Below are 144179 nucleotides of genomic sequence, written 5' to 3' on the forward strand. Positions count from 1 at the left end.
AATTCATTTCTAATTTTGCTGCGAAGACAGTCCACATGAGATGTCTCCTCAAGAAAAAAACTGTGTTTGTTTGGGATGATTCCTGTCAGGAGGAGTTTTCGCAGTTTAAAAAAGAATTAGGGTCCTGCAACATTCTTACCCCCTTTGACCTCCTTTTTCAATGTACAGTGTCTGTGGATGCAAGTCTAGATGGTCTTGGGGGCATGGTTTCTCAGGTCAAGCAGGGTAAAGGATACACTTCAGGTTTCGCCTCCCATGCGTTACGCCCGAGTAAAAAAACTACTCCGGTATTCAGGGAGAATTGCTACCATGTTGCTGGGCTGTTGAGCGTTTTAAATGCTTTTTGTGGGGGAAGATGTTTACTCTTCTTACTGATCATGAGCCCCGCATTCCCATCCTTGAGGGTAGAATTGTCAAAGACCATACCCCCAGAATCACTAGGTTGAGTTAGAAATTGCTGCAGTACAATTTTGGGTTTGCACACATGCCGGGTGGGAGAAACACAAGAGCCGATTATCTTTCAAGGTCTCCTTTACCTTTAGGAAAAGATGCACGTAACAACAATACAGATGAAGAGTGCCTTATTGCCAGAGTTGATGCGTGTGGTGTGGGTTCTTTCACTGAGCGTGACTGGTTTGGTGGAATGGAGTCCAATACTGTACCTAAGAAGGTGAAGGATTTTATTGTATAGGGTTGCCTTAAGGTAAAAAATCTGGACAGTGATCTTCATCCATCGTCAAGGTCGCAGATGAGCTTACTTTGGAGGGTAGAGAGATGATCATGCGTGGGGATACGTTTGTCCCTCCTGAACCTCTCAGAGGTCGCATCATTGACTATTTTCACGAGGGACATCTTGGGCAGACGAACACTAAAAAAAGGATTCATTGTGTATATTGGTGGCCCTCCATAGACCGTCAAATCAATGATGCTGTGCAAGGACGTGTGACATGTTGTACCAGTGATAAGGTTATTAAGATTGTTTCACCTCCTGTTCAACAGGTGGAGGTACCCGAGGGTCATTGGTTGAAGTTGGCTACCAACTTCGTGGGACACTTCAGTGCTCTGCCCAATAAATACAAGTTCTCATTGGTAGTTGCTGATTACTTCAGCAGGTGGTGGGAGGTCCATTTTATGACAGATCCACACTCTCATGAGGTCATCAGGTTTCATCAGAGTCTTTTTGCCAGAGAGGGTTTCCCAAAGGAGATTGTATATGACAATGGTGTGCAGTTTACGTCTAAAGAAATGTCTGATTTTTTGTTCCAGTGTGGCATCTCCCACCGGCATGTAGCTCTATATCACCCACAGGCCAATGGTTTCATTGAGCACATCAACCAAATTCTCGTTGAATGTGTTCAGTGGGCTGTTTCATCCAGAGTTGATATCAAGGAGGCTGTCCAGAGTGTGTTGTGGGCACATTGTACTACTTCAAGTGCCATCAAAGCGTCTAGTCCTTTGCTCTACTTAGAGGTAGACAAGTTTCCTATCTCATGTGTCCTATTTGGATGAAGAAGTGGGGTTTGCTGTCAAGATGCCGGGAGACACAGGGAGATAGTGGTTTACAATCACTTTCTGCTGTCCCAACACAGAGTGATTGTGGCATGCATCCACAGCCTGCTGTCTCGAATGTGACTGAATCCAAGTCTGTGGTTTCTGTGGTGGATTGGGTGAGAATTAAGTCCCCTCTTAATATTCCCAAGGGTTTGTCAAAGTTTGGTACTCCTGTCAAAGTTGATGCTACCTCGCTCTTTGCTGCAAGAGTCAATGGCAAAAATTGGTAGAATCTGTCCAGAATTTACAAGATTCCTATGAGGATTGTGATGCACCTGGCTCTTGAATTGGGGAACGTTGTTCTGCCATAATCAGTTCAAAGAAAACTTACTGTTAAAGAGAGTGTACTGAGACCTTTCTAGGTTGCGAAATCTTTTTTGAAATATGTCCTTCCACGAAGGAGTAGTAGGACGAGTGTCCCGCCAAATCATTTAAGTCTGTAGTCTGTTTTACTGCTTTTTCGATTTATGAACATCTATGTGTGGACGTTGTGTCCATCTTTATCCTCAGTGCCCTTTTGTTATCGCTGTTTGGTACAGTTTTTGCCTTTTTCATCTCATTGCTTCTTGGTAAATCTTCCTCATCTCTCCTCTTCTCTGCCTATCTTCTTTTGCCTTTGCTTTATCTCTTTTCCTTTTGTATTAATGGAAAGAGAGGAGATGTTTTAGTATTTTCTCTGTAAGCATGCTGTCCAGCTGCCTTGCACTCCTTATGATGTCACTGTCATGGTAATGGAATGCTATGGTTTGAATCCCAGGATCTTGTGAGTTCCTGGAAGCTGCGCAGATGAACAGTCAATAAAGTATGTGCTCTTACACTTACCAGCTTGGTGTGATCACTTCAAATTTGCTTTAATTTAATGTACTACATGGTTCCAAACTTTCCAACAGCCTCATTAATCACATTTAAAAAAAAAAAAAAATTTTTTTAGCATCAACTCTATTTCTAAGAGCTATAAACATCCCATCCTTTAAAGCATTGTGACCTTATACGCATAGGTAGCAAACTGAGCCTAGCTCTAAACCACAATTTAAGTACCACAACATTGCACACGCACTGCATCAAATCTGCATGGAACACATTTGCTCATGCAGATTAACTCTAAAACGCAGCTCGCTAATAGGTAGCAGTCCATGTTTCAGTAGACTATCAATCAAACCCACTCATTCAGAAGCAATGCAGTCACCCAAAGTTTGGAAGGCATAAAAACACATGGCAAAATATTTTTGGGTATCACCTGCACATTTATAATAATGTTCAAAATAGTGGCACATATTATTCCACAATAAACGTGACAATAAAGATTCACGTAAAGAAACGGCAAATGTACCTTCCATAATGCATCCATCTACAAGCACCTGGGCATTTCCAGAAAAAACACACAGACGTCACAACCAAGAGTAAACAGCCCCTCACCCATGTACGCTTAAATTGTGACCCCAGGAACACTTGAAAGGCTTTCCCAGTGATGGCGGCATGATCCATACAACATGATAGTCTGTATTTGTTAACGACAAAAAGAGCTCCCTTTTTAACAAGTTAACATATTTCCCAACCTCCTGACAACAAGTTATGCGTTTACCCACCAGCCACTTACCGTCATGATTTAAATGCGTGGACTCTCCCGTTCTACACAAAGTACAGCACCAGTCATATTCAAAAGGATGGGATCCAGGAGGTGGCCGAGATTGAGGGTGGGATGTTTCATGAGTTCAATCATCTAGATCGTGGCCTAGTCTTTGTTAAATTTGGGCCTAGAGGACAATACATCAGTCACCTTAACATATGAATGTGGCAGAGAGCTCAGGCAAAAAGCGAAAAGACCAGACATTCACTACCAGCAACCTTTATGGGTGTGAATTGTACTTTTATTTTTTCTTTAAAGATTATGGCTATCCCCTCACCCCTTTTCTCTTCACAGTCACGCCTTGCAAAAGCATAATCTTGTGGGAGAACCATGGCTTCATCTGGCATGAAGTCTTCTCTTAGCTACGTCTCAGTAATGAATGCTACTTCTGGTTGCTTATCTTCCAATAGTACAAATTGTTCTGAGCAGAGTTGTGACAAGGATCGGCAATTCAGTAGCAACATCTGCCACTCGCACTTGCCCTTGATCATGGGTGGGGAGGGAGGGGAGTTGTGTTACATTATTCGTTATAGTCTCAAAGTTTCCTATATCTCGCTTACTATTTTTACAAGTAAAGTGAGAGCCATCAGGCCTAACCGAGTGTTCACATACCTTACTTGTGGGTCAGTTGAGCAGACACAATCAGTTTGATTTCTCTAGACAGTCGGCACTTGTTAAGCCACTTCAAATATCTCAATAGGGTCAGGGATATCTTAAGGATTTTGGGGGCCCTGGGTCAAACGTATTTTTGTGGCCCCTGTTCGAAACAGATTTGAATTTATGATCCAGTTTCAGCTCTTTCATGTCCTCTTTGGCCAGGTCACTCGCAGTGCACAGGCACACCGGTCCAAATTCGAAATCTATTTGTATCTAACGTTCAGGGATAGTGACCTGTTTTCAATATTGTAAAACAGCAGCAGCCCATTCATATTTTGAATGAATGAAGGTTTTTTTTTTAGGGCTCGCCCCTTTTCTATTTCGCAGAAATAGAAAACAGGGGTGAGCCCTTATGTCGCTGATCTGCTTCTTTCCCCAAAGGCTCTATTCAGGCAGCTGATTGGCTCTCTTCAAGCCGGATTCCCAACAGTTCACGAGAAATAGAATCACGTGACAAGCTCCTCGTGGACGAGCTTGCACGATCCTTCCCCCTGCCAGCAGCATTTGGCACATCAAAGGCTTCGCTGCCACATCCACAATTGAAGCTACGATCAAAGGCTTCCGCTGCCCCGCCCCCCCCGCCGTCACTTATTCAGGGCCGCAGGCCCTGCCTCGCTTCCCGGCTCTGCTGTAACCACATGCTACTGGACGCCCGTCACTTATTCAGGGCCGCAGGCCCTGCCTCGCTTAATCTGTGCACCCTTTTATTGCCTCGCTTCCCGGCTCTGCTGTAACCACATGCTACTGGACTCCCGTCACTTATTCAGGGCTGCAGGCCCTGCCTCGCCTCTGCTGTAACCACAGTGCGCACTAATGAAATGCACCTTGAGAGTCACAGTTAGTTCTTTGTCCTCCATTTGCTTCAAGTACCTAAATAAAGTATTTCTTGTTCAAAAACGGCTAATATGAACAAACGCCACTCAGCCATTCAACGCCAATTTCACCCACGCAGCTCTACTCACCCACGCAGCGCCACACTCACCCATGAAGCGCTACTCACCCATGCAGCTTCACTCTCACCCACGCAACCCCACTCAGCCACGCAACGCCACTCATTCACAAAACGCCACTCACTCACACAACCCAACTCATACAGCGCAACTCTCACCCACGCAGCACAATTCTCACCTACGCAGCGCAAATCACACCCACGCAAGTCCACTCAGCCATGCAACGCCACTCAGCCATGCAACGCCAATCTCACCCACGCAGCTCTACTCACCAACGCAGCGCCACTCAGCCACGCAGTGCCACTCTTAACCACAAGCATGTCTGTGTACTCCCTCCAGCTGGACCCCAGCATATCCGTGTACTCTTTAAAAATCACACACATGCAAATTTGCAACCCCATTCACCCACGCAACGCCACTCAGCCACGCAACGCCACTCATTCACAAAACGCCACTCACTCACGCAATGCAACTCATACAGCGCAACTCTCACCCACAACAGGCACACACACACACATCAACAGCCATCAGTGCACACTTTCACCAGGCATACACACCACCGGACGACAATGCACACAAGTGTACATCAAAGTCATACAATGTACATGCTGTATTACAATGACCTGTTATCTATCAAAGGTTAACGACATGCACAGTGGTCAGCCTAAAGATAAAAAGTACAGAACAATATCACAATACGTTCAAGTACTGTACTTCAACATAATTTAAGGTATTCGAAAAACTAGGGAAAGGAAGCTGCCCTGTATCCTCGCAAACAGGATATGGTTTCAGTGATCAGAAACCACTTCAAAAATATGAAAAGGCAGGAAACGCGCGAACGTAGCGCTCAACCATAAGTGCAAGTTTTTGCAGCCTTCGGTGTACTGTTCAAAGATAGCTAAATAAAAAACAGTGCATTTACTGCCATCTTTAATAGGAAGCAATGTGTGATTAAGTCCAAACAGAAGGTGTCACATTTCCACTAATTAACACTATTAGCATTGTATATGCCAAAGTTAGAATTTTCCACAAGTTAAAATAAAAAAAAAAAACTTTGTCATTTACAATAATAATCCCTCAAACTTTACTAATGCGAGCCCTATTACATTGCAAATGCTTGTTTTAGAGCAGCAGTTACTGCAAGAGTGTTCTGGCGCTGAGGCAAATGACCAGTAGGAGGTGTCATCTGCCCTACAGCTTATATTATTACTGCAAATAATTTCTGTGACACCCTCACATTTGTTATATGAGAGGTCCTACTGTGATTTAAAAGAAACTTTTTATGGAGTAAGAATGAAACATAAACATTTCTCTGCAAAATGTCTGTAATAGACTCTCACGCATGACCCACATTAAAAATAAATTGAAGGAAACAGTATTAGAAAAATCTGTTTAGGAATTTTTCAATGTCACCAGGGTGAGACTGCAGAACAGAGCAGGCTCTGTTAGGAGGCCCCCAGAAGGACTGGGGCCTTGGGCCAGAGCCCACTTTGCCCATGCCTTAAAACGTCTCTGAATTAGGTGTATTACACAACGGCCAAATGTTTCTCTATGGCTTATGGACAGTCCTTGCTGCATTATGTACCGGGTGGATGGAGCGGGATTTACCTGTGTGGCATGGTCCTGTCCTGGAGTGCAGCACTTTTGGGCCACAGTTTTGGGAGATTTACAGGAGAAACTGGCTAGCGCATTGAGCCACCCCCTTGTTGACGCTGCTAGGTAACGACAGGGATGTCTCAAAGACTTTTAAGCACCTGGTAGCCCATGGATTACTACTGGCGAGGCACAGAATAGTGATGTGCTGGGCAATGGGTCCGCTCTCGACACTGAGAAAATGGCATGTGGACATGACGTTATGCAACACTCAATCTAACGCTTGTCATGACTTGATACCTCTTAGACCTGGCCCTTTTAACATGATTACCCCAGACTTTTTGCCTCTACCTCCGCTATTTTTGACTAGCTTAGATGCTTTGAACACTTTGCCACTGCTAAACAGTGTCAAAGTGTAAGTGTTCCCTGTATAGAGTAATGGTAATTGGTTCTCCATGATTGGTATGTTTGCCTTACTAAGTGATGTCCCTGGTAAAGTGCACTATGTGTCCCAGGGCTGGTAATGCAACTGCTACTAGTGGGCCTGCAGCACTATTTGTGCCACCCACACAAGTAGCCTTAAAAAGGGAACTCAGGCCTTCCAATGCAGGTCCTGCGTGCAGGTTGTTAAACTGCCATGTTGTTCTGTCAAGTGCATTCACTTGCCAGACCTTACCCTTCTCTTTCTGTGTACATCAGACATCCCTATGGCAGGTCTAGGTTCCCCCCTGGACAGGGTGCAGTGCAAGGTAGGACATGTACTAAGGTGTGTGGCGTGTCCTGACAGTGAAATAATCTCCATTTTCGTTTTTCACTGTTGAAAGGCCATCTTGCCCACAGGATAGAATTGGAAGGCTGTGTAATATGTTTTCCAGCCTATCTTTCCAGGGGCTTAAGATGGAAAGGTGAAGTTTAGTATACTTGAACTCACAATGTAATAACACATCTTTTTACGAAGGTTGTTTTTGCATTGTGTGTTCAGAAGCCACTCTTTTAGAAGTGGCTGAGTTTTGTGCTTTAACATTTCTGTGTGTCTCTGCCTGGATGTGGATTAACTGTCTGGATTTGAAAACTATAGAATCTGGGGAATGTCTTGACCCAGGGAAGGATGTGAGACAGCAACAGGCTGACCTGCATCTGGAGTGTAGGGGGAGGAGAAGCCCTTGAAGGTGAAGAGGCCTGGGTTGCTGCTATAAAACAATTGGCTCATCTCCTGCTGAGTGATTGAGAATCCAGACCCCCACTAATCAAAGAAAGAGAGGTGTCCCTGGCAGGGAGGCACCCAGAACTGATTTGAACAGAGGTCAGTGCCCCCATGAAGCACAAAGATTTCAAAGCCATTGAGAGGTATAACTATGAGAGCTGATGCCCCAGAACCTTGGAGACTGGCTTGATCAAGTGTGAACAAGCCTGGAGCTACTTCATGGTCAAGAGGACATTTGCTAAGGAAGAAACAACTGTAGAGACTGAAGGATAGGACTGACCATTGCTGTGTGATCTGGGGCTGGCCTGCAGTTTGCTGTTTCAACCAAGGAAAGGCTAAAGGGACTTTACTGTGTGCTGTGTCCTGAAGAAACTATCTCCAAGGTTCCGAGGTGAGCCAGCTCCCTGTTTGGAAACACAGGAACATAAAAGTTTCCAGGAGAGTCTCAGCGGTGCTGGGGGAGCGTGCTTGTTGCACTCTGAGACCATCGTCAGAACTGCATGTGATCGTGGGCGCCTGGTGTCCAAGTGAGTCTCAGTGATGCTGTGTGCGTGTGCTTTGTGCAGCACTGAGACCTTCATGAGGATCGGCCTGTGATCGTGGGGCACCAGGAATCCAAGCAAGAATCAGTGACGCTGTGTGCGTGTGCTTTGTGCAACCTGAACCCCGTTGTGAGATTGTCCAGGGATCGTGTGCACCAGAATACAAGTGAGTCTCATTGATGTTTGAGCATGTGCGTTGTGCACTGTGAGACCTCCGTGAGGATTTGCCTTGTTATCGTGTGCACCTGAATCCACAGGAGTCCCATCGTCGTCGTGTTCGGGTGCGTTGTGCACTGGGACACTTTCGTGAGGATTCGCCGTATTATCATGTGCACAGGAGTAAAAGGAGTCTCGGTGATGCTGTGCGTGTGATCTTCGTGCAGCCTGAGACCTGTGTGTGGAGTGCCCAGTGATCGTGCACCCGCAGTGAAGGAAGACTCAGTGACGCTGTGTGCGTGTGCTTTGTGGCAGCCTGAGATCTTCGTAAGTGAAGCGGCCTGGACCGGCAGTCTCGGAGGAGCTGCATTGCGGCTCGAGCCGCCGTTGCCATTTCAAAAAGCTGCATGACGGCCCAGCCACTGGACGAGGAGAGGAGAGTGGGTTCCTGCACCCCAGGTAACGTGTGAGCTCGGAGGGAGACGCTCTTGGCCTCTTTCTCGTGTTGGCAGCACAAGCCTCTGCTTCATATCGTATCGCGGCCCGTATTGCCAAAGGGAGAGGCGGTACAGGGGCCGGAGTGCGACAATGAACTTTGGAATTACATCATACTGTGTTGGGGCCAACTGTGAGAGGCTGACAATATAGGTCAGAAGAGGAGGCGGAGAGACCGCCTAAGGCCCGGTGATCGGGCCTGAGTGTACTATGTAGTATTCCATTTTTGAGAGTGGAGTACCTGACTGACGTTTTACACATTGCAACATTTCTTTATAACAAACTACTTGATTGTCTATGACGTATTGCCTTGTTCCTGCATAATGAACTACCTGAATAGCATATTGCGCATTGCATTATTCCTGCATAAAGAATTACCTGATTAGTGTATACACATTGCCTTATTATTGCAGAATGACATATATGGTGGTGGGATTACGCATTGCATTGTTTTACCTTGTAAAGTGCCTGATTGTTGCGTTACGCCTTGCACTCTTTCCATTGCAAAGTGTCTGATTGCTATGTTACGCATTACAGTATTTTTACATTGCAAAAGTGCCTAATTCTAGCATTACGAACTGTATGACATGTGATTAGCAGTACAGGAGAATGTTTAGAAGTGCTCATTGACATCGCCAGAACTTACAAGGGCTGGCTGGCCTAACAACCGGCCAGGAGAAATATTACACAACCGCATATGTTGGTTTTATATCATGTTGTCTTATTGTATATCTTTTTACATACAGTTTATACTTGTTTTATAAAACTCATGTGGTGTCTATCTGTGGTGCCATCATTGGATTATTGTGAGCATTCTTGTGAATACTTTATCCATTTCCCTTGAAGATAAGCCTGGCTGCTCGTGCCAAGCTACCGAGGGGGGTGAGCGTGGCAATCGAAGAAGGTGACCTTCCTTTCCCTGACGTTGGAATGCGGGTCCCTACTTGGCCTAAGATACCTACCTCACCCAACTAGGGATCCCGGGTCTAATAATGCCTGTCCACAGCCAACCAAAGTGTATTTGGAGGTCCTACCAGGTTTTTCTAGCACGAACGGAAGACACTGGTGCTACTGATGTGGGGCAGGGCATTGTAGAGACATCGGATGAGGGCTAGTAGCTGCTGACGAAAGACCCATTGGGCGGATGGGTGTGTGTGTTCCTTGCTGTGTGGTGTGGCCCCAGGGTATAGAGGTAGCGCTCAGATGTTCGCTAGTCCAGTGGCGACTGTGGAGGTGCCAGGGCATTGCCAGTCATTGCGGAACTGTGCCGGGAGTGCTGACGCTTTTCACTGTGTATTGCTCTATGCTTTTGCAATTGCTGCCATTACTGTATGCTCATCAACAGGTTGCCTGTGCTGATAGCACTTGTACAGTATGTAACTTGCCTGTGCTTAATGTGCCATTATATGCTGTATGGTTGTTGAAAATAAAAATAAAGTTCTTAAAAAAAAAGACTAGTTTCAGCTTATTTGGGTCTCATAAGTAAGGTGCAGCTTGAGTCCTAGGACACAGTGAGCACCCATCTCTTTTTTATTTTCCTCAGTGGGTGGACAGCAGGCACTGCTGGGCATCACTGTCCAGTGAAATTACCTGGTACTACCCGAGCAACTGAGCTAAGCTGATGTGCAGATAAGGTCCACCTGATTGCAGTAGGAGAACAATTAGTTTCAGCACCGGTCCATATGGCTTGCAGATTACTTACGGAAACAAATGAATACAGACGTGCTTCTGATTCCTAAAGGATCCACCACCTTGAACCTACATGCCCCCTAACTCCTTTGATTCTAACATTCCTCCAACCTTTCTTCGCCTATTAATCTTACTAGTTCTCCTCAGTTATACTGCAATTCTAGTAGTGGCAGTTGCTGAACTTTGATTATGGTGGGCAATACTTATATGCTTCCAATTACACCAGAAAAAGCATGTGATATGCTACAGTAGTGATATTTTCTGGCAGTACTGTGCACAATGGGAATGGGGCAGAATGGATTACAAATGGATTACACAGCTGTTCTCAGAATCTGGGGCAAGAATGCAAGCTGGCACATATATCTCTAAACATTATGATATCTTTAGAAGCACCAGAGAGGGGTGCTGCTTTCCTCCCTGTTGTTTGCTGTGGCAGTGGACCCATTTACTGCCAGGCGTATACCCTTGCATGATAGTGTGCATATACATTGGCTTAACACAGTTGATTTGTTATTATTTGTGAGAGACAGAACAAGGGGTCTAAAACCATCTATCCAGCGACTTGCGTAATTTTATGCTATTTTTCAGACCTTCAACTTTGTCAATTTTCTACAAAAAACAACATAACACTAAATATAAACTGAAATTTCTACAAAAGTAACATAATATTGGATGTAAATTATAATTTTCACCATACATTGTATAAAATATTTCATTTACGAAAGCCACACTCCCCCTTCAATGCAACCTTACCTGGAAATCGAGGGCAGGATAATGCCAGCCTATGTGTCTTTAATAAAATCCTGATTCTCTGATCATAAAACTAGGAAAATCTACATTTCATGTCAAGACCGTAGGCTAGCATTAGGAAATGAAAGGACATTAATTTATTTAAATTGGGATTTATAACACGCACTAATACCTGGAGGCGTCTAAGCATGGCGGCTCAAGTCTGAGGTGTGAGCCTGTGCAGGATAACGAAAAAAGCAGGCCACTACATGTTAAACAGCAATGTTTTTAAGGATTTGCGGAAACCCAGGAGGTTATTTTCTGTCTTCAGTCCTATTGGGAGTGAGTTCCACAGCTTCACTGTACCTGCCACAAAGCTTTCCCCCTCACCCCCAACCCCCCCTCCCCCCAAGTAGCCATTTTGATTTTTGGGACTGCAAGATTGGCGGAATTTGCAGAGTGAAGCTCCCTACCAGGGAGATACCACTGAAATTTGTTTGTCAGAAAACTCGGCCAGGGAGTGCCTTGAAGGCAGTACATAGGGCCATGAATTTGATCTTTCTTTTTACCGGTAGCCAGTGCTAGGAGGGTAGAGCATGGGCTACCAATTGCTGTTTGAGGATATCGAGCAGCAGATGGGCTGCTGCATTCTGTAGGACCTGCATTTTATTGAGGAGATGGATACGTATGTTCAGGAACAATCCGTTGCAATAGTCCAGTCTGGACAGTATGAGCGCTGTCACCACTGCTTCCTGGAGCTCTAACGGAATGAATGGAAGGATCGTTCTGATGGTTTTAATCAAAAAGAAGCAAGAGGAGGTAATTGTGTTATTTTGCCCCTCAAAAAAGACTCTGAGGTTTTTCACTTTATTGGTCGGAGTGGGGGTTTCGCTCATTTCCTGTGGCCACCATTTGGGTCCCCACAAAGAGGTATCGTTTCCAAAGAGAAGCACCTCAGTTTTACCTATGTTCAATATGAGAACGTTTTGGGCCATCCACTGCCCAACCTTTTGCAGGCATTCTTGAAATCTTAGAGCGGTGTCTGTGTGGTCTCCAGCGAAAGACGCCACTATTTGTGTATCATTGGCATATGAAAATGTTTTGAATCCAAAAGATTTTATGAGCGAGCAGAGGGGGGCAACGTATAAGTTAAAAAGTGTTGGGCTCAGTGAGGAGCCCTGTGGCACTCCACAGGGCATAGAGAACAAATATGAGTTATGTCCCATCGAGCTCCACCCGCTGTTCTCTGTCAGTGAGAAAGGACTTTATAAGGGCCAAAGCCTTGCCCCTAACTCCCATGGAAAAAAGGCAAATGACAAGCTGGTTGTTGTCAACCATGTCGAAGGCAGCCAAGAGGTCCAATAGGATCATTGCTGCCTTCCCACCCTTATACAGAACCTTTCTAATTTCCTCTGGCACATTTATTAGGGCCAGCTCTGTGCCATGTTGACTTCTAAAGCCATACTGTGCACAACCCAATACCTTCTTATCCTCCAAAAACTTGAAGAGTTGTGTTTTCGACAATCTTAGTGGGCAGGGGAAGCCGCGAGATAGGCCTGTAGCTGTTTGCGTCTTGACAGTCCAAGCTAGGTTTCTTCAATAGCAGAAGAATAGATGTGTTCGTCCAAGCAAATAAACAATTACACTCAAGAGGAACGCCCAACAATCTCTGTAAACACATTTTGCCAATATTTGGAATCTTTTCAATAACCAGTCCATAGGCAGAAAATTGTTATTCCAAAATAAATGTTCTTCTTCTTTAATTCAACAAAATCACAGTTCTTTTCAAGAAGTTCTTGTTCAACAAGTCCTTTTCTTCTTTTACTTTAAAGGTCACAGTTCATTTCCATATATATTTTAGCCCAGCACATTCGCAAATTCACTCAGACTCTCCCAATATATTCCCACTTATGAACTTACTGTCATGTGTTAATTTTAGTCCACGAGCCAATAGACTCCCACTTACTCCCGCAGGTCATTTATTCATCCTATGAAGACCGGCCTGTATTTTCATTTGCAAATCGACAATACCACTGCCTATTAAAAAACATCTGTCTACTTTGTATACCCTTATGTAGACCTGTAATTCTGTTTTAAGTCTTAGTAAAATGCGCTCGGATATTCCGGTGCATATTGGAATAAATCACAATGCATCATATATTAAAATGTCCCAGTCTGCACCCTCACATCCATCTGGTGAAGTGAACAAGCATTTCATTATATTTGCTGTTCCCAAACAAAAATCTTTTGATTACATTCTCCCACTACCTCATTCTCTTATACTATTTGTGTTTGCCACGAATATTATACTCCTGCGTGAGGATAATCTGCCCAGCACCATTATCACTCCGGGCCTCAAAAAAGAGGACCTTAATGTCCAGTGGGTGGCTGTTGTTGTTGTGGAAGGTGGCGCTTGGGCCAGGGGGTCTGTAAAGTAGTACTCCGTTGAATGAGTAATGACTGGTCAGAGTAATTTTAAAAACTAGTGCTTCACAGTTAGAGACGGTTTGAAGGGGCTCAGTGGTATTATTTAAGCGTTCCTGTGAGCCACCTTTTTTAAAGGGGTGGTCTAGTCTAGAGATATTAAAGCTGTGATATTACAACCAATGATCCACGTTCCATAGGTTTTACATACACCTTAAAAATACACCAGCATTTGACCAGTCTGCTGCCTTCAGAATATCCTCAAGACGTCCCTCAGATGCAAAAACCTTACTGACCATTGCACCTCTTACTTAATGTGCACCTAACATTTAGATATCCACTCCTGTCTCAAGCATACATAATCTTACCCAACGCACAATTGTCACTGAGCTCACAGGATTAAATGGTCTCATATAAGAGATCAGCAATTGTCTTACTCCATCCCTCCTGAGTTCAGCCAACTTGCTCTCATATTCTTTCCAACAACAAACAACACACAGCTTTAGATGGTCATCAAATATTGGCTAAAACATTGAAGATGACATTGTATAAGTCCTTTTTATAATATTAAATACCACTCCACTTGGGTTGTAAAAGCAGTTGCTCATCTCCAAGGCATGTGCTTCTGAAACTCTTCTAAATTATATCAAACATAGTAGAGTTGCTATCTTGCAAGATCATTGCTATAATGTCCAAAACGTATTAGATGGTCAACTCTCTAATTTTATAAAAATCTAATTCACATTCCATAAATTACTATATATTGGTCTCGCAGGTCTCCGCAACTTTATTCCTTTCATTACCCAGCAAATCAAAGCATCTCTTCCAATGGAAAAAAACACGTACTGAAGCATGTCCTGCAGCCACCACTGACCTATAATAATTTATAGTCCTGTAACTTAGACCCTTCTCAAAAAAAGATGATAAATTTGAAAACTCTATGGAAGATGCCTCCATATCTACCATACTTTCCATGCTCCAACATATCATTTTCTTGTCCCAGGTGCCCAGGATTCTCTGGAGCAACTCTCAAGCCAATTATGAAAGTCCTTCAATATAATTTCCTCACATGAAATCTTCCAAGCAAGAAGGCTCAAAGCTCCTTCCAAAACTAATGGATGAACCTCTCCTTCTGGATCTGTCAACATATCTTCCAAAATTGGTATAAAAAAGGCTTGCCTACAACCAACTCCAACAGCCCTGGAAACCAAGGCAGAGCTGTCCAGAAAGGAGTGATCAGAATTACCTAACATTTTTGTCTCCTCACCATCAACAACACCCTCTGAATCATTGTGAAAGGAGGGAATGTAAATTCCTGAAGTCCCCTCCAAACATGCTGAAAAGCTTCCAATGCTTCTGCTTGCGGATCTGGTCCCCAACTGAAATAGTGAGGCAACTGGAAAATCAACCTTGACGCAAACAGACCCACCTCCAAAGGACTCCAAACATTCTGTATACTCCTGAACAGATGTGCACTCAACTTCCAATTGCTGTAATCTCTGAGATATCTTGAGTTCCAATCTGCTGCTGTATTGAACATACCTGGCAAGTATTCTGCTTGCAAACTCATCTTTTGTTCCAGACAAAAACTCAAAATTTCCTTTGCTAGCTGGGTTAATTTTTTTGACTTGCTGTCACCCAATTGATGTATATAACAGACCTCTGACACTTTGTCCATCTTTAATAAAAACTGCCATTTTTTAAATGTTTTCCCAAAGCTTTTTTATTACAAAAACACCTGCTTTCTTCTCTAATCCATTTATATGGCTCTGACTCTCGTCCCGTGACCATCTGCCACCTGTCTCCTGCTGATCCAAACAAGCACGCCAGCCAGCATCTGTTTCCAATATAAAATCTGGACATGTTCCAAAAACACTCTGCCATTCCCTGCTTCTGAATAGTCTAGCCACCAATTCAGCTCTACATGTGCTTCCACAGTTACCTGTACTTGGTCCCCAGTCTATAAACATTTCCTTAGGCCATCCACTTTCAGTCTCTATAAATCTCAGTAATGAAGAGGACCCAGAGAGACCGCCTGACTTGAAGAAGAAAATAAACCTATAGCCCTTGCTAAAGACCTCAAAGTAATGAATGGTTTCTTCAGAATCAGTTTCACCTCTGATTTTATTTTCACAACCTTTCTTTCTGGTAAACTCAGTTGCATGAGTAGTGTTCACCTCAAACCCAAGGAACTCTGTCTCCAGACAAGGAATGAGTTCTGATTCCTCCAAATTGAACAAAACCCCCAGAGACTCCAATAGATGCCATGCTACAGAAGCTGTGTACTCAACTCCTGAGACATAAAAAGGAATTCGTATTGATACATAATCATTCCAATTCCTCTCTCTCTGATAATATAAGCCACTAGCCTCAATACTTGTGTAAAACACCAAGGTGCTAATGCTAGTCCAAAAGGCAGGCAAATGAACTGACAAAGATCTCCTAACCATCTGAATTGCAAAATTCTGCAACTCTCCTCCGCTACCGAATGGTAAAATAAGTGTCTTTCAATGCCAGTTTTACCAACCAATTGTTCCCTTCAAGAATATCTTAAAAGATGGATACCCTCCATCTTGAAACCTCTGTAAATTAAAAACGAATTCAGATTTCTCAAATGTATTACAGGGTGTTAGCCCTTGTCCTTCTTTTTGACTAAAAATATTGTTCTCACAAAACCTGCATCATTCCCAGATAAGGTCTTTATCGCTCCTTTTATTCAACATCTCTCAAACCTCCAAATCCAGTACTTTTGTTGGTCTACCTGAAATTCCATCTCCTGCGGTTCCACATCCTGAACAGGCATATCCCCGAACTGTACTGTGTATCCTTTTACTGCTTGTAGAACCCGTTGATTCCCAGTTGAATAATTCCAACTGTTTACGAAGTTTTTTAAACAACCCTTTACCTTTCCTAGGAAAGAACCAGAAATCATCCTCGTACCTACCTTGATTTTCTGGTGTAAAAAGAGCTCTTCCTCTGTACTGACGTTATCTGATACTTCTTCCTCTCTGAGGATAGGAACCAGTGGCAGACTTGTATCCTCTGAAGGATGCATGTCCTTGTAATTGGTAATGGGACCTTGAGTATGACTCACAAGAGAAACGCCCCCTGGATCCAACCCTGTCAAAACACGTTACCCGAAAACTCTTCTCAGAGAACTCTGTGCCTAATAAAGGTTTTGTAAGTAGAAACATATTTCACCACACATTTCACTAAGCCTCCTCCAAATATAAACCCTTTGGGGTCCTCACTTGGCTCCTTTTTAGCAAAATCCCCTAACTTAGAGCTATTACGTATGAGGATTGCTTTTTGCCTTTCTGCCATCTGTTCTTTGTGACCAACCGCTTAACAATTCTGTATCCACAGAAACTGACTTTGACTTGGCCTCCTCAGCCATATCTAATATTCTTGCAAGAGGACCAATAACATCTATTAGTCTATCCTGCCACTATCTGACAGCCCTTTCAAGACCATTTCCTGGGGCCGCGCCCCATCTTAAAAAGAAAACTGATCAGATCTGGGTCTTAATCCGAGATCATGGATGCCTTATTCTCAATCATGGTACGAGAGCATTCTGCTCTCATCACAGCTCATGCCTCTTTTACCAATGGTCTCTTTATCCATAACTTTAGAAAATGTGCAATATGTGACAAAGGCCACCAGTCTGCACTCCTAGGGAGCCTTAACATATCAGTGCTAAACATACCTACGCCCTTTGGATCTTTCACAATTTCTCTCTCTTTTCTTAATTTCTCTTCTTTACCAAAATCTTGATCCAACCGTTATCCTCACAGTTGTCCAGGACAAACTCATCCCCATCATGATTGCAGGAATTTTCATCATTAGGTCTACCCTGAATCTAATGTGTGCCGCCAAGGACACCTTCTTTTGTGTTGCGCAGGACACCCTCCTTTATCATGGTGCCCAGACCACCTCACTGCCATGCTAATAAATTAGCCTTAGATCATCCTCAATATTCTTCCTTTGCATCCTTTTCTTTACAGTACATGTCATTGTATTCTGCTCCTCCTCCTCCAAGGACTATTATTCCTCATCTGAATGATCTGAAGAAAATATCCTTCACTGAGGCCCTTATCTCATCCTGGACCATCTTTTTTATCATCTCATCATTATTTCCATTTCCAGAAGGACCTCCTTCCTCAGTTATCCTTTCAGTGGTTCTACAGTGCTTCTGCACCTAAAAAACAACTCTTCCAAACTCTTATCTCTTATTTTTTTATATTAAAACTCAGCTAAAACCAACTCTTTACCCCTTGTCAGCAAAAGTGCCATTATATTTCATCTGTAACTAGCCAAAAATGAAAGTGCGCTTCTTCCTCACTCACTTACCTCACAAAAATGTCAGCCTGACACTACAATCTCCAAGGCAAACGCTTTTGCAACGAAAAGGTCGCCTGTGCCAATGACGTCATGATGTGCGCTCTATGCAAGACGTTATCACAAACAGGTACCACAGAGATAAAGCAAGCTGCAAGAAACACTTATCCCCCTCGCACCTGGAAGAGCTGAATGCATGTCACTGCGTGAGCGCGAGGCCCAACTGGAAAAATACCTTATGCTGAGACCATTTCTCCCACCCTCGATGCACCACCAGATGAGCTGTGCATGAGAGTAAACAGGCGAGAGATACATTCTTATTATTCTACATACTTCTTAAAACCTATTAAAAATAGGATTCATTAACAACCGTTTTCATCAGTTTGATACAAAATATATACACATCCCATGAATTGGGAAACTGCGCAACAACCAATAATAAGCTACAAACTTCTAAAGTACAATTTACATACATAATTTCACAATTTTACCATAAATAACCACAATCGTAAAATAGTGCTAACAGACACTTAACTGGCAAGGAGCAGAAAATAAAAGAAGGCGGCGGCTCGGCTTTGGTTTATATAGACTGTAAGGAGGGGTCCTAATTCTAGAATTTAAGTGTGATTGAAGTTTGCTTTAAAGTGATACAGATTGGAGTAGCAATAAAAAGTTATGCATAATGCTAGCCTCCGTTCTTGACACAAAATGATGTTAGGTGTTCACTAGCTGAGCCACGTTTATCAGCCACAGGTTATTTAAAATGTATTTGTTATGTATTATATCTGTTGAGGACAATGTTCACTATATGGAGATGCAGCAAAATAAAGCATACAAGTGTGCTACTGTGAACAAACCTGTAAATGGGCATGAATATTGTGAACATGTTAATGATTACAATGTAAAAATTCCTTATCTGCTTCTGTATAAGTTGCTTGTAAACATTATCCTGGTGTTCTAATTTTTAAAGGGACCATCCTGAGTCTTGCTGCATGGAGTAAAACAGCGCTGTCTCTGTAATTCAGGAGCTCAGGAGACAAAATAGAACTCCTCAAGTTAGATCACCTGGTAGGGTTTGAGACATGGGGGCCATCTGGGCAGTCTCTACTGGAAAAAACCTTGAGCCCTTTTAATTTCAAGTTAGACTGGAGGCATTCTGTTGCCGGACGAAAGAAAAGACGGCACAACTTCTTTTGGCAATATATTATAACGTTTAATGATACGTGCGGAAGGTCAGACAGCTCCGTGGAACTGGAATCTGAGCGTCAACTTACAATGGAGCAACCAGTTTCTTTTATACAGTTTTGAGCGTAAATAAGTCATATGTTTGCATACACAATCTGGCATTTACTTAGGCACAACATTATATCAAAAGTAATACTTTCTGCAAAAAAGCTAATCACATGTTTATAAAATGCTATACATGTGCACAACGTATTTTGATTAGGCTTCTTCATTACCTCTTGATTTACCAGTTGTCCTTGCTGTGATGTTTACCGCATATAAATAAATACTCCAGAACAGGATCTTGATATAAGCACATTGGGTTTAAGGCACCTCATCCACAAACAGCCATACAGTAACTGCCAAACCTGGAATACTTCAACATTCCTAACATAGTACATTCTGTTTGTCACATTCCACATTAGCACAGAGGAAGAGAAACAAAGGAAATACTAGATGTCACACATCTTCCTCTGCACAACACAAAATAACAATAAAATATAAACAACAGCATTTTAAAATAAAATGAAGAACAGAATGAAAGGAACAAAAAGTTTAAATATAATCTTTCATATAAACAGGAGGTCTACGAACTCTTTGACTTCTTCCTCGGATCACTTTAGGAGTATGAGGAACCCCATTAGGAAATGAAACAGATGTAATTTCCCTTTCGATGACACTTTATCAAAACCAGAAGATTCATCACCATTGACAACAACCACACGGCTCTTGTTCCAAATTCTCCCATCACTGGTTTTGATAGCATTTTTAAATATCTTAACCACAGGTCTAACATTAGTATATTTAGACCAAGGTTTTGTTCCCACGGGAGCTCTAATTATTACCATGTCACCAACATTTAAACTAAGCTGTTTTGCATTCTTCCTTCCATCAAAATGTAACTTTCTTTCAACTTGTTTTGCAATTTCTTTATTCCTCGAATCTCCTACTCTATTGTCCACAAAACCCTTATTTAACTTCATCCAACCAGGACACATCAATGTGTTGGGAATTCTACTTTTAAACAGTTCAAAGGGAGACTTGCCAGTAGTCATATGAGGAGCAAAACGATAAGCACTGGTTCTGTCTTGAAGTGTTTTTTTCCAACACAAACCATTGGCAGGAGCAAGCTGTATACTTTCCTTTAACGTTTTGTTTACCCTCTCAACAGCACCATTTGTTCCAGGATGATAAATAGAAGACCTTTTGTGAACTATACCTCGATCACTCAAAAAACACTTGAAATCATTAGAGCAAAATCCACTGTGCTGTTTGGAAAGCTCTCTCTTTTGAAAATGTCATCCAACAATTTAATGACACTATCAGTGGAAATCTCTGTGACAGCACCAACCTCAATCCACCTTGTATACAAATCAAGAACAACAATAAGGTAAGGAGTGTCACTAACCCCATACAACGGACCTACAATATCAATTGCAATTTCATTCCAAACATGAATAGGAGGCTTCCTACACACCATAGGAGATTGTCTGGTTTTTAGAATCTTGTCACTGGCATTGCATTCTACACACTCTCGAACCATTCTCTCACTATCTAAGTCCATTGCAGGCCACCAAAACTGTTGTCTCAACAATTCTTTGGTTTTAACAATACCAAGATGACCACTATGTGTAAAATCCAGCAATCTTCTCCTTACTCCCTCTGGAGGAACCAATTTAGTGCCTCTAGCCAAAAAGTCATCCAAAACAGAAAGCTCATCACTCACCACGAGAGACCAGGGTTTATCTAGTCTAGTCTTATCTTTCAACATCTGTATTACTTTTTTTACCTCACCATCTTTCTCTAATTCATCCTTCCAGACCATCTCACTAACCACACCTTGTGTGATTTCACAAACATTAACTACATCCTCCTCTAAAAACTCATCATCACAAAAACACTCATCTACCTTAACTAATCTAGACAAACAATCAGCTGATTTGTTAACCACGCCTGGAATGTAATCTACTTCAAAATTGAATTCTCGTAAAGCAATTATCCATTTCCTTATTCTTGAAGAGATGGCATCAAGACCCTTCTTCAAAAAAACCTCCTTCAACGGTTTATGATCAGAGAAAACCTTGACACTAATGCCCCAAATCAAATTCTTAAACTTCCTTAAAGCCCAAAAAATCGCCAATGATTCCTTTTCAATAACGGAATAATTGCGTTCAGAACCCCTGAGACACCTAGATGCACATGAGATCCAACAGTCTTTCCCTTGCTTCTTTTGGAATAAAATGGCACCCAAACCCTTCTCACTTGCGTCTGTCATTATGACCGTGGGATCACAGGGATCAAATGCCTGAAGAGAAGAAACATTGTTAAGTTCATCTTTCATCAATCTAAATTCCTCCTCACATTCATCCGTCCATTAAAATACACAGTTCTTTACAGTAAGTTTCCTCAAATGAAAACTCTTCTTTGCATAATCTGGAATAAACTTACTATAAAATTCTACCATGCCAAGGAATGAAAGCAATTTATCCTTGTTAAGCGGTACAGCCATGTTGACTATCGTATCTACAAGTTTCTTCTTGGGAAAAACACCTTCCCCAGTTATCCTATGCCCAAGATAATTGACCCCCTCAACACCAAATTTACATTTCTCCTTTTTTAGCATCAAGCCAGCTTCACGTAATCTTTCCAATATAGCTTTAACACGCACCAAATGCTCTTCATCAGTGTTACCAAAGATAAGTAAATCATCTTGATAGCATTTCACCCCGTGCAAACCTTTAAGAACCCTTGACATGATGCGTTGGAACACAGATGCGGCCGATATGAGGCCAAACGGCATCCTACAAAACTTGTAAGTTCCCATAGGAGTAATAAAAGCTATCAGCTCCTGAGAGTCATTATCTAGCACAACTTGATGGTAAGCTGACGCCAAGTCCAGGGTCGTAAAGAACTTGGCGCCACCCAAAGTACTAATCATCTCATCTATATTTGGCAGCGGAAACCTGTCAACAATAACTTCTTTATTTAACGAACGAAGATCTATGCATAAACGAATATCGCCATTGGCTTTTTTTAGCAACGACCGTAGCTTCAACTGGAACAATAACACCCAATTTGATCAACTTGTCAATTTAATTTTGCACACTTTGTTGTTCATTAATGGGAATTCTCCTGACTTTGGCCGTAACAGGAACAGCATTATATCTCAATTTAATTTGATGTTTATAACCCTTAAGACAACCCAAATTGTCTGAGAAAACATCCCTGTATTCCTCACTAAGCATCACCCCCAAATCATTCACTTCAAGAACTTCCACCTGGGGATCCGCATTAGGGTTCAAACGTACACCAAGTAAACGTTGATGCGCCCATCCCATAAGTGCATCACCATTCTTGGCCACATAAACCTTCCCTGTAATGCTTTTCCCTCCAAGTTTTATTCTTGCAGTAAAACAACCTGACATGTTAATCGGTACACCCCCATAACCTAAAGGAGAAACATCACATCTCATCAGACTCACTCTACCAGACAAATGCTGCTCAAACATGTCTTCTCCCATCATGGTTAGATGTGAACAAGAATCAAATTTAAACTTTAAAGGAACACCTTCTATATCCACCAGATGTGAAGGATGTTCAACCTTTCCTTCACTTATCTGGAAAGTAACTATCTTCACTTCAGGTTGTTTCTTGCTCCCAACCACTTCTGTTTTAGATGCTTTGCTTTTGCATAACTTGGCAAAATGCCCCTTACGTCCACAGGTGTTACACTGAAAACGTAATGCGGGATAAGAAGGTGAATTTGCCAAATTACCAAAATGACCACATCTAAAACAAGAAAACTTACCACCACCTGAAAAACTTTTCACACTAGTAGGTGCAATATTCAAACTTTCTTCAACAACTGAATTTTTCTTCTTTACTTGACAAATTACTTCTTCAGTTTTAGTTTCAACTATCACATCTTTCTTTTTCACAGAACTGAGTTCATCTACACATTTAGTCATATGTTCTACCTGTTTAGCTATTACAATTACCTCATCCAAGGGAGGTTCGTCCTTCAACCAAAGTTCCTTTCTTATGTCATCATGTGCGCACTTCAGAACAAATTGGTCCCTTATTCTTTCCTCTAATGCAGGACCAAACTTACATGAAGATGCCAGTTTCCTCAAGGCAGACAGAAAATCTTCCACAGCCTCATCCTTCTTTTACTCTCTTAACCCAAAATGATACCTTTCCATTATTGTACTCAAGCGTGGAAGATAATGCCGATCCAATTGAAGAATGCAAATCTCATATTCATTCAAATTTCTCGAGTCTGCTGCACTCAGTTCGGGAAGATGCTCCAACACTTCTTGACCCTCACCTCCAAGACAATGTAAAAGTAAAGAGTGTTTCCGTTCTGCACTCAACTTAGTGCCACAAACTCTGGCATAATTCACAAATATTTTCTTCCATTTTTGCCACTTTACATTAGGTTCTCCTGGACTCGTTTAAAAAAATGGAGGCTGAGTTACATTTTGCATCTTCCACGACTTATACTACTATGCACCACAACCTAATATATATATATATATATATATATTTATATACATATCAGCCTAAAACAATAAGACTCTGTAATATTCTATTATTGGGCGCTATCTTAAAATTAGAATCAAACTAAGACACTTAAATAATGAAGACACTGTCCATTACTAATGTTACATTAAATATTATCATACCTTTAAAAAAAATATATAGTAAACTTCAGATTTCTAAAATTCCAGTAAAAATTCCTTTTAATTTTCCGCACATCAATGTCCGTGTGAAAAAAAAAAAATCTATAGAAGTAGTGCCTCAAAAAAAAAAATGAAAATAAATAAAAACACAACTGGTTAAACTACTGTGTGACTTAATTCCACAAGTGTCACTGCACTGCAAGTCAAATAAAATACCGGCTATAAATGTGCTCCACTGGATGTAGCTAGACTTCTGAACACCACTGCGTCAACTGTCTGCAACGCACAGCTGTACCACAGGGATATCCCCGAATGAACAGGAAGAGTCACCGTGTAGCGTGCCTGGAACGCACAGCTGAAACACAGGGCACCCGCTGAATGAGCAGAAAAACGTCACCGCGTTGCGTGCTTGGAACGCACAGCTGAAACGCAGGACGACCGCTGAATGGCGAACGCGCTTCTCCGCTGTCAGCGTTCGAACACTCCTCTGCCCAACTCGCTCCACCGGACTAACGTCTCACAACTCCTCCCTCCATACACCTCACGTGAGTTCTTTGACTTATTTCAGTAGTGACATTTCCATCCGCTTTCAGCCACTGGAGAAATACCAATTTCTCTTTTATTAAACCGCCGCTGGGGAGGATCGCCTTTTCCACGAAGTCTACACAGAGAATCCAAATCCACTTCTTGTGTTGAGGTGTTGTTTTCCGATCATCGCCATGATAATGTGGTGTTTACCACATATAAATAAATACTCCAGAACAGGATCTTGATATAAGCACGTTGGGTTTAATGCACCTCATCCACAAACAGCCATACAGTAACTGCCAAACCTGGAATACTTCAACATTCCTGATATAGTACATTCTGTTTGTCACATTCCACATTAGCACAGAGGAAGAGAAACAAAGGAAATACTAGATGTCACACTTGCCTTGTCTCTTTGAAGCCTAGCAATGCTCTACTCCCTACATGTCTACTGCTCTACAAGGCCTAATCTCCCACCCATCCTATGACACTGTCCTATCTTATCTACATATTTTCTCAGAGACGTGTTCATGCAGTAGTAGAGGAAGCAAGGAAGATTGTTGATGGAGGCAGCTGTGCGGCCGTACTGTTATTAGACCTCAGTGCGGCCTTTGATAATGTTAACCATTCTATTCTGATTCAAAGGATGAGTGATATAGGTATCACTGGGATCGCACTGAGGTGGCTACAATCCTTACTCTCCGAGCTGACTTTTTCGGTATTTGAGGATGACATCTCTTCCCCCCCTATGCATCTACACTGTGGCGTTCCCCAGGGTTCATCCCTCAGCCCAACCTTATTTAATATATATATGAGACCATTGGCTGAGGTGGTGTTACCTTGGGGGGTGCAATTGGTGACCTATGCTGATGATACTCAGCTTATCATCACTCTCTCTGGACAGGAGTCGACTTATGACAAGCTTTCCTCCTGCCTCAGCAGAGTCCGCGAGTGGATGGATGATTCCTTCCTGAAACTCAACGGAGCAAAAACGGAGGTCATGATGCTAGGACATAATGCACCCTCCTCGGTGGAGGGATGGTGGCCGAACACTCTGGGCCAGCCCCCCTCCCGCCCCCCCCCCCCCCCCCCAAAGGAGAGACTTAAGATTCTGGGAGTATGGCTGGACCCAGCACTTAATTCTTTGGTGCAAGCTCAGAAGGTAGCAGCTACTTGCTACGCCCTGATGAGATCACTAAGGAAAATTATTGGGCTACTTCCATTCGAAGCGAGGCGAATACTAGTACAGGCCTTGATTTTAACTCGCCTTGACTACTCCAACGCAGTCTACCTAGGGGCCCCACAGGGGACACTTAGAGTCTTACTGACTGTACAGAATTGTGCATCCCGGATGCTATTACACATCACACGAAGAACTTCAGCCAAACCAGCGCTCCGGCAATTACACTGGCTGCCTATACAACAAAGGATTGAATTTAAGGCTATGACCATCGTTCACAAAGCCCTGACCAAGACAGGACCTGATCTCATTCAACCTTTATTCCGCCCCATCAAACTAACAGGACCCTTAGATCCAGTAACAAGAACTTACTGACAGTCCCTAGGATAAGGAGAAGCCGCATGGGCGGCAGGCGTTTTGCTGTACACTCGGCAAAACTTTGGAACAGCCTGCCCGATGTTATCCTGCTGGAGGAGAACCACCTCAGGTTTAGGAATATGCTGAAAACATTTTTATTCCCCTAAATCATCGGGGATGAATGGACCACTGAAGGGCTGGGATGCCTCCGGGTAACCATGCGCTATACAAATGTGTAGTCATTCATTCATTCATTCAATGCGATCCTGTAACTCCGTTTCTGCTGTGTCTAATTGTATTTCTCTATTCTACTGAAGCTCGTCTCTACTTTTCTCCCTCTGGGACCTGAATCCATTTAGTGCTGCTTTTCTATTCTACTAGTGCAGATAGCTTAGGCCTGTATTTCTCTTTCAATACATACAACTGCACATGACTTTCTGCTGATGCTTGTATTGACATGAGTGGGCCTTCTTCATTTGCTGCATTTATTATAACATTTCCTCAAGACAATGTTCCATACATTGACGTCCTGCTAATTCTGGCATACCCACAACTTCAATATTATTGGACCTGTTTCTTCCCTCTTTTTCTGGACTTTCTTATAGTACTTGCAGGCCATGCACAGTGCAGAGTTGCAACACTTACTGCTAGTTCTCCCTCACAGAAGCCTCCATCAGTGTCACAATAGAGTACTTTTTACAAATACTATAACCAAGACACTTCTTGCTTCATTGATTAGCTTCCTCTGCCTGTGCTGGGGGCGGTTTGTTAATCAGCAGTGCTTTGCACTCGCACTAAACTGGAAACAAGAATCATACAGGCAAGTTATGTTCTTGGAATAGAACCTCCTCCTAAAACCTTTCATCTATGCACTTTCTAGTAGCCAGCTTGTACTGCGCTGTAGAACCATCTCAATATTCAGAGAGATATGTTGATCCTTAGTTGTTTGCTAAACAAAACTGTACATACTAGAAACATTCAATTGCAATAGAAAGAATATGGTAGCATACAACAAGCCCAGCCTCACTCCAAAGTCCAGTTAAAAATCAGAATTACGCAAAAGTCTCAGCACTTGCTATGAGAAGCCACAGGGAACTGAACGCCTTCCCCCAAGTACTTGCTGTTTTCACTCAGCATATTTAATTAGCATCACTTCACATGAAGACATCAACCAGGGCTTCACTGTTAACATAGTCCGCTCTCTTCTGGCCTTTCTTACATTACTCTTTCAAAACTCATCTGAAGCCAAAGCATGCGTCATTTCTACATACAAGTTCAATGAGCGCTTTTACATGCGCATGTTTTCAGGGTGGTCCGCCTCTCTCAATCTAAATTGCAAAATACCCAGAGTTCCGCACCGGCGGTCTTGCCCTGTGATCAGGCCTATCTCTTCATTAGCAAAAATTCTTCTTGAATTTGAAGAGCGGCACAGATGACTGCCTCTCACTGGTATTTTTACACAGTAGTGAGCCACGAGGTTTTGGTGGGGCTGATTTTATAGCGGGGACCCTCCCAAGATGTCTGCCACGATCTGCCTTCTAGAACTAATAGTATCATGTGTTAAATAAAAAAAGGCTGGTTTAACATGCCCCTTCCTATGGAGACAACTTTTTTTTTCAGTGGTAAGCACAGACCCAGTGGCGGCCAGCCGGCTCACGGGTGGCGGGTGGCGGACCGGCCAGCAGGTCGCAATGGAACAAAAATAAAAAACAATTTAACTTACCTTGCCGCAGGGTCCCGTGGCTCTGCTCCTGCTCTCCTGACTCCGCATCCAGGAACAGGAAGGAGGCAGCCAGGCTCCCTCTCCTAGGCCAATTACAAGCTGCAATGCAGCGATGTGATTGGTCTGAGCACCATGACACAGCTATCAGCCAGGGGCTGGAGGGATGGGCATATTCTCCACTCAGACTGTAATGCAGCCTGCATGGAGAACAAGGAAGTGCACATGACTGTTTTGGGCACCCCAAGAAGACCAAACAGTCATGGCACACTTAGGAGTGGGCAAACTACTGTTCCTCTGCTCCGCAGCCCTGCCATGCCCCCTCACACAAATCTGCTGCAGCAGGAGAACAAAATAAAATGATAATAACATGACATTATTATCATTTTATTGTTTCCTTCCCTTTTACTGCTGCAGAGTAGGGGGTGACGCTCATCCTACCCTAGCGGAGAAGCCGCCACTGCATGGACCAAACAATAGGACCCTATAGACATCCTAAATTACACAAACCACATAGAGGATTCCTAGTCTGCTACTAGTTCTGGCATTTACCTGGTGGTACATGGCTCTAACTACTGAAGAGGCCCTAGAGGCATGACATGGCTGAGCCCTGACAGTTGAGCCATGCCACTCCCATTCCATTCTACCTGCTGGCTTCTCTGCTAGGCTTGTGGGATTATATCTTCCAATAATGTCGCCCATAGTGAGATCCTGGTGGTTTACCAGTGATCCTGTCCACCAAGGATTACCAAGTACATCACTCATCTCAACAGCACTGACTTTGGGTCACAATTTCTAATGTATCAGGGGTTCCAGGTGGGCGTGAAACATGCAAACTTTGCTATTGGAGCACCTTAATGAAAACTTTTTGGGAGGTTTTGTCCAGATGCATTTACCCAAATTTGCAAATCAGGAACATACCCGGCATCAAAGCAAAATGAAGACACAATCCATCACTAATGCAATTTTATTCCTTCTAGCCAGCTCCGTGTCAAAGACAACTAGCCTGCATGCCTATTAGTGATACACAATGTCATGCTTTATGGGGTCCACCCACCGCTTGTGAATGTGTCTGCACATTGTGACCATCAATAGCTAATTAACAAAGAGATTGCTTCAGTTACCTGCATTATACCTTGTGAACTGTGAAAGCATGCACAACTCTTTCCAAGTCTCCTTTGTAGAAACGCAAGGATGAATCGGGAGCAGCTGTCTGCCTGTGAATCCAGCAAGGCTATGACATGCAATTTTACTGAAAAGGGAGCATGCGCAGACTGTACCAGCTTTCCTAAAGGAGTCAAGGACATCTTGAACTGTACATTCTTGTGACTGTGCCCATGTACCAGTTAGTTAAAAGTATCCATCTGACTGCACTGTGGAAGGAAGGAAGGATGAATTAGAATGAAACATTTTTCCTAGTAAATGTTGCAAACATTTATAAATGTATTAAATAATTTGCGCTTCTTTTGTTAAAACTGGTAAAGTCAGGTTTTTAGAATGAGTCAGGGTAGTGAGAACTCATGCCATCATGACTGACCAATCACGTACAGGTTTTCCTGAAAGATGCTACATCTTTGTGTAGTCTGCCAATAATTAGAGTATAAATAATGCCCTTTCCGGAGGAGGGGCCGGCTTTCTCAGCTCAGCTGGCTTCCAGGCTCATTAGGGGGGTGTGTGAGCTCTTGAGAGAAGGAACAGATTAGAACAGACATCCTATGGGTTAGGTACGAGAAACGTCCCGGGAGATTGCTGAAGGGTGGTTGCGTCCGAGGAGAGTCAGGGGGAGGTTTCTTGCTTCCACATCATATTTTGGCACTGCAGGCCACATTCCTTTGAGGCCTGTGAAGGGCGGGCTGTTTTGCTCTTTAGACACAGAGATGCACAGAGCAGCAACAGATAGAAAGGCTCTTTAGATTTAGATGCTAAACTTTAAGTTTATGCTTTGACTAATTAATTAGGTCTAAAAAGATTTATTTGTCTTATGCATTTATTTCTCTTTATGGGAGATTTTTGCCAACTATTTAATTATTGATTAGCTTTGCAAGACTATTTTTCTTACAAACTCTTTAAGAATTTTGCGCCACATTTTCTTTCCTACATGTTATGCTTATATGCAGACTAAAATGTGTTCTTTATTAATGCTATTTTTTCATGTTTTCCAAATTCTGTAACCTGATTGATATTTTACTAATGAATAAAGGGTCAGAGAAAAATTAACTTTTGACTAGAAAATAAAACCCTTTAAATACTCAACAACTCTCTTTATTGGCTTGAATAATAAATTGCATTTTTTGACTGTTCAGGTTTATTTAAAGTCCCCTGAATGTAATACATGGTGTGAAGGGCCCAACACCTTTTGAGTGGTAAATCAGAGGTAGCATGAAGGTTTTACATTGAGAAACTAAAAATGCTCAAAAAAAAAAAATCACTTGAAATTAAATATGTGTGATGAATTATAAATCATTTTGTTATGATTTGATATAATCAGAATGGTGGATTGATGGAGCAGATTTCATCTGCAGTCAGGCATTGTTTTATTTTTGTGCTACAGACAGACTGCATTTAATTTGCCACGCACATTTTGGTGCAAGTTAAAAACATGGCACATGAAAAACATGAAAGTGAGGCCTATTCAGTCTGAAAATGCTTTTGCTGAATTAACATGTGTTTTTACAGTGTAGAGAAAAGTGGCCTTTTTACCTTTGAAGATTTATAGAATGTGTTTCTCTCTTCCCAGCTCATCCCTTGCAATCTAAATTCACTATTTCTGTCTTAAGAGACTTTGACTTGTTGCATATTTTGATAAACATTTCAGTTAATAACACCTCTTTTTATAATGTGTGTGAATTAATAATGCACCAAACACTACACAGGGACTAAAGGCTTTTTTGCATGAAAAGCTATCTAAAACATTAAAGCATGTTGTTGTGTGCGCTGTAGTATCTGTGTGTGCTTTTAAAATTTACACTAAAGCACGAAAATGCTATTTTTCACATTGCACATTTTTGCATGTTGTACACAAATTAGAAAAAACAGCTTTATACTAATAGCTTGGCTAGGTAAACATTTATAAGGGGTATTAGTATGGAGTTGGGAAATATAATGGGCTGATTTACATGAAAATAATATTTTCTTTGTGTCTGTTTTATTTTTGGGGCCTACAATTAAATGGCTGCCTGTGAATCCAGCAAGGCTATGACATGCAATTTTACTGAAAAGGGAGCATGCGCAGACTGTACCAGCTTTCCTAAAGGAGTCAAGGACATCTTGAACTGTACATTCTTGTGACTGTGCCAATGTACCAGTTAGTTAAAAGTATCCATCTGACTGCACTGTGGAAGGAAGGAAGGATGAATTAGAATGAAACATTTTTCCTAGTAAATGTTGCAAACATTTATAAATGTATTAAATAATTTGCGCTTCTTTTGTTAAAACTGGTAAAGTCAGGTTTTTAGAATGAGTCAGGGTAGTGAGAACTCATGCCAATCATGACTGACCAATCACGTACAGGTTTTCCTGAAAGATGCTACATCTTTGTGTAGTCTGCCAATAATTAGAGTATAAATAATGCCCTTTCCGGAGGAGGGGCTGGCTTTCTCAGCCCAGCTGGCTTCTAGGCTCATTAGGGGGGTGTGTGAGCTCTTGAGAGAAGGAACAGATTAGAACAGACATCCTATGGGTTAGGTACGAGAAACTTCCCGGGAGATTGCTGAAGGGTGGTTGCGTCCGAGGAGAGTCAGGGGGAGGTTTCTTGCTTCCATGTCATATTTTGGCACTGCAGGCCACATTCCTTTGAGGCCTGTGAAGGGCGGGCTGTTTTGCTCTTTAGACACAGAGATGCACAGAGCAGCAACAGATAGAAAGGCTCTTTAGATTTAGATGCTAAACTTTAAGTTTATGCTTTGACTAATTAATTAGGTCTAAAAAGATGTATTTGTCTTTTGCATTTATTTCTCTTTATGGGAGATTTTTGCCAACTATTTAATTATTGATTAGCTTTGCAAGACTATTTTTCTTACAAACTCTTTAAGAATTTTGCGCCACATTTTCTTTCCTACATGTTATGCTTATATGCAGACTGTAATGTGTTCTTTATTAATGCTATTGTTTCATGTTTTCCAAATTCTGTAACCTGATTGATATTTTACTAATGAATAAAGGGTCAGAGAAAAATTAACTTTTCACTAGAAAATAAAACCCTTTAAATACTCAACAACTGTCTTTATTGGCTTGAATAATAAATTGCATTTTTTGACTGTTCAGGTTTATTTAAAGTCCCCTGAAGGTAATACATGGTGTGAAGGGCCCAACACCTTTTGAGCGGTAAATTAGAGGTAGCATGAAGGTTGTACATTGAGAAACTACCAGACGAAATTACCACTCCATCAGTGAGTGGGACCACTAATGATCTAAACAAGTTCCAGTGAGGTTCGGTCTGCCAGAAAGTTAGCAGTGTCTTGGTTTGTTGTATTTTCGCTATGGATATTAAAATCGCCTAGAAGCACAAAGTTTCTTGTTGAAATCACATGTGGTAGAATGAATCCCATTAATTGGAGCGAGAAATTAGAGCGGGACCCTGAGGGTCGATAGACCAGAGAACCTTTCCAGCAATTTTGGGGGCGCAGATCTATTCTAAAAACCAAAATTTCTAAAGTGTCATTACTTAGTTGGTCAAGTAGAGAGACTTTAATGGACTCTTTATGAATATTAACTATGCCCCCCGTCCTGTAATCTCTATCCAACTTTTGCATCCAATATTCTTCCGGGAGAGCCACAACAATAGATGGGTTTGAGCTGGGTTTTATCATTTATCGTTAGGAACCCAATGTCAGGGATGTCAGGGAGTTTAGAAGAGAGCATGTCACATGTTTCTGTTGAATGTTTTGGTAGAGATGTCACATTGAATTGATCCTGACCAGGAACTACTTTTTACATGATGGGGTCTGGTACCATCAGAAACGTGGAACGGTGATGGGATCCAGATTTGCTCCCTCTTTTGCCTTCCTCTTTATGGGGTGTTTTCAGAGGGAGCATGCCTGGGGCAGGTGTGCCTCCCCTGGAGTGAACACATTGTGTTCTGGGGGAGATACATTGATGACATCATTTGCCTGTGGTCGGGTATAGAAACCTCTCTACAGAATTATCTCGAATATCTCAACACTAACCCTTTCAATGTGAGTTTCACTATGGAGTATAACCATGATACTATCAATTTTCTTAATTTAAATTTCTATCTGAAAGAAGGGGTTATACAAAGTACTTTGTATCGGAAAAGCACTGCATGCAACAGTGTCTTGCATGCGAGTAGTGCGTATGCTAGCTCGGTCATTCAGAATATACCTTTTGGTGAGCTAGTAAGAATCAGGCGCAATTGTAGTGAACAAGAGACCCTGACCAGAATATCAAGGAAGCGAGGAAGCGATTTGAAACCAGGGGATATACACACAAAGATATGGAGAAAGCAGAAGAGAGAGCACTCACTGTGAATCGAGAGATGACACTATCTGATAATACTCAGAAGATTAGGAACAACAAACAGAAGGGAAGGGTGCGTTTTGTAACCAGTATACCACCCACAGTAGTGAGATCTTCAGTCTGTTTAAACAGAATTGGCACCTGATACAGGCAATACCTAGCCTACAGGGATCTATAGGTAACAATCCCTCAATTACTTACAGAAGAGGTGTTACCCTTAAAAACAAACTTAGTACCAGTTACATTACCACTCAAAGATCGGGGACGTGGTTACCGGACAAGCCGAATGGATTTTTTTACTTGTTGTTCCTGTAATATCTGTACATTTGGGGCTAATGAGACCAAAAGCTTCTGTCATGTTTTGACACCTTTGGGCTAGGTATGCCCAGAGAAATGTGCTGGTATATTTCCAAGATCTCTATAATCTGTGCGTCCTTTCTAGACTTCTTTGTACATTTGATATAAATAATTCTGTGGGAGTTGTGTGCACCATATCGGTTGGAGGAACAGAATGGACTGCAATTACTGATTATGACTATTTAACTATATATATTTTTATTGTATATATCCGTGGAGTATGTCTGTTCTCATATCCGTTTTTGTCAAAAAAAAATTTTTTTTAACTTTGGATGTTTCAATTATGGATTTAATTTTCAATAATTTTGGTATTTTATACTATCTATCATTCCATATAATATATATATATTTCTCTAGTCCCGCGTTTATTCTTGTCAGATTTTCATACAATCTTTTTTCTGGCATTTTCACTTGTTTTGCACCCGCATAGCCCAATTTTAACACTTATTCAGTTATGGTTATGTGTTTTGTATCTTTCTTCTATTTCGGTATCATTATTATGCTTCTGACTCTTCTTCTCAGCCCGAAGCGGGCATTTAAAGTGGAGGACTCATTTTAGCTTTTATCGACGAGAACGTGGTTACGCAATTGTGGTTTCCCTTGATGCCGGAAGCCAGCATTCGAGGTGATGGGCGCTTTATGGTTTTTGTCGTAATCACTTTGGCCCCGCCTGCTAAGCCACGCCTTTACCGGAAGTAAACACCTTTGGCCTTTTGGCTCACTTGTACTGGTACCTGACGTGACTATAGTTACGTCCTTGTTGCCACGCCCATACCAGAAATCGGCCCGCTATTTGAAGGCCGACGCGGGAGAAACCTTTTTTTGGGCCATTTTCAGGTAAGAAACAGGAACCCAGGGTGATGGGTTCAGAGACCTAGTTTGTGTGTTCTGGTTACTGCATAAATTATGTCAGTTTTTTCCAAAAAGAAAGAAAAAGGAACTATAGAGGGAATCCAGCACCCATGTGGCCTACATATCAGGACCCTTACACTTATGGTCCTCCACCACCACCTTTCTTCTATGGTCCACCTATGTACCATCAACAAAATTACCAGAACTGGAGGAATAACCAAGGAAATCAGGGAAAACCTTTTTTAGGGAGAGGCCAACCATCACAAAGAGTAAAAAACAAAACCAATCAGAACGTGCAATGGGCAGAACCAGTGGTGACAACAGGACGCCACACACGGAGCAAGGGACCGCCGGAACCAACACCGAGCAGCAACCCGGTCTAGTAGTCAATTTGTCCTCCCTAATTCTAACCGATATACAAACACAAGTGCTCAATAAGGGCTTAGGTTTCGTACCAACTCCACTTACTGACAAATTTAAACTCTGTTGTGAGTTGAAAGAATTCCTCAGGAAAATCAAACTCCAGGTATTCTTCAAAGACAAGAAATCGGATGAACAAACAAAAAGTGACACAGGGCTAAAGAAAAGGTCCACATTTGTACCACCAACCAACAGTTTACCAGTGGAAATATTAGCCTTTGAGAAAGCAGTCATGAAGGAGGTACAAGATGTGGATCCACGCACAGTCATGGTTTTCCACAACACCAGTAAAGCAGAATTAACAGCGATACAGGAATTATCCAAAAATGACAAAATTACGATTAAACCGGCCGATAAAGGCGGAGCAATAGTTCTACAGAACACTGCGGACTATAGGAAGGAATGCCTTCGCCTTTTGGGAGATACAAGAAACTACACCATCCTCAAAGAGGACCCCACCGAACGGTTGAGGGTTTCAATTGCACACCTGACCGAGGAGTGCCTGGCCAATGACTGGCTGGGTAAAAAAGAAACAGAATTTCTGGAGAATAAAAAACCAATAACACCTTATTTTTATACAATCCCTAAAATCCATAAGAGACTAGCAGACCCACCGGGCAGACCGATAGTCTCGGGGATAGGGTCAATCCTTGAACCGCTATCAAAATTTGCGGACGCTTTTTTGAGACCCCTTGTACAAAACACTGAAACCTACTTGAAAGATACTAAAGACGTGCTCTGCTTACTAAAAGACCTGAACTTTGACCCCACATCCAGCATCCTTATCAGCCTGGATGTGGAGAGTCTTTACACGAGTCTCCCACACAGAGAAACTCTACAAATACTGGAAGAAGTACTGTTTGAGAACGAATGGAAATACCATACCCCACGACATGTGGTGCTGGAGTGCTGCCAATTAGCACTCACCGAAAATTTCTTTCGTTTTGAGACCACGCTATACAAACAACTACACGGGACCAGCATGGGCAGCACCTTTGCGCCGAGCGTAGCAGGCCTGTATGTCCATCAATTGAAGAAAACAAGGATTCTGAATGATACGAACCCATACAGACACCAAATATTAGTATGGAAGCGCTACATAGACAACGTTTTCTTAATTTGGCAAGGAACGGAAGATGAAGCAAAATCTTTCCTGGCATGGCTAAATGTACAAGATCGTTTCTTAAAATTCACTAGCTCCATGAGCAGAACAAACCTAGTGTTCCTAGATCTGAACATATATGCCAAATCAGGAGGTCTCATTACAACAACCCATTTCAAAGAAACAGCCCGCAACTGCCTACTAGCATATGACAGCTTTCATCCTCGACATCTCAGACAAAACCTCCTCTTTGGTCAATTCCTTCGACTACGGAGGAATTGTAGCCACAAGGAAGACTACATAATCCAAGCGGAAGACCTGACCAAGAAGCTGAAATGCAGGAAATACCCTAATAAACTAATAAAGGATGCCAAAAAACGGGCAGGTAATAACAACAGAGATGCCTTACTGGAACCAAAAGAAAAATCTGAAACAGAAAACAAGAGACCTATCTGCATCACAACATTTAATCAAGTGTCTGATACAGTAACAAAGATAATCAAGAAACATTGGCCTGTAGTCAACAGTGGTGGACTAAACATCCCCACTCCCATGTTCAGTCACCGCAGAGGAAAAAACCTCAAAGACTTTTTGGTTCACACTCGCCCAGCGCCCACGATTCTGACAGTAAGAACACAACCACTACCAAATGGGCATTTTCCCTGCAACAATTGCAGTGTCTGCCATTTAACATCAGCGACAAAAAACGCCTCTTTCAGTAACAACACCAAATGGGAATTAAGAGGATTTTCAAATTGTAATACCAGTGGGGTAGTATACTTAATAACATGTACCTGCAACTTACATTATGTAGGCATGACCACCAGGAAGGTCAGTACCCGCATAGTAGAACATAGGCGCACCATTCGCTGTAAACGAGCCACAACCAGGATGACAAGCCACTTCATCGAGCACAACCACACACCCAATGACATGACCTGGGTAGTATTGGAGAGTGTTAAAAACAAAGACAACCAGGAAAAGATTCTACATGAACGTGAACAGAGATGGGTGTTCAAATTACACACAGACACCCTTGGGCTGAATGATGACATTCCATGGGGGGCATTTAGAGACTGACGTGGCCAACCCCACCAACTGAATTCATTCTTTGTATAAAAGACCCTCTGCCAATAAACTGTGAAGTAATATAGTGCACAAGCCACCACAGCACTATAGACTTTTACTATGAGCCTAACAAAGAAAAAACGATCATCGTTTTCTTTTTTACCAAAAAGTCGTAAATAGGATATAATGAAAGCAAAAACTGAGAGCACCACTGTAAAAATAATTTATTTGCAAAGAGAACTTGAACAACGGAGATACGGGTTCTTTTCCGTCTCATATCTATGACCCTTGAACTGTCCCACGTAGCATACGTCCTCCCAACATGGCCGCCAAACACTGAACTGTCTAGTTCTCAACCCGGAAGTGCGGTAACCACAAATACACCGTCCGCCCGTCCACCTTCAATATTCGGTCGGGAGGGGAACGAGTAGGTAATGCCGAGCGGTTTCGCCGATACGGAAGTAAGTACTGGCACGCAAAGGGAAAGCGGGGATGATCAGTTTCAGCAAGAGTCCCACACTCTCCAAGATAACGCGATTTCCCGTAGAAACGCTATTTCAACATTTGCATTTAAAATCCAACAGCAAAGCTTCCATGAGGTGATCCCGCCCCCGCCTGAGACCATGAAGTGCGATTAAGCACCAATACATGTAAATATGCTTGCACATGAGAAAATTGATATGTGTTGTGTGTCTTGTCTATAGTCACATCAAGTCCTGTGTTGTTTTTTTGTGTGAATTCACAAAACCACTATTTTCACATCACTCGTTTTTTTGTTTTTTTTCACCGGACTTGAGCGCCTGCACGCACCAATAAGGTGCAAAAGGGACACCATCGCCCTACAAAAATGTGAATCATATGTGTGATCCCCTAGCTCTTAAGGAGGGGATGTTTGCCACTAACCAAGTGTCATTCTCTTTTACAGAAACATCATTAAGATACAAATCGTATGTATTACACGCATGTTTTTAAAAATTAAACAGCGCATAAATATATCGAATTAATCCTATTTATTAGAATATAGGAGTGGTATATACAGGGCTGGACCCTGTATGGTCCTGATGAAAAGCTTGGGGAGCTTGAAACATGTTGACCTAGGAACACTGATTTGACCCTACTTAAGGTTAAATAACAGTGTCACCCCCTTTTTAATATACCAGACTAGGAGCAGAATAAAATTGTTGAGGCCCACTAGCACGGTATTTTTAATTCACACACCCACTCCACCACCACATCACTCTACACCACACATAGTCTTTCACAAATAAAGTGCTCCTGCTTAGTTCGCTAGTCGCAGCACGCCCCTTTTCGTAGAGAACTGGGATGGCCCCAATGATGAAGCATGTCACCGTGGGGAAACCCCGGTGAGTGAGGGGACTCTATAAAGAAATTTTTCTTTCTTTTTGGAAAAAACTGACATAATTTATGCAGTAACCAGAACACACAAACTAGGTCTCTGAACCCATCACCCTGGGTTCCTGTTTCTTTGATACATGTAACTGGAGGCCGACCTAGTTCTGTTAATCCTCCTTCTCCCTCTGTTTCTTAACCATTTTCAGGTACATGTACATGTATTTATATATAGCGCAAATCACCGACACGGTATCTAAGCGCTTGCTTAGGAAACCCGTCCTGGTATTCCCCTGTGAGATACCCCGGCAGGGTATCCACAAGGTGAAAGCCAGGCATCCCGCTGCGAGGGGCCGTAGTGGAGATTAAGCAAGCTATTGCCCAGAGTCGCAGAGTGTGACCCCGTGAGTCGAGTAGGCACCGGAGCGAGAATTATCAAGTCCGTGAAATTTTAGAGCCCGAGACCCGCCGAGGCGGGGAATCGAACCCTGGTCCACGGCCGATATCAGCTTCCGGGTCTGCCGCCTCTAACCACTGAGCCACACTTCTCCAGATAAGCCCTGAGACGGTCGCTTACTTCGCGGTTCTCTCTTTCCTCTTCCCATTACTTGTAAACCAACTTGGATATCTGGGCTTTGCCCATTGATTCCATCATAGATGTTAAATTCCATTTATACAATATTTCAAGGGTTCTCATTTACGGCAGTTACGTGACTCCCAGCACTTGAGATGGGACTTATATGGTGGTACTTTTTAATGTGTTACTGATTCCACTACTAGAAGTGATTCGAATTGGGCATCCCAACTGTGGGGTGTCTTTCTGTGTCCTTATTCTTCTGCCTCGGATATGCAACATACTTAGCTTAATTTTTAAGATGCTATTCTTACATCAACAGTAACGCCTTGGGCGGCGGGGAGGATTTCTATTTAATTTGGTTTTCTTCCCCCTCTTTTAGGCCGGATCGTGGCCTTGGGTTAGTTCCCGCTCCTTACTTCAGAAGCACTACCTGGAGTTTCTAGGATAATTATTGGTTCTGTGGTTTTTAATATCAAGTTAATTTATTTACTTTAGGGCCTCGTTTGTTTGAAGGAGATTTTTGTTTAGGTATATACCTCTTGATACAGTAGCTTCTGTGTCTTTATTTTTTCCGACTTGCTGTTCACCTTTAAGGATCCCTGTCTGGATGCCTCTTACTGAGAAGGCGTGTTTATCATAACTTGACACATGTTTATGTTGTGACTTTTAATTCTCAATGTTTTTATGCTTTATAAAGTAACTAAACATGATGTTATAAGATGATATTAAAGGAAATTTAAATAAAGTTTTTTTCCTTTTTGGCAACTTAGAGCACTATTGGAATTCTTTTTATCGAGCTTGGACCGTGAACGTTATACATCTGATTCATTGGATTTAGGTTAGACATATACCTTTTTAATCCATCTTTTCTCGTGTTCCCTCAATATTTTCACGATACTTTCTTATATTAATTTATTTAGATATATTACATCTTTGCTGTTGGAAGGAACTTCTGTGGATTTACTTGTGAACCCCGGGAACGTGAGTAAACTTAGAAGTCCATTCAATTTTTTAAGGTTAGATGCGCTCATTGCAAACCCCGCTATATTTCTATTTGACAAGGTATTTGGTAAGTCATATCATTTCCTTACCTTGCCTCCTTTTTAGATATTACCATTGTCCATTCGGTTCCTTCTTGGTATACATGATACAGCTGTACTCACAGGATATGAGAACTTATTTGTTCTCACTTTCAAGAGGAGTATTACCCTGAGAAGGTGAGTTTATATTTATATCTCTCTTCATTTTTGGATTTAGCTTTTAACTGGATGCCTTGATGCATAATTTTTGGTTATGGTCTGATCCATATAAGGGTTCTTTTTAATATATTATCTGGTGGCCAGTTTTCCTGATTTAAGTTACCTGGGAAAATTGCGTCCAACGTAAAGGTTCTGTAGCTTATTCCCAATAGTTGTAGCCCTCCATCTCTAGCCAGCAGCTCTGGCAACTAGAAGAGTGCTGTTCTGGTCTGACAATAAGGCAGTGGTTCAGGCCATAAACGCGCAAACAGCTAATTGTCTATTGGTACTCTGCTTCCTGAGGGAATTGGTGTGGGCTTGCTTGTACAACAATGTGGAGTGTAGGGCTAGACACATTCAAGGGGTAAAGAACGTAGCAGCTGATTCTCTCTCTCAGTTTCAGTGGCTCCATTGCCAGAAGGCGTGACCGAAGAGCGAGAGCGGTGATGACCCTTTCCCAATGCACCTCTGGCTCCTTCTACAGTGTAACAGCGATTAAGGGAGCTAGGCGAGCTTTCCCTAGCACCAGGGGCCAGGGTGTGTTACAAGGCCTGTGTAGCTAATTTCTGCAAAGTGGCAGGGGTCTGGGGTGAGGGTACAACAACTTTAGAACACAAGGGCCGAACTTTGTCGTGTGGGCTAAGGACCCGGGCAAGAATCATTCCTGGGTCTTGGGCCACTTGGCTGCAGTGAGTCATTACGACAAGATTATGGGCCAACAGGATCCTACCAGGTCGTACCCCATCAGGGCAGCGCTGAAGGGATGGGCCAGAGGGGAAACACGAATTCCAGACTCCAGGTCGCCTATCGAATTCCGAACATTACAGGGTATAATCAATGTAGTACATAAGACAACGCTCACACCTTTTGGAGCCACCCTCTTTTCGGCAGCTTTCAGCTTGACATTCTTTGGGGCCTTGAGAATGAGTGAATTAGTGCCTGGGTCAAAGAAGGATGGGTATGGGAATACCATAGGGAGACAGGATACCCTGCTCACAGGAGAATCCCTTAGAATTTAAGTGAAGAGATCCAAAACGGACCAGGTTGGGCTGGGGAAGGTGATCTGGCTACATCCACTTGGAGATAAAAGATACTGCCCTGTTGGCTTGGTCTCTGATTACTTAGCCCTTCGCCCTGCCACGGGAGGCTACTTGCTTATTTAAGCTAACCGCACGCCCCTTACCAGGTTTCAGGTTCGGCAAGTCATGAAGGCATGATTGGTATTGTCAGGAAATTCGGGGCCCAGAAAAAGGTTTTGCAGACATTCCTTTAGGATTGGAGCGGCTATCTGAGCATTCATGGTTGGCCTGTTGCAAGACCGCATCAAGCAGGTGGGGCAGTGGAAGTCTCAGTGCTACAAGCACTACATCCACCCGCAAAGATTCAGAAAAGGGTGGGATGCGCACTAGTGCACCAGGACGCCTGCAGATGTGTTATATGTGTTTGCAGTGTGCTTAGTAATTGTTTTGCCAATAGTGTGTTGTTTTTTCAATAAAAGGTGTTTGCAACTCTGCATTTCTTTATTTTGCCAGGATCAAAGGTGTGGGCGATCGCCCATTCAGGCATCGCTAGGGTGGGGCAATGGGCCGAAGGCAGGAGTTGGAATCATGGGTTTTTCCACACTGAGATAGTCTGGTTTGGGTTCCCAGGCATGAGATGGCACAGCTTGCTGAAGAAGCTGTGGCACAGACTAGCAGGAGGCGGACCCCCTTCCAGCACCTGGGAGGCAATGATCTGACTTTCATGGTTAGAAAACTACTGCTCCAGGCTATGAAAGCTACGATGAGTGAGATAAGTAATCAGATGGGCCCATGTGAGTTATGGTGGTCCGAGATCACTCCACGGATGGTCTGGCATGGGGCCAGGTCAGGAGAGGCCATTGAAGTTTCTTGTAGGAGAGTAAACAGCGCTTTGCACAAATTCACAGATCAGAGGGGTTTTTGGCTTTATCAGACATGGATAGTTATATGCCAAGGCCATGGGGTAATTCGATGAGGATGGGGTCCACCTGTCTAAAGTGGGCATGGACATGTTCCTGGTGGACCTGGGTGACGCCCTAGAGTCAGCAGGTTGTAAGTAAGAAAGCTGCCTGCCTTGGTGGGGGGCCCTGGATGTGACGGTTGCCACATACAGAGCTATGGCGGAGTTACAGGGCGATCCAGAGGCTGATTGGTACATAGGGGTACCCTCTTCAGGACCACAAGAAGGAAGCACATGCCAAACAGGAGTCTTTACGGCAGGACCCTGGAGGAACGAGGGTGCCCGCTAGTCCTTTCGACAGTGGTAAGCCTGAGCAACCGGAGGCTTGCCTGGACACGCTCTGCCCCTAAAAGGGCATGAGTAGAGGGGTGGACTGGTGGTCCACGGTATGTAAATGGGAGATTCCCCAAAATGGGTAGCACCGATTGGGTTGGCCACGGTGCAGTTGGCTCATCAGGTGGGCAGGGCAGCTTAGGGGAGTCAATGCTGCCTGCCCTTGGATTGCCCGTAAGTTGACCCGCCATGTTAGCATATTTCTTGTTTGAAATAAACCTGCAGCAATATTTTCTCCGACAAATATGAGTTTTGTGTGTTTATTTATTATGAGATTGATATGAATTGCGGGTTGGGTGAGTTCCCAATATTGGCACTATGCTCAGCCTGTTACCCATGATGGAGCTGAACACCTCAAATCCACACAAGATTGAAAACATCTCAGAGAAATAAACGTTGTAAGTTCAGTGCTTGATTTGTGCAGAGCTGCAAGTGATGGGCAGTGACACCGGCACACAGTTTTGGAGACGGAGGCTTTTGTTTAATGATTACACGTTAAGCCAGAGTCAGTGCGAGAAATGCAGAAAAGGGAGAAAGAAGAAGGAAGAAAAGGTAGAAAAACATATGGACACTGGCACAAGGAAAGGGTAGGTGTGACCACAAACCTTCAAGAGTCAGATAAAGAGACAGGAAGTGTAGGCAAGAATAAGTGGCATCAAAACCAGCAGCCTCGGGATTCGGCAACCCTAACATTCTGCAGCACGAAGACGAGTTCCTGAGAAAGTCTACGGGACTCTGCACCTAAACTTTTTTATATCAAATTAAGCATAGCGTGAGTCGACAGCATGTTAGGTTCCTATTGGTTGTCCATTTCCATTAAACATTTTATTATATTGCGCTTAATTGTTTCATATTTGTAGTCAGAGCTTTGCAACCCTATCATACATTCTCTAGAGGGGCGTGTGCGTGTCCAGCTAATTAAGCAATAACGATGAACGTTTGTCTGATGCACTATTTACAGTACCTGTGGGATTGTTGGGCGGTGTCACATTTTTGTGGATTAGGGGGTTTTGAAGCACGGTAACTGGTCACAGCACTATTAACTGGTGGACACTATTGGTGCTACTGCCTGGTTGATTTCACCAGGTAAGACAATATCTAGAGTCCGCAAATACAACAAGCAGTTTCAGTGAACTACACTGTTTACATTGCTTGAAACCAGCAGTGAACAGTGCTTAGAACAGGACTCTTTTAACAGGCAGGAGTGATTTGGTTGCGTACAGATGTCAAGAAGAACATTCCAGAAGGAATGGCAGCTGAATGGCCACCGCTCTAGTCACCGTTTTTGAGGGGGTTGTTACGATAAACTGATAGCTCCTATGTGTGTCTTTTGGCACGTTAAGGTTTCTTAATTTTGCTCCTTCTATACTTGGGAGTGGTTTCAAGGAGGCTTGTATGTACTAGGTATAAGCATTTGAAGGTCGTGTGGTCTTCAGAATGGAGCCACCGAAGAGTGGTTTGGATGTCCAACCGAAGGTTCTATGGAGTTGGCCGGTGAAGTTCTTTCCTTTCCGATAACAGAGATAGATATTTTGAAAATTGTATTTATTGTAGAAATTGAACACTAATGTGTTGGAGGGAGAGGATTGTAGTGTAAAAGGTATGTAACAAAGAAAACATGGCATGAGGCTCTAAAAGACAGGACCTTATCTAGAACAAAACCAAACGATTTAACTGGATGGTTTAGAGTTATATGCGTTTTTAGAGATGGTGAGATTAAAACTAGCTTCCCTAATTTGGTGATTTGATCCTTTGTTCCAAAAAAGACGTGTCTCTGTTTGGCATAACACTTCTCGGCATAACGAAGCTGTCGGTAAGAGGGCCCCCTTTTAGGCGTGGCAGTGTTGTAGATTTGAAAGTGTTATTGGTAAGGCAACGTTGTTGGCCTTCTTCAAGCAAATGTTCCACACAGGGTAATCTCCTATTAAAGGGTGCATTCAAAAGATGGCAAACTCCTCTCCTGAGACCTCATCCCACCTCTCTTGCTCCTGTACTTCATCCACACACCCTACACCAAACCCTCTGTTGTAGCATGCACACCGTTGAGTGCCCCATCCTTCAGCTCCTCTCGCTTTCATCCGCACTCCTGCATCACTCATCCCATCCCCCTTTCTTGATGCGTCTATCCCTCCTCCATTGTTGTATAGCACTCTGTTACACTGTAGCTCAGTTTCTGCTTTATAAGGCACCTACATAAGGTTTTTGATGCCTCACAGAGGGCCACTGGTAATGCTGGGACATGGTTGAATATGGGACATATTTGAAAACAGGGTACATTTGAGAGGTCAGCACTATTGTTGTAAGGTTGTTGGCGTGGGACTGTTAATGGCGTGGCGCTGTTTTTAATGATGCACCCATCTGACTGGCAAGTGTTATTGGAGGAGTACACTTGAAAGTGTAGCGCTGCTAATGGTGTGCTGCTATGGATGATGTGGTACTGGTAATATTATTCCACAATAAGTATGGCACTGTTGAGCGTGCCCAAATATTTAAAAAAAGCCCAGCTGAAACTCTTCCTGAACTTGTGATTTTCTAGAACATTGACGGGACAACTTGCAAGATAAGTGCTGCAGGACCAAAAAATGGATATCTTTTGAGGTTCGGACTTGCAAGAAGTTCAGTAGCTGTATGTGTGCTGTGAGGGCCACTGCTAAAGGTCATGAGGATAGGGGCACAGGCTTCAGTGAGCCAGAGAGTCATGTTCCTGCCCCCAGTCATGGCCCACCTCTAAGTTGTCATCACTGCCTTTTACATAAAGGCTATGTTCATAGTTTGTAGGCATTCCCTTTCGCACCTTGCCATTTGTTATGGCATTGGAAAGAACACAGAAATCATTCCATGAATGAAAAGACATAAACGCAAAGCACGTGCAAGGCTCTACTTTATTCTTGGCCTAGTGGATCGTGCAGCATCTTTAGTCCTGGGTTGTCTCGGAGATGTTTTATTCACGGCCAGTTGCAGCACTTGCAGCTCTCATCAAACACTAGTGCATCCCCACAGGTCATGGAATAGGTCAGCTTTCCAGAACACAAATAGAAGTTGTGAGGGTTGATGGGATTTGTGTAGAATCCATCTGCTTTGTCTTTACAGAAAGTTGAATCCACAGATGGGTCTTCAGTAGGAGGTTCAGTGGGTTGCGTAGGAGTTGGAGGTATTGTTGGGGGAGTTGTGCCTCCTCCAGGAGTTGAAGGTTGAGGTGATGTTGGATTTGGGTCTTCTGGGCAAGTATGGTCTGAACCTAAAGACACAAATTCACAAACTGAATGTAAAACATGACATATAATCACAACAGGTCTACTTCATAAACGTTTGGGTCCGATTCACAAAATAGAGTTGAGAATGTACATCCCTATGGTTACACTTACATTTGAACTAAGGTTCTGAGTACCATGAAATTCATGATGGATTCCAGCACATCTCCTGGAAATCTGCAACAGTTGCAGATTCAAAGGATTAATTCTGGAATTCTTCACAAATTCCATGTTACTCCCATGTATAGTAGCTTTCACATGCATATATCCAGTACCTCAACATTTATGTAGTCCTAAAGGTATATGGACTTCTAAACGTTTGTATATCTGAAGGAAATAGTTTTTTATCTTTAACAAAACCCATTTAGATACACCCTGCTATATTTGGGAGCAGCTGCGGCTGGTGCAGGTAAGTGCGGTGGGGCCGGAGATAGGGTGAACAGGGAATCTAAAGATACAACGAGGTAAAATAAAATGTAAAAAAAGAAAATCACTTACATTCCTCTCGCGGCATCACCGACTCGGTAATGTGACGAGTGCCATGTAATTGTTTTTCTTTTTTTACGTCTTATTTTACCTCGTCGTCATCTGTCCCTCCCCCCACCCTTACCTGCACTGGCCACAGCTGATTGGGACAGTTCCACGAAAATGTCCACCTTAGATAGGGAATTACATCTGCCTTTGGTAGGAGTAAGTCTTGAATCGTATTCATTGTTAGCAATACCCACACACTTTCAAGGTTGTCAGTGTTTCGCCTAAATGTAACAGCTAATGGCCCACCCTGTAAGCAGAGTTGCTCACACAGAAAATTACACCACCCGATTATGTAATTTTAGGTGTGATTAAATCTACTTATGAGTCTAAATTATATTTTTATGAATAGCAAACTTAAGTTTATTCTTGTAAATTGATCTATTTGTGTACCTAGGTTCGACTTATGGGTCCAAATACCTTTGGAAATTACACCCTACCTGTAATACTGCAATGACAAGTTACACCATGACTTACTCTCATAGGAACTATACTTAAAGGTTTTTACAAAGACACCCTAGGATATGAGATGGTAATAAACAAATGAATGTACAATAGAATCTGTGTACCCCATTTAACGTAATTCCCTTGAACAGACTCCTTCATATGCAAAATATCACTACTGTTGCTGTTTGTCAAATCCTTGACCTAAAGACCTTGACTAACCCTTGTTTCCCTCATTCACTAAGACAGTCATTGGCCCTGAGCCCCTTACATATATCGATTTAATCCCATTTTCTGTATTATCACTGGGAGTCTCATGATTGTACCAATCAGGATGAGGCACCCCAAATTAATCTGTGCCCAACACTCTGGTAGCTTTACACATAGCAGTCAGGTGTAACCTGGAGGCAACGTGTAGAGTATATATTCAGCTCTTCAGACAGTAATAAAGTGAAATACATCATAAGAAAAATTCCATAGCAATTTAGACACATAGAGTAAATTTTAATAAATAAAACAAGACCAAGACGACAAAAATCGGAGAACAACCTTTACAACGCAACTTTTACCACGCAGTGCCTTTACGACGCAACTTTTACAACGCAAACCATTACAACGCATTGCGCTGGGGGGCGCTCTAGGATAGGGAATAGGTTTAATGTATTATCTAACACCTTCCCTACTATCCACGGGAACTGGAGTTGGAATAGTAAATTAAACAATTCACTATCCAGCGCACAAAAGCACTATGCGTTGTAAAGGCATACGATGTAAAAGCATGCGATGTAATGTCATACATCCACAAAAATCACATCAGTAGAACCAAAGATATGCAATTTTGAAGATTGCATTAAAAACATCACGAACAAGCAAAAATCTCCAACTGTGGATATCTGGTTGCACCAGATGGGACAAAGTCACAAGTTCAGGCTGACCGTGATGAAACTCGGGCTAGCTATAGGGATCCAATTAGGCCAACTGAACTAGAGTACCTTAAATCTTAGTTGGGGAGCATTGCAAGGCTCCGAGTTGGGGATGCATCGCAGAGCGTAGGTGATGCGGCGGTTCCGAGGAGCTGCGTAGCTGCAATGCGAGGTCCTGCATCCTTGTCGAGGATTCCATTGACAAGGGCCTGGAAAGAGAAGTCCGGCATGGGGGATGTGTTGCGCAGTTAAAGCATTGCGTCGGTTCCGAAGAGCTACTAGCCTGCATCATTGTCGAAACTGCAGTCTGCAAGAGATTTGCGATACATGTGCCTTCGCCAGTAAAGCATTGCACAGCGGTGATTCCGATGAGGGCTGTGAGGTTGATGTGGAGTCCTTGTGCTGAAAGAATCCTCTCAGCAGCGGCGATGCGGCGGTTCTTCTTGGGTTTGCGCCGCGCAGCAGAGGAGATGCATTAGTTCTGCTGGATCCATAGATGGGCTGGCAAAGCACCTTCTGGCATACTTCCAAGGGTTGTTTGAGCCTTGTGTTCCGGAGGATATAGTCAGGAGGCTAGCCAACTAGTCCTTGGAGTCATTCTGGGCTCCTGGGTTCAACAGATGCAGGTTCAGTCCTTCTCACCCAGGCAGTAGAACAGCAGGTCAGCACAGCAGAGCAGCAGTCCTTCACATTGCCAGTCCTGTAGAGTGGCAGTCCTTCCTTAGAAGTGGGAGAAGCTTCTAGAGATTTCCCTCTGAAGTCCACAGGCTTCCTGTCTTTCCTGTCCTGTCACCAGACTAACTACAGGGGGTTTGCAGCCCCTTGTGTGGAGGCAGGACACAATCTATTCAAGTGCAGGTAGGGCTGTACCCTGCTCTGACCTCCCATCCTGCCAGTGATGGCCCATCCAGGTACAGCCAAGCTCTCTATTGTGTGTGCCTGTCTAGGAGGAATAAAAAAAGCCCAACTGTCACCTACACCCAGTCCTGTGAACCAGGGACAGGCTGCAGTCATTAAATGGCTAAGGCAGGAAAATGCCAACATTCTAAAAGTGGCATTTTTGAAATTGTAAATGAGAGAGGATTTTTCATTACAATTCCAAAGCCACCATACATGAAATGATTACCCGTTCCCATTTGGAAATTATTACGTAAGAAATATAATACTGTAACTCCAATGTTATTCTGTGCAAGAGGCAGGATTTGCAGCAGTGAAACATTAATTCTAGGGTTTTTCACCACCAGGACATGTACAACTAAAAAAAAATGCTAACTTTTGTAATACACTGCACCATGTTCTCTGGTCAGTCCAGGGCCTACCCTAGAGGCGATTATATGTATTGAAAAGGAAGGTTTGGGCTTGACAAAAGATTTGTTTTGCCAGGTCGAGACGGCAGTTTAAAAACTGCACGCACAGGCTCTTATGACAGACTGGAGATATGTTTAAAGTGCTACTTAAGTGGGTGGCACAATCGATGCTGCAGAGGCACTAGTAGCATTTCATCTACAAATAAAATAGGAAATAGGTAGTGCCACTTTACTACGAACGTACAACAACATGAAATGTGCCAATTGTGTATAAGCCAATTCTACCATGTTTTAAGGAGAGAGCACAAGCACTTTAGCACTGGTTAGCAGTGGTAAAGTGTTCAGAGTCCCAAAGCCAGCAAAAGCAAAGTCAGCAAAATAGGAGTGCTGAAGGCAAAAATGTAGAGGAAAACCAACCAAGGATGCCAGGTCTAACCCTTTCGTCCTGGGTTTTTGTTTAATGTGGAATTTAAGCCCTGATCGGATCGGATCAAGATAAAACTATAAGTACCAGAATTCATTTCGTTTTTAAATGAAAACAGGCACTGGTTCAAATCAAAACATTGATGGTGACACAGAGTCAGTCATCTTTAATTCCAAGCTACGTAGCACTTTAGACAGCATCACAAGTTGCAAATTTACAAGGATGTACGTATGGCGAAAGGTATCGTAAACGTGTTCATTACGCATTGAAATATGGGGCAAGCTTAATTTTGAAATAACTGGAAAGCCTCTTTTGTTCAATAAAGGGTGTATGGCCTCAGGTAGTCAGACAGATTACACCGTGCTGAATAACAGTTGCAGAAGATAGCTTATGAAAAGTTTTTAACAATTCGGTGCGAATAATAGTGCAGGGAGATCCATGCCTCTGCTGCTTATCTTCTAAATCTACACAACATGTAGGAAGGTGGTACCAAGTGACAATGGACAACAGTGAGTATTCACTTCTCACATCTTCTTTAGTGCCAGAGTCTAGATAGTGTTGTTCAAGTAGCAAATTATGGTCCACATGTACACAAGTTTATTTTTGATTTTGGTAAAAAATACTTTTTCTGATATTGAGGTATTTAAATATACTAGGGATCAGTTATTTTTTTCTGTCCAATTAGGAAATACGTTTTCATTACATCCATGTTCATTTGTATGCATTTAATGAGGACTTTATATAGTATGCTGAACATGTTGCCTTTCTACTTCTGATTGCGTCTGAGTCAAACAGAGATGTTCTACATAAAACCAAGTATTGTATCCATGGTATGCAGTGCCTTAATGGTAAACTAATGTGGATATTAGTTTTAAAGCAGAAGCCTCATTTCTAAGTTGAAATTAATGAAGATATTGAGTTGGCCTTCACAATCATCTTTGATCTATCTAATTTACGCTCTCTAGTCGTTTGAGACAAATGGTGACAGGGATTCTACAATAGAGAATCTTGATTATAAGCTCTCCTGGAAAGTATGATCTTCATTTCCTTAATCTCAGATAGTCTGAAATCAAACTAGGTAGTCCAGGCTGCTCAAGAGCTGGATTCCAACAATTGCTTTTACTGGATTTAGGCCATGCTCTTTTTGCCTGATTTTTGGTGTAGGATTAATCTTGTATTATGCTATTCTGAATATAGGGCGCAATGGAACACTACATTTTAGAATGTTCTATAGCCTGAGGTGATTTGTATATAATGTACTGTCGGACCTGTGATTGTCAGTTGACTCGATCTGGCATCCGCTCTTTTCTCTTAGTGTTTTTAAACCTCTACCAACTTTCGTGTGCCCCCGGCCACACCTTTAGATTGGCGCGACAAGGAAGGGATTAAGCACCTCTTAACTGTCTCTGTACCTGCTTGTATTGGCTGCAATATCTGTCTAGTTCGTCTGTCTATGATTGGTGATTGAAAGATTTGTAATAGTTTTCATTTTTCCACCATAACCCTTGAAGAAGCTTTTTAGTTAGAGAGGTATGACGTAGAATATACTTTGAAGAGAAGGGGATATAATGAACAAAAAGTGGAATGTAGAAGTGAAGTGATAAAAGTGATATGCAATGCAGCTAATTTGTGTGGAAACTGTACTGAGAAATATACTTTTTGACACAGTTTTTCAATGCTTTTCTTGGAAACACTCTCTGGGACAGAGAAGCTTGGCTGGTACCAAAGAAATGTATTGGAATATTTCATTAGTGTCCCTTCAGAGCCTCCATATTCAAAGTCAATGGATGTATAAAGTGTTCTGCTAAGCGCAGAATTTGGACCAGTTTCATTTTGCTTCTTCACTTCTTGCAGTTATGGGCAGGTATTTAAAGTCCACTGTTTACCAGCTGCCAGTGTTAGGGGTCATGAAAAACCTTTAGGGAAACCACACAGGCAACCTCATGTGCCTTCAGCATAGATTTCTGGGTGCCTCAATCAGAGACAATACACGGTTTTGATATTTACAATATATTTACACAAACCTTAACTTTTACCTACATTGTCTTCTCTGCACGCTGTTTCTTTGGTTGGCTTTTTCTACCCACAAATGAGAACACAAGAGACCTATACTTAGGAGTTATTATGAGAAAAGGAATATGAGCGGGCTTGATCACAGAACCAAAGGAAAACCTCAAAGAAAGATCTCCTATGGAGGAGTCTAAGGAAATGATTACCTACATACAAGTATACAAGTAAATATTTTTGAGAAGGCTTTTATGATACAATTTGTTTATAATTTGCATTACGGAGTGCTGTTCACCTTTACATTATCTGGTTGCCATGATGGACTAATGCATAAGTCTGATGTTTTGCTGTGAGGCACAATTAGGAGGTTTGATTATGATTGATTTGGTGTCTGAAGTGTACGGTGGTTGTAATGAAGAGCTTTTAACAATCTGCCCCAGTGAGGATTTAGGCGTATCATATGGTGTGGTTGTGCAACATTACTGTGTAATACACTTGTGAAATCTGTCTTGGACCCAGTCACACTTGTTTGCAAAACCTTTAGCTCAACCCTGGGTAGCTACGGCTTCGAGCAGCAAGGCTTAAACAAAGGAACTGTAGGCAAGCATTTAAAATTGCCAAACAAATAAGAAAGTCACAACAGGAAACACCAATTTATAAAGATATATTATATGTTAATTTATTTTAGAGAACAAGATGAGCAAGATCCACCTCAGGGTACTGGAGGTATAGATTTTTAAAGTAAATGTATATCTCAGTTCATTTAGTCAAAACTGCGAATAATCATTGATAACTGTAAAGTATGAAAACGTTTGAGCAGTTTGAAGGAGTTGTGATCAGCTACTCAAGTCTAAGTAGAGAGACCAAATACAGCAGAAAGAAGGCCGGGGGGAGGGGGAGTCCATAAGGAGTTTTTGGACAGGTATCCGGTAACCAAAGTGTTCTCCAGCCTTGTTCTGAACTTTACATCACAACTGCAAGAGACTTTATTTGAGTGGTCCTAATGCTGGGGTTGTAGAAATGGAGTATGCTCAAGGATTCTCTGGGTGCTGTGTGGTAGATGGGGGCATCCATGCAGTTACTCCAGCTGCTGCTGCTGGGCTACTGGTCTACGGTCACAGTGGTATCCTTTGGTGAGGGCTAGTGTCCCTCTTGGGCAACCAATCTGTACTCGGAGGACCCTCCTGGATCTGGTGAACTCGCATGCAACTTTCGGCAGTTGAGGATTGGTTTATTGGGGCGCTCAGTGGCGAATTTTCAGAAGTGGGTGCAGAGTTGCTGAACTGGCGACTTTAGCTTTGATGGTCCTTAGAGTTACTTCTTTATTCTGGAGCTCAGGAGTGTCTTTTTCTTGAGCCAAGAGCCAGGCATAGTCCTCTCTTTGATAACCCAAGGTGCAACAGGTGTAGTCCAGCAAACAGTGCAGCATCTCTTTGACAGGTCCAAGGGTCAACAGGGCAGTCCTTCTTCAGTCCTTTTTCGAGTTCCCAAGTGATCTGAGGTTCAGGGTGCCAGTGGTGCTCTATTACAGTGAAGAAAGTGCCCTTGGGGGATGATGTGCTCACTAGCCAATGTGCTACCAGGATCACTCTGCCTTATGACCTTGTGACTACTCACGGCTATGTGTGGCATCTAGCAATCATAGGGTGCACTATTCTGCCCACTCCCAAGATGTTGGACCCCTTCCTTGGATGTTAGGAGTTTTGTAGCCCGCCCTTAATGTGTGTTTGCCTTCGGGCTACACTCGCACAGGAAAACTGGTTTGGGGACTGGTCAACCCTTTCTGTTCCCTCCATCAGCCTGTCTATCTGAAAGGGGCAACCCTTCAGGAGTGTGATTGCCATTTGCCAACCAAAGGCAATTTTTCCTTTCAAGCTCGCCTTTTGGGCCAACACCCTGAGTTGCTTCCCTCTGTAGCAGGCTACTATTGTTCTAAGCCTGGGAGTCATTCTGACTACTAACCAGGAGGGCAGAAAGCTGTTTGGTGATCAGCAGCCATGTGAGGCCACTGGACAAACTGGGCTACAGATTGGCAGCTTTCAAAAAGTTTATTTTCCTTCAAAATTAAATATAAATCAACCTGGGCATCAAGACGGATTTAATGCCATGATTGATTTGAGGCCATGAAGTACCCACTTTAGTAGTCCCATTCAGAAATGAGCTGGGCTGAGAGAGTCAGCTAGTAACTCTGTGTAAGCCAATGTGGCTACCAATTTTGCTGCATTCTCTTGTTATATCTAAGTGCTAGAGTCTGACCAGAGAGAATAACAATGGGGATTGTTGTTTGACCTTGTCTAGTGTGTCCAGACTAAATCCCAGGAAAAGAATTAAACACGGGACCATGTGCAGGTTCTGTGTGAGAATACAATGTGGCACAAAGGTAAGCGCATTATGTAGTAACGTGTGCAAAATAAAAGCAGCCTACGAAGTGCACCGTTAGGCTAACAATTTGGAAAACGACAATGGGCCATACAACGCATGACAAATATTAACCCTAAGCTTTAACTTATTAAATATCTTTGAGCTACCTCTTAGTCTAACCATAATCATCATTTTTAATTAATTTAATTTAAAGTAATGAACATCTAAAAGAGATCTGAAACCTAAATAACATAGCTTAACCACCTTCCTTTTTAATACAATTTCAATTAAACTTGCCCCTAGTCTTTTCAATGTTGCCTTAATTTAATTTTATTACTTATTATTTACTTATTATAATTACCTATTTTATCCCTTATTATTAGTTATTGCTTACATTAGTTGATGCAATTGCTATACATGCAGTTAGTACAATGATGCTGTGATGTTGAAGGAGCATCCACAAGGTGCAGTGTCTTAGATGTAGCTAGCAGAGCAATACTCATTTGAAGACAACTGTGAATTGTTCCCAATGCTTAATTTGAGATGGTGGTTGCGGGTGGGGCTTAGCAGCACTCATCTTTGGGGACAGAGATCTATTTTTAATTCAACAGACTTTGATCCAAAACATGAGTAATATAATGGGGCAGGTTGTGTAGCATGGTGGATGAAAGAGGCATGAGATGGAATCAAGACTAGATAACCCTGGTATTTGTCAATCCGAGCATTCGGCAGCGCTGGCGGGGGCTTCTGAGAAAAACATGGGGCACTGACACTTATTATTTTACAAATTAAGCACTGACTTTGTTCCCAGTGTTGCTGCTATGTATGGTGCTCCACTGCATCCTAGCTAGGGTGTGCATCATAAACCACAGCAGATGCACAGCAAACCAAAAGAAAAATGGAGCACAGTGAGTAAACTACTAAATCCTAGATGGAGTCAACAGTGCTGAAAAATCACCCCTGTGTCAAAGGATGTATGACGTTACAACGCAGGCTATTACAACGCCTGCCTTTACAATACGGTTTTTACATCGCAAACCTTTACAACGCATAGCGCTTAGAGGTGCTGGATAGTGGTAAGTATAATTTTCTATTCCAACTCCAGTCCCCGTGACACTAGGGAAGGTGTTGGATAGCAAATCAAACTTATTCCCTATCCTAGAGCGCCCCCCAGCGCAATGCGTTGTAATGGTTTGCGTTGTAATGACCGCGTTGTAATGGTAGTGCGTTGTAATAGTTTTGTTGTAAAGGTTGTTCACCGTGTCAAAGAATAAATGAAGGCCTTCAAAAATGAAGGCCTTCAAAAAACTTCCCCAAACCGGTATATGTTTGCAGTCAAATCTTTAAGACATTTTGAAGTATTTGAATCCAATTTGTGATAATTTAATAAAGGCCAGAACAGTATATTACCTGCCAAGAGGGATTTCAACTTTTCTATGAGTTGATATTTCCCTTCATTGCAGAACGTCCCAGCGAAGTCGTCCAAGTCTATGGCCCAGACCATGGCGCCTCCAAAGCCGTTCTCTTTCAAGAACTTCACCTAATGAAAGAAAGCACAAACAAGAAGAAATGAAATAGCACCTTCAGTCCTCATAGGGCAGTACTGCATACATCTAACAGAAATGGAATGCTTCACATTTTGAATATTGAGTATCCCTTCATTAGAAGTAAGTAATGAATAAGGAACATTTACAAATAATAGATGGTTATATTATATGGCCTTCTATATGATATGGAGCAGATGTTCGCTGTGATGAAGACAGCTGATGTCCTACACAAAATCAACCCTGGTTTGCAAGCCAGTTGACATGACAGGCATCTGTATTCAAGCTACTAACTACAACAATGGCCCTTTACATTAGTAACTTAATCAACCGCTCCCTATGCACTGGTGCCATTTCAAAGCCATGGAAGAAGGGGATAGTGAACACGTTATTAAACGAACACTGCCAAAGTCAATAGGTCTGGCATCATAGTATTTTTTGCTTTCTTATTGCAAACCGATGCAATATAAACAACAACAACAAAACAAGTCTCGCCTTAAACATGGCCACTGTCTTCATGCAATAAAAATGTTACTTTAAAAAGTACTTTCACTGATGCAGCTGTTTACCTAGTGATGGTTTTATAACAAGCCTTTCAGTTGTGCCATGCATTTTATTGTTTTTACTTTTGAAGGAGACAAGAACAAATCACTAACACCAAACCTAGCACCCGAATTGCAGAGAGCTATGCTACAATGTTATAATGTCACTTAAACACTTTAGAAAATAAAGGTTAAAAAAGTTGTGTAGGCAAATTAAATAACCGGAAGTTAAAGTTAATATTAAAAGACAACAAAGAAGAGAAAATGTACACTTTGTCACTGAAAATAAATTAACTACTTTAGAGTGAATGCAAAAAACGCGCTCAGGCTTTGTGCAGTCACTCAAAGTGAAGGGAGCCAATGGTTAAAGGAGGCTGACCCATTGCCCCACGGTGATTGCAGTGGTGGGCGGAAGCAAAATGAGAATGACAATTTAAAAGACCAGTCAGTGGATAAAGTCTGCTTACCAAACGTCAGTCTATGTATGCATTTTATGTCCGAATACTTTGGAAAAACAATGGGGCATATTATCAAGGGGGTTTATCTCCGCTTTTTTGGCTTTAAAAGCCAAGAAAGCGGAGATAAAATTATCTCCTATTACCTAGCTGTCGCGAACACCAGTTAGCGACAGCTAGTAGGAGATAGCGACCATCTTGGGCCCCACTTTGCATGTCAGTGATATTTATCACTAATAACATGCAAAGTGGGCATGCCAAGATGTTAGCGACTGGAAACAGTCGCTAACATCGCTATCTCCTATTACCAACTTTTGGAGATATTCGCGCTAAGCGCGAATATCTCCAAAAGCTAACACCTGCCCTGAGCAGTTCTTAGCCATGTTATCCAATGGGAGGTGGATAACATGGCTAAGAGCATTAGCTCGGTAATGCATGAATATCGCTGACTTTTCAGCGATATTCATGCATTGCGGCCGTTTTTTATCGCATTTGCGATAAACCTTGGTAATACCAAGGTTTATCTGCGATAAAAATCGCCGCAGCTCAGCAGTAAAATTTTGTTTCTAACCAAGCAATAGCGATAATTATCGCTATTGCTTGGTAATATGCCCCAATATTCTGTCTTAACAGCTAGCTGCTTCAAAGGTCGACACAAAACTGCGAATTTGCCACTGGTTTGAACATGTTTGCAAGCGCTGCTTAGGTTCCCAGCCTGGCCCTGTGAATATTTCTTGCAGCACAGAAATAGTGAGGACGACTGATTCAGTTGTAGCCAATTTTGGGAACGGAAAATCAAATGAGATGAATGGAGAATGGGAGACTCAGGTAGAAAGCTGAGCCTGTGGTTTGACCAGGAAAATTGAATGTGTGAGGGGACTGTGGAAGCTAATTTCCTTAAGGGTATTTGATGGCTGCTAATCTTAATATACAATTCCCAGAAGAAAGAGGATCTTTTACAACATCCTGGGACCAAATTATAGAGAGGATTGCACTGTCCCTATTTGCGCCGCAGTGCACCTTTAACCCCTTGGGCGCGGCCGCGATTCTGTGCCTGTGCGGCCGTTTTGAAGAGTGGGTGGGTTCGTAACGGCCCCCAGCCATCATCAGCACACGAGCACTGTGATGCATGACAGACGGGGGCCGTCATCAGCACGCAAGGGGTTAATTAACTGATAATCTGCTGCACCCAGGGCCGGACTGGAGACCGGGCGTTTTGGAATGCTGCTGAGCGCCTGCCCCAGAACAGCAGCGAACTTGAACTGACCCAGGGTTGTGCATTTGTGAAATGCACGCCAACGGATTAAAGCAGCAGTCTGGTTTTCACAGTGCAGCTGGCACCCAACATGCACTTTCCAGAGGGAGAGAGAGAGAGGGTCACCCTCGGGACGAGGGGGTGGGGGTAGCAGTACACTGGCTGAGCACCATTTCCTTGAAAGTTAGTGTGACTCTTGACGTCCTCTTTGCCTCTACACGTACATCCATAATACAGCATGGGCCCAGAGTCAAGACATTACGATGCATCGATGCACTGATTAAGCAGTTCACGTTGAAGTTAAACTGCATATGTTTGTCATTATAAATTAAAGAGCAGTTTACATGGCTGAATTCCCATTGAGATAATGAGGACTCAAGCAGTGCCTCTAAGCTGCACATAAAATAGCTCAGTGTGCAAGGCTTCCAAAGCAACTGTAACATGATTACTCGTTTGCAAAGCCTTGTTGCCCTAACATTTACTGTCATCTCGAGCAATGATCTGAAGAAAAAACAGAACATGTACAAGTAGTCGGGGCAATTTCCCGCCAGTCGTCAAATTATTTGGGACTAACAGCCTGATTCATCAAGCTAAATTGCACTTGCAAACGGCAAGATTCTCAGAATCTTGCCTTTTGCGAGTGCAATTTTTGCATTTGGGATTCATCATCCCAAATGCAAAATTCGCTATTAAAGAATTCGCACATTTGCAAAGAATTGCATTTAAGGAATCTCTATTTGAGATTCCTTAAATGCAATTCATGAATCATTTTAAAATTGCGAAATTGCAATTTTGGGCCGCTATTTACCGAGAGGTCAGACCGCGTGGTAAATAGCAAAAACTTAGAAAAATGCATTTAAATGCATTTTTCTAAGTTGCATGTTACACACACACATGTCCTTTGGACATGTGTGTGCGCAACACCAATGTAGATTACATTTCAGGGGTGCAACAGGGTGTCCTTTGGACACCCCTGCACCCTTGAAATCGCATCCTTATTTGCGATTAGCTAATTGCTAATCGCTAATAAGGAATAACTCCCCATTCATTCCTATGGGCCTACAGGCCCATAGCAATGCATGGGGAGTTATTCCTTATTTGCGATTAGCAATTTGCTAATCGCAAATAAGGAACATGTAGGAATCGCAATATTTTTTGCAATTCCTACATGAATCCCGTTTTGCAAGTCCTTAATAGCGATTCCTTATGAATCACTATTAGGGGCTCGCAAAACGGGAGAATGATGAATCTGGCTGTTAATTCTTGCCCTAGTAGTGTATTTGATAGTTATCCTGGAACCAGTGCATCCACTTTGTATGTTTCCAGTACATAAAGAATGGGTTTTTTTTGTTTGTTTGTTTTTTAAAAAGGTTACTCTAACAACAAAGGACATTTTATTAGGTGTACCCTGAGACATTTGCATTGTTTTTTTTCTCTGGATCCCTGCTGCAAATCCATTAGCGATGTATATGAGAATGCCCGCCCAAAGAGAGGTTACAAAAGTAGGACTAGAGAGCTCATCTCGGAGGATTTAAAAAAAGTCTATTTTTCTAGGTCTGAAGTTGCTATACATTTCAGTGCAAGCACTAGTATTATTAAGGCTTTGTATGTTGAAGTTGAATTTTTGTTGCTTTCCGTGTTTCAGAGTATTGGCAATGCCAATTTCCTTGATATTGAAACTAAAGAAGTTGACCTTTGGGCAAGTCACTAGTTATTGTGGTCAAGGCTTTTCACAATGGATCAAAGAGGACAAAGTAAGATAGTGATACTAATTAAAGGTGAGTTAGGCTTATGGTTCCTGTTGGAAGGCAATACGGGTTGATTTTTTGTCACAAGGATGGAAATCTTTTGACTGCTTTCCAATTGTTGACTGTTTTGTGAAATTCTTATGAAGTTGGGCAAAGATATCGGGGGTTATGGAACCCATTCTTTTAGTTTTGGTGCAACATCAGAAGCTAATAGTATTGGGTTTTGTTTACATGAGATAAGAGGGTTGGGTAGGTTGAAGTCAAACTGCCACAGGCCTTATATACTCTGGGATAAAGAACAGTGTTAAGTATTTTAATTGTTTTGGGGTACATTTTTTACGGCCTTATATTTCACTGCCTAAGGCTATACTGGCTGGTGAAGGCCCTGAACCAGCCCAAGCTACAGGCAAGTGACTACAACAATGGAGAGGGCCTTTAACAACCAGTGTAGCCCAAGACAGAAGGTCTATCAGACTATTATGTTATGTTATTTCAATAGGTTTCTAAAGCGCATAAATACCAATCAGTGTCTTGGTGCTAGAGTCAGATAAATGTCACGTGTGAGGCAGAGTGATAGACAGAATGAGTCCAACGAACCAAAAAGACAGGTTTTTAAATGCTTCCTAAACGTTAGAAGATTAGAGGACATTAGACATTAGGGTCCATCAATTAGCTGCAACAAGGGAGAACCTACTTCCTACCCAGTGAGCATTTTTGATTCTAGGAGTCACAATTAGTCTAGCTACACTGGAATGCAAGCTATGTGACAGTAGATACCATGTAAAGATCTCTCGAAAGGAGAGTGGTCCAGTCTGATGTAGAGTTTATGAGCCTAGCATAAGGCTTTGAATTTAATTCGAGCCCTGATTGGTAGCCAGTGATGAACTCTGATGGTTTGGGAAATAGAGCAGAGCTTAGGAAGGTTCACCAGCACCTAGGCAGCTGCGCTTTGAAGCGTTTGCACTTTGTTCAGCAGGCGATCTTGGGAGCTAAATTGTAAAGCATTACTGTAATCTAATTTAGAGATTACTACTAAGATTTTCATGACAGTTTGTGGAAGGGGAGAACTTTTTTAATATCCTCAAAGTGACGAAACAGGAGGATGTTACCTGATTGGTGTGGTCTATGAATGTTAGCTTATTGTCAAAGACGACCCCGAGATTTCCGGCTTTCTGAACTGGTAGTGGAAAGGTCCCAAATTAGGAGGTCATCAGGTGGAATTCCAGGAAGAGATGTTGTTGCCAAACAACACCTCAGTTTTTTAGGAGTCTATCTTTAAGCAGTTCGATTGCATCCAATATGCAAAGCTGCCCAAACAAATATTAAACTGGGTGGCAACTTTATCAGGTTCAGAAGAGATCGTCACAACTGTTTGGGTGTCCTCAGTGTATGAAAATTCTGAAAAGCAGAATAATCTAATACATGTAATCAAAGGACGGATGTAAATATTAAAAAGGGTAGGGCTCAGAGAAGATCCCCTGAGGGACCCCGCAAAGAAGAGTGAGGGGGGAGGAGATGAAATCATCTAAGGTGACCACTTGCTGAATGTCAGACAAAAATGAACTGATCAGTTTTAAAGCCACACCCTTGATGCCAATGCTATCTCAAAGTTTGACCAGAGTGGAATGGTCAACCGTGTCGGATGAAGCTGAGAGGCCAAGAAAGATCAAGGTTGCTTTGCCTTCCCATACACAATGGTGCTGATTTCCTTCATGGCTGCTACTAGATCAGATTCTGTGCAGTGGTTTGATCTAAATCCATGCTGTGAGGGATCGCGGATGTTACTAAATTAGAGAAAGGTAACGATCTCCTGGTTCATGGCTTTTTCAAGAAGCTGAGCTGGTAGCAGTAAGCATGAAATTGGCCTGTTGCTCCTGACTTAAAGAGGGTCAAGGGAAAGTTTTTTCAAAAGGGGCGAGATGGACACTTTTTTCCTTGTGAGAGGAAACTGACCAGAGACTAAGGGGCAGATTTAGAAGCCCATTGTGTCATTTTTGTGACGCAGCAGCGTATAAATGCAGTCCATTTACAACGTGACACATCTAGGGAGATGCGTCACGTTGTAAAGCCCTGCGTCACATTATACCTGCTTCAGGTAAACTGTATGCAGCGTGGGTATTCCCACGCAGGAGAGCCTCGTAAAAGTGACGCAGTGAAATCTACAAGATTTCACTGCACCACTTCTAGGACACCACTGCGTCAAAACCTTACGCCTGCATAAGCAGGCGTAAGAAGGGACTCAGCACAATGAGGATAGGCCTCAACAAGCATTGTTGGAGTTGTGTCATGCTTGACACACAATTCCAGCAATATGTGACTTTTGCGGCAACAGATGCGTCAGAATTTCTGACAAATCTGTCAGTCCTCGTGCCATGGTGCACCACATTGTAAATACGGCGCATCCATGGTGGCCCAAGTGTTTCTCAGGGTGGGACAGGGAAAGTGATGCATCTCTACAGATGCGTCACTTTCTTGTAAATCTGCCCCAAAGTTGCTATTTAAAAGTGGTATAAGATGGACTGAGACGGTTTTAGCCTTTGTGTGAAGGACCTGCGGGGGACAGAGATCTGAGGGTGCACCTTGTCGGTGCTGCTCCATGCACTCAAATGTAATCAGGCAAAATGCCATCACTCACACTGAAGGCAGCCAGTGGATGAGGTGGGCTGACCTTTTGCCCCATGCAAATGCTGGGGTGGGTGGAAGAAAAGGTGAGTAACGCTAACAGACCAATTGATAAAGACCACTGGTTGCAAGCACTCTTGTGGATGAACGTAAATATGTATTTTTCAAGAGGTTTAAAACAAAAGGTCTTGTTTAACACCAAAAAGGAATCAGTGCACAACACTGAGGTGGATAACTACTGAACCATCACCTTTTTACCTTTCTCTGTTAATCTAATAGAAAGAATAGTAATTAATTATCTAACTACTGTAAGTACATCTGTTAGAAACCTAGCAAAGTGACTTTTATCCCAGGTATTGCACCAAGAAAGTTCTATCTGTTGTAGTGAATGATCTGAGACATTTGCGGGGCGAGGAAAATGCAGCCTCACCTGATCTCCAATACGGCAGTTAGACAAAATATTGAAATAAAAATACCGTCATACCAAAATATTGTGATATAGAAATATAATCTGCAAGAATATCGTTGGCAAGAATATCAATTTTAAGGTAAGTAATGCCGATTTCGAAAATATCAAAATCCTTACTATAGTTTACAAAAATATAGTTGTTTATATCATTTTTTAATTATTGTTATGTATTTTGGTATATATTTTAAATGTATATGTTCTAAATGTTTTGTATAATTATTATATATGTTCTTAATATAGTTGTTACATTTTTTGTAGTTATTTGAATAAGTTAAATACATTTTTGCGATTTAGAATATGTAGCGGGATATGAGTTTTAAAGGGGTACAAGGTGGGAAGTAAATTAATAGTAATTCATTTATGATTAATTTTAAATGAATATTTATGATGTATTTAATAATTAATTATGTTAATTGTGTAATTTTCCTATGTTACGTTGCGAGTTTTGGATTTTGTAGGGGTATATGGTGGGAAGTAAATTAATTATAATACATTTTATATTACTATTAATGACTTAATTGATAAATATTTATGTTCATTGTTTAATTTTTTTTAAATTACGTTTCAGGTGTGGGTTGTGCATTTTGTAGGGGTATAGGGTGGTTTTTACCGACTACGTTGTTGTTTTTGTATGGATGAAGGGTGAGGGGAAAATAATTACATTATTTAAAAAATAATTTTACTTTTTAATAATTATTTACAAGATAAATATTTACGTTAAATATGTAATTAAGAAATTGTTTAAGATATATATTAGGTGTGAGTTGTTTAGTAAATGAGTTTAATTTATTATTAGTTAATTAATAGTTAATTTTTTTAATTGATAAAAAAGATTGTAAAATATGCTATTATATTTTTTTAATTTGTATATTAGGTGTGGCTGTTTGTTTTGTATGGACAAAAGGTAGTAAGGTAATCAAATATCATTTTTTTAATAGTTACATATTCATAATATTGTAATAGATGTTTAAATATGTGAAATGTGTAAATAATATACATTTTTTATATCGTTTTTTTAATCTGTATTGTGTTGTTTGTATAAGTATAGGTTGGAAAGGTATTTTAGATATAACAAATTTAAAAATAGAAAAAATTATGTTTTTAAAATATAAATTATTCTATGTGATAATTGTTTACATTTAAAATAAGATTGGATTTATTTCTTGTTATTACAGTGGTATTTTTTGTAAAATATTAAATGGATTACTTTATGATATGTATTAAACATTGTAATAATTATAAGATATGCTTGTTTAAAAACAGAGTTCTAATATTTACTATATATATAGTTATATTTTTAGTTAATAATTATAGTTTTTAATATATTTTATTATGTTATAGGGTATATCTTTGTTTCTAATGTTGCACAAGGTGCATTGGGCATACTAAATGTTACCCCTTTCCCATCCAACATTTTCCTTACTCTTTTACTGACTGAAGTAACTCCTCCGTAATCCAACACTGTCCCTACTGTTTCAGTGACTGGAGTGGGAATAGTAAACGTAACCCCTTCAAAGTCCAACACTTTACCTACTATTGCATATACTGGAGTGGGAATAATAAATTTTACTCCTCCGTAATCCAAAACTTTCTTTACTGTTGCACTGACTGGAGTTGTAATTGTAAATTTAACCCCTCCACAATCAAACTCTTTCCCTATTGTTGCAGTGAGTGGTTTGGGAATAGCAAATGTATTCATCCGCAATCAAACACTTTCCCTACTGCTGCACTAACTGGATTGAGAATTGTACATTTTACCCCTCCGCAATCCAACACTTTCCCTACTGTTGTAAGGTCTGGAGTGGGAATAGTAAATGTAACCTTCTGCAATCCAACATTTTCCCTACCTTTTCATTGTCTGGAGTGGGAATAGTAAATCTTGCTAAGAGCAACAGAAACAAGATTAGCCAAAAAGGAGGAGTAAGGCAAAAGGTTTGGGGGAAGGCCACCGTAAGGTTGATAGATCTAACACAATATTTTCCAGTTTAATAACTACCTTTCTGCCTCCGCAATTTAGGTGAGAAACCTAAATCCACCCAGCGCTCTAGTTGCAGGGGAGAATCCTGCTTAAATTCCGCTTAGATTGGTGGCGGCGCTGCGAGCAAAGGGGTTGGTGGCAGCTTCCTCCTAAACTCGTTTGGCCTCAGGTGTTCCCGCTTTGCACTGCTTTTACCTCTATGTAATTTTAGTGATTGTGCATTTTAAATGTGAAGTGGACATTTGACTGCGTAACGGGGAATATTTAGACTGTGGCACACGCGCTCACTGGGCGCTTTAGTCTTACCTCGCAGGAACGAAGGCCTGAGTTCAGTGACCTGTCCTACTCGCCCTGGTCTGACGCAGTAACAGTACCGTTGCACGGAGGGCGTGGTAGGTAGAGTCAGGCACTTTCAGTTTGGAGGGTTAGCGCTCTAGTTGCAGGGGAGAATCCTGCTTAAATTCCACATGCCCCAGCGACCGCGCAGCTCGGGGCTAGGACCCCTGGAGGAGCTTGGACAGGTCTTGCCTATTCTAGACAGTAGTTGTGGGCTCTCCACACTGGAACATTGGTTGAGTGTAGACACAGTATTGACCCTAATGCTGAAGGCCGTTTCAAGGACTGTAGGCACTGTGGATTTTGCACTAAGCCCTTTGTACAGATGGAAGGGACGGATAGGGAGCTCAGATGTGCTTTAATCAATAGCAGATCTCTTAAAAAGCATAGTATGGAAATACACGATCTGCTGATTGACAGGCAGATGGATGTTTTTGTTATAACAGAAACCTGGCTGGACGAGGAGTCGACCCCTGAAATACTGGAGGCTCTGCCCCCGGGCTATGGGATATGCAGACTGGATAGACCCTACGGGAGAGGGGGGGGACCGCTGTGATCAATAAGGGCAATATTAAATGCACCTTGGAGCCAGTGACCATATCGGATAGCGAAGCTGGTGCCTTCTCTATAACAGTGTCTAATAATTACATAATTAAAGGCCTGTTAGTTTATAGACCGCCGGGTGGCAGTACTCAATTTGCAGTGAGTCTTTTACAGAACTTACTGGCACCCGCAATGCGATACGAGAAGTTCATTTTGTTGGGGGATTTGAACTTGCATTTTGAGGACGCCTTGAATGCTCCAGCTCAGGAGCTGTGACAGGATCTCTTCGGCAATTGGGAAGCTCTTAGAACTGATCCTCCTCTACCTATGGTGTGGGCGGACCATTTTTTGGTACCTTTCCATATTGATTACAGCATTGGTGCCTCCTCTGAAAAACTGGGAGGCACTAATAAAAGACAGAGAAAATGGGCTAATTTCTCTCCTGAAGACTCTTGTACTACCCTGGCGCAGTGTGGGCCCCCAGAAGGATTAGGATCTATGGTCGATGGCGCTTGTGAGGCTCTGGACCATCGCATACAGCCTGGTCCAGCATGGGCCCCTTGCGGCGAACTAATCAGCCGCATGGTTCAATACTGACTTATGGGAGGCGAAGACTGGATGCAAACGGCTTGAAAGAAGCTGAAAGAAGCTGGAGGAATGGCTACCTGCCAGCTACGGAAAAGGAATATAAATCGGGCCTCAGGAGGTACCATGCCTTGATAAGGAAAACTCGCTCTGCTTATTATACTGAGCGGATTGACAAGGCAAACTGTTCTGCTAAGGAACTGTTTGTAGTATATAAAGAATTATCCTCACTGCCTCTTTTGAGCAACAGGGGGCGGGTACGGTAGAATCATGTAATCGGATAGCTAGTTTTTTTTCCAACAAAGTGAAGGATATTTTTTTACTCTACTTTCCCGAAGGAGGCTAGGGCTTGCGCCGGGAGTGAGGAGATATCTTTAAATGTCCTAATGGAAAAAGGTTGCCTTAAGGTGTTCATGGTTCCAGATGAGGGGCTGTTGATTAAAGTGGCTAGGGGCGTGAAATCTGGCTCTCCTAGAGACCTAGCTCCTGCTAAAATTCTGCAATGGAATATTGAGTCCTTAGCACCTTATATTAACTACTTGCTGGAACTGTCTTATGAATCTGGTAAGGTGCCGACAACATGGAAAGAAGCTGTGGTCCTTCCATTAAAGAAAAACCACAGATTAGTATGGACCAGATGAGCAACCTGCGGCCTATATCACTCCTCCCCTATTTTGCTAAAATAGCTGAAAAGCTGGTTAATCAGCAACTTACAGCCCACATTGAAGCCCATAAGCTCCTGCATCCTTCTCAGGCGGGCTTTCGTGCTTGTCACTCTACGGAGTCCACCCTGCTCTTCCTAACAGAGGCTCTACGGAAACATGTAGACGAGGGCCAGACCGCGGCACTGATTCTTCTCGATCTCAGTGCCGCGTTCGACACTGTGGCTCATCACACCTTGCTGCAGTGTCTCAGAAGGAGTGGAATGGTAGGAAAGGCCTGGGACTGGCTGGACTCTTTTCTCCACGAACGTAGTTTTCACGTTGAGCAAGTCCCCATAGGTCTGAGGCTTTTAAACTGGAGCAAGGGGTTCCTCAGGGTTCCAGCCTGAGCCCCACCCTTTTCAACCTTTATGTGGCACCTGTTGCACTGATAGCTGAGCAATATGGAGTGGAAGTGGTAACGTATGCAGATGATACACAGATGGTTGTGGCTCTGACACAGCCGGCTGAGCAGGCAGACAGTAAGTTTGCGTCCTGCCTCCAAGGATTGGCCGTCTGGATGGCCAATAATTGTCTCAGACTGAATGGTGGCAAAACCGAGGTGTTGATTGTGGGCAAGTCACCATCGGTCTGGACATCGGCTTGGTGGCCACAGTCCTTGGGTCCTTTACCGGGGCCTAAGGATCAAGTTAAAAATCTGGGAATCTGGATTGATTCGAAAATATCTTATGAATACCATACCAAACGTGTGGCCCGAACCTGTTTTGGCATTTTGCGTAGCCTTAGAAAGACACTCGATTTTCTCCCTGTGACATCAAGGAAAGCCCTGGTCCATGCCCTGGTCACTTCCAGGCTGGACTATGGGAACGTCCTTTATTTAGGAGCTAACGTAAAGTGTCTTCAGAGACTACAGCATATTCAGAATGCTGCCGCCCGCTTGGTGCTGATGTTGCCTAAGAGCCCTGCCTCAAAAAAAGCCTTGGACACACTCTACTGGCTACCCATTAGGGAACGTATTCTGTTTAAAGCCCTGTGTGTCAGCCACAGGATTGCGCAAGGGAAGGGTCCTTGCTTTCTGCGCAATCTGCTTAAAGTGTATACTCCTTCCCGCCTACTGCGATCACAGGGGGCTGGCATGTTGCAGATTCCCAAAATCAGAAGGGCAAGAATGGGAGGTAGATCCTTCCGTTTTCTGGCTGCCCGTCACTGGAACACCTTGCCCCTGAGGTTGCGCGTCGAAAGCTCTGAGGTGGTCTTCCGGAAATATCTAAAAACGTACTTATTTCCTAGGGATTAGTTCTTGACCGGGCTGGAGGTGGTGGTAACTGTGGGACTTCGGGGCCAATGTCTAGCGCGGGGACACACTGGTTAGTGTAACCAGGAGCTGTATAAGCTCAGGATTATTATTATTATTATTATTATTATTATTATTATTATTATTATTGGAGATACAGGGAGAGGGATTATCCTTGCATGAAGCGATGGGAACAAGTGATGATTTTTGGTGAGAATTAACCAAGTTTCACCTGAGCGGCATGATTGTCCGTATGAGCTCTGAGTCATCGGAATACAGCACCTCTGAGCCTAAAAGTGGACGGTAAACAAAAAAGAAGAATCATGTGGCCCACAGTGTCACAGGTGGTAAGCACATCTGACAGGATCAATTAACAGCTGTAATCATGCCTCTAGCAGGTAGGAGTTACTTTCAGATTTTCGAGATTCACACGATTTTCAAGATGACATTGAAGATCACCTTATGGGGCCTGAAGCCAAATTGAAAGTCACTAAGAAGGTTGTTTGCTTCCAAGCATTCAGAATGTGAATGATGTCGGCCACTTCATAGATCTAGGTAGAGAACCAGAGAACTGGAAAGCAACGGGCTTCATGGTGTAGCAGTATCTGATGTTGTCTGGTGCCTTCTTGGTCATAGACAGGACTTCTCTGCAACCTTGAATGAACTGTAGCACAAACATTGCAGGATCTCGATAGATGAAGGCTGGGGAGTCCTGAAACACTGGCTTTGCATGATTCAGCTGCTGAAGCATGCATACTACATCTTAGGCACTACTTGAATAAGTGGAATACACTGAATCGCCTTTCAAAAGAAAATGAGAAAGAGGAAGAGCCAAGCAACCCCCCCCCCCCCCACCCAAAAAGGGGGCAGCGCAGAAGCCAGTCACAGCATCTTGCATCATAGGTGTTCAAAAATGCAAAGGAAGCTTTTGGATAATTCCCAATTATTTGCCTTCAAACTGTATGTGGGATTTACCAATTGCCCGTCTTCTATGGCTGGATGTTAGTCGGCATTATACCTTTTTCTTCTGACTGCGTTAAACCGAGTTCTGCTGGTGACCTGCAAGAATTCTGTAGGCTAGTGGATACCGTCCTTGGATTTTCCTCACAAGTCATTCGACATAGGCAAATCGCAGTCATGTTCAGCATGATCGAAAGGATTCAGATTTTCATGCAAAATGCCAAATCGCACTGAATTTCAAAACTATCCAGTATTTTCATAGCTTTTTGAAGAAATACACTCAGGCCACAAAAAAAAAACTTTGCAACTTCACACAATCCTTGAGGGGTTGGCTGCAGAGGAATGCTGGGGGCTGCACACGCAAATTCCTATAGAGAAGCGTTTTCTAGTTATATAAATTCGGCCTGCAGAGAAGGCTAATCCCAAAAAGCTGGGCAAACAGGAGAGTAGAAAGTAAGAGTAAGTGTCATGAAGTCGAATACAGGTGATACTTTTATAAACAAATTGGTACCGGCCAATGATTGCTATTTTTTTATTGAGAGGAGCAGGGCCGGCTCTAGGCTCATGGTGGCCCTGGGCAAGGAGCGTAGGTAGGGGGCCCTGAAGAGGGGGTCCGGGCGGGGCGGAGCGCACAGGCCAGTAAAGAGGGGAGGGGGTCAGGGTGTTTAGAAGTGGAACAGAGCCGGAGGCCGCCAAATCCCTGCCAGGGGCCACCACGCAAATATTTATCCATCCTCAGAGGATTAATATATTAAGGATATATATTGGCGTGGTGGCCCCAGGTGTTTGGTGGCCCTGTGCAGGTGCACAGCTTGCACATGCCTAGAGCCGGCCCTGGAGAGGAGAGACTTATCGTAACAGGTTCGTGTTACAAATATAAACACAGTTGAGCCGTCAATCATGAAAGCAAATGCACTTGTCATAAACGAACCTATTATAGTATAAAACCTATGTACCAAACATAAATCCCAACCCAGTCGACTGATTTCTAATTAATCATCTCTTCCAGTGCTAAAGGCCTGAGCTGTGGTTGCACGCCATCAAAGAAGGAAAAGGGAAACTGTGACATATTTACGAAGAAATTGTCAGAGTGCGGCATTAAGCTAAGATTACTAACGCTGCACTCTGACATTTTCCAAACACAGGGATGCACCGTAGTTACAAGAATGTGGCGCACCCCTGCGCATCCCCTAGTGCTAGCACTAACTTTAGCTGCCTAGCAGTAATGTATGCACCTTTGCACCAAAGTGCAAGGGTGCCTGCATTGCGGGGAATGATTGTTCATGTGCAGGAAGGTGTCCCTTCCTGCACATAAATAATCAGTAATGGCGATTTATAACTTCTATGTGTGCTGCTTGATGCAGCACACATAGTAGTTACAATTCGTCATTTTATAATCATTAGTAATGAACAATCACTAGTGGCAATTTGCTTTTTATATTTATGCTGCAGAATGCAGCACACATAGAAACAGCAAAAACGAGTACAAATTAATAATTTCTCCTTGTTTCACCAGGTGAAGGCCAGTTTTCCCAAGGGTCAAAAGGCAATGGATGTTGCAGCGGAACGCCAACCGCAACACCCATTTCCCACCCCTTTCACAACACTAAGTTCTGTGTGAAAAGGTACCTCATGTCACAAGGAGGAGTTATGCCACATCAAGTGGCTTAACACCACCTTGTAAATAAGGTGAAGGGCTTATCGCCACCAGAACATCACAAAAAGGTGACATTCCAGTGGCAATAAGCTCTTGTAAATATGACTTGCTGTGTGTTTCCATTTAACCATTTAAAACCCAGCTTAACACCGGAGTGTGATTTAGATCCTCGCTCTAGTAGTGAGGTGTTCTGTATGACAAGTATAAGAAACATTTAATAAGATGAGTATTCCTTTTCCTTATCTTGAGTTAATGCAGTGATGTACATGATCCAATGGCCTACCTTGCACTCGTAGCTCACAGCGTTGTCGTAGCCCACCCACTCATAGTCTTTGCAGGCATAAGGCACCTTCTGCTCATCGCTCCATTTTATTGTGGCTCCTCTCAGGAAGGTGCAGATCTGTAAGCACAGAAGTGTAATTTGTTGTATGTGGCTGAGTGCAAAAAATAGCAAATTAAATGACTAGAACATTCTGAACACAGGTTGATCTTAGAAAATGTATCAATTGAAACCCCTTAAAAAAATTACCTCATAATGGGCCCAGAATCCAGCTTCGCGGGTGTAGGTTCCAGAAGATCCAGCACCACTGACTGGGGCACCAATTCTGCAATCATTTGGGGTTTTGAGTCGGAAGGTGCGGCCATAGGTTGGGAATCCCATCATCAGCTTCTCGGCAGGGACGCCATTATCTCTCCAGTACTTCATTGCAAACGCCTGTGGACACCAGAAGCATATCCTGTCACTATTGATGAAGCTCCTTCAGACACAGCATGAATTTGTAAGGATAGAAGCACTAGATTTGAGTGTTGCTCTTACAGTATTGAAGTAAATGAGGTCACCCTTGTCTTCCGGTCCTACATAGAGAGGGCTGTTGTGCCCCGAAAAAGTGTCCCAGCCTCCATGGAAATCATAGGTCATTACGCTGATGAAGTCTAGGATTCTGCAACAAAACAGGGCGAGTTAATGTTAGAAAAGCTTAGTTGAATGGTATAATACCGTGTTCAGCTCTCCAAAACCAGTTGTCATATTGACTCCTTTCCCCTATTTAAACTTTTTTAAAACCACTCTGTGACTGCTATATTATTTAACGAGCTGATTTGTAAAAGATAAAGGCACATTCGGACAATTTTTAAATTTCATTACATTTTATTGCTAGACAATTGCACTGCTGTTGTATTAATCAAAGTTCCTCTTCCATTCCTTTTTAAATTCATATATGTATAAGTGAGTCATAAGGTTTTAACATTTTGTAATGATTTTAAGTAATCAAACAATAAACTTGAAATGAAATGAATACCGGCTCTGGGCTGTCACATTTCAGAGTTACACAACCCATCCCTTAAATGCGCACTGTCAGAAAGTATGTGCATGTCCAGTTAAATAATTCAATCCCTCTAACATCAGGTGAGAATCTTACAACATTGGTTTTATAATACAATAATTAGCGTTATCCATGCATTTAGGTAACAAGTTATCCTTCAAGACTTGACTGAGGCCATGAAACGCTGAAGCACCTAGATTACGGTTTATGGTATGAATGGGACAGAAGATGAAGATGCTGTATCACCATCTGGGGCTGAAGTTTGGGATACATGTGAAGTAATAAAAGATATAAGCTTTGGGAAACAATCGTTGCTTCTTAGTTTCTCATTTTCTTCTCCAGGATTCATTTTGGCTCTTTCTTAATTAGGGTTTCACCAGAGCTGCACATATTTACAAAAATGTGACTTAATTACAACATGACAGCAATCTGAAGGATATTGTGTATTGTGAGATAGAGGTGGGTTATATATCTAATGACTTTTGAATGAACAGTTAGTTTTTTTCACTTTATGACGCATGAGATCGTTTGTAGTCACCTGTTTGTTTAAGAAGAATATCCTCTGGAGATGGTTAATGAAGATTAGAACCTCATCTAAAGATGTTCTGAGTAAATTTGCTGAAGTGTTAAGTGATTTAGTGTGGAAAACTCTGCCATAGGAATATTGTTAAAACTAAAGCCGCAACCGGCTTCCTGGCAGAACGTGCTATGGAACAGGTTTTCTGTCCCCAGACCTGATGCAAGCCACAATCCATCAAATCAACAGTATTGTTATAAAGTTAATTTTCTTTGGCAGTATGGCCCTAAGATACAAGAGGCTGCCCTGTGAGCTGAAGCCTTTTGTTGTGCCAGTGTAATAACGTGCACGAGTTCTCTAAGCAACCAGGTCATGAAAGGACTGCTGTGCAAGATCTCTGGCAGGTATGACTTCAGAATGTAATAAAAAGTAATGAAGATTCACCTCTTCCACCAAGTATACAGACTATTCTCGATTAAATTCCCCTGAGACCATTCACCCCTCCACCGTTGTCCCCACTGTCTAACACTGCTCTCGAGACCCCGTGAGACAATAACTGTAAGAAAGTTAAATACAACTAAATTCCACAGATTTATTTAATGGACGATGGACGATGGACATCACACTAGTTTCTGCCTTTTTATAAACTTCTATACAATCTTGTGGATAATGTGGAGAAGTGTGGCTCAGTGGTTAGAGGCGGCAGACCCGGAAGCTGAGATCAGCCGTGGACCAGGGTTCGATTCCCCGGGTCTCGGGCTCAAAAATTCCACGGACTTGACAATTCTCGCTCCGGTGCCTACTCCACTCACGGGGTCACACTCTGCGACTCTGGGCAATAGCTTGCTTAGTCTCCACTACGGCCCCTCGCGGCGGGATGCCTGGCTTTCACCTTGTGAATACCCTGCCGGGGTATCTCTCACAGGGGAATACCAGGACGGGTTCCCTAAGCAAGCGCCTTGAGACCCCTGGTTGAATCGTGCACTATATAAATCGAAATACATTTACATCTTGTCTAAGATTTAAATTACAACAACTTGCGTCTCTCATGCCATTTTGTTATGTTTGTGGAATCTCCATTGGGAGACATCAGGTTGCCTTGGCTATGAAAGGGTTGGTCCAACTTGTTCGATAGTTGTATTTGAGGTGATATGACCAAAGTTGTGGCTGTGAGGGTCTTGGTCATTTGGTCTCTCGATTTCCGAATAAGGAGTTTTTTTTGCCAATTTATTAATCATTTTGACACTGCAAAACGGTGCATAATAACATTTAGATTATAGATATACTAAAGGTGTTTTTGACCTCTCAACTTTGCATACCAGCCATGACTCCTTACTCTTCAGAACAAGCAGTGAGTAATGCTACTAAAAACAATTGTTGTTATTCATTCTACATCGGATACATTAGACGAAGTTCCTGATATTAGATTCAGCCTCCCTTTGCATACTAGCTCCAGCCCATTAGTAAAGTTACAATTCGCCACATAGTCCCTTTTCATATTGGTTTTAATTGGTAACCATAGTGATTCAAATGTATGTGATTTGCCATGAACAGTTGATGGTATATTTTCCATGGCGGACACATTTCACACTTTATTCCACCACAATAATCTGCTGTAGCCAAACCTGTCAATGGCAGTGTGATTTCTACTTTTTGCCCAATGTGGGAAAATCGTTCCCTCCAGTAAGTTTAAACATATTTACAAGAACACCACATGTGGAAGAAAGTGCCCTTTTTCCCACAACTCTTACAACATAAATCGTAACAACCAAAAATGACATGGCAGGCAGTCGGATAGAAGATAAGTTCCAACGTGTCAGCAGTTTATATGAGTTTTCTTTATGAAGTGCACAAATTGATGCCTGAGGTGCCCTGTGCCATATTCTCCCTCAGGTCTTGGAAGGTATCTCTTCCCCCAGATCTCTCTTCCATTGAAGGACATGTGGCCAGGTCAGTCACAAACTCGCTGAAGCCACGTTATTCCTTTGCAAGTCTGTTTATTTGCAAACAAATTTTCCAGGGACGTGCTTTCCCTGCCTGCCAATTAGGAAACTCTTTGAGATCCCACCCAGTGTTAAAGTTGTGTGAATCGGAGAATCAATAGGTTTTCAAGGAGATGAGATGGAAGAGTATAGAGAAATCATCTTGTTAACTTCAATCGATTTCACTATGTATTAAAAAATCCCAGACCCCAATGGGGGTTGCGTCTTTGGGTCTGATTTAGTGTTGGGTGCTAAAGTAAAGTCCTCCAATTTCTAGAAGAAGAGCTAAATCCAGAATACAAATCTACCAGTAAAATGTCCTTATCTAATTGTATACCAATGAATTTGGCATTTTGCCCAGATATTCCATTGACACACAACTCTAAAATGATGTACTTTAGTCTGCCGGAGTTAAAACATCTCTAAGGTCCAAGTCCCAACCAACACCGCTAACACGTTCTCAGTAATCCAAGTTGGAACCACTGTACTTACTTCCCAATCTCTGCAATTTCATATCCGGCATCAATAGTTCCTTTGCCAGCAGACACAGCTGCGGTGACCAGCAGCCTGGGTTTTCCAGTGCCCTCACTTTCTTTTTCAAAAGCCTCCAGTATTTCCTAGCCAGAGAGAAGAAGGTATCAGTCATTTCTACTCCCTTACGTTCATTACTGTAGTTACCATCTGCCATAATGCAAACTATCTTTTTCTAGGCTGTGATGTATTTATTGTGTTAAATGCCACCAAGCAATAGCTGTTAGATCCCAACAGTTTTCCAACTTTTTGAAACAACACTAGGTCATTAGGGAAGACACATTGAAGCTTTATCTGGCGTTTCATGTACACATTTGGGACTAAGCTCTCACAGAAATTTGCAAGTGCCTTTCATGGAAGAATGATATAGGAGTTTCGAAACAACTTGACAAGGCAAACTGATGATCCATGCAGTTACCAACGACAATGGATTACTGTTGTCATGAAAAGGCTTATCAGAGATGAATGCAGGGCTCAGCTTAAAGACGTCATACCATGCTCCACATGTCACAAACATTTTTTCTAAGAAAATTTCCAGAGAGAAAGAGAAATCCCTGCAGCACTCCTTTCTCAGTCCATAGCATGGCTTTAGCTGAGTTGCCATGATACAAAATGGCTGGCTTGCTTCAAAAGCTATCAACAGATTTTTCATCACCAGCGCAGCCGCGTAACTCCCTCTACGCCAGAACCACCGCCAAACTCCAGAAAAGACTCCAGCGGATCCAGAACACCTCAGCACGACTCATCCTGGACATCCCCCGCCGCAGCCACATCTCCGGACACCTGAGAGACCTGCACTGGCTCCTGGTCAACAAGAGAATCACCTTCCGGCTCCTCACCCACGCACACAAAGCCCTACACAACCAAGGACCAGGATACCTCAACAGCCGCCTCAACTTCTACGCTCCCAAACGCCAGCTTCGATCGACCAGCCACGCCCTCGCCACCGTCCCCCGCATCCGAAGAGCCACCACTGGAGGAAGGTCCTTCTCCTACCTGGCCGCCAAGACTTGGAACTCCCTTCCGATCCACCTCCGCCTGACCCAGGACCACCTCGCCTTCAGGAAACAGAGCAGTAGCGGACCCCCTCCCCCCAGCGCCTTGAGACCCTCCGGGTGAGTAGTGCGCTATACAAATGCGGTGATTGATTGATTGATTGATTGAGGAGCAATCCTTCCCTATGACCCAACCTTCTTAAGACCCTGTTCATAAATTATAAAACTTTCTTTTGTATGTTCAAGTACATATATGAGAAAAGATCAGGTTGATCAATTTGTTTTGTCTACAAATTAAGATTGCACGTCTCACATTCCAACTTTATCAGGGTTCCAGATACTGATGTCTGCAAGAAAGAAGTATAGTCACCTTTACAGGTCACATGCATAGGTGCGTCAGCATTATAAAACCGCGTCACCTGGGTTGACCCAAATCCCTCACAGCATTCAAACCAGAAATCACGATGTTTACGCTATGCCTTATTGTTCATAGCTCCCCTATCCCCAATCAACCACCAAGAGATTAGGATACAACTGGTTTAGATCACAGCTAATTGTGTCTGGTTTTAGTTGATATAGCAATGTTTCCCTCCATGTAAGTAGGTTACCATGGTGGAAAAATCCATATGTCAGTATCTCTTGTGATCTAGTGACTGCACACTGTAAACAGTAGAACATATTTGTAAATTTGTTATATTAAACTGCGTCACGCAGCTAATTGTGTACAGTTGGCTAGGGCCCATGCCACCAGGCCCTGGCAAATCTGCACTCTGCCAAAAGTAGAAACATGGCTGTTAATTTCGTCAAACAGTGAGGGATCTTGGGTAAATACCCCAGTAAAGCCATCAGGGGAGAATTCTTAATGTTCGTGAGTGACATCCACAAAGATAGATTTCCAGAATATGAGAATATTGGGGCATCTCTAGGTCAGGTGAAAAAGTTAGCATTGGGGTGATCCCATCAGTAACATGTATAGCCTACATTTGGATCAATTTTGTGTCGTTTTATCTGGGTATAATGATAGTGATCTGGAAATCTAAAATGTAATAATTCATGCCTATAGTTCATGGATATTTCCTTAGTTTGTTTACAGCAGCAAGGTGACACTTCATTGTCTAAGATCACATCTAGATCAGCCTCACAGCATTCATGTACAGGATGTACAGACATCTAGGTAGAGTACGTAAAGAGGACCTATTCACAAACTGCATTTTGTAGTACATTTGGTAGTACTTCGGTAGTATTGCTCACGTATGACAAAATACTATTCACAAATTCACTTGTGGAGACCACCGCCTATCCTATATTTTTTATGGGGAGCTCTCATCACACATGCCAAGTTCTCCGCTAAGTTAGGCTTAACATTTTGTAGTAAATGTGGGAACAGAGGTAAAGAGAGGGATAGGGAGATGCATGCAAATGCAAAACACCCACCTATAAAAGATTATGCCCATTGCGGTTGACAAATTACATTTCTAAAGTTACTACTGTCAGAATGGTTACAAAACAGTAATGTACTCCAGCCCAGCTTGGAGTAAGCCACGCACCACAAATGCCCAGTCACAGTGGAAACACGCCATGGTGGTCCCTCTTTTTAAAAAACTCTACTTGACCTCTCTGAGCATGAAAACTATCGACTTATATCACAGCTACCACTCTTCTTGAAGATGGCAGAGAAGCACGTGAATAGGCAACTCTCTAACTTTCTGGAGTATAATGCATAGGACCCAATCAGACTTCTGCCCCTCCTACAGCACCTAATCTGCTTGGCTGCTAACCTCCGAGTCCACTGGATTATGGACGAGGACAACACTGCAGCAGTCCTTACGTTGGATCTCAATGCCGCATCCAATATCGTATCCCACAACATTCAGTAATGTGCTGGTTTGGCAGATTTAATTTATGCAAGGATGTACCTTTCAGGTCTCCCAAAAACCATTTTACTGGCAGGTGCATTCCTTGCAGCAGGAAGTGCCGCAGGGCTCTTCACTAAGTCCAACCCTTTTTAAAATGTATATCTGCCCTCTGGTGGAGGTCATTGAGTGCTATGGTTTTCACATTATTTCAGTACACTGATAGCACACAACTTGTCATCACTCAATCCCAGAAAAGCGAGCTTTTGTCCTCTTCCCTCTGTTCATGTGTGTCAAAGGTTGCTGGTTGGATGGACTTAAACTGCTTAAAGCTGAATGCCGGGAAGACTGAGGTATTGGTTCTGGGCGAGCACCTTACTATCTGGTCCAATGCCTGGTGGCCTGATAGCCTCGATCCTTTACCCACTCCCAAGCCTACGGTCAAACATTTGGGCATCTAGTTTGACAAAAACCTCTCCTTTGATACACAGATTACTGCCCTCGCCAGAAAATGTTTTGGGATGCTGAGATCCTTGAAGAAAATTCTCAATCTCTTACCGGAATCAGCACAAACAAACGATGTCCAGGCCCTGGTTATATCCAGGTTGGACCACAGCAATGTCCTTTACTAGGGTGTGCCCCAGTCTCAGGCTACCCAAGCATGCCTCTATTAGACCAGCGCTGAGAAAGCTGCACTGGCTTCCAGTGAGGCATAGAGTTACCTTCGAATCTCTCTGCTATTGCTACAAGGCTCTTTCCTCTTAAGGCCCATCTTATCTTCAGCCTGAAGCAAAACAAGCTGTTATCCCAAATTTGAAAGCGCTCGTATAGAAACCAGTTTATTTAATCATCTTTGAACTCTCTTCTTGCTGTAATTCAGCAAGCTCCATCTGAAACTCTCTTCAGGAAAAAACTGAAATTCTGGATCTGCAGGTCTGGTCAAGGCCTATCCAGGATGAATGGCAACATTATTCTCTGGAGTCAGTAACCTAGAGCCGTGACACTTCGTAAGAAGTAGCTATGCACTTTATAAGTCTCATTATTATTTCTTATTTTATTGTTATAAGTCTCACAGGTAGTGTAATACACGCCTCTAGAAAATAATCGAGACAGGGACATAAAAATAACACCCTAGGGCAAATAATGGTAAATAAATAAAATCATTTTATTGATGGATTGGAGGGTGGATTTGGTGCATGTGGATAAAGATGCACCTTAAAATCGTGTGAAATGGTCATGCTCAGGATAAAGCTGAATTCATCAGCATGCCAGTTCATTCGTGAATGACATGAGTCTGTTTGCAATAACTCTACCTAACATCTTATTTTCTAGATTTAGCAGCAACGGTGGGTGATACAATTGATGTACTTGCTCATCCCTGACTGACATTAACAATGCAGTAATGACCTTCTCTCTTGTTCTTGCCAAAAGACAGAGTAGGTCCAGGGCTTCAATAAATATTTCTAATAGCTGTAGAGCGTGTAGCTCCTTACAATCATTTTCCATAAAATTGGTACAAGGTGGCAGTAAGCTACTTAATGTGGCTTACCGCTGCCTTGTAAATAAGGTCCCCTTTTACGCTACACTTATTGTGAAAGGGGCATGCAAAGGGTGTTGAGATGGATATTCCACCGCAACACCCATTGATTTTGAGGCTGCCTCCTATTTACGAGGGTGGCCTAAATAGGAGGTAGCGCCAAAATTAAGACCAGGGAAAACCTGATCTTAACCTGGTCTTAACATGGCGAAATGAGGAGAAATGCTTAATTTCTCCTAGTTGTTGCTGTTACTATGTGTGCAACATAGAGTCAATTTTATTAAATTATTTGACACCAAAACAACAAAAATCCAATTAGTAGAACAGGACATATGGAATTTTGAAGCTTTTGCAGAAAGCAAGAGCTAAGATGCATAAAGAGCCAACCGCAGTTGGACTGAGTCTAAGTCACAAGTTGAGGCCAATCGCAATGGAGCTCGAGCCGGATAGAGGACTGAGTTCAGTCTGCTGAAAAAATACCTTGTGTCAAACTGTGCAGTCCAGCGTTGAAGAGTCGTCGCTAAGGATGTGATGTGAGGTCCTGCATTGTCATTGAGGCAACCGCTGGGGTGGCGAAGACTTGCACTGCGATGCGTCGGTACAGAGAAAGAGATGCGTCACACTGGACTGGCATCAGTAGCAAGCTGCATCAGCGGCGAAGGAGCCAAAGCTGTTTTCTTGGTCTTGTGATCCTTCGATGCCGCGGGCGAAATGCGTCGTGCTGGGCAAGCATCAATGTCAAGCTGGAACGTTCTGCGTCAAGATGCAGAGAGTTGCATCAGTGTCAAAAGAGCCTATTATGTCCCTGCGGCTTGAACAGGGGTCCAGCCGACCGACTCTTGGAGATTTCTTGAAATTCTGGGTCCACACAGGCAGGTTGGATTCATCAGTGCAGCTCACAGCAGCAGAAGAGTCCTCAGTCAGCACAGCAGGGCTTTAGCAACGTAGCAGACTTCACAGCTGGGCATTCCTTCTTCGTGGCAGATTCCACAGGTCCAGAAGTGATCTGAAGTGTTGGGTCTCAGGGTCCATTATTTATACCTGGTGCCCACTTTATAGTGGGAGAGGCTGTAGGGGGAGGAGATGTCTGGAATTTCCAGCCTCACTGACTTGGACCCAGCTTGTCTGGGAGCACAAAGTACTAGTATGAAACCCTTTGTTGGAATGCAGTCAGAGTCTTTGTGGTGTGCAACTGTGGTAGGTGACAGGCCTCTTCCTCATACTGACCGAGATGGCCCATTTTCACAATACCTATTCCCCTTTGTCTCAGTATCTCGAAGTAATAGCCAAAGACCAGCTACATCTAGTAATGTGGCCCAGGATATAGACTGGAGGATTAAGACAGGAAAATGCCAAGTGGCATTTTCAAAATTGTGACTCAAAATCTGACTTTACCATTAAAGAGGATTTTAAATTACAATTCCTGAGATACCAAGCATGAATTTCCTACCTATTAATCACTCTACATGGAACACACTTTCCAAATTTCTCCTTAGGTCTGTGTGAAATTATAATTTGGTCAGAAAAGTTTGGCAAAGGCAAAAAACCTGGCATCTTTGCAAAGCTGCCAGGTTTGAAATATTTAACAAAATTATTCTGGCAGAAACTTCCAGCAAAACAGATTTTTGAGAGATTTTTCCCACAAAAAGTATTTATTTTCTCTCACAAAACATACTCACAGGTTTTTTTCCCTATTGTTTTTTTTAAAAAAAAACATCTTTTTGAATTTTAAAAGTTTCACAGAGTTGATAGAAAGCATCTTTAAAACATATTCACACCCTAATTTTTGACCAAAGAACCCAAACTTCATTTGGGGTAACATATTGCTTCCTTCCTTCTCAGGCAGCAATGGGTACATACCAGTGGAGGAAACCTTTACTTACATCTTTATTCTTACCTTACATAAGACAGTAAAACGCTGCTTGTCTTCTGGTGGGCTGCCTCTCGACCCGGGATACTCAAAGTCCAGATCTATGCCATCAAAATTGTACTTACGAAGATGGGCAATGACTGAGTCGATGAAGATCTTACGGTTAGCAGCCGAAATAACCATATCAGTAAACCTGGAGGGACAGAATTTGATACCATAAATTATTAGCACCGTAAAGAAAACCATTCTCATGATCACCACATTCACTGTCATATACATATACTTTGCATCAATCATACCCATCAACGCCTTCAAGCACATAACACTATTACCCAATGTGTGAGTGAAGATTTATTTTATTTAAATTGTTTATACAAACTTATTATTGGAGATCATTTTACTCATTATGGCCTTCCATAGCTAGTACATTTGTTAAATTTAATTAAACCCTGGTCATCAAATTCGTGATCCATTTTTCTTCTAAAGAGTAATGGAAATCAGCATCCTACATGACAATTGCAAACACAAATGACAAATGATCCTAAAATGATGATGAAGAAATCCCAAAAATTCCTACAAGATACTTAGTCAGTCTTCCCATCCTCTGGAGTCTTTTCTTAATATTGTCTATGTACTTCCTCTTTCGGTAGCATACTTAATTTAAATATGGAGACATATTTTGGATGATTTTTTCAACAAAAAAGCACAGCCTAAAGCCAGCCTCTTCTCCACACAGCCTCGTATTTTAGAACGTCCGAGGGAGGAGAGCACCTCCCTGACCTTTTCAATGCACGTAAAAGTAAGAAGATGTAGCCGAGACTGTGATTCCATGCACACATGTAGAAAACAAGTATTTTTTTTACAAGCTAGGGCTTCTTGATGTAAACATGGAATGCCAGTGTCAGTTCCAGCTTCATCCTTTTAGTAACCCTGGGCGTAGGACTACGCTTACTTAGTAACCCTGGGCGTAGGACTACGCTACGCTCACGGAGGGTGTGTGGTTTGCGCTACTATGCGCTACGCAAATTGCACGTAGCACTATGCAAAAATGCATAGCGTTGCGTAGCAGGCATTTTTTGCTTGCTCGTGGTCCTCAACGGCAAGAGAAAAATCAACATCCCGGCGAGACTTTTTCCTCGTTCGTGATCAGCAACATCAAGTTGTTGATCGCGAGCATAGAAAATATACCTCCCGGCAAGATTCTCAACGCGGGGAGGCCAGGTTTCTCATTGCGAGTGGTCGCGTATGCTCGCGACCGCTCGCAATGAGAAACAACCAGTCTGCGTTGAGAAAGCTGCCTCTCGAGTACAAATCTACTCGAGCGGCAGAAAACGACCGGTTGCACTGTGCAAGATGACGGATGCAATGATTGCACAGTGCGGACAAGCATCCGGCAATGTGCAATCAGTGCGAACAGCATTTTCCCTACCGCACTAGGCAGTTCGCGTAGCTAAGTGTAGCTTACGTAGTGCGAAGTGCACTTCGCGTAGCTACGCATAGCGATACTACGTGAACTACGCCCAGGGTTACCTTTTAGATGCCTCATGAAGGTCAAGGAGGGTTTCTGCTATCACTGCTCACTGCATAGTTACAGGGGATGAGAGTAGGTGGGCCACAGGCTGAATTTCCATCAGAGTCTGTTTTTTGGTTGGAAAAAAAATCCCCTAAAAATAAGACAAATGTTTTTTGTGAAGTACCATCTGAGGTCAGGAACTTGATTAAAGTTATATTATTGCAATGATTCAATGATTTCTCATTTTCGATCATTCCATCCGCACAATCAACGCAGTGTTTGCGATTGTCAACCATAATTCCATAATATGCAGTATTTCTATGCCACATGTTCTCAGGTCTAATCGTGCATTCAATTTACAGATATCAGCAGACACCTGTGTTTGCATCACCCTCATTAGTCTAAATGTCACACTCTGTGCTGTTCACCATGATTATTTTTTCACTCTTCACACAACCTTGAAACAACTTCTTCATGGATTATAGCCACCATCACTGGTGAACCATCGAAAACACTTACTTTTGCGTGCCAAAGTTCCATCCGCCCACAGCCAGCAGGGTGACCAGATTTGTGTTCCTACAAGGGAAACATATGTCAACAAGTGAAGAAAGTAAGATGAATGGTAGATGCCACATTGAGACACAGCAGAGGATTTACAAGACTGTGTGTGTTCTACCTGAGGACTTCCATTGAAGTCCTCAGGCAGAATCCACAGTTGCTCTTTATTACCCTTTCCGTATGTACAGTTTCATTTCTTGATGTAGGTGTCTAAGTGCTTCAGGTAGGCACCGTAGTTATGACCCAATGAAACTGGACATTAGTTTGCGAACCTCATAAAGATGAAAAACTGAGCAAACTTTTCAGGTGACAGGACTATGCTTTTCTGGATCTTGCTGCAAACAGCTGAGCCAACCTTTGGTATAAATATAGTGCTCAATTTGAGCTGGTGGTTTCGGTGCTCAGCAACAGCACTAATTTGTCAACACCGTGCTTGTGAAAGTCTACTACTAGGTGGCACTGTCTGGTTAATTTAGAGGTGACCTAAACAACAGTTAATTATTACTTCAATATACATCAAAAATTACCATTACCTGCCTCCCAAGCAATTCTTATAATTTTGGGGGCCTGAAATAGTCTGAAGTGTTACACTTGTTGGAGTGTGAGGGTTAGTAGTTGTGTTGTTACTATCATTGGCAGCATATGAGGATGAGCAATGTGTTGTGCAAGCTGCAGTGGTTTCTTGACGAGAGCCCTAACACTTATTTTTTCACAAATTAAGCACTGGTAAATTCATCAAAAAATGGCAATCCCGTCTAGAGCAGACATTCATCCATACCTTTGTTCACCATCAGTGGTGGAAGGGGGACACACATTTTATTTCAGTTCAATTTAGAGCAATTCACAACTACTTGATTTTCACATCATTGACCATAAAGGGCCCTTTTGATGAGGGCTCGTCCTGCCTGTCAAAAACACAAAATTAATGTTGGTGCTGCCAGGCAAGCACTGCAGCTCGTTCAGAGCTATGAATGTGAATATCAGATTTTCATTCACAAGACATCCTATCTTCTCTGCACTTTAATATCTGGTATTTCATTGGGGGAATTCAAGATTGAGTCCACTGCCTTGGGCGCTCCACTACCTTGGACCTCCCTAAGTACCTAAGTAGTGCTCAATACCACAGGGTGATCTTGTGTTCGTTCGTTCTTTTAATATATTTTTATTTGGCATAAATAGCCATAAAAAGAAAGTATTGCAATACTTACAATTAAAATCTGATTTGTACCAACCCTGTAGCCATAAAACAGTATAAAACACAATAAAATCTTGATATAATCGAAAAAAGGAACTCGACCAGACCATAGGGAGTACCTAGTTTATCATCAGCAAGGGCAAGGAATCATCTATACATTAGGTATACATTTGTACATCCACCATAAATAACAAGGACCCGGGGTATCCCCAAACATGGGTAAAATCACATTTCAGCCCCACCCCTTTTAAATTATATAACCAATTCCTTCAATGACTCCTGTATAGCAATTAAAATTCTTCCCATTGCACATGTCACATTTGAAAACCTCATATTTATCAGCAAGCTAAGCACTTGATCCCTACTAAAGATTTCAAAGACAGTAAAAAGGGGTTTCAAATTCTTCTAAGAATCACAAACAGTCCAACAGAATATGTGGGCCAATGCATTTCACTTGTAATCCACATGTGCACAAGCCTTGTTCATTCATCATAGTGGATTTTATCTTCCAATCAGTGTTGCATGGGTTCAGGCCCACTCTAAATTTCAAGATTATATTTCTCAGTTTTGGGTTAGGCACGGCCTCAATATAGGGGAAAATTTGATCGTTGGTCCACCCATTTATCAAGAACCGGAATGACCCAATTCTTCCCCTCGGGCCTTCGAATTAATAATGGCACGCAACACCGACTTTGGAATCTGCTGCCCCAACGTCCATTGGTCTGGTTTTAGGGATAGATAGTATCTAGCCTAATTCTAGCTTGGGACGCCCAATTTAGTTTGCTACCCTCTATTTCTTTTTTACAGAGTTTTGCTTTTTGGCGGGCCCCTCTCCATTCATTCTCTGGGTGATCTCGTGTAAGGTTTTGTAACGCAAAGAGAGCTGACTCTTCTAAGGGGGCTGTTAAACTTACCGAGGCCTGATTGAACTCTTCTGCATATCTGGCATCACACACTAGCCAGAGCACACGTAAAGGTCGGGTGTCCTCCTTTTACCTTGTAAGGTTACCCAAAAACTTCAAATTTAGAATCATTCAAACTGGCTGCCTGTGGCTATGAATAAACTATTTAAGGCCACTCTGAATTATCCATGCTCCCTTCCCAAATTATATAAAAAGACAAAACTAACTCAAATCCCTTGCTAGCGGTGGATGATTCTGTATCACAATGTAATGATTCTGCTGTGAAAAGAAAATAATTAATAATACTTGGATCCAGCCCTGAGAAGTTTCTCTCTACCACTTTGTTATCCTTACCAGTTCAGGATCTGTCAAAACTCTTTAATTCAACAAAACTGGAGGAACATAGTAGGAACTATTCATAATTGGTTATCTTGAATTTCCTCCTCTCATTGTCATATCGGCAAACTGTCATAATTCCATCCCTGATATGTAGAATTTTAGCTTCAAGGAGCGCTACAATTTCATTTATTGAATTATTTCAGATTGGGCTATGTTCTATTCTGGCTATGTACATATAACTTGGTTGTTAGCCCCTTGAGTTAGTCCACCTTCTTACACAGTGACAATACACAGGGAGGGTGCTCACTTTATCACAATGATCAGACAGCTGTGTTCTTTTGTGGTAACTACGTGGCTCTGAGGAGTGTATTGACTGAATACCAGAGAACACACCGTATGGTTAGGGTATGCATATTTCATGCCTGGATCAGCATGGAACTCTATCCTCAACTGACCAGCCACTTGTTTATTTATGTGTTTACATCCAAATAAGTATACTTTCCTTCCAAACAATTCCCACTTGAATAATCGAGTGCACACTATTCTGTTACACATGGAATCAAACATGAATAACTTGTGTTAGGCAGCAACAATATCTCTTTAGCTTTCGCAAACTGTCTTTTTCCCCTTAAGGTGGGACCCTTCAATAGGTGAGTATCTTTGGTACCTCCTTCTATGTTGTAATATGTATATATTTTGCTATGAACCGATTAACATCTTTCTAATCTGTATGATCAATTGTATGTTTTGTTTTAGTTTAATCTTCTCTCCTATCCTAACAAGATCTTGTCCACTTAGAAGTATCTTGGTGCGCCGCACAACACATGAATTTATAGTTTCCCATACTTTGGATATATGAGAGGATCCTGCTCCCTCAGGGTCACTCCCATGTAGCTATCAACTAAAAAATACATACCATGCACCTTTGCATGTATCATCATATTTGCTCCCCTACTCATACTTGTTTTAAGCTTCTATGTAGAATACCTGATAGGGTTACCCAACCCATCTTGTCAAGCACTATGTTACTCTTACCATGTCCCAGGAAGGCCTACTTTGGGTCTGATTTTCCACCCTAACCAACTACTTAGTTCCTTCACTGTCACAGTTGTTGATTCTGACTGACCCTGACTTATTGTAATCATCTTGGTGGAGTATGAGCCACTATGTACTCTCCCGCTTTCTCAATGCCAATACCTCCCATAGCAACAGATCTCTGTAGAACTAGGTGAACGTTTATAAGACTGTTGTAGCTTAGAAATGCACCTCATCCAGCTGTAAGACTCACTTACTACTGCTATTTATCACTGCTTCAGGCATTATGGTACCCTACAGCTTAAACAGGGAGGAGTAAGCCTTCATTCAAATTTCTTTCAAACCTTCACCCATTTTCATACCTGGTGCCAGTCATCAGTTTGCAAAGAAGCTTTTACGCCATTGGTGCCTATTAATATTCTAATAAATTAACTAAAAACATAGGCCTCTAAGGTTTAACATTCATCAGCTGTGATTTATTACACCAGTGAATGACTCTACTGGTGTTATCCTGACCCAGAGGTCTGGAACCCTCCCCATGCATGCCACAAGAGGACACCAGGTAGCACTTTAAGGACTTTGAACTATTTTCTGACAGAATGCCTTCTTAGAAAAAATAATCTGTGATGGGCGTGGTTTGGATGGCAGGCAAGTTGGCCACGTGATTGCAGAGATCAGTGCTGGCAGTCTAATTTCTTGCTTTTTTTAGACATCAGAGAGATGATTTTCTCCATGGCAGCACGTTGGAAACTGCAGAAACTATTTAGGAATTTACAGTTTAACAGAATACGTGGAGCGCTCCAACCCCCATCAGTTTTTCAAAGCTGCCAAAAGTTTTGGATCTTCCTCCCTCTACTTGTCTCAACATCCAACGTGCTCATAGAACCTAGAGGTGTTATCCTCCTCTTTCTGGAACATATTGTTCTTCTCACAGTCCTCAATGCAGCAAAACTAAAGAAGCAAATTATATGGTCTGCTCATAAACTTTACTTCTCTCCAGATGTGGCAAACGTTACAGCTGACAGACATAAGCAATTTCCAGATCTACAACTACAGCCATGGGCCATCAACGTAAGATTCACTCTCATTCACCCATGCTGTCTTAAATTGACCCTAAAAGATAAAACAATGACTCTTAATTTACACAGGAAAACATAAGACCTTTCTCCATCAATGTGAGAAGTCCCAGTGGAATAGATGACTTTATAGCTTCCCTATTCTACTTGTTATATTATAAAGGTTATACTTTGTATCTCATTTATTTGAACTAACATTACTTTTTCTTTGCAGGTGTTTTTTCACGCAACAATGTCTATCTTGATGACCATCCAAAATGTCCCTGTGTCCTTCTTGCTTTTTTGTCAATTCCCCCAGTCCCTGTGCTGGGATGTATTCTCTCCCCTTAGGTATGTTTTACTGTCTTACTGTTGTCTATATTATGACTTTTACAGTCTTTTTCTTCATGTTTTCCATCTTCTCTTTGTTTTTTGTTTATTCTTTTACTATTATCTTTTTTACTCTTTCTTCCTCCACCTTTCTCTTCACTTCTTTTCATATTCTTTATGTACATGAATATACTATCATTGCAATACTCCTTTTATTCAACAATCTGATGTTCATATTATTGTAAGCATTATATTTGTATTTGTATTTTACTGCTTTTCAATTCAGAGTAATTTTGTGGAAAGTTAAAGGTCTGAGTAACCTAATCAACCATTAAAGAATTCTCTTACACCAACCTAAATTGTCTTCAAATATCGCACTTTTAGAGGAAACACATTTAATCTGAAGCTCTAACACTGAATCGGAAGCCCTAAAGCTTAAAAAAACATTGGGTGGGTTATGTTTATTTCTCTCCTGCTCAACAGAAGAAAAACGGTATAGTAATACTAATTCAGAAATGCCTAAACATCACAACATTATCACAGTCCATTGATCCAGCTGGTAGATGACTTACAGTTGATCTTTTAATAAACAAATCACACTCTCAATTTTTAATATGTATGGACCTGCCACAGTAAATAATTATTTTTGGCCTGATATAACTAAGCACATTTTGAACATTACCGGAGGATACTTTATTATGGGTGGATATTGTAATCAGATGATTTACCCAGTTCTGGATAGAGCTTTACAAGTTAGATTTCTTCCTGCAAAAATGCATAAATCTTTCTGTTCTGCCATCTCCTAGAAATCATTAATAGACATGTGGCGAGTTGCTAAGCCAACTACAAGAGAATATGCCTTGTATTCCTCACTGCATAATAACCAATCCAGAACTGCTTACTTATTTACATCTAAATCTCTTGTTCAAAATCATAACAACATAGAAATTGGCTGTGTATTGATTTCTCACCTTGCTCCCACTATCGCATTTTTCGATTTATTGCCTATGCCATCTCACCCACGGCGATTGAGATTTAATAATTTTTTGCTTGTAGACTCTTCATTCAATACACAAGATAATAATTTTTGTGACAGAACACCTCAAGACAGTTCTTTACCTACCCTCTCGGATGCTTTTAAAGCATTTGCAAGAGATTTTATCATTGACTTTGCAAAAAGACAGAGGTTGACAAACAACCAATATATTTACTAAAATATGGAAAATGCTTTTTATACCGTCAAATCCCAAACTTCCCTCCACAACCTGATTAAAGCAAAATTTCACTTTAATCGATTAAACACTCAACAAACTTCTTCCCTTTTAAGAGAAAGTGCGAGGTATTATGGGGGCCGGAACAAAATAGGAAAACGTTTGACCAATTACTTAAAATTCAACGAGGCAGGGGAAAAAAAAACTATTACAAATTTTTAAGGCCTACTGGTTAATAAAGATGCAGACATTTTAAATTTGTCATCTTTTGTCATGAATTTGACAAATCCTTATACTCCCATTAAGGTAATGCCTATGTGAACTTCACTCCAAAACCTCACTTGAAGCATGTCAATTCTCTCCAACTAGAAAACAATATATATCCCTTACTGATATCAGAGCTGCTGTCAAACAATTAAAACCTGACAAACCGCCATGACCAAATGGATTTACATCTGAATTTTACTCCCATTTTTCTACACTTTTATTTCCTTGGCTTTTTAAACTCTACTAATATTTTGCTCATTCCCATGGTGCCTCGGGTACTTTTCAAGAGGCACTTATTCATTTAATTCCCGAGGAAAATCAGATTTTTCATATATGTTAGAATTATTGCCCTATATCCTTAGTAAATGTAGATTTTGACCAATATTATAACACTTCATATAGAGCCCCTATTGTCTCAAATTGTTAGCCCGGAACAAGATACATTTCTAAAGGGTCGTTTTGCTTCTGATAATACTCAGTGCCATTTTAATGTCCTTGGTAAAGGTTCAAAACTCCCCCATGAACTAGCTGCCATTGTTCTAGATTATGAATAGGCTTGTGACCGTGTTGGATGGGAATTTTATGTTTGAATATATGAAATGGTTTGGTTTCAGACCAAAAATTCTTAGGGGCCGATTTCAATGTTGGGTGGAATTCCTTCACCCGACACAAACTCGGTCGTGGGACTGACCGACCGACACCATAAGGTGCCTACCACGGGTGCAGGGATCAACCTTTGCCTCCAATTAGAGGCCGCACACCCAAAAGGGCCCTGCTGTGGGCCCCCAAACATGCTTATGACATGGCTTCCATGTCAGACAGGCCGAAATGGAAACCATGCTGGAAACAGTGCAACATTATCTCAAGGGCAGAAAGGCCTGCCCTTGAGATTACTGGCTGGCTTCCGTCTGGCCGGCTGGCTCCTGGAGCCCGTCGGAAGTCAGCCAGAACTACCAGGTGGTTTACTTTTCGGCCGCCTATATCATAATTAGGCGGGTGGAAAGTAAACCGTGCAGCCCATTACAATGCGGCTCTCAGTCGGAGCCTTTACCGGCTGATCATAATCGACAATTAATAAAATTTTTCTACCCTACTTGTCTCCTCAAGCAGCTACTGTTGCCAATGGTATGATTTCTGAATATTGTTGACTCCATAGAGGAGTGCGACAGAGATGCCCTCTCTCACCCCTTTTATCTATTTTTACTTTGGAACCATTTTAACCAGGATCAGACATGTTTCTGGTTTTCCTTATTGAGACTACCAATTAAAATTATCTGTCTATGATGATGATATTCTACTATACCTATCCAACCTAATTAAGTCCCTACCAGCTTCTCAGGTGGAGGTTTACGAATTTGCCTGTGTTTCCGAATATAAACCTTGATAAATCTGGAACATTACCACTTAATAAATTTTGTATCAAAGATGATTTTTATTTTTATTTTTTTATTTTTTTTTTAAACCTTTATTTAGCACAAAAGAGAATACAATGACAGGCCTACTAGCCTCCGGGCCGGCCAATGGCACATCTGAAAAACAATATAGCAGTACACAGCTCATCAGCCGACTACCAGAGGTCCGGCGGCAATAATGCACGATATAGGACAGGTCCATAACAATAGGATGTGGAAAGGTTTCATTTTTAAACAAACAAACAAAAACAGCAAAGAAAAAGAAAAAAAAGGCTGCAGTCTAAATTATTATGTCTGTTCCATACGATACGGGGAGAGGCAGTCAAAAGCACTATGAAGAGCAGGAGAACCTCCAGGAGAGAAAGAAGGGCGTGGGGGAGAAGGGGGACCCAGAGCCGAAAACATATCAATAATGTGATACAGGGGGGAGCCGAAACGTAAAATCAAGGGGAACAAGGAGTGTCAGGGGGATCAAGGAAGGGGGGATCACATATCTCCCCACGATATGAGTTCCATGGGCCCCATATCCTACCCCAGTTCTTGGGCCTGCCACGGGAGATATAAACAGTCTTCTCTCTGAACATGCACCAGTCCATATTTTCCTCCCATTTGGAAACCGATGGCGCCCTCTGAGATCCTCACAATTGTGCAATATCCCTCTTCGCAACCATGTTTCCCAGTGTAACCCACCGAGTTTGAGCAACCGTGCAATCATTCGGTTCCCAGATGTTCAACAGACAGCGCCTGACTTCAGGTAGCAACGCAACATTCGTCACCTCACTCATCACCGTATGCACTCCGGACCAAAAAGACACAGCTTCCGGACATTCCCAAACGATAAGGAGGAAGGTAGCAAGCATACCACAACCACGCCGACACAGTCCATCCTCAGAAAATCCCATACGCATCAGTCGCGGACCCGTGACGTATACTCGGTGTAGAAGCTTCAGCTGAACGAGTCGCAGACGCGCCGGAATCGCAACCTCCCTAGGAGAGGATATCGCAGCCTGCCAATCCTCATCATCAAGTTCCAACCCATCTCTAGTCCAGGCATCACGAATCTGAACAAGCAAGTCAGAGCGAGTATTAATAAGTTTTTTATAGATGAGGGAGATAGAGCTATCTGGAATATGTCCGTCCAGCACTCTGTCTTCCAGGGGGGAGCTCTCTGGAATATCAGAACCGGTTGGAAAAACAGACCCAATGGCATGGCGAACCTGAAGGTACCGGAAATGTTCCGAGTCGTTCAAACTGTATTCCTGTTTTAATTCAGCAAAGGTCTTGACTCTGTCCTTAACCCAGAGGTCACCTATCTTGCTAATTCCGATGAAGTCCCACCTATCAAAACCCTTGGACGTCCACAATTCACCAAGTCTCTCCGCAGCAAAGAGAGGGGTTGCCCTGGACAGCCTGTCTGCCCACCCAGTGGCCGCGGTCGCGCTGCCCCACACCCGCACAGCCACGTCAGTGGGTCCCGTCAAATTCCTTCGAGCGCCCCGAGAGTAGAGAGCCCTGTAGTAGTTCCCCCCGGGTAACAGCCACCGGTCCATCTCGTATGCAGGATTCGAAACAGGATCGTACATGGCATGGTTCACAGCACTGAGCTGAGATGCCCAGTAGTATCTGCGTATATCAGGTAACGTTATGCCCCCATCGTACCAGGGCAACGTAAGCTTAGCCAACGCTATACGGGGTCGGCCAGCCCAAATTAGCTTTCTCTGAAGGCATTCGATTTCACGAAAGTAGCTAGCCGGAACTAAATCAAGGGCGTTCTGTATGGCGTACAAAAACCGGGGGAGAGACATCATTTTGAACAGAGCCGCCCGTCCCAGGGGGGACAAGGGTAGACCACACCATGCAGCGACGTCCGACCGAAGTCGGGCGAGTGGAGGTAACAAATTACGCTCATAGCGTATCACGGGGTCAAGTGAGACATAGATCCCTAAATACTTAAAACCAGCACTAGAGACAGGGATCGGGCACACTCGGGGCAGAGAAAGAGAATCACAGGTCAGCGGGAAGATACACGACTTGGACCAATTGATAACCAACCCTGAGTTATGCCCAAAGGAGCTCAATACATCAAAGAGGACTCCCAGCGACTTACGGGGGGACGTCAGGTACAGTAGAATATCATCGGCATACAACGATATACGATCTTCGAAGTCAGGGGACCACCGAATACCCTTCAGCGAAGGCTCCCAGCGGAGCCAGGCAGCAAGGGGCTCGAGCGCGAGTGCAAACAATAATGGTGACAATGGGCATCCCTGCCTCGTGCCTCGCCCGAGAACAAAGGGCTCCGAAACTCTGCCGTTAACCACAACCTGCGCCAACGGCTGCTCATACAGGAGTTTGACCCATGCAATAAACTTCGGACCAAACCCGAACTTAGCAAGAGTAGCCCACAAATATGGCCACTCAACCGTATCAAAGGCCATCGAGGCATCGAGAGAAACCAAGATGGCCGGCTCGCTGAGAGTCCCCGCCCTCGCGATGACGCCGTGAAGACGACGGAGATTGAGCGCAGTATTGCCATGGGGGATAAAACCAGACTGATCAGGGTGGACCAAAACGCTAATCACCGTGACCAGTCGGTTTGCCAAAAGTTTCACCAATATTTTAGGTTCGGCATTCAAAAGGGAGATCGGGCGGTACGATGAACAACGCTCGCGGGGTTTGCCATCCTTAGGAATAACCACAATAGAGGCCAGCCTCTGGTCCCTGGGGAGGAATCCAAGGTCTCGCGACACCGCAAACATACGAAGCAAGTACGGCGCCATCGTATCCGGGCATAGCTTAAATAACTCCACGGTATACCGTTGGGACCAGAGGCCTTCCCCGAGCGAAGGGAGCGTATAGCGAGCGCAACCTCATCTATGGAAAAATCAGCCTCCATTAACACCCCGTCCGACTCCGAGATACTAGGCAACTCAAGATCACGAAGCAGCAAGTGGGAATCCTCCTCCGGCAAGCCCGAAACCGGCGCGTATACAACCCGAAAGTGCTGGGCAAACACCTCAACTATCCCAACCGGGTCCACGACTCGCGTTCCATCAACTTTCTCAACTACAGGCACAACACGATTCATTCTGTCTCGCTTATCCAACCAAGCAATCAACTTCCCCGCCTTATCACCCACATCATATAGACGCCCCTGCTGCACCCGATTCATCGCCTCAGCCGAGTCAGTCACCAAGGCCCTGTAATCAGATTGCTTAAGGGCCAGGACATGCAATTTCTCTGGTGTAACCCCTGCTTCCAACCGTTCCTCCAGGACAGCAATCTCAGACTCCAAGTTCACCACCTCCTCATGTTTGCGCTTCCTCTCACCAGCAATCAAAGACAGGGTCTGACCACGGATCACAGTTTTATAAGCCTCCCATAGGGAAACCGGGGAGGACACTGACCCCTCATTTTCAGTAAAATAAAAGGTCATACACTTGACTACCTCAGATCTAATTTTGGGGTTGTGAAAATGCCACGGATTGATCGGGGCAATCCGGCCCCCAGCCCCCAGATGAATATCGATATGGAGCCATAGTGGGGAGTGATCAGAAATCCCTCTAGACAAATGTTTAATTTCACGCACCGAGACCAACTGCACCACCGGCACAAGGATATAATCAAGTCTCGAGAGACTTCCATGGGCTCCCGAGTGGAAAGTATACTGAAGCCGGTCAGGGTGCAGTTGTCTCCAACAGTCTGCCAACCCAAAGGCGTCCAAAAATGTACCCATCCATAGCTGCGACGTAGGGAGGAGCCTGGGAGGGCTACGGTCACTCTCACCATTTACCACAGAATTAAAGTCTCCACCTGCAACAAGTAAGCCATCGGGCAGGCCCAAAAGCACCTCACCCATATCGGTGAAGGTAGTAGACTGCAGGCCAGGCGGAACATAAATAGACAGTATGGAAATCAACTTCCCTTCCCATCTCCCAATAATAGCAGCATAACGGCCTCTATCGTCCAACACCGTGCCATCAATCTCCAGGGGGAGGGAATTCCTAACCAGGATACCAACCCCCCTCGATCCAGAGGTGAAGCCGGAATGAGCCACCAAACGGTAACCTCGTCTGTTCAGTGCATGACATGTATTGCCCACCAAGTGGGTCTCCTGGAACAAGACCACATCCGGGGAACATCTCTTCAAATATTGTAGTACAATCCCACGTTTTATCCTATCCCCAAGCCCATTAACATTCCAGCTCAACACCCGAAGTCCCTCACCCCCATCCCAAAAGGAAACAGACCACCCTCCCCATCTCGAAACAGCCACATGATAGCAAATGTAAAACAAAGCACAGCCTAGAAACAAACAAAAAGAAAGGAACCCCCCCACCACCCCCAGTGAACCCATCAAACTCAAACCCCCCTCCCTGCACCCCTGCGGTAGACCTAAGAGCCACCCCAACTTGCAGTGTGCCTGTCGCCCCATTAAACTAACCTACACAAAAGAGAGAAAAATCCCCAGAGGAGGAAGATGCCCCAAACCCCCCCCCCCCCACCCCCGGGCACGCACACCAGAACCGAACATAGTCTCTGAGCCACTGCCATAGGATCAGGCTCGCCGATGTAGACTCACTGCTCCTGGTCCTCCAAACCTCCTTCAGCGCCTCTCAAGTTCTCCGATCCCTCCTGACGCTTAGGTAAAGTGTCCAACCAGTCACTAACCACCTCGGGGCGGTCGAAGAAGAACGCACGCTCTTCATGCTCAATTCTCAGGCGGGCCGGAAAAAGCATAGCATATTTCAGTCCCAGTTCTCTGAGGCGCCTTTTCACTCCAGCGAAGCCCATACATTGTTTCTGGACAGCTTGGGTAAAGTCCGGGTAAAAACTGATCGATGCTTTCTCATATTTAGTGGGACCGGACATTCGTGAAGCTTGCAGGATAGCGTCTCTGTCACGGAAATTGAAAAGCCTAGCAATAATGGGCCGGGGAGCAGCTCCCAACCTCGGCTTACCACCCGGGACATGATGAGCGCGCTCCACTGCAAAGAATTTACTTAGGCCTTTTGGTGCCAAATGTTTCAGTACGAGGTCCTCTACCAGGATATCAACCGGCAAATCAGCTGAGCTCTCCGGGACACCCACGATGCGGACATAATTGCGTCTGGCCCGGCCTTCGAAATCTTCCAGCCGATTAGCGAACAGATCACAAGTAGTCCGAAGATTGCGAACGGTGGTCTGGAGATCCGAGACATCCGTGGTCAAACTAGCAGTCTTGATATCAAGGGATTTGACACGCTCGTTGGTTTTCCCCAGGTCCACTCTGATGAGGGTGACATCGATCACCACCGTATCTATCTTGGCCGCCAAGGTTTCGTATTGCTGGCCCATGGTGGATTGGACATTCGCAATAGCGCCCATAATGTCCTTCAGAGTCGGCTCCTCGTTGTCAGGAGTGCCATCACCGGCTTCCTCTAGGGCACCACTTGACCCGCCCGGGGAGCCCCTGGGTCAAGTAAATCGAAGGATGGTCTGAGATTGGGCGACCCCCCCTCGGGACGGGCCTCTAGTAGTGCACTTCTCGATAGCCGCCCTGCCCGCCATGATGGGCAATGAGCTCCGACAGGATCGGTAGGATTCAGCCAAAACAGTCTCCGTCTCGGCAAGCTCAAAACGGTGAGAGGGTAGAGCCACAGCGCAGGCTGGAGGTTGGCAGCGAGAACAAAGCCGGAGTGCCAATCGACGACTGGACGTTCACAACAGTGACCAAAAACGAAACCGAAAGTACACCCGGTGTAGAGGGCGTGGCTCAGCAGCCGTTGTTGTTCAATTGCCACCTGGGTACCTCGGGGACCCAAGCCCCCGGCTGGCATACGATGTGGGCCTCAAAGTCCAGAGTGCAGCAAGTCCGTTATCCGGCGGCCAAATCGATTTTTGAAAAAGACATGGACATCAGCAGGGCATCAATAAAAAGTACCCGTCGTCGTAGTCAGGATCATTTACAGGATAGTCGCGGGAGGCGGAAAGGGTCTCGGGAGCCCCTAGCTCACGCATCCATCTTGGAATCGCGCGAAGCTCCTCCCCTCAAAAGATGATTTTAAAGATGTGGATTCACTTGGAATCCAATTTAAATTAAATGTTTAGGGATATGGTTCACAAATTCCAATTAAACAAGTATTTAAATGAATTCTGAGGATATCCTGGAAAAACTATAAACAATTTTGCTCCAAATGGACCGCTCTATTTTAATCCTGATGGGGAGACTGAGCTCCATTAAAATGATGCTCTCCCCTTGTATGATGTATTTAATTTCCTTGATTCCCTTATACCTTCCTCTTCATTTATTTAAAAAACGTGGGTCTGTCCATGCATATTATCTGTTGAACATCTGACCTCCTCGAATTGCTCTCTCATGGGCAAAACTTCATAAATAACGGGGTGGGTGATATTAACTTTCCTAACTTTCCCAAAATATAATGATGCATTTTGAATTAAACAACCTTCTAACTGGTTGAACAATGATATTGTTTTATCCAAACCATTATGGCTGTTTCTTGAACAATTGCTGCTTCACCCTTTCTCACTAAATTGATAACCATATGCCTATCTCATTCCCCACAGCCCAATCACTTTTCCATCTAGCGCCCTCTTTGCTCACAAATTTACAAAACTCTTCAAGCAAATTCAATCTTCTTTATTATTTCAAGATGGCAACGTACCTTGTGCTTCTGAACACAATTAAGTTTCCTAATTGAAAACCAGTCCTAAAGCATATGTTCTATATAAATACCTTAGCTGTCCCTTTCATATTCGCCAGAAATCTAAACTTGAACTAAAATGGCAACAAGATTTACAAGTAGATTGATCATCTTGCTATTGGGATAGGATTTGGACTAAAATTCATAAAGCATCGAGAGCAGGTGATACTACACAAATGTTATATGTATAATAGACTGCTTATCTCTCCAATGTCATAATTGAAATGGAAACTTGTCTTGCGCGATCATTGCTGTTCATGAAACACACCTCAGGGCGACTCGATGCATATGCTGTTTATTTGCCCTCAGATTAAGGATTTCTGGTTACAGGTCTGGAAACAGATTACTATAATTCTTAAAGTTACTGTTTCTTATATATTTTTAAGTAGCCTTTCCTCTGATTGGGAACAATATGCATCCCCCCTCATTTATTAGGTTTCTTAGTCCCTGTGGCATTTCACCAGATAACCTAAAAATTAAGAATAATGTGAATGTTTCTTACAAAGTGTGATGGTATGTCATGTGCTTTAATCAGCCCTCCCAGGATATTGCGTACGAATATGCAAATTTTGCGGCCCTTTATTTCAATATTTTTTGCTAAATAAATGGTCCCAGTGCCTGCAGCATGCCAAGTCGGCAGCAGGCCCAAAACTTGATAAAAACGAATGCCCCCCGGGTGCCTAATGGAAGGTGGGCCTTAGAGCATGAATTGTTATCACATTTTCGGCCACTCGCCCATAGGACACACACCGGGGCCTTGACGCACTGATTTTTTTAGAATGATATGGACCCCACAGCATTCCCCCTGGGTAGCAGACCCTAATCAATAAAAAATAAAAATGAATGCCCCCAGGTCCCACCACATGCCTCGTGGGTGGAGGGAGCTAATCGTTAAAAATAAAATAATGCCCCCTGGGCGTGCTGCGTGCCCCATGGGCAGCGGTCCCAAAACTAGATAAAGACAAATGACTCTGAGTGCCCTGTGGGCATTCATTTTTATTAAGTGTTAGGCCTGCTGCTCACGGGGCACACGTCGGGCAGGCATTTATTACTTTAAATGATTAGGGTCTGCAGCGTGCCACATGGGGAGCATGCCCTACCCTACTTAAAATAATAAATGCCCCTGGGCCCTTGTATCCTCTGTGGGCAGCGAGCCCAAAACTAGATAAAAACGAATGCCTTCCCTTGTGCCGCGTGGGAGGCAGGCCCAGGGAGGCAATAATTGTAATTATGTCTTTGGCCCGCCACCCATAGAGCACGCAGTGGGCCCATATGGCATGTATTTTATTTAAATCATTAGGGCCCGCCACCCACGTTGCATGCGGCAGGTCAAGGGAGGATTTATTTTCATCATGTTTCAGGCCTGCTTCTGAGCTTGTGCCTACAGGGCCCTCAACGTGCCCCGTGGGTTGTGGGCCCAGGATGGCATACATTTTTATCGAGTTTTGGGCCTGCCGCCCCTAGGGCATACAGCAAACCCAGGGGCAGATATTTTTTATAAATGATTGGGTCCCGCCACTCATGGGACATGCACCGAGCCTAGGGGGCATTTATTTTTATCATGTTTCTGGCCTGCTGCTTAGCCCTACGCTTGATAAAGATAAATCCCACATGGGTTGCCATGTGCCCTGTGGGTGGCATGCCCAAAACATGATAAAAACAAATGCTCTCGGGTGCCCTGTGGGTGGCAGGCCCAGGGAGGCATTAATTTTTATCAAGTTTCGCGCAACCCACGCGACCCGTGAGGTCCCAGGCATTGCTTAATTTGTAAAAGAATTAGTGCCGGGGCTGTCATCGAGAGTCCACTGCAGCTTGCACCACACATTGCCCCTGCCATGCTGTCAATGATAGTAACAAAATACCTACTAAACATTGTACTCCTACAAGTGCGACAATTCAGACTATTACAGGACCCAAAAACTATGAGAATGTCTTGGGAGGCAGGTATTAGTCATTGTACATGTAAATTGAATTAATAAACGCCTGCTGTTGTGCTCATACCTACATCAGCCAGACAGTGCCACCATGTGACAGACTGTCATAAGCCCTGGTGCTGAGCACCAGAAACAACCAGCTCAAATTAAGCACTGGTCACAGGATGCATTCATTTCTTTGTCAACTTTCTAAATTTCGCAGGCACTTTGTAAAAAGTGTGGGCATAGATTACATCAGAACTCACACAAAAACGCATATGGACGCTTTTAATAACACTATTTCTTGGTCGCCCTAGTGCATTTGATAAAATGTCCACTAATATTGATGAAGAGGTTTCAAAACATCCTTGAATAGCTATATATTTTCTACTCTTTTTTCCTCCACTTGTACTGTATATTCGAAAGTTCACAATTTTTCATATTTACTGTTTTCTAGCTATTCGAAATTGATATATTTTCTTATGAGTCTCCTTCGCCTCTCTCTCCTTTCTTTTCACCCTCAATGTTATGCTTTATTGAAATTATATTTTACTCATGCTGCATTCATTTTACTTATTATCGTTCTATCATTTATTATGAATACAAATATGTTCACATAGACTTGTACTTTTTGTTCTTAGCAATTTGCTATTCCGTTCATAATGTTACCAATTCTTTTTTCAATTTTTAATTAAGTATCTTTCAACAGTACAAACAATATTCAGTGATAACTACTTGTTTAAGTTAGATGATCAGACTAAGGGCGCACAAACACCACAATCTATAAAATTAACACACATGTACATTTTATTAAATCGAAACTGGTATTGGAAATTGTTTATCATTTTTCAGTGTCTGGAAGTTACTTAGTACATGAAATCTGCTGGCCTGATAGCATGTGCCAGGGTACTCAAGAACATCTTTGTAAGTTGTATATATATAAAACTGTAAGCACATGTGAAGGTGCTTAACTAGAGTAGAATTCTCATACATTTAATAGTGAAAGGGTAGATCAGTGAGTTACCTTGCAAGTATTTGTTTCAGGTTCACAAATAAAGTCAGAGAGTTTGGTTATTAACACTGACCAGATCATATATAAATGTGTTTTGTAAAAACCTCAACTCGCTGTCTGTAGATCTTAAACCAAGTTGTTTTTGGTTGAAAACATAGGTTTAGCATGCACCTTCTTTCTGTTTCAGTTTCAACAAGGAATATAACCCTTCACGATCCCTCAATAAGAAATTATAAGTTTTGAAAGAGTTTTAAAAATATACAATCCTTATTTGGCACATGTCTAAAACAGAATTCTCAAAAAAAGTATACGACAAAATGACATAAATCCCTCTGTCAGTGGCGGTTACTCACACTTTCTTGAGGTTATTGTACTCAACATAGAGAACATCATCATTCCACTCGTAAGGCACAATTTTGTGTTCACTCATGGTGGCGAAGGCGTAGACTCCATGGGTGCAGAGGTGGGGGTCCACATTGTTTGGCTTGTACTTGGCAGGTTCAGGTCTATACTGGGACCAGTTGGTGAAGTAGCAGACAAGTTTGTGGCAAGAGGCTATAAGACAATGAGCAGAGCTTAGTTCTGGGAGAATTGCAGAAAATCCTGACCTGCCTCAGCCTAGCCTGCATGTACATGATATGCAGGAGTCGATTTTGTACCTCTAGGATCTGTTAGCCATGGAGGTCTGGAACTTCTCGTGCAGCTGCAACTGACAATGCATTTACTTTACATATCTAGTTTCAATAGCATTCTAGAATGCTCTCAAGCAAAGCATATTTTCTTGGCGTTCACCTCTCTATTGGGCAGAAGTATCTTACAAAACAACATTTATATATCTACACATAATGGTCCAACTTCACTAAGCCATTTGTGCTGGTGAATCAGGTTTACAAGTGGGATTTGTCTGCTATGAATGTGGATAATTCAACAGTAGTATCTGTCGCACAATAGGTGTGGAATGGGCATTACAAGGTGTTGTAAAATTAGCAATTATGTTAATACGGAAAAACTTGAAATTTTGTTGACATTCGCAAACTCCAATCCAACTCTTCTCAACACTAAAAATGGTCAGTTTTATTCTTTTATTTGAGACTCCCATGTTTGCCTACAAGCACTATAAACTATAAGTTGTGCCTTCTCCAGACACAGCTCCTACCACTTTACATTATATCACTTATGACATCACAAATCACATCTTTTGTGAGAATACAGTGAATAACAGAATGGCGAGTTAAAATGAATGTAGTGTGGCTACCAAGTTGAATACTCTGTGCATTGAGGTGCACGAGTCTTAGTAATTTGAAGGTGTTACTTAAATTAAAAATTAAAGGTATGTTTACAATGCAAAAATTTTGTGTAGTTTAATTATGGTTTGTAGAAAGAAACATGGCTAAAGAAAAAACAAAATTATATTAATTTAAAGGTGATGCATATTGTATACATGTACGGTATAACTTTAACTTTAAAATGTGAAATGTTTGTGTATTTTAAGTTTGGTTTGTATAGAAAGAATATCAATCACCACAAAACTTTCCATCCTCAACCAATGTAGAAAAAGCTATTGGTCTGGTATTTTTTATTGAGATTCATCAAACTGGGATAAAGTTATTAGCAACTAAAATTATGAGAAATTTCTATACCTGGGTATCCAAACTATAACTTCAGAGTGGCTACCATCCCTCTGTAATACATATTATGGCAGGAGCCACTCTGTAGGTATAAATAGGATTCCAAGAGAAAGGAATTCCTCAGATTTTTGCTGGCCAAAATGGCTGCCTTTTAATTGTGTAAAGGCAAAATATTGTTTATATTACACTTTAATCTGGGTCTTAAGAGGGAAATATAGTGTGGTACTATTCAATTTTTTATTTTGTACATCTTTAAGTTTCTTTTTACCACAATACTTCTCAGGAACTACCACATTACTATGTAAACTTATTTTAAAATAAATAAAGTAATAGAACTACTTTTCCCTACCTTTACAGACTTAGCTAAACTGCCTGATTCCTTCCTATGCAGTTGCAAGGTTTGTAGGGGTTTAGGGTTGAGAATTAATTAAGTAATAATTAATTAACAATTAATTATTTGTTATTTTTTTCAATTAATTATTAGTTTTGTAGATTGTGTAATACTTATATATTTTAGCTATAATTGGGTGCTGGCTGCTGGGATTGTAGGGGTAAAGATTGGGAAGTAAATTAAGTAATAATTAAATAAATAAGTGAATCAAATAATTTTGTGACACTCATACATTATTATTAAAATTATTTTGAAATGCTAAATACTTCTCATTAAAATAGTAAATAATCATATATTAATCGATAACTAATTATTTTATTGATTGTTAATTATGTAAATTGTTTCAATGTTTTTTAGTTTTCTAATAAATATGTTAATGTCTATGTTAAGAGTTTAATATTTTGTTCTAAATTGATAGGGTTATGCCAATAATGTGTTTAAATTAAGTCCTTTCCTACTGTTGCTTAGACTGGAGTGGGAATAGTAAACGTAACCCCTCAAATGTCCAGCATTTTCCCTACTCTTGTGCTGTTTGGAGTGGGAAAAGAAACTTTAACCCCTCCAAAGTCCAACACTTTTCATACTATTACCCTGACTGGAAAGGGAATGGTAAAAGGTACCCCTCCAAAATCTAATGCCTCTCTACTGTTGCTTAGACTGAAGTGGAAATAATAAATATGAGCCATGCGATGTCCAACTTTCTCTACTGTTGCATAGACTGGAGTGGGAATAGTAAATCCTACCCCCTCTGAAGTCCAGAACTTTACCTACTGTTCTGCGGACTGGAGTGGGAATAGTAAAGCTAATCCCTCCAAAATCAAAAGCTTTCCCTAATGCTGCTTAGACTGGAGTTGGAGTATAACTCTAATTCCTCCAAAGTCCAACACTTTCCATGATCATGCACTGTTTGGAGTTGAATATTAAATTGAACTCCTCCAAAATCCAACTGTGCCAATACTGTTGCTCTGACTGGATTAAGAATAATAAATGTAACCCCTCCCTGTGAAGATACCCTTCAGGGGGTGATTTGGGCACTTTACAAGACTTTAATAAATAAAGTCTAACACATTCCTGACAGTTACTTAGACTGGAGTGGGAATAATAAACCTAACCACTCCGAAGTCCAACATTTTCCCTACTGTTGAACAGTTTGGAGTTAGAATAGTAAAGCTCTCCCATCCAAAGTCCAACACTTTCCCCCCTATGACATGACACGCCACTCTATGACATGCTACTCCACTCTGTGACACGCCACTCCAGTCTACGACATGCCACTCCTCTCTAAGCCACTCCATTCTACCCCACTTTATGACACTCTACTCCACTCTATGCGACTTTACAACACTCTACTCTATCCCAGTCCACTCTACACCACTCCACACCTTTCCGCTGTACGCTATGAGACTGTAAGCCATGACACTCTACACCACAGCACTCTACATAACAACACGGTATGACACAACATTCTCTGACACCACTCTGCGCCATTCCACTCTATGCTATTCCACCATATGCACTTCACTCTATGCCCCTCCCCTGTAAGGCACTGTACGACACTCCACTCTATAACATCACCTTCCACTCTACTCTACAACACGCCACTCCACTCCTCTGTACTCAACAACACACCACTCGACTCTACGCCCCTCCACTCTATGGTATTTCACTGTATGGCACTCCACTCTATGTCACTCTACCTTAGGCCACTCTATGCTCCACACTATTACACTCTACACCACTCCACTCTATGCCACTCCACTCTATGGCACACCACTCTACGACACGCCACAACACTTTGTACCACTCCACTGTATGCCACTCTGCTCTATGCTATTCCACTCTACACCACTCCACGAGTGACTGTATTTCATGACACTCTATGCCATGATACTGTATGCCACTCCACTCTATTTCACAGTACAACACTCTACTCCTGTACATGCCACTGTGCAACACTCTACTCCACTCTATTTAACTCCTTCTATTCCACTCCACCTCATTTCATTCCACTCTACTCTAGGACACACTACCCCACTATACTCCACTCTATGCCACTCAACTCTACGACACTCTATCCCACTCCACTGTACCATACTCTACCACACTCTATTCTTCACCACTCCACTCTTCAACACTCTACTACACTCTATACCATTTCTTTCTACTCTGTTCTAAAACACTTTCCGACACTTTAAGACACACCACTCCACTCCACGACACTCCACTACACTCTATGACCACGTTACTCCACTCTGTGCTATGCCATTCCACTCCACTCAACTGTACGACATGCCACTCCACTCTATGATTCTTTACTCCACTCAACACTACACCACTCCACTCCACTACTCTACTGTATGACAGTTTACCCCACGCTATGCCACCATAGTACCACATTCCACACTACGCCACTTCACTCTACTGTACTCTATTCCACCCTATACAACTCCACTCTACAACACTCTTCTACACTCTATGCCACTGTACAACACTCTACTCTACTCTGTGCCCTTACACTCCACTCTACAACATTCTACTCCACTCCATGCTACTTTAAGACAATCTACAACATTCTTCTCCACTACACTCTATGCCAATCTACGACACTCTACTCCACTGTAACACATTCTACGCAACTCCCTCTGTGCCATTCCACCCCACTTTATTACACTCTACTGTATGACACACTACTCCAGCCTACTCCACTACTCCACTCTATGCCACTCCAATCTCTGCCACTCTATGCCACTCGAGTGTATGATGCCCTATGCCACTCCACTCTATAACACTCCACAACACTCTGCTCTACGCCACTCTACAACACTCTACTCCACTGTATGCCACAAGGCTCAATGTCACTTTGCAACACTGAGACATGCCACTCCACTCCATTGTATGGCACGTCACTCCAATTTATTACACTTTACTCGACTTTATGTATGCTGCCACTCCACTATGCTCCACTGCACACCAATCTACTCTATGACACACCACTCCACTCTATGCCACTTTACTCTACTCTAAGCTGCCCCACTCTACAACACTTTACAATACTCTATTACACTATTACTCTATGCCCCCCTCCCTGGTACATTGTATGACAATCTACAACACGTCATTCCACTCCTCTCTAAGACACGCCACTCCACTCTAAGATACAGCACTGAAATTAAATTAAATTAAAAGAGGGTTTTTATAGAGCGCGTGTATGCCGTGGCATCTTAGCACTTAACTATCAAAAATACAGAGTAAGGAGAAATGCAGCTGGTTATGTACAGCTAAAACAGCCAGGTTTTGAGGTCCCTCCTAAACTGAAGTAGATTATTTTGGGTTCTAAGATGCAGAGGCATAGAGTTCCATAGGTTACTCTAGGACACTCTCCTCCATTCTACTCTATGGCACTCTACTTGATGATAGTCCACTCTACATCACTCAACACCACTGTATGATACTGCACTGTACTCTATGCCCTCTACTCCACTGTATGATGCTCCACTGTTCTCTATGGCACGCCATTTCATTCTACACCACTCCACTCTAGAAGATTGTACTCCACTGTATGCCCCTGCACTCTATGCCACTCTACGTCACTCCACTGCACTGTATGACACTTGACTGTACTCTTTGACACACGACTTCACTGTATGCCGCTACACTCTAGAAGTCTCGACTAGACTGTATGCCCCTCTACTCTATGCCACCCTACTCCACTCTACCACACTCCATTGTAAGACATGCCACTATACAATGCTCCATTCTATGACACCACACTGTATGACATTCTAATCTACTGTACTGAACAACACTCTAATCTATTACACTCCACTCGACTCAGTGCCAATACACTGTACTCTACAACACCGCCACTCCACATTACAACTTTGTGCTCCACTCTATGCTCCACTGTATGCCCCTCCACCCTGCGCCACTCTACTGCACACTATGATTTGCTGACACTTCACTCTGACACACCACTCTACGAGACTCCACTGTACGACACTACACTACTCTCCTCCATTCTACTTTACAACACTCCACTCTTTGCCACTCCACTATACAAGATTTTACTCCACTCTATGCCACTTTACGACACACTTCTTGATGACACTCCACACGATGACTGACACTCCACTTAAAAGGCACTCCAATCAACAACACTCAACTGTACGATTTGAAACACATATTAAAAAAAATATAAAACAATAATTGAAATTCAATGAAAAAAATAAAGGTTTAAGTTTAGTTATCATTATGAACACATTTATTCTTCCCATACAAAACCAACCTAAACTGCACAAAGCATACAAATTCTACAGTTATAACTTGTGCCCCATTCGAAACGTTCTATAACTTGTGCGCCTCCATATATAGTGTTGTGACGGTGGCTACTGACCACCCTTTCTTTTTTTGTGGATGCCGCGATCCAAGATTTTTAAATTACAGTTTTATTTAGGCCCTGGGGGAGGAGGGCATCCTCAGGGACCCCAACACAGGGCCTAGGGGGACAGGGTAGCCCTCCTCTGCCTCATTTCTTGTTTTAAATTTAACTTCAGGACAGGTACTAAGTCCCCCTGTCTTGTAATGGCTTCCGGCAACAATATTCTTTATGTTGCAGTCAGCCAAACAGAGCGCAAATATCCCTCTTGAGCATGTCCACCTTGAGAGTGAATAGACCCAAGGGAAAAAAATCCCCCTGGGCCAATCAGACACTCTGTTTTTTAAAACTGGGTTAGAGGGAGTCTCGTGAGAGTCTTTCAAACCAAACCAGCAAGATATACAAATATTATCAAATATTATTAACGGATTTACACTAAATCACAAAAAAGCACACTTTCTGTCCAAGGTCGACCTTCCTGCCAAATGTTATGTAATTCTGTTCCGCAGTTTTAGCAGTTGTGCTACCTAACAAAGTCCATGGAAAATGCATGGGAAAATGTGTCTTTGGGACTGCCCTTTTTTCTCAGGCCCAACTTGACAGATGCAGCTAAAGTGGATGAACTGTTTTTTTATAGTTTTGTGAAGATTCATCAAACAGCGCCAAAGTCGTTAGCAAACCAAAAACGCTCTTCCTATGGAAAAGCAGACATAACTATAACTACCCATTGATGACTGCTAGTTGGTAATATTTATTTGTGTGTGTGTGTGCGCGTGTGTGCATGCGTGTATATATCTTTATATTGAGGTGAGCAAAGTCAGAGTGTCGCTGGTGCTGCAGGATGCTCTATACAGGAGCTGCTCTCCACCTAAACTTGGGAACTAATCGGAGTTCTCTATTTCTTTTTTCCATAATTTATTCAGTACTCTAAGCCTGCAAGGGTTTTGTTTTGACTTATACTGGGTGCTCCCTTGTGTCTGGACCAAGCTAAACCTCTCTGAAGAGCTGTAATGACAGTGAAACATGTGTCAGGGGTTGCTTTTACTCATTTCATGTTGGCTTGGATAGTATGTTACCAATCTAAAGTTGTAATTCTGTGCCTGGAGTGATAAATGGCTTTTGTCATTTGACAGTTCAGCATGGAAGGGCACTGAGCTAATCCTATGCTTAAATACTTTGCTGTAGAAATGGCAAAATACTTTGTCCCTTTCTATCTCAGTATGGATGGCACTGTGCTAATCCTATGCTTAAAAGCTTTGATAGAAAAGCAGCTATTTGAGGTGAGCAAATTCTGTGTCGCTGGTGTTGCAGGGTTCTCTATAAAGGAACTACTCGCCACCTAAACTTGGGAACTACCCAGAGTTCTCTCCTTCTTTTTTGTATATATATATATATATATATATATATATATATGATATATATATATCATTACAAACAAGGAGAGCCCAATGTGGAAGAGCCGCACAACAGGTAAGTAAAGCTTCAGTTTCTTTAATGGAGGTTTTGCAGAGTACAGGAAAAACACTCGAGCTGCTCAAATTCACCTTTCTGTCCGACGCGTTTCATGCTGATGGCAGCATTTCATCAGGGACTCAGGATTTGCAGGAAGCTGCCGGCGCACACTTTTAAACACCTGATAGAAGTTCAAGTACGCCTCAATAGGCGTCGCCACTCTTGGGGCATTCTGGTACTTGTGGTGTTCATATATTTCCCAAGTGGGCCGAGTGCCGTGCTTTCTTCAAATTTGCATATTGTTACCCCAGTGGGTTGCGGCTAAAGTCTCTTCCTGATACTTGCACATTTTAAACCTCCAAACACCGCTCCTGTTTCCTATCACGGCTCCGTGGTATGTGGAGTCGCAGGTCCGTGTGTCAACAGAAGGGCTCCTCCGCGACCTAGGCCTGGCCGCTTAATATCATTACAAACAAGGAGAGCCCAATGTGGAAGAGCCGCACAACAGGTAAGTAAAGCTTCAGTTTCTTTAATGGAGGTTTTGCAGAGTACAGGAAAAACACTCGAGCTGCTCAAATTCACCTTTCTGTCCGACGCGTTTCATGCTGATGGCAGCATTTCATCAGGGACTCAGGATTTGCAGGAAGCTGCCGACGCTCACTTTTAAACACCTGATAGAAGTTCAAGTACGCCTCAATGGGCGTCGCCACTCTCGGGGCATTCTGGTACTTGTGGTGTTCATATATTTCCCAAGTGGGCCGAGTGCCGTGCTTCTTCAAATTTGCATATTGTTACCCCAGTGGGTTGCGGCTAAAGTCTCTTCCTGATACTTGCACATTTTAAACCTCCAAACACCGCTCCTGTTTCCTATCACGGCTCCGTGGTATGTGGAGCCGCAGGTCCGTGTGTCAACAGAAGGGCTCCTCCGCGACCTAGGCCTGGCCGCTTAATATCATTACAAACAAGGAGAGCCCAATGTGGAAGAGCCGCACAACAGGTAAGTAAAGCTTCAGTTTCTTTAATGGAGGTTTTGCAGAGTACAGCTTCCTGCAAATCCTGAGTCCCTGATGAAATGCTGCCATCAGCATGAAACGCGTCGGACAGAAAGGTGAATTTGAGCAGCTCGAGTGTTTTTCCTGTACTCTGTACTCTGCACTACACTCACTGCTATTCCAGTCTACACCACTCCACTCTACGCTACTCCACTTAAAGTCACTCCATTGTACGGCACTCCACTCTACGCCACTAAACTCTATGCTATTCCACTCTACACTATTACACTGGAAGCCACTTGAATCTACCCCACTACACTCTAAAACCCTTCACTCTATTCTATGCCAATCTACACCACTACACTGCCCACCACTTCAAGCTACTGCACTTTATGCTATTCCACTATACACTACTTCACTCTATCACACTTCACTCTACCCCACTCTAATATATGCCTCTGCCCTCTACACTACTCCACTCCAAGCTATTCCAGTATGTACAAATCCACTCTATGTCACTTCACTGTACACCACTACACTCACCTTTATTCCAGTCTACACCACTCCACTCTACCCTACTCCACTGTATGTCACGCCATTGCACTCTACGCCAATATACTCTATGATATTCCACTCTACACTATTACACTGTAAGCCACGTGAATCTACCGCACTACACTCTAAAACACTCCACTCTATGCCACTCCAATCTACACCACTACACTATCCACCACTTCACGCCACTGCACTCCATGCTAATCCACTGTACACTACTTCACTCTATCACACTTCACTCTACGCTACTCCACTATACACCACTCCGCTGTATGCTAATTCCACTCAACCCAACTCCGTTAGTGGCATAGAGTGGAGTGCCACTCTATACTGCTCCAGTCTAAGCCACTCTACTATACGCCACTACACTGTATCTCACTCCACTCAATGCCACTCCACTCTACGTCACTCCACTCTACACCACTCTACTATAGGCTATTCCACTCTATGCCACTCCACTCTAGTCCGCTCCAATCTAAACTACTCCACTATACGCCACTACACTGTACCTCACTCCACGCCACTCCATTCTATGCCACTCTACTGTACGCTATTCCACTCTAAGCCACTCCACTCTACATCACTCCAGTCTATACCATTTTCCTGTACACCACTGTACTGGATACCGATCTAGTCTATGCTACTACGTTGTATGTCACTACACTCAATACCATGCTACGCTACTCCACTGTACTCACCTCCAGTCTACCCCACTCCAATCTACTCTATCCCACTCCATTCTAGGCCACTCCACTGTACGCTAATCTACTCTATGGTCTTTTACTATACACCACTCCACACTATGCAACTGCATTATATGTTATTCCACTCTATGCCACTCCAATCTACACCACTTCAGTCTGCACCACTCCTTTGTACATCACACCACTCCACGCTACACTACGCTATTCCACTGAACGCAACTCTACTCCACACCACTCCACTGTATGCTATTCCACTGTACACCAGTACACTCTATGCACTCCATTCTATGCCACTAAACTGTACACTACAACTATATGCCTCTGCACTCTACCCCACTCCACTCTACCCTACTCCACGCTATGCTAATTCGCTACACGAAATGCCCACTCTGTGGCACTCCAGTCTATGACACTCTGCTGTATGCCACATATATTTAAGTGTTAGAAATATTTACATTTTTAATTTGTGTTTAAATATAATGAAATAGCTTTTAATACTTGAAGAAAAAAAACAGAATTAAAATTAATTAAATAAATACGTTTTAATAACTCTTACTGAATAATCATTAAATAGGAGAAATGTTAGAATTATAGTGAGGGTGGGTTTTTTATAATTATATTAAAGAACAATTGTAAATATAGTTAATATTTTACTCATTTTATTCATTTAATTATTTATTGAAGATTTAATTTGACGCATTATTGTGCTGTAACGTTTTTTTCTTTTCAGCTGCAGGTTACATTTTGTTTTACATTAAAATATGTTTAATATTTTGCATCATAATTATTATATTGTAATATGTTTCCCTATACTTTACCTACCATAGGGAGATCTACCCACCTGGTGGCAGAGATCTCCGCTTTCATCTGAAAAGTTGCTAGCAGTAACTCTACAACTGTAATCCTGTTTTGGCAGTGCCACCCTCCCCTTTTGTCTGGAGCTAGTAGCACATTTATATTCGGAAACGGTGAACAGCAAACATTTTGAAGATTCTTCTAGGTGCAGTTGTAAGTGTACACAAAAGTAAATGATGAGACACTCATTTTCAACTGCAGAGTTTCTTATTAAGAGCAGAAAGGGCTTTTAGCAATTTTTGGAGCACCAATCTTATCAGTTTTGTTGGCGACTCTACTGTAACCTTTCTGGAGTTTATATTTTCCAAACCTCTCAATCATCACTACATTAAAATCAGGCCAGGCAACACGACATAGTCCAAGGTCAACCCTTCCCGCACAAAAATCAGTAGCGATGCCTGGCCTGGTGTTAATATGCTACAGCTGAGGTCGGACGTAGTCCCAGAATTCCGTTCGATGACTAGTGCTGTTTGTGATGAAGACATGCTGGATGCGATTCGAAAACTTTATTTTAGCAGATGTAGTACACTATTGCAAAGTTCTTACAATTTTGTCACAGATGCCTGAGGGTGCTTCTTAGCTACCTGGGTTAGCCACTCTTATAGACCACCTCAGATGATACAGTGTATTGGTCACACTGGCAGAAGCTTCAGTTTACTTTTCTTTGCTGTGTTATACCCTCTCCCTTGCTGTCTCTCCTCTTCTCTTTCTCTCCCTTGCCGTCTCTCCACTTCTCTTTCTGGGGACCAAAGATGGATATAATATCCCTTACGCAGCGTCTATCAGCCAGATGTAATAAACAATCATTGGCATAGTCAATAAGTCTGGCTATTTCCTAAGTGACAATGCTTCCTCATTAAAGAGCCATTCCTCTTGTTTTTATAGGTGTAGGGTAACAGGAAAAGTAGAAAAAAACCAAGGAAGTGTGAAAAAACACACAAATGAAGGGCAAAGGGAGGCTTGATATTACTAGAAGGCGCAAAAGTGGACTCTTCCCCTGGATGGACTAGACAGGAGAAGCAAATGTGATCATTACTGAAAATGAAACTTGTTCCGATGGGCGTGGGGTTCTACCCCCCAAACGTACATAGAAGACCAATCCAAAAGAAGGGAATGCTACCACATTTTTTAAAAGATACAATCCAATCTTACAACCATTTCATAGGTCGTCAGACTGGACAATAGTGAGGAAATAAGTCAAATGGAAACTACTCAGTCACACACTCACCCACCATCTCTGTGCACAACCCCTGCCACAGATGTTAGGACGTCCACCCTCCAATGCACATAAAGACACATATATCAGTACTTTCGCAACACATACAAACATAAGCCAACATGCCGTATAGTGAGGTTGGAAAAATAAAATATAACTCACCCAGCTGCACGTGCAGCAATAAGGCCAGACCTGCAAAAAGACATAGATCAAAGAAAATCAAAGTTCTGTTGTCAAGCCTGCACATCTGGCTACATTCATGAGGCATATTGCATGTTATTGTATTTTAGCATTATTTAATGCCGCTTTCTTGCTCCTTACCTGATCACAAACAGTTCTCAACAGGGTGAGATAAAATAAGCCAATTTAATGTATGTTAAATTCCGCTAAAGATAAAATACACTAGACATTGTAGGATGAACTGTCTCCTTGAGTATGGGGGACTGATGACTGGCACTTATGCTAATCACGAATGGTTGACAACTTGGCAATCGTGAACATTGGAGGTCTGTGGACAGGATAAAGGACTGATATTATGTTTCATTTCAAGCCCTCGAAGGATGAGAGGATAGGAATTGGGTTTCCTTTAAACCCGTCAGAATGCTAAAAAGTTGATAATTGGTGCAGCATTGTGTTTGGAACGTCGCTGTGCCTCGGCATTCATTGGCCGGACACTGGTGCATCGTGGGCTCGGAGGACGCTACAAGCTGCTTTGCAACTCTGGTGCCAGAGGATTCTGATTGTGGGCTATGTTTGACCTAGAGAGAGAACGGTAGCCCCTGGGGCTAATGTCTCATTGCAGGGAAAGAGGTTTAATATTAAAACATTGTTGGAGATGTGGGTGTGACTGTATACATCATCTGACACTTGAGTATGGGGCACAACCAGATGAAGTGACTCCCTCTTGTCACTTCCTGGCAGAAGTGGTGACGGTACAGCGTTTGGAAGTGGTGCGCTTTCGGGTATTCCCAAAAGACAGGTGGTTCACCCCCATGACAGTGCTGGTTGGGAGAGTTTTGCTAAGCCAGGGTACCAAGGTGTGAAGCACCATTTACTTTCAGAGTTGGAGTCTATTCTGTGGGCCTGGAGTACATTTGATTGGTAGAGAGTATGACACTCCCTTGGATATAATACCCAATTTTCCAGCGATTGCTGTATTTTTTTGTGCAGAGATGTTTTGGGGAGGCAGAGGATTATGCTTTGCAGGTATCCACAAGGAATGAGTATAGTGTTCGCTTTCTGGGGGTGATCACTATCAACAGACTGGTTAAAAGGGGCTGAATGACCAAGCCAGTGTTTGTGGTGGTTCCCATTAATAACAGTTTGCCTTTGACAGGTAGAAGGAGACGAGGAGTGGTGCTCTGGATGAAGCTGATCACCAGATGCTCTCACCATCCTGTTTCAAAGGTGATCTAGGGTCAGCCTCAAGGCATTTTTATCTGAAGCTTTGTGTGGTGGCATACTCTGGCTTTGGAGGAGTTTGGAGTGATTCTGGAGTTTAGTTTGCACTTGAACTGTAGCAGTTCTGCTTGATTTGAGGGAGCCAGACCTAGGGACAGATAAACAGTTTCAGTTGCCACTGAAAAATAAAGCATTCCAGCGATTTTCCAGGTAGAGTACATTTGAAACCGCGCCATAAGCACCTCACCCTGACAACAACTGTCAGATTTTGAATCCTTCATAGTTGAACACAAAAGTATTCTATTCCATCTTTTCTAGTACAGCATATAAGTATTCTATTTGAAGTATTTTAATGCAGTAGAAATACTCTACAAACATACACTCTCAGCACCATACTCTCCAGTTGGGGAATGATCGTGCCATATGACGATCAATGAAGTAGAATGCGATATAGAATTCAACAATATATTTACAGAAGTGGACATGCCTGAAGGGGTATCAGGAATACCCCAGATCGGCCAGAATTTTAAAAGGCTGATGTGACGGGGCTCTTCCTGCTGAGAGTCACAATGCTTAAGCCAGCTGATCTTTCAACTTATGAATTCACCATAGCATAGTTTCCTTTATTGTCACAGCCATGATTTTAGACATCCAAGAACAGTGATGTAATGCAAAAGGATGGGGTCCAACTTCAGAATGTGATCAGGGGCCCAAGACTCAAGGATGGGCGCCACCTGCACTACAGCGGCTGCTGGGACCTACATTACACCTGTATCCGTGACCCAACACAATTGTACATGTTCCACAGCAGTGTTAATTTCTGTTGGCCTATTGCAGGACTAATGCCTTTCATCCATGGTCCTTTTTCTGGCAGATCACCTTCCACAGGTCTTGTTACACTCACTTACTGTGGCACTTTCCCTAAACTCCAGTGTTACTATCTTGATATCCCTTCACCTGTAGCCTGGTTACAAGTGGGGCATGGTAGATACTAGATTCTCTGAAAGTGGTGGGCTGGGGCTCTACAGAAGCCTTAGCCTAAAGCAGGCAAAGGAAGGATGCTTGGAAATTAGCGCCAATATTCTATACTTTTCATTGAATTGAGATCATACAGCTTAGAAGACCAGCATTCAAGATGCAACAATGAAAAAATGAATTTCACAACTCTACATTTCCTACTGAAATCAACATACATTTTAGCGACTGGAAATCTAGACTTTTAGGGACTCAGGTGAATTAGTGGTTACCTTCATGGATCAATGTAGTGGACAGCAGAAGAATGCTCAGCATTTTCTGATACTCACCAGCCCACAGCAGCATCTTGTCCATCTCTCACCAGGATAGCCTCAGTCTCTGCACTCGGTCTGAAGACGGTGCTCACTTATATAATGGTGGCAGCTGGTTTATCAGTATGGGATCCACACAGCTGCCCAGGACATGCCTGCCAAACCACACAAAGAGAGGGCAAAAACACCAATCTCTCTACCATGACTTGTTTCTGAGATCTTTCCTCCACTCATTGCCAGCAAAGAGAGGTGTGTGCTACAAAGTCAGGAGCACATATTGCATGTCCTCTATCAAATTATTTGGCAGCAGCATGAGCTATTCATTAAATGCCCTTTCTCAAGGGTGTTACAGGAGTAAGCTGGAAAATGTTAGGCAACTAGTGTGTACAGTGTATAGACAGAGGGTCTGAACTGGACAGATCGGTATGCCACCTAAATATAGATTAGAAACATAATCGTGCTACCATAATATCATAGGAAATATTTTGAGGGCTAAACTATTGAAAAGATAAGAATATATAGGTAAGTTTAGGTTTACTTTACTTAACCTCACATATGTTTAACATGACAATATTATATATCTTCAAGGAATGTAGATGAGTACTTATTAAGAGTAAATCTATACATACTTTTATACTTTTTACTCCTCTGTATTTTGGTCCTCCCTAGTTGGCCCATGATATTATGGTAGCACAATGTTTTAATCAATATTTTCACATCCAATCGGTCAGGTGACCAGCATCCCAATAACGGAATACGCGCTCAAGCCACAAATATATAAGCACTCCTCTCTCTTGATATTTTGAAAGCTAGTAAGTCAAGATCTCTGGATTATCTGGACCAGCCCCAATAATTTAGCATCTCCTTATCAATGAACCCAGGCTTAACCTACACTAAATTCAAGTAAAAAAGCAACACTTTATCTATGTAGTGAATATGTCACCTGATGTTCACCTGCTGCCTGAAAATGTTACCATTGTTGTTACTACCATGATTGTTGTAGTTTGTGTTTTTATGAAATACTCTGTTGCAACATGGACAGGTATTCACTATAGAAATGCTGAAAAAGAAAGTAAACAGTGCCAGTAGCACCAGTGTGGACCAGCGGCATGAGAATTGCAGGGTACCTAAGACATTAGAAGTCTATCTTAGCGGAGAGTGATCCAGTTTGGGACCTACGGGGTGGGATCAATGCACACTCTGTGTCTCCGTGTACCCCATATACCATCAATCCAAGGCAATTTTATTCTCAACAGAGAAAACGTGTTGTCATTGTTTCTCGGATCATCAAACTATGACTGCTGGTGGATTTTGTGAATCTTAAATACTGAATGTTTATTTTGCCATGTGTCAAATTGATGTATGGCACTGTGGTCACCAAAAATAAGAGTGAACAAGGGATAATGTGTATAGTCTAATGTTATTCTTCTTCATTAGTGGACAAAGGGTCAGTTACATATAATTAATGAGACAAATATATACGCATAACGTCATCAATTACATATACAATATACATATATTATTATTGGTCACTTCAAAGAACAGACATTAATGACCTTGTGGTCTCCTTACATAGTGTTGAACATGTAGTGTATGCAATTACAACGTGAAAAGATTACAGATGGTGTCCTGTGCTATTGGTGAATGAGCGGTACATATTCTTACCCTCTGTTGTGTAGTCCAAATGGTACTGCTTGGCCCTTTCCATTGGTGGTCAGAGATCTTTAGCTATTTCCCAGTGAAGTCATTATTCACATTACCGTCTGTGGTAAGGTAATTGATTTTTTTGTGATTGCCGATAGCTCTTGGCGACACCATTTTGTATGCTGACGTGTTTCGACCTTCATAAAGGGCCTTATATTTTTTATTGGCGAAGGTCTTCTTCAGGGCTGCGGGAATTTTGGTAGGACATTGTATTGGAAACGTAAAAAAACACATTTGTATTTTAATCCCTTTTGTTCTCCTGGGAGATGAGACCGTAAATGAGTTCTCTGGGGAGATTTTATGCATGTGGGCGTACTGGGCACTAGATGTAATCCTACATGTTTGTGCGGTTTGTGGGTCCCAAGCTTATGTTGATCCTTTTCATGATGTTGTAGAGAAGATTAGGCCATTAGGACCCTAGTGGGGGAGGAGGAAGGTTATGGATACTTATCATTGTTGGTATGAATTTTGTGCCCTATGTGTGCCTATTGGAATGGTGGCGCGAGGACATACCTGGAGTAGTCAGGAAGTCTTAGGTCCAGAAATAGATCACGGAAAATGCCTTGGATGTGCTGTTCACCTGGGCTAAACGGAAAGGAGAAATATTTGATTTATGTAAAGCTTGTGGCTCAGCAGGTGAGCTTGTGTGTCATGGGTGGCATGCGAGGGGCTGATAACTATTACATTTACTCCCAGTGGCTGTGTTGGTTTCAGTTCATCGAAGTGCTCTGCCTGTGTTGGTGTCGAAGAGTGCACTGTGGGCATGCATCTTTCAGTGGACTCTTTGGGGCCGGCCATTGTCCCTGAAGTTACATGTGCGAGTTGCCACGCTCATGCCTTGCGGGCGAATTTGTGGTATACTGTGCCTAGACACCGCTTACCTTATGTGCAATCGTCTAGCCTCTCCTTTGGCTCCATGGCTGCAGTAAAATTTAGGAATGTGGAAGTGTAAAACCAAAGGGGATGATGGACGGAGTGTTGAACATTGCTAGCACTCACCCCAATCAAATGATCTGCGTTTAATCAATCATCATTCTTTAGCCCACTCCGTCAACCCAGTTCAGACATGGCCATATGCAAATCAGTCTGACCCTGTGCCTAATGGGAACAGTCCAGCACAAACTGCCAAGCCATGTCTTCCCTGGACCGGAAACAAGCATCCTGGGACTGGTTTCGGGTTCATAACCCTCATCAGCCAGGCTATCTTGAATCCAGTGGCAAAGTGAGCAAGGGACCCACGTCTGGGGATACCCTGCCAACTTAGGGCGAACAAAGCAAAACCAAAGGGGATGATTGACGGAGTTTTGAACAATGCAAGCACTCACCCCCAGTCAACTGATCTGGGTTTAATCCATCATCATTCTTTAGCTCACTCCGCCACCCAGTTCAGACATGGCCATATGCAAATCAGTCTGACCCTCTGCCTCATGGGGCCAGTCCAGCCCGAACTGCCAAGCCATGTCTTCCCTGGACCGGAAACAAGCATTCCGTATTTAAGATTCAGAAATTGTGAAATAACCTGGGAATACAAGTGCATTAAAACAGTTCTCAGGAAGAAGCAAAATGAAATTCATTTATTTTTCAGTCACATCACCGTATTCAGACAGCTCGAGCGATGCTGAGCCCTCAACCAGTGCTACAAACAACCAACAAGGCCAATTGCCTTTTGTTTAGCTGGCTTTTTTACAACAAGGGCGAGGATACCCGAGGAGATGCAACAGAGGGAGACAATGGTAAAATCAGAACCACTATCAAGGAGAAATCACCATAAGGAGACAAACCTGCAGGTGGTAGAAACAGAATTGATCCCGATTTATAATCTTTTGGAGCGGTCATTGAATCAGTATGAGACAAAGCTACTAAACAGGGGACTGTCGTGTGTCCCAACAACCCGTCCAGACTTTATATAGATTCAACTGGAAATGCTGCAATTGTTTAGGAAACTGAGACTACATGTCTTCTTCTCAGTACATGCATTGGAACATGAGAACAATTCCTCTGGCCCAAAAGAACCATCTAGTTTCTACCCTCCTACGGCTAATATGCCGATAGAGCTACGGACATACAAAACAAATGAATGACATCAATACATTGGAAAGAAAAAAGCAGTACACAAAATGGAATTTATCCAAAGCAGAACAAGAAGCCATGACCAGACGTAAAAAGGATCAAGATATAATTATAAAACCGGCCGACAATGGCGGAGGAATTGTAATTATGGACAGAAGTAAGGATGAAGCAGAGGTGGAACGCCAACTTAACAACACGGACCGCTAAAAGACAATGCATGAAAATCCCAGAAAAATGCTTACCACCAAGATAATGGAATTTAGTCCTGAAGGCAAAGAAGTGGAATGGCCGTTGAACAAAGAAGTTAAATATTTGCTTAACAGTCATCCAAGAATGCCGTTGATTTACATCCTCCCCAAAATACACAAGGATCCCATCAACTCCCCCACCCCACCCCCAACCCCCGGGAGACCTTTCATCTCAGGGGTTAATTCGCTCTCAGAATGTCCTGCCAAATATGTAGACACTTTTTAAAACCTCTCATCTCTGATATTCCAAGCTACCTTAGAGACACCATGCAGACAATAAACATCCAAGAAGGTATGGTCTTTGGCGCTTCCTCCGGTAGGCTTGTCACTTTAGACATCAGAAGTCTCTATACAGATATACTACAGGTTAGCGGCCTAGAGCAAAGAGAGCCCTTCCTGGAAAAAAAAAACTCCCACATGAAGTCCCGAAAGATTTCTTGCTAAAACTGTCAGATTTGTGTTTGAAATACAGCTTCTTCAAATTTAACCAACAATTCTACCTGCAAATAAAGAGAACCGTGATGGGTTGCCCCTTCGCTCCTCAGATGGCCATCATGTTCATGGCAATGTACAAAGAAAAATGGATCTACAACAACAATCCATACAGAGAACACATCCATGTATGGAAACGATACGTAAACGATGTATTTATGATTTGGAAAGGACCAGATGATAAAATCATAGATGTTTTGGGATGGTGAATGACAGATGGCCTGATATCCAATTTACTATGGCTGTCAGCATACAAGAGAGCAAGTTTTTGGATGAAACAGTGAAAAAATGAAGATAACACCATATATACAACACTGTATACCTAGACATTGGAAAGAAACACATTCCTTCACTACTCGAGCTTCCACCAAAGAAACATGCGCGACAATTTACCATACAGCCAATTCCTGAGGATTAGAAGAAACTGCTCTAAAAGGGAGGTCTACTTCACCACTTCACTGGACCTCATGATCAAACTACAACAATGCAATTGCCCAAAAAAACGACTCAAAAGAGCTGTAAAACGAGCATGGTATGCGCCCAGAGAAACCCTGTTGGTAACAAAGAATCGCAACAATAACAACTCCATGGTATGCGTGACAACGTTCTCTAGTGCCACCAATGAGGTGAAAAAGTCTATCCGCAAGAACTGGGCAGTCGTCAGCAGCATTGAACAACTGAAAGATGTCCCTCTTTTAGCCTTAAAAAGGAAGAAAAATCTTCGGGTGAACCTGGTGAGAGCTAACAAAGCCTGCAAGATTGATCCGGTGTCCTTGATGGCAATGTTTGATTTACCTCCCATAAAAGGACACCACAAATGTTGTAACTGCACGTCTTGTGATAGCACTATCGAAGGGGAAGAATTTCCCTATCAAGGCGTAAAAATCAAGCACTCCGAATTTATGAACTGCAACACAACAAACGTGGCAATATGTGTAGTATTGGCACATATGGGTAAAACTTGGCAACTTGGCACATATGGGTAAAATAACACAGGCCATCAAAAAAAGAATCACACAGTACAGATCACACATAAGATGCAAAGTATAAAATGCACCTATGGTACTAAATTACACCCAAATGAACCACAAAGTTTCCAAGATCAGATAGACATTACTAATACATGTGAAAAGCCAAAACATTGATTCCACTCTGAACAGCTTAGAGGCAAAAATTATTCTTTGTCTCTGTACTATTACCCATGGGCTAGATGAAACAAATGAGATAGCCCATTGTTTCCTTTAATTCTATGCAAACATTATCTCAGTAAAACACAAGGGCAACCATAGGAGATTGCCATCTTGATAGGCCTTCACAGACACATGTGGCAATTCAACATGATCACGATGATAAATAAATGCGAGAAAATTTTCTTAAGACAAATACGCTAGGGTCTCCTCAGAAGAGAGAGATCTCACAACAGACATAGGAGTAATAGTTGGTGATCATTAAGGAAACTATGGTAGATTATATCACCATGACCAAGGGTTAAATAATACACATGCTATTGCACTGTTAATTTTTTCAAAATGAAAAAGGCTGACTGTGATGTTGTATGTTATCATGCAATTGAATCTGGTTCACCATTTAAATTGATCACATGATCCTGCCCCCAATCCTGCCAGCCCCTTTCCCATCTTGCCAGCAGATAGACTATTCAGGCACACCTAATCCCTTTATTGTGTGACTGTCTGGGAGGAATTCACAAAGTCTAGCTGTCAGATAAACCCAGTCATGTGACCTAGGGCAAGCTGCAGGCACTCTGTGACTATTGCCAGGAAAATATCAACTTTTTAAAAGTGCCATTTTCAAATTTGTAATTTAAAAACCAACTTTGCCATTAAAGAGGATTTTTAAATAACATGTTATGCTAATCTTTAATACACCTATAGTTCTCTCTTTACCTATGATTTTGCTGGGTCCATGGCCTATAGTTACCCCTTTACGTCTTGACAATACGGTTTTGGAGCTCTTAGGTTTGCACGTATCCATTGCAATCAATTGCAATCAAAATTAAACTCACAGATTGGAAACCTTTTCATCTTCTTTCTTACCATACCTGGTAGGCATGGGTTTCATACCTTCGTGGAGCTCATACTTTTGTTGAAAGAAAACATTATTCACCTTCAATTGCTAGTAATGCATGGCGTTCTTTGGATAATAATATGGATTTGTCTACTCAGGGGTTGGTAGCTCAATATCCTTTTGAATCTGTCTCTTAACTTTTTCATAGGTGTAGCAAATGTCCCTTCCCGGCATCCCCCCTTCCTTCCTTCCTTCCTTCCAATATCCTTTCCTACTTCTCTATTTCTTTCTCTCTTCCCTTTTTCATTTCTTTCCCCTCGCTGATGTATCTAATTTACCAAGCAATACAAACTCAAACATCATTTTGCTGGGATATATGTTGATGTTCCATCTGTCCCATCTCCCCGGGGTTTATACTTAGTATTTTGTAATACATGTTATCTGTTATATTATTTATCTCATAATTTTTATATGGTAACTTTTATACCATTTGTATCCCTGTCCAGATGTTATTAGTTATGTATTCCTTTTTAATTCTTCATTATCATATGTCTGTTTGTGAGTTGTATGTATTGCTACTGCCTTGCAAATGTATTTCTTTTTACCTAAAACAATAAAATATTAGAACACTAAAAAGAAAAACAAAAGGAGGCTTTTTAATTGCAATTTCATAGATGCCAAACATGAAATGCTCCTCTGGTACCCATCAAACGTTAGCACTAATTAAATGTAATAAGGCACCCTAGTGTTATCCTATGGGACAGATAGGCCTCACACTAGTGAAAGTTAATTTATGAGTTTTTCACTACTATGACATGTAAAACTTAAAAGTATATGTCCAACCTTTTAATTACAATGCACCCTTACCCTGTAGTATACCTATGACCTACTTTAAGGGTAAATTATATGCAATAAAAGGGGAGTTTAAGGCTTGGCGAGAGGATTATATTGCAGTCGAATTGCCAGTTTAAAACTGCATACGAGCTGCATTGGCAGGACTGGGACATATTTTAGGGTACTACTTAAGTGGGTGGCACAATAGGTGCTGCAGGCCCACTGGTAGCATTTAATTTACCAGCCCTGGGTATATTGTATACAACTCTATAATGGACGTATAAGTAAATTAAATATGCCTATCAGGTTTGAAACAAGTTAACTATGTTTAGGGAAGTGAGCACAATCATTTTAGCACTGGTTAGCATTGATAAAATGAAATGCAGAGTCCTAAGGCCAACAAAAACAAATTCCAGCAAAATAGCATAGAGGGAAACAGGCAAAAAGTTTGGGGAAGGCCATCCTAAGACTGACAGGTCTAGCACAAAGGTACTGGGAATAATCTGTCATTTGTTACCCATTAGCACTACCGGCAGAGCTGGAGTATCGTCTTAGGAAACATTAAAATACAGAGGGGGAGAACATCGAAGTAGCCCATATACTGTAGCACACTCATTTTCAGGCGGATGTACACATCAGAAAATGGCATCATTCACAGAGCAAAAAAGCCAGTGACTTATGTAGACTGAACAATTACCTCATGCAAGTCACTGTCATGAATAGAAGCAGAGTGTAAAGGACACTCAAATAGACCAATGACAGGGCAGATTGGACACAAAAGCCCTCTATGTATCTATAGGTATATATATATATAAATGGGTGTATGTATTATGAATGTGTGGTTTACAAGATCCTAGCAGACATCTAATAATATTAATGCAAATCTTTGCCTTTGTCATAGAGACTCACCAACATCAAATCATTCCCTACAAAGATAATGTGACATTTTGTATTGCAAAATACCTATATGTAGGCCTTAATACACAGAAATAATTATTCTATTATAGGACCAGAGGCCTGAATTATGCTTCTCCTGCGCGAAACAATTTTTACAGCACCTACTCCTAACATTAAATTAAAAAATACTGCATTTCCCATGACCACACACTGTCACCATAGAGCCCTCAGCACAATTTAATTCACAAAATGGGGGAACAGCCATTACAACGCGGTTTTTACCAATCGTTGCTATTACATCGCATGCATTACAACGCATGCGATGTTACAACGCGTGGTAAAACCACGCATACCATTACATCGCATGCGCTTTTACAACGCATTTGATGTAATGTGTAATTGCGGTGGCTGGGGCTATCCAAGTCGTTGTGAGGAAACTTAGGCTGTTTCCTCACAACGACGTGCACCAAGCAGAAAGGAGGAAGCAGGAACCAGGAGGAGAGACGGCAACGCTGTAGAGGAGAGAGGTAAGGGGGTTTGAGCTTGGGGTGGGGTTTACTTTTGTAGGGTTTAGGGTAGTGTAAAGGTAGTGTTCTAACGTTTATAAGTTTTTTTTAATGTGTAGTGTAGTAGTGTTTAGGGTAGTCTAGTGTTTTAGGGTTTAGGGTAGTGTAGTAGATTTTGTGTTGTGTAGTGTTTTAGGGTTTAGGGTAGTGTAGTGTTTTAGGTTTTAGTGTAGTATAGTAGTGTTTGTGTATTGTAGTGTTTTAGTGTTTAGTGTAGTGTTGTAGTGTTTTAGGGTTTAGGGTAGTGTAGGGGTGGGAGTAGTGTGAGTAGTCTTGTAGTGTAGTAGTGGTTTAGGGTAGTGTAGGGGGGAATAGTGTGGGTAGTGTTGTAGTGTAGTAGTGTTTTAGGTAGGGTTTAGGGTAGTGTAGGAGTGGGAGTAATGTGGGTAGTGTTGTCGTGTAGTAGTGTTTTAGGGTTTAGGGTAGTGAAGGGGTGGGAGTAGTGTGGTAGTGTAGTAGTGTTTTAGGGTTTAGGGTAGTGTAGGGGTGGGAGTAGTGTGAGTAGTAGTGTGGTGTAGTTGTGTTTTAGGGTAGTGTAGGGGTGGGAGTAGTGTGGGTGGTGATGTAGTGTTTTAGGGTTTAGGGTACTGCTGGGGTGGGAGTAGTGTGGGTAGTGTAGTAGTGTTTTAGGGTTTAGGGTAGTGTAGGGGTGGGAGTAGTGTTGTAGTGTAGTAGTGTTTTAGGGTTTAGGGTAGTGTAGGAGTAGTGTGGGTAGTGTTGTAGTGTAGTAGTGTTTTAGGGTTTAGGGTAGGGAAACAATTTTAGTTCTGCTATTTCTGTGGGCCATCTCTTGGTGGACAGCAATCCGGTTGGTGAACATCCAATGGTGTGTAAACTGTTAAGGGGTATTTGAATGGCCAAACTCCCGCAGCGGAAGTATTGTGACTTTTGGGACGTCGATAGGAGACTCAGCTGGATAATAACTATTTATCACGCAAGCAATTGTCAGCCAAACTGACTATGCTTTTATGTTTAATATCCTGCAAGAGAGTATCCGATGTACAGGCTTTAGATCTTGCTAGGAGAGTGTTTGCCCATGAAGGGGTTTCCTTGTCTACCTCCAGAACGACAAAATCCAATTCCAGGTCAGTGTCAATGTCCTACCCAGCATTCCCTCAGTTCTTAAAAGCATATGAGGTAAGTACCAGTGAGTTTCGTTCTGACATGGAGGGTCAGTTGTTGATCGCTTTACCGAAACCCTTCAGACCTGTAGGGGCTGCCACCTTAGCTAAGTAGATGCAATGGCTGCTATCCAAGGCTAGTATTGATACTTCCATTTTTGGCGCACATTCAGCTAGAAGAGCCCTGGCTTAGATACCTTTTGTGTTAAGGTCTTGGTTGGATGATATCCTGAGAGCAGCGGTCCGGTCATCCGAGTCCGCATTTACGTCATTTTCTTACAAACCTGTTGTGGATCTTGCTTCTGTGGTGATAGCTCAGCTTTGAACAAGAATTAACAGAGTCTCCAGTCCTGACATAGAATTAAAAAAATTCTAGCATTTGCAATAAGAATATTCAGTCCTATTAAGGACACAGAGGCGAGGATTATTCCACCCTGTGCATATATATATTTAAAAAAAAGCCAGAGGTACAGGGACGTTATAGTTAGGAAAAATATTTTTTTTAAACTTAGGAATTCACAGAAAAAAACAAAGTTTACAGAGACGTTATAGTGAGGCACCAGTTTCACTCATAAAAAACGAGTGAAATTCAGCAGTTATAGTTAGCTGAGCTGTATGCGTAAGTAAGTGATTGTGAAAGTGGCTGTATGTTTGATTGTGTGCTTGTGTCACTGACAGTATGGGTGAGTAAGGATATGTAAGTATCTGTGTAAATAAGTGAGTGGATGTGTGTATAGCTGTATAGGTGAGTAAGTGGCTGTGTGATTCACTCTATGGATGAGTGAGTAGGTGTGTGAGTAGCTCTATGGGTGACTGACAGTGTATGAGTGGCTATATGAGTGTATGAGTGAGCACATCAGTGGCTGTATTAGTGAGTGAGTTGGTGTATGAGTGGCTGTCTGCATGTATGAGTGGATGTGTGTGTAGACCTATGACTCAGTGACTGGGTGTTTAAGTACTAGTATGGGTGTGTCAATGGTTTTGAGAATGGTAGTGTGGAAGTTGGAGAGGGTGTATGAAAGGTTATCTTGGGGTGTGAAAGAGAGTGTCAGAGAATCTGTGGATGATGTCATCAGTGATGTCATTTTAGATGTCATCAGTGAAGTCACTGACCATGTCATGAGTGATGTAATATGTAAGGTCATAAGCAGTGCATTGCGGGGGCACGAGTTATTGTTAGATCAGTTAGCTATAACTGCTGACTTGCACTTGTTTTGTATGAGTGAAACTTAAGCCTCACTGTAACATCTCTGTAACCTTTGTTTTTTTTCAGTGAATTTCTAAGGTTTAGAAATATATATATTTCCTAACTATAATGTCCCTGTAACTTTTGTTTTTTTTCAGTGAACTTCAAAGGTTTTTTAAAATGCTAATTCCTAACTATAACGTCCCTGTAACCTTTGTGTTTTTCCAGTGAATCTCAATGGCATTCTTTATTTTATTTCCTAACTGTAACCTGCAACCTTTGAGAGTGGGTGTGTGAGTGGCTGTATAGGTTGGTGACTGGGTGTGTGAGTGGCTGTATGGGTGTGTGAGTCTGTGTGTAATGTATGGGCCATTACGTCAGAGCTTGAAGAGTGCCTGGGTAAATGTATGATTGCATAGGTAGTGCCTGTGTGATTGTGTGATTCTATTAGTGCAATTGCCAGGGACACACTGTGAATGCCGGGTGTTAAACACATATATAGACATATTTTTACATAAAGTTTCAGTGTAGCTATTTAGTAAGATACTAATTTAACTTTCCTCTTTGTATTCATTTGTCAAAATAACTACACCAAAAATGCATTTTCCTTCTACACAGCAACACCGGAGGTCGCAATTACATCAGTAGTCATGAATACAAATTACAAAGTGTCAAACAGATATATAGATATTTTACAGAAGGTTTCAGTCTAGCTGTTTAGTAACATAATGGTAAAACTTTATTTCAATGACACATTTGTAAAAAACAACAGTTTAAAAAATAACTTTCGACATCAGAACTCACAAATAGAACTTAACTACCAAACAAAGAAATGTCATTAGTTTACACAGTTTTAGAGCTAAATTGGTGAAGTGGCACATCCAGTTCCAAAGGATACCAGAATAGGTGGAGACGCGGGCGAGCACCGAGACAAAAGTAATTTATAGGAGCTCACCCCTCCCTGGAACCGAACGGCCATGAAAAAAACTTGATTTACGTATTTTAACATTGATGGACCTGGATACACGGTTAGTCCATCCAGCATGATATGCACACCTTAGCGAGTGTGCAAAAATGCATTAACACGTGGTTATGATTTTTACCACTCACTTTTCTCACTTTTCACTACAGTTAGTATAGAGAGGTCCTGAAGAAAGCTCCTTTATTTTTGCCGAGAGCTAAAACATATTGACCAAGGAATAATCCAGACACTAATAGTAGTTCTGACACATTATCCATCACATTCGTTGTTTTAATATACCCTGGGCCACTGGGAATAAAGTACAAGAAAAACAAGAAAATCAGCTCCACTGTAATCAGGTGTTGTAGCACTGCTGGGTAGCTGTTGGCTACCCATCTAGGACCTACATACTGTCCTAAGTCTCCCCCTTGTTTATAGAAGCACATGTGACAAGAAGAAATGATCTTGAGGCACAGCAAAACAATATTCATGTGGTGCAACAAGTATGTTTTTGGTAAAGTATATAACACATATTTATACATATCACATTGTATGATCCAGATTTGGGGTTTAATATCAGTCAATTAACACTTACTTTTGAGTACCTATTTACAAATAAAATATAATTCTATTCAATTTCTGGTTTCGCGAAGACGTCAAACGTTGCAAAGATTATGTGCCCGGGAAATAAAGGAATATGATTGTATGATACACTTTTCAACTGTACGAATAGGAAGAACGCACCCATTTATCTAACTTGAACATTCTTTAAGAGAAGTTAATTGTGAGCAGCTCACTAGCATTTGTTGGAGTGTTTTCTTGCATATTTTGGCAACTCAGCCAGAAGAGGGAGATGAGGTGGAACAGCACGTAGACCAGCAAGTGCACAAGGTGGATTCTGGTGACTCTGGAGATGAAGGGCATTCCCAGAAGAAATCAAGCATTGTCTGGGATTTCTTCAGGATTCAGTCGGGATAAAGAAAAACAGTCGCCAAATTTGCACAATGCACAATAGGTGACAAGACATTGTCAAGGGGTACAAAGAAAAAATATTCTTGCTGGACTATGTCCATGCTTTACAATTCATAAACATACTATGGCAATTGTCTAAAAGAAGCAAGAAGGCAATGCAAGACTAGCAGCCACAACAACACCGGGGCAGAGAGTCCCTTTAGAGATCCAATCTCAACTTCAAGAATTATCTCCAGTTTTCCCAGATGGCATCATACTGCATGGATTGTGGAGCTGTAGTGAGTACTGGACAGCAATTCATAACAGCCCTTTGCAATGCTACAAAGACTCATAAATGTTGATTTTCTTTTTTGTTTTTGGCCCTCATAGTTTTTCCACATTAGCAGCCATTTTATTATCTTCTAATTTATTGTAACAGTCCTTATATATAACTTGCCGTATTGACAAGTGAAAGCGTTACTCTACAAATAAATACACATCTAACTTTTGCCAGTTATCATTATTTTCTGTTTCACTTTTTAAATACAAGTTAACAGTCCATGTTCGAAGCTTGTAGTGAGTGCATAAACAGTATATGCAAACATTCTCTGATTTTTCAGACCACACTGTGTTACGTTTTGTAATCTCTTCTTCAAAACTGTCAACTGTAATATCTGTGTCCTGTTATGCAACTCCTCCTCTTAACAACTCTTCATTTTCCCTAGAATCCTCCTCAAGATCAAAGAAAGGAAACTACACATCATCACAAACCTTTTCTACATCTGCAACAGTACCATGCACCACTCATTTCTCCTAAACATAAACCAGGAGTTTTCACATAATACAGCCTACTAACTACAGTTAGCATTGTTGAGTAATGTACAGCTAACATCCTTGAAATGATGAAAGGTGCTTTGGTCCACTTTCTTTCATAAACAAGCTAGTGAGTGTCCCTACAAATGTGTATGGTTTATAATCTTGCAAGGATCCAATCCATATAAAGTACTTAGTTTGTGTTTTAAACTTAACCTTGGAAAGAAAGTTAGAAATGGCCTTAATATGTCAATGGATTGCTATTGAATACTACAAACACTGCTACAATTCCATTAGTACACAGGCACATGAATCCACCTTCCTTGTACCTCTCTTCCAATAACTTGTTCTACATTTGTAGGTACCATTATCTCTTTCACTATAGGATTGCCATTCTTCATTTCATAACATCGTCATCTGTAATCAATAGCATGAACTAATCTATTATCCTGGAGATCGCCTGCTTCCTTAAAGAAAGGCTATGTACTAGAAGTATGTATCCATTCTCCACTACAAACTGTACAACAGTTACTTCTATTCACTAATCTTTTTTTCTGGTTTTGTCTCCTCATTCACAACGCCATTTTGTCATGAGTCTTTATTCTATTTATAATCAAAATGGAAAGCTTCCTCTTTCAATCAATGTCCTTATCAACTACTCTCTGAAATTGTTCTTTCTGTTTCAGTGCCTCTCTCTCCTTCTTCTATACTTTTTCATAGTTCTCAGTAGATTTATAACTACTCAACTACAAAACATTCTGGCTTTGATTTCCTGAAACTGCTTCTGTCTCCTGGTTAAGGTGTGTCCCTCTTTTGTACATTCTTTCCTGTTCTTGTTATATGGATTTTTTACACTGTTATTCTTTCTCATAGTTTGAATTTGATTTTCATTATTTTGTAATCTTTGGAAATATCCACATATATTTTTTAGACATGACTTTGGCCTCTTACCAGTTGCTCTTTTTTCTTTCACCATTTTTTCTTCATTTTGCCCCTTTTGTGTCTTAGTTCTGCATAGATACTGTAGTTCTTTCTGTTCCTTTTCCTCCGAGCTTTTGTAGATATTCTGTCTTTAGTTATGCCGATATCGTTCTGTAAAAACAATATTTTAGAATTTTTCTTCTAGCTAATGTACCAACTACTTTACTGACTTACACATAATACAAAAACAGTTTTTATGTTTTGTTGCAGTTTTAAATCTATAGATGTACCTAACTACATAACCTCAAGCACTTACTTCAATTTACCAAACGCAAAGCAAAACACAAAACGTAATTTATTAGAAACTTTTAATAATATAGCACCATCTCCTACAACACAGCTGTACAGTATCTCAGGTCTCACTTATACACGATAAAAGACTACTTTATCCCTTTTCTACAAAATTTTAAACTAAACATCAACTAAAGTATAAACGTACAAACAGTGTCTCAATACTGTAAATCTGAAAACACAACATAAGAGCTATTTTGGTGCCTCTCCACCACTGTGTCACTGGTAGATTTAGTGTTTCAGTACTTTTCTACTTGGAAGTGTCAACCCAGACACAGAATGAGCACATCACTACCAGGACAAAGATCCTTGATTTTAAAGAGCTAAATATAATTTATCTTTATACACGTTCCCTGGTCAAGCATCAGATGGACATTTTTTATCTTTTAGACACTGAAGCACAAGATCTGTTATTAGTTACAGAAACATGGCTTACTCTGGAATCTATGCCTGACATTCTAGCGGCCCTTCCAAGCAATTATTACTTTATGCAGGCCAATAGACCTCCTAGGAAAAGAGGAGGAGGAGTAGCAGCAATCATCAAACAAGATCTTTCGGCCACTTCCATCGCCCCATTTGAATTTGCCTCAGTGGATAGCCTCACACTAAAATTAATATTTCCTGAATCTACATTAGTGTGTATATTGATCTATAGACCCCAACTGCAATTGGAGATGTTGTCACTGAATTAGCTAATTACCTGACCCCACTTACTATAGACTATGCAAAAACAGTTTTAATTGGAGACCTGAATTGTTGGTCTACAGAGGAAGGGGGGAGCAAGGGGCTCCAAGGAGCTTACATATTTACTAAATAACCTGAATCTAGAAGGACATAAAACGGGACCCACCCATATTAAAGGGCATGCTTTAGACCAATTCTGGACCTCTAACATCTTGGTACGCAACTTAATGGTCAAACTGTGTGTGTGGTCAGACCATCACTTGATACACTTTGCTATAAACGGTCTACCCTTACCTAAAACACTTAGTGACACGAAATTACTGACCAGAAATTGGAATCGTGTCCGTTTACTAGAGTTCCTCAATACCTTGAATTCTACAATCCCTCCAAAAACAGATAATGTTAATGAGTTGGAAAGAGCCATCTCCAACTGGCAACTACGGGCTTGTGAGATGCATGCCCCATTACAATAGAAAGAGAGGGGCTCTAGGTGGCATGAAACCTCCTACTAGTTCACCACAGAGCTAAAACTAGTCAAACTTAAGACCTGCCAGGCGGAACGAAAGTGGAGGAGAGGCTACTCCCCAACAGATAGGAAAAGTTAAGAAAAAGCAGTAACTGATTATGAAGTTGCCATTGTAGAGGCAAAAAAGGCCTTTTGCACAAACCGGGTACTTAGATCTGATAATAAATCTAAGGATATTTTCAAAATAATTAGAGAACTCTCTAGTGCTGACCATGTCACATTGGCCATTACCCCTTCATAAGTTCTGTGTAATAACTTGAGTACCTACTTTGTTGAAAAAATTAAGGACACCCAGAAATCTATCTCCTCTAATTCTCAAGATTGGAAATTACATAAGCGATTAATTAATCCTAAATCTTTGTCTAGTTTCCAAAATGTCACTTCGGATCGGCTGGTAGAACTTTGAAATAAGATACAATCTGGTTCCCCCAATGACCCATGTCCCACTAGGATACAAAAAGATCTTCTGACACAATTTCCGGATATTTTTCTTACTCTTCTCAACACCTCTCTAGAGTAAGGGGTGATCCCATGCGCCTTCAAAGAGGCAGTGCTGGCCCCACTGTAAAAGAAAGTTGGAGTAGATAGACCAATATTGCTTCTCCCTTATCCGGCGAGGATACTGGAGGCACAAGTTGCAAAACTCCTATGTGCCTTCATTGAAGAAACTAACTTCCTGGACTGCCATCAGGCTGGCTACAGACCATCACACTCCACTGAAGCAGTTATCCTGAGTGTAGTGGATGATCTAAAAGAGGGTGCAGATAGGGGGTGCACACAGGCCCTGGTTTTATTAGACCTATCCGCTGCATTCAATACCGTGGATCACACCATATTAGTGGACAGAATGCAAGCGGCGGGCCTGAGGGACAAGGCACTGGACTGGATGCTCTCATTCTTAGGGGATCGAACCCAGTCTGTTAGGCTGGCCCCTTTCACCTCAGCTTGGGTCAATACCTCTTGCGGTGTACCGCAAGGCTCATCTCTCTCCCCACACTTGTTCAACATCTATATATGTCCCCTGATTCATGCTCTGCAAACCAGGGGAGTGAAGATATATAATTATGCAGATGACATGCAGCTGATCTTCCCGATTGATGAGACAGAGGAATCTAAGGATTTGTTACAACACACTATGCTCTTCATCAAAGACTGGGTGAGCCAAAACCATCTCAAATTAAATTTGGATAAAACTGAGATAGTTATCTCTAATAATAGACTCAATCAGTGGACGCCAGCACACTGGCCAGCTACATTGGGCATTCCACCCACCCCCAAAAATTTGGTTAAAAGTCTGGGGATTAAAATCGATGCCAAGCTATCCATGCATGAACAGATCAACCTGGTTACCTCCTCTTGCGTCTACTACCTGAGGACCTTTAAGAAAATCAGAACATTCTTTACCAGGGAAGCAAGCACTGTTATCATGCTGGCCCTGATCATGACCAGGCTGGATTATGCCAACGCCATCTATTTAGGGCTCCCTGTTAATCAGACCCATAGGTTGCAGCTAATTCAAAACCAAGCGGCCAGGCTAGTCCTTTAGCATCCAAGACACTGTCACATCAAACCACTTCTGAAGCAATTACATTGGCTTCCGGTGACTCAATGGTCAATGTTTAAGACAGGCTGTATGGTCTTTAATGCACTTGGCAAGAAGGGCCCTAAATTCATATCTGCTAAGATCTCAAGGTATTTACCCCAACCGAATCTCAGATCGGCCACTATGTTTATGCTGACTATTCCACGATTCAAGTGCAAGAGAACGGGTGGCTCCCATTTTTCTGTCCGTGGCCCTACTCATTGTAATTCTTTGCCAATGGACATTATACCAACATCTGAGTTCACCAAATTCAGTAAACAACTGAAAATATGGTTGTTCACTCTAGCCTATTGTTAGTAGTCCTTAGGAATGTACTACCTCCCCTTTTAGCACCAAGAGACCTTTTGGTATACGTGCACTTAATAAATTCCCTAAATATAAACATTTTAATTTTGAGAAACACTGCATATAGCTCCCTAATTCTTCTGAGTACATGCAAACAGTGTGACACAGGTTACATATATATATCACCAGATGTTTCTAAAAGAGTACATATTCCTCAATAAAACTTGTAAATACATGTGTTTGTGGTTGAGTCCAACAGTGTTCCCTGGATGATTGGATGAGTTCATGGATAGTGCCTAGGTGATTCCCTCAGAATATAGGTAGTGCCTGGATGATTCCCTGAGTATGTAGGAACTACGTCAGTGTCCTGAATGATTAGATAAGTGCGTACCGTTTGCCTCAATGAATCTATACATGCATAGATAGTGATTGGATGACTAAATGCACTACTCTAGTCCCTGGGTGGTAACAGAACTACATGTGTAGTATATACTTGATTTATTCAGTGCATGCATAGTGCTTACATCATTGTTTAAGTGCATATATAGCAACTGGCAGATTGCATGAGTGCATGAGAAGTGTTTCAGTGATTGAAAGAGTACTTGACTGATGTCTGTGTGTTTTTGGTTAACTGAACAGGTAGTACCTGCGTGATTACAAAACTACATGCGTATTGCCTGCATAATTGAATGACTGTCTGAATACATGAGTGCATGTCTGAATAATTGTATAAGTCCATTGTTAAATCTTGAGTGATTGGATAAAAGCAAGTGTGCTGCTGTGGTGATTATGTTAGTGCAAGAGTATTGCGCCAGTAATTGGATGGGAGCATAAATACTGGATGGGTGTTAGGTTTACTGCAATGGTACTTCCTGCGTAATTAGATAAGTGCATGACTAGTACCTGAGTGTTTGGATGAGTGCATGGGTTGTGCCTCAATATTTGGGTGAGTGCATGGGTTATATGTCAGTGTTTGGATGATTGTATGGGTTGTGTATGGGTGTTTGAATAGCTGCATAGGTACAGCTTTGGTGATTTTATATGTGAATGGTTAGTGCCTGGGTGATTGGATGAATGCATGGGTGTTGCCTGCATAGTTTAATGAGTACATAATTAGTGCCTCCATGATTGGAAGAGTGCATGTGTAATGCCTGGGTGAAGGAATAGGTGCTTACATAGTTTGTGAGTGATTCGATAACTGCCTGAGTAGTGGCTGAGTGATTGGATGAGTGCCTGAGTAATGTTTGGGTGACTGTAAAGTATCTACATTGTTGTAAGATGCAAAACAGTTGTGACTATATGTGTATCTCACGGTTTCCCTCCGATACTTGTCAGTATCAAACTATCTTTTCAGTGTACCTATCGTTTTTCAATGACCTAAGTATCAGAATAGTCTCAATATCACACTTCATATATAATTGAATACGTGTCTCTCTACAAGCATACATTGCTCTATTACGCAGCATGCACATGGATCAGTAAGTTTTTTGTAAAACTGAAAACAGCAAATCTCGCTTTTTCAAAGCACAAAACCAAACCTTTTCTTAATGACATACCTACATCATTTCTCAAATTGTTCTTGTGTGTTTCAAACATCTATCGGCCATTTCTCAAAGTTACATGCCAAATGAAGGTAGCACAAAATCTCTCAACAGACATTCTGCACTATAAACTCTCCTCAAGTTTAAACAGAGCATGTGTAAAGAAATACATCACCATCACCACATACATGAAATTTGCATTAGCCTTAAAGAACATAGATCCGCATGTAAATATATATGTTATACACCTTCAAGCCATCTTTCCAAACATATACAGTTCTCTGCATATTTAAATAAACTTAAGAGTCCCACCGTACATATAAATATCGGCAACAACAAAAATCATATCTCACCATCTAAGCATATGCAAACTGGTCATATTAGTAAAAAACCACATTGACAAAAGCTTTCTAATACATACCTAATAAGTATTACTACTTTATAATACATATACAGACGCAGAACATTTGCTTACCTTTTATTTGTGACTACACTACTCCTGTTTAATAATGTAACTAAAAGCACTTTAACTCCCAGAATGCAAATAACATAGATATATCTATTCTGCATATGATGCTTAGACATTTAAAAAAAATTCTTAGCTTTAAATACATTCCTCATTGTAACTTTCAACAATACTATACAGCTATTTTTCTATAAACTACACAATGGAATTAAGGCGCACTAATTAATGTTCCCCTTACTTCCCAAAACACTTTGTACTAACATCTTAAACACATACCCTCTGATAGATACAGTTCAGCTCATATATTTTTTTCATATCACTGTGATACTCTTTTTTTAATCAAACTCCCATATACATCTTTATTTCTAATGTAATTTTTTTAAATAACTAAAAGGTTATGTACATACCAGTGAATTGAGTTCAGAGATTATATTGTTGTTTTAGATCTTTTTTAAATAGTTGTGACACGGTTAGGATTTGTAAAAACTAAGTACAAGAATGGTACACAACTCTCATATAAAGCAACCATAAAATGGTAACCTCGTCAACTTTCCACCCAATGATCATGAGAAAGACATCAAATAAAATCATGTCTTTCATTTTAGACTATTCTATCTCCACTTGTGAATGGTTAGAATCTGTTAACCCTATTCCTCTCTTTCAAAATGAGGTTTCTATCTCTGCATGTTCGTGATTTTTTTGTGATGATTGCGGAATCCAAACCTATATTTAGCTTCAGTTTTTTTTATATAGATACTGCACAGCAGTTTATTACATTGTCCTCAATTGGAAATTAAAGATTATCATTACTTAAATCAAGCCATAAATCCTCAACTTTAAAAAAAAGATATCTTTCTAACACACTTTCTCCAATACATCTTAGCTCAGTGTAGCTAGCACCCCAGTCTCAATATCACGCTACATATATAATTGGATACATGTCTCTCTACAAGGATACATTGCTCTATTACACAGCATGCACATGGATCAGTAAGTTGTTTGTAAAACTGAAAACTGCAAATCTCGCAAAGCACAAAACCTTTTCTTAATAACATACCTACATCATTTCTCAAATTACCGGCACAAGTGACAAGTGACATAGCGAGGAACGGCGCAGAGCAAACACAATATATACAAGGTATTTTATAGATCACAAATAATTATCAACAAAGAATAATTTGTAGGGGATTAACAATTTCGTGAACAGTAGATTTGCGCCAAGATTTGCCCTGGAAATTCAAAGGCGTTTTGATCTTTTAGTGAGTTAAGGTCATCTCCAGGACCAGGTTACTTGTTTTAGGTGCTGAACTTAAAGGGGATACAGGAAACCTATTAGTGGACCCCAAGGAGGGCGGGAGAGCCCAGGTTAGGGAAGTGGGGGCACCACCATCCGGGGTGCATAGCCGAATTGATTGGCATGGTGTTGAGGCGTTCAGTCAAGATGAGCAGCATATTCTAGAAGGAATTTGATACTTCCAAATGAGATACAGCAGGTGTGGATTATTGCACAGATTCAGAAGCATATCCATGTCTGTATTACGGTCCTTTTTATAAACAGCCAATAATAGAACTTCTTACTAAGGCATCCTAATTTTATTCACTTACTGACAGCATCCAATGAAATATATCTTTTTAAAACAAAAAAAAGAAAACACCTCTTTTTTAACTGTTTCTCCTTTGGAAAACTACTTGTTCAGCTACTGCCTTCTCCTGACTGCTATTGCTCCTTCACTTCAAAATGCTTAGAGTCTGGATTGTTGGCCACAGCTATGTCTATTGGGCTAAAGAGACTGCAAAAAAGAGAGGTCAAAACCTCTCTTTTTTGGGTTTGCCAAATGTGGAGAAAACTTGGTTTGTCCAGAAAGGGTTAAAGTTTCATCAACTGCTGGCTTTGGTTAAAACCAATGTGGATTGCAGAGATCCTAACCTCATTATTGTACACTGTGGTGGCAATGACCTAGGCACACTGGCTGGGGTAGTGCTGAAATCCTAATGAAAGATACCTTTGCAGAAGTCGCTTTTCCCTCACACTTACTTGGTATACTCTAATATATGCCAAAGACAGAAATGGCAGTGGTCAAATCAATTCTGTCCACAGATTGACAAAACCAGGAAACATGTTAATAAAACTGTTTCTGCATTCCTCAGAGACCATCACATCTATAACAACACTCTGCGTTTTGACAAGCATGGACTTTCTGGAAATGATGGAGTGCACTTTACAGACGAAGGCAACATGGTGTTTCTAAGTAACCTGAAACTCTGCATCCGGTCTTATGTTTAGCTGTCATATACACACAATCAACACAGAGGCTCTTGTTAGAGCCACCCTAGTACCCAAAATATTGTTTATTTTCTTTATAAAGAACCTTTATTCTTTAGTGAGAATCTTCATGAAATTTAATAGCATTACAATGTCCTGTGTGCCACTAAAAATTAAAGCTCAGGCAGCTGGATAAATAAATAAAATGATCACAGCTGCATGGAGGACAGGTACTTTTTTTGTGGAAGCACACAACTTTTATCAAATCAAACATGTACTCCTGACTCCCGACAGCAGGTCCCGGAGTGAACTAATGAGTAGGTCAGGTACAATATATATACCTGGTACCTTCCTTTGAACTGAGGGAAACTTCTAGTCCACCCCCACATCTGGATTTGGAAAGTTCTTTCCTTCCCCTTTCTTCCCCTGCCCAGGCTCCAAAAGGCCTAGGGTCACAAAAGGTTGGACCTCCAAGTTCCTTTGCAGGTATGCTGGAGGTAAACCGTTAAAATGTAAGTGGGGCAGGGACCAGCTCTGCCCCTCAAATCCTGGTAGGATGACCATCTCTCAGCTACACCCAGGTCCTACTTTTCACTGTCTGGGACCATTATGCATTCCTGATTAGGGGTAAGGGGCCAAATAACAGGCCCAGGCACTAGAAACTCTGAAAAGGCATCAGAAGGTTTAAGGCAGGAAAATGCCAACTTTCTAAAAGTGGTATTTTCAAAATTGTAATCTAAAATCTGACTTTACCATGAAAGAGGTTTTTAACTTACAATTTATTTGATTCCAAACATGTTATTTCTACCTACTCCTAAACAAATGTTATCAATTATTAAGTATGCCACTGTGGCAGGGCAGTATTTTGCAAACAACATTATGGGACAACCACAATGAAGCCAAGCATGAGCTACATCTACCAAAGGTATCCACAATACAGAAAGAATGGCCACCATTATGCTAGGCGTGGGCCCCAGCTTGCCAGAAATACACCTGATATGCCAGAAATAACCCTCATAATGGCAGAGCCACTTTATGCAAGGAGTGGACCCCTTCATGCAAAGGATGACCCCAACAGGCTAAGGTTAGCAACCATTCTGGCAGTGATGGGCCCCTATCATGTCATAGATGTCACTTTGTTACACTGCAGGCCACCTTTAAACCAGGGCCTGCCAGTAACTGTGCAAGAATAACAAGCACAAGAGACAAAAATGCACCTTTACCTAAAAAATGGCTTTCATTTGCAGCTTCTAGCTGCTGTAGTACAGTGCTTGTTGCCTGTCCCTTCTGGTGGTACCCAAAGGCAGATGTTCTTAGCTCAAATTATAGATACTCCAGCCCCGAGAACAGCAGTCAGTATGGGGTAGGCCTTGTCATGCTGTAGATGATCATTTATGTCAGAACCATTGGATGTCCTGGGGGCACAATGACCCAATGGTTATGTTGGGATCAACAGGAGATCACCCGTATACCCTGTTGAAACCTGAGTGATAAATGTGTAACAAAAACAATGTCTCAACAGGTAATATTTGGGAGGATGTTATTAGAACATGCAGATAACGTTGAAGAGCAAAATAAAAATAGACTCAAGGATTTGCTGAGAGATGCAGAGGGCAATCTTTATTTAAAACAAATATAAGTAGAAAGACAATATCAGCACTGTTTACAATAAATGTGGGTGTCACCCAAATGTACTTGTGCACATTAGTGCTTGTGGGACATAAGGTAAGCGGCACAAGTGACAAGTGACATAGCGAGGAACGGCGCAGAGCAAACACAATATATACAAGGTATTTTATAGTTCACAAATAATTATCAACAAAGAATAATTTGTAGCGGATTAACAATTTCGTGAACAATAGATTTGCACCAAGATTTGCCCTGGAAAGTCAAAGGCGTTTTGATCTTTTAGTGAGTTAAGGTCATCTTCAGGACCAGGTTACTTGTTTTAGGTGCTGAACTTAAAGGGGATCCAGGAAACCTATTAGTGGACCCCAAGGAGGGCGGGAGAGCCCAGGTTAGGGAAGTGGGGCACCACCATCAGGGGTGCATAGCCGAATTGATCGGCATGTTGTTGAGGCGTTCAGTCCTGATGAGTAACGGGGGTGAGAACGATTTCTATGCACACACAGTTGAATCAAACATGTAGGTAATACAATAGTATGTTAGGTCAAAACAATGAAATTATTGTCCACTTCTTCTCGTTGAGAATTTCTCTTTTTAATGCTCGAGCTACACCGCGCCAGCCGACACGTGTTTCGTCAAAGCATAGGTCGCTTTGACTCTTCAGGGCTTCCTTCTATTCTAGGCGTGTTTTGTAATTCCACTAGACCGGTGATAATTCTGAACCGGTTAGGGTAGTCCTCAGGTTACTTCTGTTGCTCGAGTCTGCACAGGTATCTCAAATGCTGTGGCAAGTGTTCGTAGGAGGATATCTGTCTGTCTCCAATGGTGTGTGCAATTCCGGAATTGCACACACCATTGGAGACAGACGCCGGATTCTCGGCAGGACGGAACAGGAGACACCACAAATGTACTGGAACTAAATTTTGGAACACGGTGCAAGTCGAGGAGCGGATTGGCCGCATATATAGCCATATCAAGTTCGATATCAAAATTGAGAGAGTCCTGTTCCGCCTTTCATCCCTTACGGTCGGACACAAGTCCTGTTATATTTACAGATATCCTCCTACGAACACTTGCCACAGCATTTGAGATACCTGTGCAGACTGGAGCAACAGAAGTAACCTGAGGACTACCCTAACCGGTTCGGAATTATCACCGGTCTAGTGGAATTACAATACACGCCTAGAATAGAAGGAAGCCCTGAAGAGTCAAAGCGACCTATGCTTTGACGTAACACGTGTCGGCTGGCGCGGTGTAACTCGAGCATCAAAAAGAGAAATTCTCAACGAGAAGTAGTGGACAATAATTTCATTGTTTTGACCTAACATACTATTGTATTACCTACATGTTTGATTCAACTGTGTGTGCATAGGAATTGTTCTCAAATACAGATGTTGTGCGAGCAACATCCATAAAGGGGTTGGGAGGGTCACCCCTTTCCTGTGGCACCACTACCCAAAATCTTCGAGCCTAACAGGCAGCTTTCAGAAACATAGCGGAGCGCAACCAGTCCCTGAGAACAAGAACTCTGCCCTTTGTGTGTACTGAGTAACGGGGGGTGGATAGGGCTACCAGCGTAGTTCGGGAGAGCAGATGTCTGCGGTGAGGTTGCACAGGCCCGGCGTCATGACGAGGGCGTCTGTCGGATGGAGGTCAGAAGGCTCCGAGGTTGAAGACAAGGGGGTTGGAGGTCCGGCAGGATCCTCGTCGAGCGGGGTACTTGGTTTGGCGTGAGTCCGAGCAAGAATGTTATGTTGGCACCAACAAGGGACACTGTCAGGGTGCAGATACAAATGCCCTCACTCGCACACATACTTACAGAGATATGCAGGCACATACACACACAGGCTGACACCCATATATGCGAACAAACATACATCGACACCATAAACCATGCATGCAACCAAACCCCAGCTCTTACCTGTCCATTACCCTGCCCCTCCTTCGTGCAGCAGCAATCAACTCATCTTCTGGGATGCTTCGGCTGAGACTCCTGTTTCTACCTTGGTCGAGTCCTGTGTATCAACATATACCTTAGCTCCTGCATCCCCATGGCATATGTGTACACACACATGAAGCCTTAAACACACCCAATTGCCGTATTGCACTGTGAGTGAGTGCAAGGACTCTGCCATTCGCTACATTTTGACAGTGGGTATACAATGCTCTGCTAGCACTCTCTGCTCTTTGGCAAAGTCTTAATGCACCCACACTCCCCCATAGATGCATAAATTGTGCATCCCAAATGTATAGTTTCAACTTTATTTTTTATGTTCCCCAAGGGCATTTAGCAGTATTCAAGCTGAGAATCGACTTCAGAGTATCAAGCTACCATAATATTATCTTCAAAATATCAAGACCCAAAAAATATTGACAGGCTAAGTGCATACACGTAACTAAAGGTTTCGTTAACTTGGCTCCACACAAATATATCATTTGCTAATACAGCTATTTCAAGGACCATTGAGCTGAGTATAGTAAATCTATATTTACCTATAGATACATGCCTTCACAATCTGTTGGTTGATATTTTTGCTCTGCTATTTAGACATACAACCCCAACATTGTTGATGTGGCCCAGGAGTAAGGACACAGCCACCAAACTTGGAAGCGTTTTTAATCAAGTGCAGTAATGTAAGAAATGTAAGGGATTCAGGGGCTTAGAGTTGTGGAGTTCCTTTAATTTCTCTCATTTTATTATTATATTCAGGACCGAAAGCCTCCATCTTTGTTAACAGGAAATCCTCTGAATATTTTTCTCTTTTTAGGGGAGTTTGTCAAGGGTGTCCCCTATCCCCCTTTTATTTATAATTGCCTTAGAGCCTTTTTTAACGAAGATTCGGTTAGATGACAAAATTTCTGGTTTTAAACTGGACACTACATGAGTTAAAACGTCTGTCTATGCTGACGACATCCTTCTTTATTGCTCCAATCCCTCTACTTCTCTTCCAGCTTTCCTATCTCAAGTTGATGCTTTCTCTCAACTTTCGGAATACATACTTAATTCGGATAAATGTGAAGTCCTTCCTTTAAATGTTCTTTGTTTGAAACAAGATTTTGTCTCTACTGGTTTTTCATGGAAAACTTCTAAAATTAAATACTTAGACTTATGGTTCTCGCCTACAATCCTAGAAACTTTAAAAGGAAATTTTGATAATCTTTCAAAAACTTTATCTGCTTCTATTGATCGTTGGCATCCACTTTTTCTCTCCTGGTGGGGGCGTCTTGATTCTATTAAGATGATGCTTTCTCCACTAATTCTCTATCTTTTATCCATGATTCCAGTCCATATCCCTGGTTTCTATTTAAAATAAATTGACTCTATATTAAACAAATTCCTTTGGAAGAATAAGTCTCCCCGCATAGCTCTTAATGCTCTCAAAGCTGATAAACTTTCTGGTGGTCTCAAATTTCCGGATTTCAAATCTTACCATTACGCTTTTTCCTTGAGGCAATCTTCTCGCTGGCTTTCTCATGATCAGGATCATAATGTTCATCCTCCCATTTGGTTGAACATTGAGAAATGTTTTATGGCTCCATTTCATTTTAATGAATATCTTGCTTTCACTAACAATATTTGTTCTTCTCGTCCTCAAGTTATCTCTCATACACGTAAAATATTAATGCCTCTTCTTCCTTCCTCCTACCCTGCCTTTTCTTCATTAAATCAACAACCTATATGGCATAACTACCTATTACGTATCAAAGGCCGTACCATTTATTGGAAAATACGGAGAACCAAAGGTTGACTCTGAATTTCTCAACTAGTATGTAATAATCTTCCACTCTCATTTTCGGATCTTCAATTAAAATTTTCTTTACCTCCTTCTTGTAAATCTCAATATGACTCGCTTCTCCCTCTTCTTTTACATTATCTTCTTTCCTTGCCACCCAAGCCCAATATTCCTTTCAAATCTTCCAATCACTTTCCATTATTATCTTCTACTACTTCGGCCTCTTCTCTTTATAGGAATTTATAATATGTAGATTGCTGGTCTATTCTTTTTTGGGACTAATTATGGCTAAAAATTCATAAAATGTCAAGAGCAGCTAATACCTCTCAGACCCTATATTTCAGCTATAAGCGCCTTCTTTTTACCCCAATGAAATTAACTTCCTTTTCCTCAGACCTTTCCTCAGATTGCTAGTCATGTAATGGCTCTTCAGCCAATTTAAAACATATGCTTTTTGATTGCCCCTCCATTTCCCGTTTTTGGCGTTTAGTTTGGTCCCAGATTAATAAAATTTTCAGTTCCCACATCCCTTTTTTTATCTCAAACATCTTTTTAGGCTCCTTATCACCCTTCTGGCCGTACTCTATCCCCACCCCCTCATTATTTGATCTGCTATTAGCGATAGCCTTACATCTAATCACTTCTAATTGGAAACAAGCTGAGAAAATCACTTTCAAGGTTTGGCGGAATGCTGTTTGTTTTCATCACAGATTAAATACAGGTAATATTACCCCCATTTCTTTATGTATTAAAAGAGATCTTTAATGGCTTCCTTTATCCTCATATCTAACGAATTTAGCCTCCGCCTCTTCCATTATGATTCATAACCCAGATGAAGTTAGGAAACTTCCTTAAACTTTTTGTTGTCTTTTATTTTATTCTATATTACAGACGAATATCCTCCAATATTGTTCCTTTTTCCCTCTCATGGTTTCTACATGCATATTTCATATTCTATGTAATGATATTACTGCTGTTGATTTTAGGATGATGATTCAGGTAATGTCTTCCCCTTTTGTTATTCCTCCTCCTTTCCCCCTCCCACCTTTCTTTCTCTTTCCCCTTCTTTCTCCCTTTCTAATAATCATAGAATTTTTTCATTGTGGC

The 144179-nt window shown here is 42.0% G+C and overlaps 1 protein-coding gene across 1 annotated transcript; it reads right to left on the reverse strand.

Annotated features, from left to right (window-relative positions):
• Window positions 1-45262: 45262 nt before the first annotated feature.
• Window positions 45263-115315, reverse strand: LOC144755604 (acidic mammalian chitinase-like). The gene is made up of 11 exons (XM_078644713.1): window positions 115223-115315; window positions 112680-112709; window positions 100703-100904; window positions 82936-82992; window positions 80931-81096; window positions 74610-74734; window positions 71114-71237; window positions 70826-71011; window positions 70580-70696; window positions 55057-55186; window positions 45263-45636 (listed from the first exon to the last, which is right to left on the reverse strand). The coding sequence occupies exons 1-11, from the start codon at window positions 115245-115247 to the stop codon at window positions 45344-45346; spliced, it is 1455 nt and encodes a 484-aa protein (XP_078500839.1). The 5' UTR covers window positions 115248-115315; the 3' UTR covers window positions 45263-45343.
• Between the last annotated feature and the right edge of the window lie 28864 nt (window positions 115316-144179).

Source organism: Lissotriton helveticus, chromosome 5_1 (genome assembly GCF_964261635.1).
Source record: "Lissotriton helveticus chromosome 5_1, aLisHel1.1, whole genome shotgun sequence".
NCBI lineage: Eukaryota > Metazoa > Chordata > Amphibia > Caudata > Salamandridae > Lissotriton > Lissotriton helveticus.

Excerpts from the sequence above, each read along its gene's own strand:
- LOC144755604 (XM_078644713.1), bottom strand. The coding sequence starts at position 115,247 with ATGGACAAGATGCTGCTGTGGGCTG. Across the intron at positions 81,097-82,935 it reads TGGAACTTTGGCACGCAAAA|GTTTACTGATATGGTTATTT; the intron begins GTAAGTGTTTTC and ends CTGTCCCTCCAG. Across the intron at positions 74,735-80,930 it reads GTTTTACTGTCTTATGTAAG|GAAATACTGGAGGCTTTTGA; the intron begins GTAAGAATAAAG and ends CTCTCTGGCTAG.